Source organism: Hemitrygon akajei, unplaced genomic scaffold (assembly GCF_048418815.1).
Source record: "Hemitrygon akajei unplaced genomic scaffold, sHemAka1.3 Scf000061, whole genome shotgun sequence".
NCBI classification, from domain to species: Eukaryota; Metazoa; Chordata; class Chondrichthyes; order Myliobatiformes; family Dasyatidae; genus Hemitrygon; species Hemitrygon akajei.
The window spans coordinates 3,386,876-3,531,054 of NW_027331947.1; the positions used below are offsets into that span (position 1 = coordinate 3,386,876).

At 45.7% G+C, this 144,179-nt stretch overlaps 2 protein-coding genes across 2 annotated transcripts; one reads left to right on the forward strand and one right to left on the reverse strand.

Moving 5' to 3' along the window:
• The first annotated feature begins 27,197 nt into the window (after positions 1 to 27,197).
• LOC140721763 (uncharacterized) lies at positions 27,198 to 98,210 on the forward strand. Its single transcript, XM_073036559.1, is given in 7 exon segments — positions 27,198 to 27,279; positions 36,066 to 36,840; positions 47,712 to 47,763; positions 48,574 to 49,304; positions 87,335 to 88,893; positions 94,233 to 94,417; positions 98,046 to 98,210. Coding segments are annotated over 7 exon segments (3,549 nt in total).
• A 9,021-nt stretch (positions 98,211 to 107,231) lies between these two features.
• Positions 107,232 to 113,108, reverse strand: LOC140721764 (NLR family member X1-like). Its single transcript, XM_073036560.1, has 3 exons — positions 112,735 to 113,108; positions 111,479 to 111,565; positions 107,232 to 107,328 (listed from the first exon to the last, which is right to left on the reverse strand). Exons 1-3 carry the CDS (start codon positions 113,106 to 113,108, stop codon positions 107,232 to 107,234), a joined length of 558 nt encoding a protein of 185 aa, XP_072892661.1.
• Positions 113,109 to 144,179: the final 31,071 nt, after the last annotated feature.

The following is a 144,179-nucleotide window of genomic DNA, read 5'->3' on the forward strand; positions in this document are numbered from 1 at the left end:
CTGCTGAAGTCCCAGTCGACGGCATCCACTGCCTTGCCTTCAACACCATTCCTGGTAACTACCTCGGAAAGCTTTGTGAGATTGGTTAGACATGACCTGCTACGCACTGGCCCATGCTGACTATCGCTAATGTTCCTGTTAGTCCAGATACTTCCCTTCATACCCCATGACCAGCGTAGTCTGAACACCGAGGAGAATTCCTCATTTCGTAATACTTGACGAGTCCCTTCCAAGCCAAACTATTGATATCATCCAGCGGCCGGGACTGACATTTATGGATTGTTGTTGTTAACTTCTCCTGTACTTTATTATTCAACGCGTTGAGAGTTGTCTGGAAAAGGAAGGCGTCGCAGCTTTAAATAACTAACCGACTAGACCTACATACTAAGATAAAGCACACTACATAGAGCACAGAACATAGAATATTGCAGCACGGTACAGCCCATCGTCTCAGGAGGTTCTGATAGAGTTTCAACTAATTTCTTCAATTTAACCCATCCCCCTTCATCCGAATCAGAACCAGATTTAATATCACAGACATACTTCGCGAAATCGTTAAATTTTCCGTAGTAGTACAATGAAATACAGGATAAATAAATATAGAGAAAACAAAACTGAGATACAGGTGGCAGCGGGGAAAAAGCTGTTCCTGAATCGCTGAGCCTGAGCTTTCAGGCTTCTGTATCTCCTTCCCGATGGTAACACTGTGTAGAGGGCATGTCCTGTTAGTGGGCAATGTTAATGATGGACGCCACTGTTAAAAGTAGCGCCCCTAGTAATAATGATCAGTGAGGTACAGATAATCTGATTTTACCAACGAGTACCTTTTTTTATTTCAACTATAAAGCACGTAGGTTCACACGCTATCTACCTGTGTGCACCCGACTAGATCCTTGACACTCCATGAACAGTCAATGAAGAGAAAAGTTATTAGCCGGAAAAGGAGTCGACGCTGGTCAGAGAGACAGAGGGACTGGGGAGAAAGAGACGGGGGCATAGACTGGTGAGGTAGCGAGAGAAAGAGGAGGGCAGAGAAAGGCCAGGGGGAGGGAGGCCGGAGAAGTTGAGAGATCTGGTGTGTGGAAAGAGATCTGGGATTGGGGAAATGTTTTAGTTGGGGAAAGAGATCAGATTCGAGAATTTAGTGTCGGTACAAAGAGGGAGGGGAATGACCGGGGAAAGGAGTGAGAAACGCGGATGGAGAGGGAGATGGGAAAGAGGAGGGGCCAGGAGAAAGACTGGATGAGAAAGAGAATGACGGAGAGAACGTCCGGAGGAGGGAGAGGGTTTGGAGCAGGTAGAGAGAGAGATGGGAGAGAGAGTTCGGAGTTGTGGGGAGATGGGGTAGTGTGACTGTGAGGGACGGGTGGGAGGAAAAACAGACTGGGGAATGTAGAGAGACGGCGGCAAGAGTCTGAGTAGAGAACAGGGAGAGAGAGAGATAGAGAGAGACACAGTCGAGATTCTAGGAGAGCAGAAACGGCAGAGGGAGAGGGAACCGGAGGGAAAGAGTGGGGGCGGGGTAGAGGGACACTTGTATGACAGAGCCAGGGTAGAGAGATGGAGGAGAGACTTGGGAGAGAGACCGGTGAAGTACAGAGAGACTGAGGGGTTAGAGAAACACCAGGGTGAGGGAGGCCGGGGATGGGGAGCGATCGGTGTGAGGAGCGAGATTGGAAGTGAACGCGGAAGGGAAGAGCCCGAGACGTGGGGATGGGGGAATAGGGTAGGGGAGGAGTGTCGGTGGGTAGGGATAGAAATTTATGGGAGAAAGACACCGGGATTGGGGACTGAATCTGGAGAGAGAGAGGTTGGTTAGGTACTGATGACCGGGGTTTTGGAGAGAGTGGTGGTTACACAGACGGGAGGTTAAAGGACTTGGGGCGGGAAATAGACACTGGACATTGCGAGAGCGAGACGGGATGAGGTAGGGAAGTCTGAGTCTGAGAATACTGTCCATAAATGCACTGAGCGATTAGAGGACTTTCCTTCCTGCAGGGCATTCTGGGATTACAGCGCTTCCATTATAAAATCCCTCTGAAAAAAGCAACCTGTGCTATCTTGCTGACCTCTACCACCCCGCCTGCTTAACCCCACTCCTTCCCGCACCGTATCCGCGATCTCCCTTTCCTCAACCGGCCTTCGCGATCTTCACTCTCCCTCCGCGTTTCTGTGAGCACACCCGTTGGCTCCTGTTACGAACGCGCAAAGTAGAATGATGAAACATTTATACTGAGTCATACTCTTGGAAATTTACAGTGTGGAACCGAACCGAACCCACCCTAGACGAAAAACATGGACACTGGAAAGCCCGCGCGGACACACCCCGCGCTATAAAACAGCGCACGCGCACCTGCCACATTGTCGCAATCGATCTGGTAGAGACTTTCACATCCTTCCCCTGCACTTCTTTCAATCTCCGCGACACCTTCTCTTCCCTCCGAACTGACCCTCACCCTCTCTCTTCACAGGGATCACCGTCCCTGTATCCGATCACTGCGCTTCTCGGACGGCACTGTCTCCCTGTTTATCGTCGGCAGGAGAAGGTTCCTCAGCAGGATCAGCCCGGGGCCAAAGCCAGCCTGGAGTCGAAGACGGTGCTCACTGCACCCTGGAGTCGGCATGGAATGGATCTTGGGTAGTGCCCTGGGGGTAGCATCTCGCTTGGCGAGGATCTGTCCTGGGTCGTGGTCGTTCATACCCTGGAGTACCCCAACCCCTTCCGTTTCCATTTACCTCTCTTCGATAGCGAGTCCCGCCGGTGTTTCGCCTCATTCTCGGCCCAAAACACCCCAACCTCCCGAGTGGCCTTGCCAAGCTACTGCAGGTTTCTGGCTCAAGCGCTGAGGGAGCGGGAAGAGGGAGCGTGTCACGGGACTGTGTACAGAGAGGCCTCACACCCCTTTCGGGCCCAAGAGGGTGAGGCGGCGAGTTTTGGGTATTCATCTGAGCTTCAGCTTCCCGGGAGGTGGCGGAGACATTGACCGGAGGGTGTCGACTATCCAGACGGCCGGACGGATCATGGCAGGCTCTTGCTCCCACTGCCCCGGCAGGAGGGAGGAGCTGATATTCCCTACAGAGTCATTCCGGGTTGAAAGGGTCCTGAGGCCGGCAGTGACGAAAGACGGGGATGGAATTGCAGAGATTTATCTGACCTCCGTTGGGCAGCGGCAGGGAAAGTGGGGGTGGGGTAGGGGATCCCAGATTCCCGGCATTTGTGGGGTGGGCGGTGCTCCTGGGCTCGGGATTCCGTGGTCCTGAGCTCAAAGGAAGTGTGGAGTGAGAGTGTGGTAATGCGGCGTTGGGTCGTCATGGGGAGCTCCTCGATGGAGAGGAAGGAGTTCGCTGCATGGTCCTAAATTAGCTCAATCAGTTTAAATACTTATGGAATAACACAAACAGAGGGCTTGTGTAACATATAATAATATTAATATTTTATTGTGATTCACTCTGTTCCTGCAGCCTCTGTTCATAAACAGGAAAAACACACTAATCCCGCACCCTGCGTCTGTCCTCAAAATAATTCCACCGACACTTGTCAGTCCCAAAGTAATCCCACTGCACCACGATTACCCCAAAGCCTCGTGTCAGTCCCCGTGTCGTTCCATCTCACTCTCTCCCCACAGTCCTCGTCAGACACTGAACCAATCATACTGTCCTAATCTCTCTCCTCGCAGTCCATGTTAGTCCCTTGTCTAATGACACTGTCCCACTCTCTCCCTACAACCCGTGGCAGTCCCCAGATTAATCCCAAGGCCCGGTTCTCTTCCCACAGGCCCAAGTCAGTCCCCAAACCATTCAACTACCCCTCTGTCTCCACCCATCCTGCCTTTGTCAGCATCCAAATTAATCACGCTGTCCTGCAACGTCGCAACAGATTGTGTCTGCCCTCGAATAAACGGTACCACTATCTAGCCGCAGCTCTGTTTCAGTTCCTAAAGTAATTAATTGTGGGAAGTGGAATTACGATGGTATATGGCTGGAAACGGACCTTAAATCAGGAACGGATGAGCTCTGGGAAGTAGACAACGGACTATGGGAAATAGGCGCCCGGGTGGGTTCTGTAAATTAATATGTATGTTGTCCAACAAGAGCAGAAGCTGAACTGGATCTGGCGTTGGGTAATGAACCTGGCTAGCTGACCGATCCTTTCGCATCAAATAGTTACAACTCCTTAAGTTTTACGATAGGTACAGATAATGACAAGAATGAACCTTTTGAAAGCGTATTAAAGTGGAGCAGGTTACATTATGACAGCATCGTGCAGGAACTAGGGAGAGATAATTAGGATCAGCTACTTTTGGGCAAGTCCACTTCCAACATGTGAAAAGTGCTTAAATTTAACGACGCAAAGTACAGGACAGGTATGTTCCAGTCAGAAAGAAGGACAAAGAGAACTGTGGATGTCAAGGGAGGTCATGTTGTAGTTCCAAATGAAAAGGAAAATGTTGGTAAAGTTTTGGAAGTTAGAATGAACCTGAGACTTGGAGAATTATAAAAAAGCCAGAATATAACTTAGGAGGGGAATTAGGAAAGTCAAGAGGGGCCCCGAAAAGCCCTTGGACAGTAGGATTAAAGAGTAGCCCAAGGAATTCTGTACATACATCAGGGGCAAGAGGATAACAAGTGAGGGTGGGACCACACAAGCATAAAGTGGGAGCAGGAGATCATTTGCCTAGGTGCGAGGGATATGGGTAAGGTCCAAAATGAGTACTTTGCATTACTATTTACCAAGGAGAATGATATGGAAGATGTGGAGATCAGTACCAAGAGTATTAATATGCTCCGACATTTTGAAGTGTAGGAGGACGTAGTGCCGGGTATCTTAAATAGCAAAATTTGGTTATGTCCTTCGTGCCTGATGGGATATACCCCAGGTAACTGAGAGGAAAGTGAAGAGATTGCTGGGGCCTTGACCAATATCTTTGTGACTTACATAGCCACAGGCGAGGTCCTGGAGGACTGGTGAGAAGCTCATGCTGTTCCTATACAAGAAGGAAACCAGGGATAATCCTGGAAACCCTAGACCGGTCAGTCTCAAGTCAGAGACACGGAAGGTACTGAGGAGAATTGTGAGAGACAGGATTTATGAATATCTGGAAAAATCATAGCATAATTAGGGAGAGCCAGCATGGCCTTCTGGGTAAACTGTGCCTCACTACATTGATTGATTTTATTAATAGCGTGACGAGGATGATTGACGGAGACAGAGCTATGGTTGTCATTTCAACACGTTTCAGAAAGGCATTTCACAATGTTCCCACATGGAAGTCTCATCCAGAAGATTAGGATCAATGGTGAACTGGCTGTTTGAATTCAGAACTGCCCCGCCCATTGAAGACAGAGGGTACTGGTTGAAGGGACCAGTTGTAGCTGGAGCTCTGTGATTAGTGGTGCTCCACCGGGATCAGTTCTGTGACCCCTGCAGTTTGTGATGTATATAGCCGATCTGGCTGAAAATGAACATTATTATATATAGCACCGAATAGTGGCAAAGAATACAGCGGGATGAACTGTAAATCAATTGCAGATGTGGGCAGAGAAATGGAGATGGAGTTTAATCCAGGTAAATGTGAAGTGTTGTACCTCGGTAGGTCAAATGTAAAGAGACAACACAATGTTAAGTACAATGCACTTAACAGGTGTTAATGAGCAGAAAGACGGTGGGATTCAAATTCAAAGCTCCTTGAAATTGGCTATGCAGGTTGATTAAGTGGTTAAGAAGGTATATGGCATGCTTGACTTTATTACTTGAGCCAGCTGTAATGCACCTGATAAAACTCTAGTTCGGCCACATCTGGAGTATTGCGTGCCGTTCCTGTTGCCTCACTCTAGGAAGGATGTTGAGAATTTGGAGAGAGTGCAGAAGAGGTTTACCAGGACATTGACCGGATTAGAGGGCATGGGATTAGACAAACTTGAGTGGTTTTCTCTGAAGCGGTGAAGTGAAATTTGATAGGGTTTATAAGATTATGAGAGGCTTATAGAATAGGCAGTATTACGTACCCCGTAACTGGGCGTCTTACCAGCAAATATAGAAGTATCCATTGGAGTCTGGTACTATTTTCAAAACAGTGTTTATCAGTAAAATATACAAATAAATATCAACAATGCAAATATACAGATAATGCACGTTAGCAATACTAAACCTAAAAGTGTGGGTATAATAATAATCAATAATAAACAAGCTCTATAGTTGTCTAGGGGATAATGAATTATCATGGGAAAGTATAAAGTTCAGTTCTGTTCATGTAGGCTGAGGTAGTTGTTGGACGATGTGTTGTAGTAGATACCAGATCACATTTTATAATGATCCCATGCAAAGGTACAGCTTCTGTCCCTTTTCCTATATCTCTTAATACCATCTCTCCAGTTTCAGGACCAAAATCTAGCACCTTACTTAGGATCAATGACTGATCAGCCCAGTATCTCTCCAGATTATCACTGGAACTGGGGTCTCTTCTTCTTTCACAGACACCGTCCCTTCTGAAATAAATTTCTCACTCCCGTCTCGTACTCTATCTACCTTTGCCTTCCTCGTCGATTTACTGATCGACTCAATGTACCCTGTAGGGACTGCCGTTTTCCCTTTTCCTGTCTCCTTCTTCGGAACAAAGCACTTAGATGCAATATGACCAACCTTTCCACAATAATAGCAGGTCAAACCAGAAATCTTCCTGCCAGCCTGCTTGTCCTCCTTCTTACCTTTACCACTAGCTCCCGGCCTATTCTCTGCCTTAGCCGGTGGACTTTCTTTACCGTCCCTACTGCCTTTCTGGTAACTCTTATTTGAGGAAAACTTTGTCTTGTGGGTTAGGGCATATTCATCTGCGAACCTGGCAAATTCTGATATAGACTTATTCGTCTTCTCGTTCAGATACATCCTGATATTATCTGAAACACAACCTTTAAATACCTCAGTCAGAATTAACTCTCTGAAACGATGGAAATCCTGCAGCGCACCAGCGATCCAAGAGCACACCCTTCTCATAGACAAACTCTGCATACGTCTGATTCCACTGTTCCTTTAAATCTCTGAAATTCTGTCTATACGCTTCAGGTACCAACTCATAGGCCCGAAGGATAGCCTGTTTTACTTCCTCATAATCCTCAGACTCCCCCTCAGACAACGCCGCATATGCCCGTTGAGCCTTCCCTTTTAATGCACTTTGTAACAACGCCACCCACTGATCTCTGGGCCACTTCTGATTCACTGCCACTTTTCAAAATGCAAGAAGTAACTATCAACATCTGTCTCCTCGAACGGAGGTACTAACCTAAACTCCCTACTAACATTAATCTCCTCTCTTGAGCCTTCCCCTCGGTCTTTTCCCTGTTGCTTTAACCTCTCCATGTCCAGCGCATGCTGCCTATCTCTCTCCTTTTCCCTTCCCTCCATCTCCCTTTCAGCCTTTCCTTCTCCCTTTGTACCTCCCAGGCAACTCTTTCCCGCTCCCTTTGCGCCTCTAACTCCTTTAGCAGGATCTCATTCTCCCTTTTCTTCTGTTCCGCATCCAACCTTAATTTTTCCAACTCTAACTGAACCACCCCAACAACTGGTTTCTTTTCAGGGATAAGTTCCAATACCTCCGGCGTGAACACATCCTCGGATATATAATACTGGGCTATGGCCCTCTGTATCTCCCACTTTTTTATTGACGACTTCACCTCTTTGAGATTTAATCATTTCGCAATATCCACAAGACCATCTTTGTAGCATCCTCTACCGCCTTCAAAGTCGGGTTTTCTATAAATTTGTCTATATCCATCTTTGCTAGTTTCCTGTCTGGTTACCCACGCAACCAGATCAAATAATGGACTTATAGCCCGACTCACTGGCCCCCCAATTTGGTAATCAAATCTCGAGACGAGGCCCCAATTTGTTACGTACCCCGTAACTGGGTGTCTTACCAGCAAAGATAGAAGTCACCATAGGAGTCTGGTACTATTATCAAAACAGTGCTTATTAGTAAAATATACAAATCAATATCAACAATGCAAATATACAGATAATACACGTTAGCAATACTAAACCTAAGTGTGGGTATAAGAATAATCAATAATAAACAAGCTCTATTGATGTCCAGGGGATAATGAATTTTCATATTTGAATATAAAGTTCAGTTGATACTTGCTGAGGTAGTTGTTGGTCGATGTGTGGGGGGGGGAGGAGAGAGAGGGAGAGAGGGAGAGAGGGAGAGAGGGAGAGAGGGGGAGAGGGGGAGAGGGGGAGAGGGGGAGAGGGGGAGAGGGGGAGAGGGGGAGAGGGGGAGAGGGGGAGAGGGAGAGAGGGAGAGAGGGGGAGAGGGAGAGAGGGAGAGGGAGAGAGGGAGAGAGGGGGAGGGGGAGAGGGAGAGGGAGAGGGAGAGGGAGAGGGAGAGGGAGAGGGAGAGGGAGAGAGAGAGAGAGAGAGAGAGAACGAGCAAACAGTGACAGCCAGTCAAACCTTCCTTTACAATCTTGATCAGTCGATGTGTTGTTGTGGCCATTCAGGTATGACCCCTCTGTCCTTTAGCTTGACCGTTCTTCTATGGTGGACTCGTCACCCAGGCAAGGGTGGACACACACACAAGCCCCCACCGGCCTCGCTATAAACACTGTGAGTTAAAATTGACCGATCCTTCGTTCGGTCTCCGATGCCCCACACTTTCTCGTGGGTTCCAACACTTAAGCAGTGCTCACTAGTGTGTCTCTTGGTGCGTCTGAGGGGTGTCTCCCCAGACCTCATTTTTATCCCCACTCACGGGGTCTCAGGTGTCAATCAGTTTGGAATGGCTTAGCCCATCAAACCAGCCCACTCGGGCTGTCCATTGAGGAATTTTAATGAACAGAATAGTACCAAGTAAACAGCCTTCTCCGGAGCCATAAGTCTTACAGGAGTCATAATATGGTGGAACAACAAGTCTCTTCCTCCCTGTGTTATCTCTCCCTTATCTGAAGCAAATGTCCCAGTCCCAGTATGTTCTGGGATGTTTTTGTTCCATCTCTTTCTCTCTCATTAGCAGCATGGCAACAGTAACGGTTTGTAATTCTTCCAAGGGAGGGGGACATGGGCAACTCTGCACGCTTCTGCCTATCAGAGCTGTTCATCCTTCGAAACAATAGTAACTTAAGCAAGATATACAGAAGTTAACAGTGTTATGTGTATATATGTGTGTAAATAAAACTCCCAAACTATTGAGCTCGGGGGAAACAAGGCTTGGAGTCTTGAGATGGTAAAGTGTGAAAGTTCAGTTCAACCACAGAATAGGTGATGAGAGAGATATTTGTAATCCGGGGTAAATGTCAAGAGAAGGCAATTATTTCGAATTCCACAGGTTCCATGGTGGTAAAACAAGAGAACAGTCACTGTAAATTTTATCTGTCATCCTTCCAAATCCACATACTAATTATCACCCAAAGTGACTTGTCACAAGGGGTATCGTCTTCAAATGAATTACCACACCACACCCAGGCAAGGGTTAACACATCAGTGGTCTTCACAGGATACCCCAAATCAGATCCACTACTATAGCTCAAACAAGGTAACAACCGCACATTTGGTGTACGTTGAATCGATAATTAACCCACCCTTGTGGGCATAGGAAAGTTGCAATCAGTGACCCTTGGCCACTTGTTCCCTGGTTTCAATCCTTCAATTTTTCCTCTTTCGTCTACGTCTGACTCTGAGTGTCTGTCCTCAGTTAAAACTAAACAAACTGCGAGCGATGTGAACAAGCTGCAAGTCAGACTGATTCACATACTTAATCTCTCTCTCTCTCTTTCTCTCAAAATAACAGTCCACAGCAAACAAAACCTAGGGATTCATAACAACGGCCACACCCCATTGTGAACTGACTGATCTGCCAGTAGTTGGGATGACTGAGTGAATCCTTTCCCACATTTTCAGCAGGTGAACGGCCTCTCCCCAGTGTGAACTCGCTGATGACTCTGTAGTTGGGATGACTGAGTAAATCCCTTCCCACATTCTGAACAGGTGAACGGCTTCTCCCCAGAGTGAACTCGCTGATGACTCTGTAGATTGGATGGATCAGTAAATCCCTTCCCACATTCTGAGCAGATGAGCGGCTTCTCCCCAGTGTGAATTCGCTCATGCCTCCGTAGGCTGGATAACTGAGTGAATCTCTTCCCACAGACTGAGCAGGTGAACGGCCTCTCCCCAGTGTGAACTCGCTGATGACTCTGTAGTTGGGATGACTGAGTAAATCCCTTCCCACATTCTGAACAGGTGAACGGCTTCTCCCCAGTGTGAACTCGCTGATGACTCTGTAGGTTGGATGGATCAGTGAATCTCTTCCCACATTCTGAGCAGGTGAACGGCTTCTCCCCAGTGTGAATGTGCTGATGTCTCTGTAGGCTGGATAACTGAGTGAATCTGCTCCCACAGTCTGAGCAGGTGAATGGCCTCTCCCCAGTGTGAACTCGCTGATGTCTCTGCAGGGTGAATGAATGAGTGAATCTCTTCCCACAGACTGAGCAGGTGAATGGCCTCTCCCCAGTCTGAGCTCGCTGATGACTCTGCAGGTTGGATGACTGAGTGAATCTCTTCCCACAGACTGAGCAAGTGAATGGCTTCTCCCCTGTGTGAACTCGCTGGTGTTTCCATAGGGTGGAAGAGTGAGTGAATCTCTTCTCACAGACTGAGCAGGTGAACGGCCGTTCCCTGGTGTGAACTCGCTGGTGAGCCATTAGGTCAGATGACTGAGGGAATCCTTTCTCAGAAATTCAACAGATAACCAGCCTCTGCCTGGTGTGGTGTGAACTGACTGGTGTGTCCACAGGTGGGAAGACTGACTGAACCCCTTCTCACACACAGAACAGTTGAATGGCCTTGCCCAGTGTGAACTTGCTGATGCACCTTCAATTGTGATAACCGAGTGAATCCATTCCCACTGTCTGAGCAGGTGAAAGGCCTTTCTCCTGTGTAAATTACAGGCGTGCCAGTTGGTCAAATGGCCGAGTGAATCCCTCCCCACAGTCTGAGCAGGAAGGGTGGTCGATTGGATCCCTTGTTCCACTTTTTAAATATCTAGACAGAGACAACAAAACTGGTGTGTTGTGTTTGAGCTTCCTGGAAATGAATTCCTTCTCATTTTTAACCTGTAAAAAGATTTACAAAATCCATCAATGGGTGTAGGACAACATTTCAGATGAGATTACTTGAGTTACCAAGGTTTGATCTGGTATCACACTGTTACAGTGAGTTTCAACGAGAGTTGAACAGAGAAATCATCTTCTAACTACGCACAGTGCTGTTATCGGGAATGACCATTAAAATTTCTGATGCTCTTCCTGTCTCTATAAGAAAGGGGCATTTCTGCCGTCTCCAATCTGTGACCTCGATCAGTTTGACTCTCTCCATTAGTATTATTCCCTGTTCCCACTGAGCTGCATGGGAGCCTGGCCCCACAGTAACTGAAACACTCTCACACAAATAGTTTTTCTTGATGTGCAGCTGGGATCTTCTTTTATGTATTATTAACTTAAAGTGCCACAATTTTAACACCATATAAAAAATTCCTGCTGAAATGACTGGTTAGTTCACACAGCTGTCAAAAGGGGTTAGAGTGAATTTTTGTATTATTTCAGTTTGTTGTCACAATCATAGAAAATTTCAACACAGAAACAGGCCCTTTGGGCCATCTAGTTTGTGCTGAACTATTTAAACAGCTCACTCCCACACCTCTACCATCCAGGTACCAACACAAACCTCTTAAATGTTGAAATCGAGCTCGCATGCACCACTTGTGCTGGCTGCTCATTCCACAGCCGGATAACTGTCTGTGTGAAGAAGTTTCCCCTCATGTGCCCCTTAACATTTCACCTTTCACCTTAACCCATGGCCTCTGGTTGTCATCCCACCCAATCTTCATGGAAAAAGGCAGATTGCATTAACACTATCTGTGCTTCTCTATCACAATCAAATCTCCCCTCAATCTTCTGCATTCCAAGGAATAAAGTCCTGATTTGTTTAATCTTTCCTTATAACCCAAGTCCTCCAGACATGGCAACATCCTTGTGAATTTTCTCTGAAATCTCTGAACTTCATTAACATCTTTCCTGTAGGTAGGTGACCAAAACTGCACACAATACTTCAAATTAGGCCTCACCAATGTCTTCTAGAAGTCAACATAACATCCATCTATTGTTATCAGTACTTTGGTTCATGAAGGGCAATGGGCTGAAATCATTCTTTCCATCCCTATCTACCTGTGATACCTCTTTCAGTGAATTAAGGACTTGTATTCCCAGGTCCCTTTCTTCTACAACACTCCTCCGTGCCCGACCAGTCACTGTGAAAGACCTCCCTTGGTAGGTCATACCAAGTGCAACACCTCACACTTGTCTGCATTAAATTCCATTTTCCATTTCTAAAACCATTTTCCCACCTGGTCCAGATCACACTGCAAGCCATGATAGTCTTCTTCACTGTCCACTACACCACCAGTCTTGGTGTCATCCACAAATTTGCTGATCCAGTTAACCACACTATCATCCAGATTACTGACATAGATGACAAACAACAACAGATTCAGCACTGATCCCTGTGGCAATCACTAGTCACAGGCTTCCAGTCAGAGAGGCAACCATCTGCTACCACACTCTGGCTTCTCCCAAAGACAGTGTCTCATCCAATTTACTGTCTAATCTTGAATGCTGAGTGACTGAACCTTCTTGACCAACCTCCCATAAGAGACTTTGTCAAGTGCCTTGCTAAAGTCCATGTAGACAACATCCACTGCCTTGCCTTCATCCACTTTCCTTATAACTTCCTCGAGAGACTCTATATGATTGGCTAGACCCATGCTGTCTATCCTTTATCAGTCCATACCTATCCAAATACTTACAGTATATACTTTGTTCCTGCACACACATTCCAATAACTTTCCCAGTTCTGATGTCAAGCTCACCAACGTATAATTTCCTAGTTTATTTTTACAGCCTTTCTTGAACAGCAGAACAACATTGTCTGTCCTCCAATCCTCCAGTACCTCACCTGTCACTAAGGATGATTTAAATATCTGTGCTTAGGCCCCAATAATTTCTGCACTTGTCTTCCGCAAGGTCCTAGTGAACAACTTGTCAGGCCCTGGGGATTGATCCACACTAATTTGCCTCAAGACAGCAAACCCCTCCACCTCTGTAATCTGTACAGGGTCCATGAAGTTGATGCGGCTTTGCCTCACTTCTATAGACCTCTGTGTTCATCCCTTGAGTAAATACGGATGCAAAAAAAATCTCCCCAAGTCTATGTTATCCCATCATATGAATTACCATTCCGATCTTCCAGAGAATTAATTTTTTTCCTTTGCAATCTTTTTGCTCTTAACATTTCTGCAGAATCCCTGAGGATTCTCCTTCACCTTGTCTGCTGGGGCAAGCTGATGCCTTCTTTTATTTCTTTCATAAGTGTTCACTTGAATTTCCTGTATTTCATAAGTACTCCATTTGTTCCTATCTGTCTGTACCTGGTATGCACCTCCTTTTTATTGATCTGGGTTTGGAAAGCCAAAGGGGTGATAGAGCTGCATGCTGGGAGGTGGGGGTAAGCGAGTGGAGGGTGGTAAATGAAAGCTGCAGGAGGAATGGGAGCCTGAATAACAGACTAGATAGTGGAGAGGTTGTGGAGACAGATGTTGTTCAGGCCTCAGACAAAGTCCGGAATGAAAAAGTTGAGCATGGTGTAGTGAATATGCTGAGCCCTGTATATTTCAATACAAGGAGCAGCGTAGGAAAGGCGGATGTGTTCAGAGCACGGATCAACACCTGGAATTATGACACTAGGATCTGGCAACTGTGGACTGGGACAGGCTCCTTTATGGTAAAGGTGTGCTTGGTAAATGGGAAGCCCTCAAAGTGAAATTTTGAAAGTACAAAGCAGGTATGTGCTTGTCAGAATAAAAGGTAAAGATAGAAACTCGGAATCAGAATAAGGTTTATTATCACCGGCATGTGTCATGAAATTTGTTAACTTTGCAGCAGCAGTTCAATGCAGTACATAGCCTAGCATAGATATTAATAAAAATAATAATAATAATTAATAATAATAATAATAATAATAATAAAATACATGAAAACATTATAAACAATTAAATCAATTATGTGTAATGAATAGATTATTGAAAATGTGCAAAAACAGTAACACTGTATATTAAAAAGTGAAGTCGTGTCCAAAGCTTCAAAATCCATTTAGGAATCGGATGGCAGAGGGGAAGAAGCTGTTGCTGAATCACTGAGTGTGTGCCTTCAGGCCTGATGGTAACAGTGAGAAAAGGGCATGCCCTGGGTTCTGGAGGTCTTTAATAATGGACGTTGCCTTTCTGGGACACTGCTTCCTAAAGATGTCCTGGATACTTTGTAGGCTAGTGCACAAGATGGAGCTGACTAGATTTACAACCTTCTGCAGCTTCTTACGGTTCGGTGCAGGAGCCCCTCCACACCAGACAGTGATCCAGGTTGTCAGAATGCTTTCCACGGTACAACTATAGAAGTTTTTGAGCGTATTTGTTGACATGCCAAACCGCTTCAAAGTCCTAATAAAGTATAGCCACTGTCGTGCCTGCTTCCTGACTACATCAATGTGCTGGGACCAGATTAGATCCTCAGAGATCATGACACCCAGGAATTTAAAGTTGCTCACTGTCTCTACTTCTGATCCCTCTATGAGGATTGGTACATGCTCCCTCATCCTACTCTTCCTGAAGTCCACAATCTGCTCTTTCGTCCTACTGACGTTGAGTGTCAGGTTGTGACTGTGGCACCCTTCCACTAGTTGGCATATCTCACTCCTGCACGCCCCCTCGTCACCATCTGAGATTCTACCAACAATAGTTGTATCATCAGCAAATTTGTAGATGGTGTTTGAGCTATGCCTAGCCACACAGCCATGTGTATACAGAGAGTACAGCAGTGGGCTAGGCACACACCCCTGAGGTGCAGCAGTGTTGGTTGTCAGCGAAGAGGATATGTTAAACTGTAGGAACCTTGGATTTCAAGAGATATTGAGACCCTGGTAAAGCACAAAATGGAATTGCACAACAGGGATTGGCAGTCAGTTTCTTATAGAGTATAAGAAATGCAAGAGAACACATAAGAAATAAATCAGGATGGCTAAATGAAGGCATGAGGTTGCCCTCACAGAAAAGATGAAGGATAATCCTAAGTGATTCTAGTGATAGATTAGGAGCAAAAGTATTGCAAGGGAGAAAGTTGGTCCTCTGGAAGACCAGTGTGGCAATCCATGTGTGGAAACAAAGCAGATAGGGAGATCCTCATTATTTTTTTAATCTCTATTTAGTCCGGAGACAGGACACAGAGTCTATGGAAGTGTGGAAAAGCGACATTAACATCGTGGACCCTGTACTGACTAAAGTGGAGGAGGTGTTTCCTATCCTGAGGCAGATTAGGGTGGATAAATCTCCAGGGCATGGCAAGGTGCTCCCTCAGACCCTGTGGGAGGCATGTGCAGAAATTGTCGGGTCCCTGGCAGAGATCATTAAGTCATCCTTAGTGACGAGGGTGATACCAGATGATTGAAAGTTAACCAAAGTTGTTTTACTCCTTAACATATAACAGTGATATCTACAGCACATTACAGGTACTTTGGCCCATGATCCTGTGCCGACCACGTAACCTACTCTAGAAACTGCCTGGAACTTCCCCAGCACACAGCCCTCTATTTTTCTGTGTACCTATCTAAGAGGCTGTTAAAAGACCCTATTGTATCTGCCTCAAACACGGCTGCTGGCAGTGCATTACGCACATCCAGCACGCTCTGTGTAATAAACTTACCCCTGACATCCCCTCGGTATCTATTTCCAAGCACCTTAAAAGACTGTATGCCCCCCCATATTGGCCAATTCTGCCCTGGGAAAAAAACCTCTGGCTATCCACATGATCAATGCTCCTCATCATCTAATACATCTAAAAAAGGCTCTAAACATAAACAAGGAAATAATACATTGCTTTGAGGATTTGTTTGAAGTATAGAAGATAGTTTTTTTTCTCTCACACAGAGAGTGGTGAGTGCATGGAATGGGCTGCCAGCGGCCGTGGTGGAGGCGGAAATGAAAGGGTCTTTAAGAGACTCCTGGATGGATACATGGAGTTTGGAAAGTTAGAGGGCTAGGGGTAAGCCTAGGTAGATCTAAGGTAAGGATATGTTTGAGCCAAAAGGTCTGTATTGTGCTGTAGGTTTTCTATGTTTCTGTGTACACAAAATATAAGGGTATAGAATGGGTAAATGCAAGCAGGCTTTTCCAACTGATTTTAAGTGTGATAACAACCAGAGGTGATGGGTAAGTGGGGACGTGAAAACTTATGGGGAACAAATTATTGGCCATGAGGGTGTGGAATGAGATGCCAGCACAAGTGGTGTATGGTAGCTCGATTTCACCATTTAAGAGAAGTTTGGATGGGTATCTCGATGGTAGGTTTATGGAGTGCTATGGTCCCGGTGCAGGTGATTGCATTCCACAGCTTGAATGTTTTTCCAGCATTGAGATGGGCCAAATGGCATGTTTCTGTACTGAACTTCTCCATGTTTCAATGACAGAGAAGCTGGCCAGACTTGATTGGAAGGGAAACTGGCAGCAGTGACAATGGAGCAGCAATGGCTGGAGTTTCTAGAGCAATTTGGGAGCTGAGTGAAGGATACATCCCCAAGTAGTGGAAGCATTGGAAAGCCAGGAGGACACAACTGTGGCGAAATGACAAGCCAAACCCAACATAAAAGCCAAAGAAAGGGCAAACAAAAGAGCAAAAACTATTGGCAAGCTTTTAGAAGCCAACAGATGACAACTCAAAAAAAGGTCAGATATGCTCAGGGCATGGAATGATGATATTGTAGCCATTAATGCATCTTGGTTGCACCCAACAGCCTGAGGCATTTAGAGGAACAAAATATATGGGACCTCGATTCCTCTTGAAAACCAAGGTTCCCTGCACCATTTGCATCTCAATTTTTATTTTGACAGACACACACAAACACCACACCCTTAAAATTTCACTTCTGAAGGCGTCCCACTGACTAAGTACTCCTTTGCCAAAAAACATTCTGTCCCAAATCACACTTGTGAAATCCTTTCTGATACCATCAAAATTGACCTTTCTCCAACTTAGAATCTCAACCTGTGTTCCAGACCTCTCTTTTTCCATATTTACTTGGAATCTAATAGCATTATGATCACTAGATACAAAGTGTTCCCATACACTAATTACAGTCACTAGCCCTGGATCATTTCCTAACTGCTTATTGCACACTTCTACATCAGGAATTCTATGTACTGATTAAGGGCACATTTGACAAACTTTACCCCATCTAGTCCTTTTACAGTGTGGGAGTCCCAGTCAATATATGGAAAGTTAAAATCGCTTACAATCTCAACATTTGTTTCTTGACATAGTTTCATGTTTCTTGGTATAGTCTGTGATCTCTCTACAAATTTGTTCCTCTAAATCCCTCAGATAGTTGGGTGTACTCTACTCCCTGTAATGGCTATAACATCATAATTCCATGCCCTGGGTTAATCTGGCTTTCCTACAATGCTTCTTGCATTGTGATACACACAGCTCAGCACATTCATATCACCATGCCCAATCTTTTAATTGCTGACTCTGTCTGCAGTCTGAACAACATCTCTCTGGTGTCTAGAAAACAACCTCTCCCTCATTGTCACAAAACAAAGGAGCAGGTTGTGGACGACAGAAAGAATGGATACGGGATAAACCCTTCTAACATCAATGGATCTGCTGTTCAGAGGGTGAACAGCTTTAAGTTCCTCAGCATACACCTTACCGCGGATCTCACCAGGTCTGTACGCAACAGCGCCTCTTTCACCTCAGACGGTTGAAGAAGTTTGGAATGGTTCCCCAAATCCCAAGAACTTTCTACAGGGGCAACTTGAGAACATCCTGAGAGTCTGCATCACTGCCTGATATGGGAACTGTACTTCCCCAGTCGCAGGACTCTGCAGAGAGTGGTGCGGACAGTCCAGCCCATCTGTATATGTGAACTTCCCACTATTATTACATTATTGTGTAAAAAGGACCTGCAGGATCATTGGGGAGCTCATTCACCCCAACCAGAGACTGTTGCAGCTGCTACCATCCGGGAAATGGTACCACAGCATAAAAGCTAGGACACCAGGATCCGGGACAGCCTCTTCCACCAGGCCATCAGACTGATTCATTCATGCTGATACAATTGCATTTCTGTTATCTTGAATGTCCTGTTGTACATATTAATTATTATAAATTGCTAGAAATTGCACATTTAGACGGAGACATAACTTAAAGATCTCTACTCTTTAAAGAGTATGAAGGATGTACGTAATAAAGTCAATTCAATTCACCCTCTCCACTATCTGTTCTGTCATTCTGGCTCCAATCCTCCCTGCAACTTTAGTTTAACCACCCACCCCACAGGGGAGCACTAGCAAGCCTTGCCACTAGGATATTAGTCCCCTTCTAGTTCTGTTCTCCTAAATAATAAATCCCCCATCTCCCCTTTGACTTTCCCCCATCAGATAATCCCCCCCACAACAGTTTCTAAAGTAGTCCACCTATTCTTGTGGGGGACGGCCACAACAGTACTCTGTAATGGCTATTTAACCTCATTCACCTTCCTGACTCTCACCCAGTTTCCTGTGTCCTACACCCTGGGTGGAACTCACATCTCTTCATTTCATATCCATCACCCCATCCGACTGCCAGATGATCTGGAATTCATCCATTTCAAGTTCCAGCTCCTTAACGTGCAGGGCTACAAGCTGCAGCTGGATGCACATCTTGTAGGGGAGGGCATTAGGGACACTGGAGGTCTCACCACTTTCCCTCCAATGTCCCCTCTGATTTGAAATATGTGCGTAAAATCCTTGTGCTGTGCTATGTTTACCCAGTGACAACAATATGGTGTGCACTGAATTTTACATTTTGAGGTATTCAGTTCAACAGCTAGCGAATCACTGTCAGTAAGAATTTTGATCTCCTCTGGGATTGATCGAGTTCATTAGCACTCTCACACAGCCTGTTGCTGGTAATGAACAATGTTCTCATCAGAGCTTTTGCATACTATCCATATCTGATTTGTTTGCTAAATGATGATTTAAAAAGTCAGATTTCCAAAGATTGCTCGACTTCTTCTCACTTGCAAATTCTCCAGCAACTTCTGCATCATCACAATACACACAGGTGACTCCACTTTCTGTATTGTACATAAATATTCCCCCTGAACTCTCCCCCAATGACTGAAGGTGGTGAACTCAGCGATGGCAATGCCAATGAATATGAAGGGAAGGGCAGTAGTCTGTCTCATTGGAGTCTGGAACATTTGTGATCTGAAAGCTACTTGTTGCCCAGGGCAAAGGTGTTTGATATCATTATGTAACCAGAGAGAATGGGCTGAAGCATGTTCTCACCGGTAGAAAATTCCAGAACAAGAGGTGGTAGAACAAAGAACATGCACAAAATGCTGGAGGAACTCAGCAGGCCTGGCAGCATCTATGGAAAAGAATATTATTGTTGAGTTCCTCCAGCATTTGCGTTTCTTGGATCTCCAACATGGGAAAAAAAACAGAAAAAACAGAAAACCTACAGCATAATATAGGCCCTTCGGCATACAATGCTGTGCCGAACATTACTTACTTTAGAAATTACCCAATATTCCCCACAGCCCTCTATTTTTCCACGTGCCATGTACCTATCCAGGGGCCTCTTAAAAGACTCTATTGTATCCGCCTCCATCACAGTCACCAGCAGCCCATTCCACACACTCGAAACTCTGCGTAAAAAAAAACCTCACCCTCGTGGTGATATCACGTGTCAGAACGCGATGGTACCGAGCATGCGCAGAAATGAAGAATGTTCGAGAAGCATGGTTTTGTTGGTGTTAAATAAAAGGTAAATTCTTCCAGAATATGGTTTGTTATGAGTAACTCTCAGTATGTATAAACCACACAACACCCCTGAGAACTCCTTCCAACCGGCTTCCAAGCACCTTTAAACTGTGCCCTCTCCACAAATTCTCTTTTTTTTATGATTGGAAACAAAACAAAGGTGATTTTCTCAACTGCTGCTGTAAAATATTTTGTTCCCTTTCTCCGAGTTCCTAATCCTTGCATTTAGATAGCTGGAGCTCAGCTCTGTCTGAGAGATCCATCGGTTCCCATTCCCTCATCAGCCGGAATCTCCCCGGGGCCCGTGTACGGATCGTGGGGCTGAGAGACAGTTAAGAGAGCAGGACTGTGCCGGGATTGCGGGTCACGATATCCAAAACTCAGAAATTTCCCTAAATCGGTGTTGCAAACTTCACGGGGTGAACACTCTTACCTTATGCTGATCCTTCCGTTTGTGCACTGCGCGCATGCGTGATATCCGGGAACGTGAACAGACCAGACGCCTGTGCATTCAATCGGTCCTTCGGCGAAAGCGAAATTTATAACGCACGGATTTCTGGGTAATCAGGGAGCCATTGACAGTTTCTGCAACCACCGGTTCCATGACAATACTTCAGTGCTTTTTTTTTTGTGTGGCGGCTCCCATAAACAATATATTCCATATCAGCAGGCACTTCGTGTATCTCATGCCAAAGTACAAACCAATTACAAATGCAGATATAAAACACAGGAGATTCTGCAGTTGCTGGAAATATAGACACACACACACACACACACACACACACACACACACACACACACACACACACACACACACACACACACACACACACACACACACACACACACACACACACACACACACACACAGCAACTAAGCAGAGGAGTACACAGTCTAGGCATGTTGAAGGCCCTCGGCCTAAACGCTGTCTATTTATTCTTCTTCACATTTGTGGCCTGATCTGTTGATTTCCTCCAGTACTTTGCAGAAATTAACCACCTTTTTTCAATCAAACCGATTCAAAATTTTTCTGATCTTTCATTTGTACCCACATCCTGCTGGCGTTATGCCTCTTCGTCCTACTCATCGTAAACTGCAGGTCCCATTTGTTTCTGGAGTCCCAAACTCCTGACTCAGGCTGACAACTCTTTGGTTTCTGACTCTGCACCATCGAAGATTCACTCGCTAGTCTGCTGTCAGGCTTTAGAGGCGCATTGCAACAGCCCAACTGTCTGAGGTACAGTCCTTTGAAATTAGTGAAAATGAACCAAAACGTTCAAAAGAACAGGGAAGAAAGAGTTAACAACCTTAGTCCGGAGTTCTGAACAACGTTGAAACCACAGTTCTTCAGCATGGAGAAAATCATGCAGGAAATTCATGGAGGTATATTTGATGATGAGAGGCATTTGACGTGTGGATAGCCAAAGGATTTTTCCCAGGGCTGGAACGGCTAACACGAGGGGGCATAGGTTTAAGTTGCTTGAATGTTGGTACAGTTGTGATGTCAGAGCTATGTTTTTTTAAACAAAGTGGTGTTTGTGTGGAATGCACTGCCAGCGACGGTGGTAGAGGCGGATACAATAGGGTTTTTTAAGAGACTCTTAGATAGGTACATGGAGCTTAGGAAAATAGAGGGCTATGCGGTAGGGTAATTCTTGGCAGTTTCTAGAGTAAGTTACATGGTTGGCACAACATTATGGGCCAACACGTCTATAATATGCTGTAGATCTCTATAATTCTATGAAATTCAAAGGAAATCTCTTATCCCATGGAGAGGTGACTAGTTGCAACCTGTCATCATAGGGAGTGTGAGAGGGAAACGGCAGGGATAGATTTTGATAAACTGATATGGATCAGAAACATGGGCAGGAACCAAATGGACTGAGTAGCCTTTCTAGTGTACATGGTGAGGGTGATAGAGTCAGTAAGTACCTGAGACACGGGATAAATGATACAGAATTGATTTATCATTCACAGATCCACAATGTAAAACTTCTGTCTAGTTTAAGGCTAATATCAGCAGAACAGACTCCTCCAATGTTCAGTGACCAGGGTTCAGTCCTGGGGGCGATGAGCAGCCGCAAGAACTGCAGAATCTGACAGTAACAGTCCCTCATGAACCTGCAGCTGCCTTCAGTCACCGTGATGGTTAAACATTTAACACGGAGCTGATTTGAACTTCCTCCCTGATGTGAAGGTGCTGGTGTTGCCACAGCTGGGATGATTGAGTAAATCTCTTTCTTGAGTTATTAATCTTTTTATTGATATAAAAGGAATATAAATACAAACAAGAGGAGAATTATCTCAAATGTACGTATCAATAACAATACAAACAGAAAGTGAAATAAAGATGATCAAAGTCATACATAGTGTTAAGCTATTATGTGATATATAATAAAAAAAAGACGACAGCTGATTCTCCTCCATTCTATTCATGGAGAAAAAAAATTAAATTATGAAAAGAAGAAAATAAAACACTACACTATACAAAATAAAAAAGAACTGGGCAGTCCATTCGGAGGATATGATCAAAAAGTTAAAAAAAAAAGAAAGAATTTCTGATCAAATCTAGAACTTCGAAAAAAAATTGTAAAAGTAATAAATCAAACCAAATGAAAATACTGAATAAATGGTCGCCAGATTTGCTCAAATTTACAGGATGTATCTAATGTCCGACTTCTTATTTTCTCTAAACTTAGACAGGACATAATGGAGGAAAACCAATAAAAGACAATGGGTGGATTAGAATCCTTCCACTTCAGTAAAATGGCTGTCCTATTCAATGAAGTTGAAAAGGCTATCATACGTTGAGTGGAATCAGGAATATTTCCTGGTTCCAATGGGATAATCCTAAATATTGCCGTAAGTAAATTAGGTTGTGGTTCCAGATGTAATTATCTAAAAAAGTCTACATTAAATAAATCTGGCTATCCACACGACCAATGCCTCTCATCATCTTATACACCTGCATGAATTCCCTGCATGATTTTCTCCATGCTGAATAAGACGATGGCCACACTGTGGTTTTAAAGTTCTTCAGAGCTCTGGGCTAAGGTGGTTCTTCCCTGCTCTTTTGAACGTTTTGGGTCATTTTCACTAATTACAAATGACTGTGCCTCAGACAGCTGGGTTGTTGCAATGCGCCTCTAAAGTCTGACAGCAGACTATCGAATGAATCTTCGATGGAGCAGAGTCAGAAACCAAAGAGTTGCCAGCCTGAGTCAGGGCTTTAGGACTCCAGAAAAAAATTGAGGCCTGGAGTTTATGATGAGTAGGAGGAAGAGGAATCACACCAGCAGGATGTGGCTACAAATGAAAAATCAGAAACATTTTGAAACTGTTTGATTGAAAAAAGGTGGTTAATTTCTGCAAAGTACTGGAGGAAATCAACCGATCAGGCCGCAAATGTGGAGAGGAATAAATAGACAACGTTTAGACCGAGCCCCTTCAGCATGTCTAGACTGTGTACTCCTCTGCTTAGTTGCTGCCTGAACTGCACAGTTCCTCCAGCATTGTGTGTCTGCGTCTCTCTATTTCCAACAACTGCAGAATCTCTTCTGTTTCATACCTGCATGTGTAAGAGGATTGTACATTGGCATTAGATACACGGAATACCTGTTAGTATCGACTTTTTTTTTCTGGGAGCCGCCACACAAAAAAAAACTGAGCTATGGACATGCAAACGGTGCTTGCAGAGACATTCAATGGCACCGTGACTACCCGTAAATCCATGCGTTAAAAATTTCGCTGTCGCCGAAGCACCGATCTAATGCGCAGGCGTTAGCGTTGTTAATTATACCCGAACATCACGCATGCGCGCAGTGCACAAACCGAAGGATCAGCTTCAGGTAAGAGTGTTCGCCACGTGGAGTTTTCAACACAGTTTTAGGAAAATTTCTGTGAACTTCGGACACCGTGGCCCGCAGTCCCGGGACAGTCCTGCTCTCTTCCCTCTCTCTCAGCCGCACAATTCGTACACGGTCCCCGGGGATCTTCCGGCTGATGAGGGAATGGGAACCGATAGATCTCTCAGACAGAGCTGAGCTTCAGCTATCTAAGTGCAAGGATTAGGAACTCGGAGAAAGGGAACAAAAGCTTTTATATCAGCTGTTGAGAAAATCACCTTTTTTTCTACCTCCAATCACAAACAAGAGAAAACTTGTGGAGAGGGCACAGTTTTAAGGTGTTTGGAAGCAGGTACGAAGGAGATGTCAGGGGTTGTATTCTTTATACGTACTGTGGGTTACTCATAACAAACCATATTCTGGAAGAATTTACCTTTTATTTAACAACAACAAAACCACGTTTTACACTGCCACGCTTCTCGATCATTCTTCATTTCTGCGCATGCTCGGAACTCCGTTCCATCCCTTTCTGACACGTGATATCACCACGAGGGGTGAGGTTTTTTTTTACGCAGAGTGCCGAGTGTGTGGAATGGGCTGCTGGTGACTGTGATGGAGGCGGATACAATAGGGTCTTTGAAGAGGCTCCTGGATAGGTACATGACACGTAGAAAAATAGAAAGCTGTGGGGAATATCAGGTAATTTTTAACGTAAGTAATGTTCGGCACAGCATTGGGGGCCGGAGGTTGAGGCTTTCTTTTTCGATGTTGGAAATCCAAGAAACACACACAAAATGCTAGAGGAACTCCACATTGATATAATTTTCCTTAGATGCTGTCTGACCTGCAGCATTTTATGTGTGTTCCTTGTTCTACCACTTCTTGTTTTGGAATTTTCTACTGGTGAGAAAATGCCTTGACCCATTCTCTCTGGCTACATAATGATATCAAACATCTTTGCCCTGGGCAACAAGCAGCTTTCACATCACAAATGCGCCAGACTCCAGTGAGACAGACTACTGCCCTTCCCTTCATATACATTGGCATTCCCATCACTGAGTTCACCACCGTCAGTCCCCTGGGGGAGGGTTCAGGGGGAATATTTATGTACAATACAGAAAGTGGAGTCACCTGTGTGTATTGTGATGATGCAAAAGTTGCTGGAGAATTTGCAAGTGGGAAGAAATCGAGTAATATTTGGAAATCTGACTTTTTAAAGCAAATCAGATATGGACAGTATGCAAAAGCTCTGGCGAGAACATCCTTCATTACCAGTTACAGGCATGGTACATGGGCTGTGTGAGAGTACAGATGAACTCGATCAAAGTTCTTATTGACAGTGATTCGGTAGCTTTTGAAATGAATATCTCAAAATATAAAATTCAGAGCAGACCATATTGTTGTCACTGGGTAAACATTGCACAGCACAAGGTTTTTGCGCACATATTTCAAATCGGAGGGGACATTAATGGGAATGAGGGGAGACTTCAGTGTCCCTGATGCCCTCACCTACAAGATGTGCATCCAACTGCAGCTTGTAGCCCTGCACTTTAAGGAGCTGCAACTTGAAATGGACGAATTCTGGATCATCCGGCAGTTGGATGGGGTGATGGATATCACATGAAGAGATGTGAATTACACGCAAGTTGCAGCACACAGGAAACTGGGTGAGTGTCTGGAAGATGACTGAGGTTAAATAGTCATTGTTGAGTAATCGTCTGGCCATCCCCCACAAGAATAGGTAGACCACTTTAGAAACTGTTGTGGGGGGGATTACCTGATGGGGGAAAGTTAAAGGGGAGATGGGGGATTTGTTAGTTAGGGGAACAGAACTAGAAAGGGACTAATATCCTAGTGGCAAGGCTTGCTAGTGCTCCCCTGTGGGGTGGGTGGTTAAACTAAAGTTGCAGGGAGGATTGGAGCCAAAATGACAGAACAGATAGTGGACAGAGTGAATTGAATTGACTTTATTACATACATCATTTGTATACTTAAAGAGTAGAAATCTTTACGTTATGTCTCCATCTAAGTGTGCAATTTATAATAGATAGATAGATAGATACTTTATTCATCCCCATGGGGAAATTCAACATTTTTTTTCCAATGTCCCATACACTTGTTGTAGCAAAACTAATTACATACAATACTTAACTCAGTAAAAATATGATATGCATCTAAATCACTCTCTCAAAAAGCATTAATAATAGCTTTAAAAAAGTTCTTAAGTAGTTTACTTAAATACATTGAGTCCTAACCCCGGCACTTTAACATATCTTACTCCTGGCGGTTGAATTGTAAAGCCGAATGGCATTGGGGAGTATTGATCTCTTCATCCTGTCTGAGGAACATTGCATCGATAGCAACCTGTCGCTGAAACTGCTTCTCTGTCTCTGGATGATGCTATGTAGAGGATGTTCAGGGTTTTCCATAATTGACCGTAGCCTACTCAGCACCCTTCGCTCTGCTACCGATGTTATACTCTCCAGTACTTTGCCCACGACAGAGCCCACCTTCCTTACCAGCTTATTAAGACGTGAGGCGTCCCTCTTCTTAATGCTGCCTCCCCAACACGCCACCACAAAGAAGAGGGCGCTCTCCACAACTGACCTATAGAACATCTTCAGCATCTCACTACAGACATTGAATGACGCCAACCTTCTAAGGAAGTACAGTCGACTCTGTGCCTTCCTGCACAAGGCATCTGTGTTGGCAGTCCAGTCTAGCTTCTCGTCTAACTGTACTCCCAGATACTTGTAGGTCTTAACCTGCTCCACACATTCTCCATTAATGATCACTGGCTCCATATGAGGCCTAGATCTCCTAAAGTCCTAAAGTAATTAATAATAATCAATATGTACAACAGGGCATTCAAGATAACAGAAATACAATTGTATCAGCATGAATGAATCAGTCTGATAGCCTGGTGAAAGAGGCTGTCCCGGATCCTGTTGGTCCTGGCTTTTATGCTGCGGTACTGTTTCCCGGATGGTAGCGGCTGCAACAGTCTCTGGTTGGGGAGAATGAGCTCTCCAATGATCCTATGGGTCCGTTTTACACAATAATGTAAATACCCTGGATAGTGGGAAGTTCACATATGCAGATGGGCTGGGCTGTCTGCACCACTCTCTGCAGTGTCCAGCGACTGAGGGAAGTAAAGTTCCCATATCAGGCAGTGATGCAGACTCTCAGGATGTTCTCAAGTTGCCCCTGCAGAAAGTTCTTGGGATTTGGGGAACCATTTCAAACTTCTTCAACAGTCTGAGGTGAAAGAGGCGCTGTTGTGCCTTTTTCACCACACAGCCGGTATGTACAGACCTGGTGAGATCCTCGGTAATGTGTATGCTGAGGAACTTATAGCTGTTCACCCTCTGAACAGCAGATCCATTGATGTCAGAAGGGTTTATCCCGTATCCATTCTTTCTGTTGTCCACAACCTGCTCCTTTGTTTTTGTGACAATGACGGAGAGGTTGTTTTCTAGACACCAGCCAGATGTTGTTCCGACCTCAGACAAAGTCAGCAATCAAAAGCTTGAGCATGGTGAGATGAATGTGATGAGATGTGTATATCACAATGCAAGAAGCCTCGTTGGAAAGCCAGATTAGCCCAGGGCATTGAATTATCATATTGTAGCCATTACTGGGAGTTGGTTACACCCAACAATCTGAGGGATTTAGAGGAACAAATTTGTAGAGACATCACAGACTATTCCAAGAAACAAAGGCTGAGATTGTAAGCGATTTTAACTTTCCATATATTGAGTGGGACTCCCATACTGTAAAAGGACTAAAATGGGTAGAGATTGTCAAATGTGTCCTTGATCAGGACGTAGAATTCCTGATGTAGAAGTGTGCAAGAAGCTGTTAGGAAACAATCCAGGGCTAGTGACAGAAATTAGTGTATGGGAACACTTTGTATCCAGAGGTCATAATGCTATTAGATTCCAAGTAAATATGGAAAAAAGAGAGGTCTGGAACACAGGTTGAGATTCTAAATTGGAGAAAGGTCAATGTTGATGGTATCAGAAAGATCTAACAAGTGTGGCTGGGACAGAATGTTTTTTGGCAAAGGAGTAAATAGTAAGTGGGACACCTTTAGAAGTGAAATTTTAAAGGTGTAGAGTTTGTATGTGTCTGTCAAAATAAAAGTTGAGATGCAAATGGTGCAGGGAACCTTGGTTTTCAAGAGGAATCGAGGCCCCATTTATTTTGTTCCTCTAAAAGCCTCAGGCTGTTTAGTGCAACCAAGAGCCATTAATGGTTACAATATCATCATTCCATGCCCTGAGCATATCTGACCTTTTTTTTAGTTGTCATCTGTTGGCTTCTAAAAGCCTGCCAATAATCTTTGCTCTTTTGTTTGCCCTCTCGAATTGTCTTTTATGTTGGGTTTGGCTTGTCATTTCACCACAGTTGTGTCCTCCTGGCTTTCCAATGCTTGCACTACTTTGGGATGTATCCATCACTCAGCTCCCAAATTGCTCTAGAAACTCCAGCCATTGCTGCTCCATTGTTACTGTTGCCAGTTTCCCCTCCAATCAAGTCTGGCCAGCCTCTCTGTCATTGAAACATGGAGAAGTTCAGTACAGAAACATGCCATTTGGCCAATCTTCTCAATGCTGGAAAAACATTCAAGCTGTGGAATGCAATGACCTGCACCGGGACCATAGCACTCCATAAACCTACCATCCAGATACCCATCCAAACTTCACTTAAATGGTGAAATCGAGCTACCATACACCACTTGTGCTGGCATCTCATTCCACACTCTCTAGGCCAATAATTTGTTCCACATAAATTTTCACGTCCCCACTTACCCATCACCTCTGGTTGTCGTCACACTTAAAATCAGTTGGAAAAACCTACTTGAATTTACCCACTGTATTCCCTTATATTTTGTCTGTGCAGAAACATAGAAAACCTACAGCACAATACAGGCCTTTTGGCCCAAACATATCCTTACCATAAATCTACCTAGGCTTACCCCTAGCCCTCTAACTTTCTAAACTCCATGTATCCATCCAGGAGTCTCTTAAAGACCCTTTCATTTCCTCCTCAACCACGGCCGCTGGCAGCCCATTCCATGCACTCATCACTCTCTGTGTGAGAGGAAAAAAACTATCTTCTATACTTCAAACAAATCCTCAAAACAATGTATTATTTCCTTGTTTATATTTAGAGCCTTTTTTACGTTTAGAAGATGATGAGGGGCATTGATCGTGTGGATGGCCTGAGGTTTTTTCCCAGGGCAGAATTGGCTAATATGGGGGGCATACAGTCTTTTAAGGTGCTTGGAAATAGATACCGAGGGGATGTCAGGGGTAAGTTTATTACACAGAGCGTGCTGGATGTGCGTAATGCACTGCCAGCAGCCGTGTTTGAGGCAGATACAATAGGGTCTTTTAACAGCCTCTTAGATAGGTACACAGAAAAATAGAGGGCTGTGTGCTGGGGAAGTTCCAGGCAGCTTCTAGAGTAGGTTACATGGTCGGCACAGGATCATGGGCCAAAGTGCCTGTAATGTGCTGTAGGTATCACTGTTATAGTTAAGGAGCAAAACAACTTTGGTTAACTTTCAATCATCTGGTACCACCCCCGTCACTAAGGATGACTTAATGATCTCTGCCAGGGACCCGACAATTTCTGCACTTGCCTCCCACAGGGTCTGAGGGAGCACCTTCTCATGCCCTGGAGATTTATCCACCCTAATCTGCCTCAGGATAGGAAACACCTCCTCCACTTTAGTCAGTACAGGGTCCACGATGTTAATGCCGCTTTTCCACACTTCCATAGACTCTGTGTCCTGTCTCCGGACTAAACAGAGATTTTAAAAAAATGAGGATCTCCCTATCTGTTTTGTTTCCACACATGGATTGCCACGCTAGTCTTCCAGAGGACCAACTTTCTCCCTTGCAATACTTTTGCTCCTAATCTATCACGATAATCACTTAGAATTATCCTTCATCTTTTCTGTGAGGGCAACCTCATGCCTTCTGTTAGCCATCCTGATTTATTTCTTATGTGTTCTCTTGCATTTCTTATACTCCATTAGAACCTGCCTGCCTATCCCTGTTATGCAACTCCATTTTGTGCTTCACCAGGGTCCCAATATCTCTTGAAATCCAAGGTTCCCTACAGTTTAACATATCCTCTTCGCTGTCAATCAACAGTGCTGCACCTCAGGGGTGTGTGCCTAGCCCACTGCTGTACTCTCTGTATACACATGGCTGTGTGGCAAGGCATAGCTCAAACACCATCTACAAATTTGCTGACGATACAACCATTGTTGGTAGAATCTCAGATGGTGACGAGGGGGCGTACAGGAGTGAGATATGACAGCTAGTGGAAGGGTGCCACAGTCACAACCTGACACTCAACGTCAGTAGGACGAAAGAGCAGATTGTGGACTTCAGGAAGAGTAAGATGAGGGAGCACGTACCAATCCTCATAGAGGGATCAGAAGTAGAGACAGTGAGCAACTTTAAATTCCTGGGTGTCCTGATCTCTGAGGATCTAATCTGGTCCCAGCACATTGATGTAGTCAGAAAGAAGGCACGACAGTGGCTATACTTTGTTAGGACTTTGAAGTGTTTTGGTATGTCAACAAATACGCTCAAAAACTTCTATCGTTTTACTGTGGAGAGCATTCTGACAAACTGGATCACTGTCTGCTGTGGAGGGGCTTCTGCACAGGACCGTAAGAAGCTGCAGAAGGTTGTAAATCTAGTCAGCTCCATCTTGGGTACTAGCCTACAAAGTATCCAGGACATCTTTAGGAAGCAGTGTCTCAGAAAGGCAGCGTTTATTATTAATGTCCACCAGCACCCAGGGCATGCCCTTTTCTCACTGTTACCATCAGGCCTGAAGGCACACACTCAGCGATTCAAGAACAGCTTCTTCCCATCTGCCATCTGATTCTTAAATGGACTTTGAAGCTTTGGACACTATCTCACTTTTACTGTTTTTGCACATTTTTAATTATCTATCCATTATACATAATTGATTTAACTGTTTATAATGTTTATAATGTATTTATTTTATTATTATTATTATTATTATTATTATTATTATTATTATTATTATTATTATTATCTATGCTAGGTTCTGTACTGCATTGAACTGCTGCTGCAAAGTTAACAAATTTCACGACACATGCCGGTGATAATAAACCTGATTCTGACTCCGAGTTTCTATCTTTACCTTTTATTCTGACAAGCACATACCCGCTTTGTACTTTCAAAATTTCACTTTGAAGGCCTCGCATTTACCAAGCACACTTTTGCCATAAAGGAGCCTGTCCCACTCCACAGTTGCCAGATTCTAGTGTCATAATTCCAGGTGTTGATCATGCCCTGAACACATCCACCTTTCCTACACTGCTCCTTGTATTGAAATATACAGGGCTCAGCATATTCACTGCACAATGCTCAAGTTTTTCATTCCTGACTTTGTCCGAGGACTGAACAACATCTGTCTCCACAACCCCTCCACTATCTGGTCTGTTATTCAGGCTCCCATTCCCCCTGCAACTTTGGTTTAACCGCCCCCCCACCTTACCCCCACCTCCCAGCATGCAGCTCTCTCACATCTTTGGTTTTCCTCTCCCAGATCAATAAAAAGGAGGTGCATACCAGGTACAGGCAGATAGGAACAAATGAGGTACTTATGAAATACAGGAAATTCAAGTGAACACTTATGAAAGAAATAAAAGAAGGCATGAGGTTGCCCCAGCAGACAAGGTGAAGGAGAATCCTCAGGGATTCTGCTGATATGTTAAGAGCAAAAAGGTTGCAAGGGAAAAAAATTAATCCTCTGCAAGATCAGAATGGTAATCCATATGAGGAAACAAAATAGATGGGGAGATTTTTTTTGCATCCGTATTTACTCAAGAGATGAACACAGAGTCTATAGAAGTGAGGCAAAGCAGCAACAACTTCATGGACCCTGTACAGATTACAGATGTGGAGTTGTTTACTGTCATAAGGCAAATTAGTGTGGATAAATCCCCAGGGCCTGACAAGTTCTTCCCTGGGACCCTGCGGAAGACAAGTGCAGAAATTGTCAGGGCACAAACACAGATATTTAAATAATCCTTAGTGACAGGTGAGGTACTGGAGGATTGGAGGACAGCCAATGTTGTTCTACTGTCCAAGAAAGGCTCTAAAAATAAATAAGAAATTGTACGTTGGTGAGCTTGACATCAGTAGGGGCAAAGTTATTGCAAGTTATGTGCAGGAACCGGATATATAAGTATTTGGATCGATGTGGACTGATTAAGAATAGACAGCATGGCTTTGTGCATGATAGGTCATGTCTAACCAATCTTATAGAGTCTCTCGAGGAAGTTATCAGGAAAGTGGATGAAGGCAAGGCAGTGGATGTTGTCTACATGGACGTTAGCAAGTCACTTGACAAAGTCTCATATGGGAGGTTGGTCAAGAAGGTTCAGTCACTCAGCATTCAAGATGAGACAGTAAATTGGATGAGACACTGTCTTTGGGAGAAGCCAGAGTGTGGTAGCAGATGGTTCCCTTTCTAACTGTAAGCCTGTGATTAGTTGTGTGCCATAGGGATCAGTGCTTGTTTTGTTGTTGTTTGTCATCTATATTAGTAATCTGGATGTTGGTGTGCTTAACTGGATCAGCAAATTTGTGGGTGACACCAAGATTGGTGGTCTAGTGGACAGCGAGGAAAACTATCATGGCTTGCAGTGTGACCTGGACTCGCTGGAAAAATGTTTTGAGAAATGAAAGGTAGAAGTTAAAGCAGAAACATGTGAGGTGTGGCAGTTTGGTAGGACCTACCAGGGTGGATCTTACACAGTGACTGTTTGGGCACTGAGGAGTGTTGTAGAGGAAAGGATTCTGGGAATACAGGTCTATAATTCACTGAAAGTGGTGTCACAGTTCAATGTGGATGGAAAGAAAGTTTTTGGTACATTGGCCTTCATGAACCAAAGTACTGAGTACAGGAGATGAATGTTATGTTGACATTGTACAAGACATTGGTGAGGCCTAATTTGGAGTATTGAGTGCAGTTTTGGTCACCAACCTACAGGAAAGATGTAAAGACTTTGAAGGAGTTCAGAGAAAATTCACAAGGATGTTGCCAGGTCTGGAGGACTTGAGTTGTAAGGAGAGATTGAACAGGTCAGGACTTTATTCCATAAGACCATAAGACAAAGGAGCAGAAGTCGGTCACTCGGCCCATCGAGTATGCTCTGCCATTTTATCTTGAGCTGATCCAGTCAATCTCCCCTTTAGTCCCATTCTCCCGCCTTCTCACCATAACCTTCGATGTCCTGGCTACTCAGATGCCTATCAATATCTGCCTTAGATACACCCAATGACTTGGCCTCCACTGCGGCCCGTGGCAATAAATTCCACATATTCACCACCTTCTGGCTAAAAAAATTTCTTGCATCTCTGTTCTGAATGGGCACCCTTCAATCTTTAAGTCATGCCCTCTTGTACTGGACTCTCCCACCATGGGAAACAACTTTGCCGCATCCACTCTGTCCATGCCTTTCAACATTCGAAATGTTTTTATCAGGTCTTCCCTCATTCTTCTAAACTCCAAGGAGTACAGTCCAAGAATGGTCAAACATTCCTTATACGTTAACCCTCTCGTTCCTGGAATCATTCTAGTGAATCTTCTCTGAACCCTTTCCAAAGACAGAACATCCTTTCCTAAATAAGGAGTCCAAAACTGCACAGAGTATTCCAAGTGAGGTCTTATCAGTGCCTGATAGAGCCTCAACATTACATCCCTGTTCCTATACTCTATTCCTCTAGAAATGAATGCCAACATTGCATTTGCCTTCTTCACCACCGACTCAACCTGGAGGTTAACCTTAAGGGTATCCTGCACGAGGACTCCTAAGTCCCATTGCATCTCAGAACTTTGAATTCTCTCCCTATTTAAATAATAGTCTGCCCGTTTATTTCTTCTACCAAAGTGCATGACGATACTTTCCGACATTGTAATTAATTTGCCACTTCTTTGTCCATTCCCCCAATCTATCCATCTCTCTGCAGACTCTCTGTTTCCTCAGCACTATCAGACCCTCCACCTATCTTTGTATTGTCAGCATACTTAGCCACAAAGCCATCTATTCTATAATCCAAATCGTTGATATACAACGTAAAAAGAAGCGGCCCGAACATAGAATCCCGTGGAACACCACTGGTAATCGGCAGCCAACCAGAATGGGATCCCATTACTCCCACTCTCTGTTTCCCACCAATCAACCAACGCTTTATCCACATATGTAACTTTCCCATAATTCCATGGGCTCTTACCTTGTTTAGCAGCCTCATGTGTGGCACCTTGTCAAATGGTTCCTCAGTGAAGACTGATGCAAAATACTCGTTCAGTTCCTCCGCCATCTCCTTATCTCCCATTACAATTTCTCCAGCATCATTTTCTATCAGTCCTATATCTACTGTCACCTGTCTTTTACTCTTTATATACTTGAAAAAGCTTTTAGTCTCCTCTTTGATATTATTTGCTAGCTTCCTTTCATAATTCATGTTTTCCCTCTTAATGACCTTCTTAGTTTCCTTTTGTAAGCTTTTAAAAACTTCCCAATCCTCTGTATTCCGAATAATTTTGCTTCCTTGTATGCCCTCTGCTTCGCTTTTACTTTGGCTTTGACTTCTCTTGTCAGCAATGGTTGCATCCTTTTTCCATTCGAAAATTTCCTGAGGGTTCCTTCACTTCCATCTCTCTAATTACTTCCGGTTCATTGCACAATACCCAATCCAGTACAGCCGATCCCCTAGTGGGCTCAACAACAACCTGTTCTAAAAAGCCATCTTGGAGACATTCTACAAATTCTCTCTCTTGATATCCAGTGCCGACCTGATTTTCCCAATCCACTCGCATGTTAAAATTCCCCACAATTGGAATTCCTTGGAATGTAGAAGATTGAGGGGAGACTTGATGGAAGTATACCAAAATTATGAAGTTTATAGATGGGGTAAATGCAAGCTGGGTTTTACCACTGAGATGGGGTGGCACTACAACCAGAGGCCATGGGTTAAGGGGGAAAGGTGAGGGGAACATGAGGGGAAATGTCTTCACACTGACGGTCATTCGGGTATGGAATGAGCAGCCAGTACAAGTGGTGCAGGCAAGCTCAATTTCAACATTTAAGAGGTTCATATCGGTACCTGGATGGTAGGAATATGGGAGTGGGCAGTTTAAATAGTTCAGCACAAACTAGATGGCCCAAAGGGCTGGATTCTGTGTTGTACTTTTCTATGACTGACAAGAACCTGAAATAATATGATTATTCATTTAATTCCTTTTAACGGCTGTGTGGACCAACCATTCATCTGGGCAGGAAATGTTTACATGGCTTCAAAACTGTGGCACTTTATATTGACAGTAGATAAAAGAAAATCCCAGCTACACATCAACAAAGGGTATTTGTGTGAGAGAGGTCAGTTACTGTGGGGCCAGGCACATTTGCAGCTCATTGGGAACAGGGAATAATACTACTGGAGAGAGTCAAACTGAGCCAGGTCACAGATTGGAGATGGCAGAAATGCCCCATTCTTATTCCAGATACCAGCACTGTGCCCAGTTGGAAGATGATTTCTCTCTCCAACTTGGGTTGAACCTCACTGTGACAGTGTGATGTCAGATCACACCTTGACAACTCAATTGATCTCATCTGAAATGTTGTCCTTCACTTTATGATGTACTATAAATCTTTTTTCAGGTTAAAAACGATAAGGAAATTATCTACGGGTTTGTCTGACACATCACGCCATTTTGTTGTCTATGTCCAGATATTTAAGAAGTGGAACAAGGGATTCACTCGATCATCGTTCCTACTCAGACTGTGGGGAGGAATTCACTCGATCATCTGACCGACTGGCATGCTGTCAATTTACACGGGGGAATCCATTTATCTGCTCAGACAGTGGGAATGGATTCAGACGGTCATTTCAACTGAAGGTACATCAGCAGGTTCACCATGGGCAAGGCCATTCATCTGTTCTGTGGGTGAGAATGGATTGAGACAGTCTTCCTGCCTGTTGCATACACCAGTCAGTGCACATTGAATTTGTGTGGAAGGATTCACTCAGTCAACTGACCTAATGGCTCAACAGCGAGTTCACACCGGGGAGCGGCCATTCACCTGCTCAGACTGTGGGAAGGGATTCACGTTGTCAGCTCATCTGCAAGCACACCAGTCAGTTCACACTGGGGAGAGGCCATTTGCCTGCTCGGACTGTGGGAAGGCATTCGCACGATTCGCTACCCTACAAGCACATCGGTCAGTTCACACTGGTGAGAGGCCGTTCACCTGTTCAGACTGTGGGAAGGGATTTGCGTTGTCATCTCACCTACTGAGACACCAGTCAGTTCACACTGGTGAGAGGCCGTTCACCTGCTCGGACTGTGGGAAAAGATTCACTTCATCATCTCAACTTAAGGTACATCAGCGAGTTCACACTGGGGAGAGACCGTTCACTTGCTCAGACTGTGGGAAGGGATTCACTCAGTCATCCTACCTACAAGCACACCAGTCAGTTCACACTGGGGAGAGGCCATTCGCCTGCTTGGACTGTGGGAAAGGATTCACTTCATCATCTCAATTTAAGGTACATCAGCGAGTTCACACTGGGGAGAAGCCGTTCATCTGCTCAGACTGTGGGAAAGGATTCACTTCATCATCTAACCTTAAAGTGCATCAGCGAGTTCACACTGGGGAGAGGCCATTTACCTGCTTAGACTGTGGGAAGGGATTCACTCAGTCATCCAACCTACAAGCACATCAGCGAGCTCACACTGGGGAGAAGCCATTCATCTGTTCAGACTGTGGGAAAGGATTCACTTCATTATTTAACCTTAAGGTGCATCAGCGAATTCACACTGGGGAGAGGCCATTCACATGCTCAGACTGTGGGAAAGAATTCACTACATCATTCCAACTTAAGTTACATCAGCGAATTCACACTGGGGAGAGGCCGTTCATCTGCTCAGAATGTGGGAAAGGATTCACTTCGTCATCTAATCTTAAGCTACATGAGCGAGGTCACAGTGGGGAGAGGCCATTCACCTGCTCAGACTGTGGGAAGGCGTTCAGGTCGTCATCTCACCTACTGAAACACCAATTAGTACACACTGGTGAGAGGCCGTTCACCTGCTTGGACTGTGGGAAAAGATTCACTCAGTCATCCCACCTGCAAGCACATCAACGAGTTCACACTGGGGAGAGGTCGTTCACCTGCACAGAGTGTGGGAAAGGATTCACTCAGTCATCCCACCTACAAGCACATCAGCGAGTTCACACTGGAGAGAGGCCATTCACCTGCTCAGAATGTGGGAAGGCATTCACTTTTCCATCTCAAGTGAAGGTACATCAGCGAGTTCACACTGGGGAGAGGCCATTCTCCTGGTCAGACTGTGGGAAGGGATTCACTCAGTCATCCCACCTGCGAGCACACCAGTCAGTTCACACCGGGGAGACTCTGGTCACTTGCTCGGACTTTGGGAAGAGATTCACTCAGCCAAATCAACCAAATGTGCATCATTGAGTTCACACTGGAGAGACCGTTCACTGGATGTGTGTCCATCACCGTTGCTGAATGCAATTTCGAGATTGACTGTCGGTGCTGAACTCTGCAATTATTGCTGCTGCTCACCACACCCAGTTCTGCACCCTGGTCACTGGGCATGGGAGGAGTTTCTTCTGCTGCACATTCACCTTTAATGAGATGTGTTTAATACTCTGGACCTGAGACAAATAAATCAGTTCTAGTTTAAACTCTGTCTCTGGTACTTAGTGAATTTATAACACACGTAGTGCACAGTAGAGAGTCAACTCAGGCTGCCTCGACCTTGCCGAGATTCAATTCCACGACAGTCCTTTTAAATCATCCCCTGTTATTCACCTCTCACTCTCCCTGTGGTGATGGGTTCCAAACAGTCACCACTCTGTGGGTGAAGAGGTTTCCCTTGAATTTCCTGCAGACTGAAGAAGTTGAGCTGACTGCAGTTCTGTCTGAAATTCTTCGCCCCTCAAATCTCTGGGCTGAGGAAGAATGACATTGGTAGTTAACCTCCTTAATCATGACTCATTTCCATTTAATGGGTCATTTTTCCTGCTTACAAAGGGTTGTTGAAAACACCAGTGTCCTTTAAAGACTGGAAGTAGAATTGGAAACCATCAGTTGGATGTTCAAAGAATCATGGTCAGAAACCAGAGGCAGGTCTGCACAGGGTAGAGTGTGGGGCTCTGGAAGATGTTTGGGGTAAGAACGTATCATGAGAAGGGAATCAGCAGCAGGGAGTGGAACCGAATAACAGAGTAGGAACACTTCGAAGCTGATTGACAGAAAATAATTCGGTTGTCTGACTGATGACAGAAACAATACCTGTTGTGAGGTGCTCCATTGGTTGACGAAGATGTGGGTGTTGGGAATGGTTATATCTATTGAGGGAGTTATTCCTGCTTGTTCATCCTGTAATATAATTTCCGGATGGTTATTATATAACCATATAACAATTACAGCATGGAAACAGGCCATCTCAGCCCTTCTAGTCCATGCTGAAAGCTTACTCTTACCTAATCCCACTGACCTGCACTCAGCTCATAACCCTCCATTCCATTACCGTCCATATACCTATCCATTTAAAAAAATATATCGAACCTGCTTCTACCACTTCTACTGGAAGCTCCTCCACACAGCTACTGCTCTCTGAGTAATGAAGTTCCCACTTGTGTTACCCCTAAACTTTTGCCCCCTAACTCTCAAATCATGTCCTCTTGTTTGAATCTCCCCTACTCTCAATGGAAAAAGTCTATCCGCAACAACTCCATCTATCTCCGTCATAATTTTAAATACCTCTATTAAGTCTCCACTCAAACTTCTATGCTCCAAAGAATAAAGACCTAACTTGTTCAACCTTTCTTTGTAACTTAGGTGCTGAAACCCAGGTAACATTCTAGTAAATCTTCTCTGTACCCTCTCTATTATATTGACATCTTTCCTATAATTCGGTGAACAGAACTGTACACAGTACTTCAAATTTGGCCTGAACAATGCCTTGTATAATTTTAACATTACATCTCAACTCCTATACTCAATGCTCTGATTTATAAAGGCCAGCATACCAAAAGCTGTCTTCACAACCCTATCCACATGAGATTCCACCTTCAGGGGACTATTCACCATCATTCTATTATCTATGCCCATAGATCACTCTGTTCTACTGCATTCTTCAATGCCCTACTATTTACCATGTATGTCCTATTTTGATTAGACCTACCAAAATGTAGCACCTCACAGATCAGCATTAACCTCCATCTGACATCTTTCTGTCCACTCTTCTAACTGGCTTAAATCTCTCTGCAAGCTTTCAAAACCTGCTTCATTGTCCACAACGCCACCTATCTTAGTATCATCTGCATACTTTCTAATCCAATTTACCGCCCCATCATCCAGATCATTAATGTATATGACAAACAACATTAGACCCAGTACAGATCCCTGAGGCACACCACTAGTCACCGGCCTCTAGCCTGACAAACAGTTATCCACCACTACTCTCTGGCATCTCCCATCTAGCCACTGTTGAATCCATTTTACTACTTCAAAATTAATACCTAACGATTGAACCTTCCTAACTAACCTTCCATGTGGAATCTTGTCAAAGGCCTTACTGAAGTCCATATAGACAACATCCACTGCTTTACCCTTGTCAACTTTCCTAATACCCACTTCAAAAAGTTCAATATGTTTTATCAAACGTGACCTTCCACACACAAATCCACATTGACTGTTCCTAAACAGACCCTGTCTAATCAGATAATTATATATACCATATCTAAGAATATTTTCCATTAATTTACCCACCACTGATGTCAAACTTACAGGCCCATCATTGCTAGGTTTACTCTGAGAACCCTTTTTAAACAATGGAACAACATGAGCAATACGCCAATCCTCCGGCACCATCCCCCTTTCAAATGACATTAGAAATATTTTTGTCAGAGTCCCTGCTATTTCAACACTAACTTCCCTCAAGGTTCTAGGAAATATCCTGTCAGGACCAGAGACTTGTCCACTTTTATATTCTTTAAAAGCTTTAGTATTTCCTCTTCGTTAATCCTCTTGGTTTCCATAACTACCCTACTTGTTTCCCTTACCTTACACAATTCAATATAATTCTCCTAAGTGAATACCGATGAAAATAATTTTTTCAAAACCTCCCCCACTCCTTTTGGCTCCACACATAGCTGTCCACTCTGATTCTCTAAGGGACCAATTTTATCCCTCATTATCCTTTTGCTGTTAATATAACTGTAGAAACCCTTTGGATTCATTTTCACCTTACTTGCCAAAGCAGCCTCATATCCTCTTTTAGCTTTTCTAATTTATTTTTACATTTTTACATTCTTTATATTAGATTCTTTTTACATTCTTTATATTTTTCGAGCACCACAATTGCTCCATGCTGCCTATATTTATTATAGATCTCTCTCATTTCCCTAACCAAGTTTCCAATATCCCTTGAAAACCATGGCACTCTCAAACCTTTAACCTTTCCTTTCAAACTAATAGGAACATAAAGATTCTGTACCCTCAAAATTTCACCTTTAAATGACCTCCATTTCTCTATTATATCCTTTCCATAAACAAATTGTCCCAATCCACTCCTAAATCTTTTTGCATCTCCTCAAAGTTAGCCTTTCTCCAATCAAAAATCTCAACCCTGGTACCAGTCCTATCCTTCTCCATAATTATTTTGAAACAAATGGTATTGTGATCAAATGGTATGTGCTCCCCAACACTTACCTCCATCACCTGAGCTATCTCATTCCCAGCAGGAGGTCCAACACTGCCACTTCTCTAGTTGGTACCTCTATGTATTGCTGCAAAAACCTATCCTGCACACATTTTACAAACTCAAAACCATCCGGCCATTTTACAGAATGGGCTTCCCAGTCTATGTGTGGAAAATTAAAATCTGCCACAATCACAACCTTGAGCTTACTACAAATATTTGCTATCTCCTTACAAATTTGCTCCTCCAATTCTTGCTCCCCATTAGGTGGTCTATAATACACCCCTATAAGTGTTACTATAACTTTCCCATTCCTTAATTCCACCCAAATAGCCTCCCTAGACGAGCCCTCTAATCTATCCTGTCAAAACACCACCCCGATATTTTCTTGGACAAGCAATGCAACGCCTCCCCCTCTTGCCCCTCCAATTCGATCACACCTGAAGCAACGAAATCTAGGAATATTTAGTTGCCAATCACACCCTTCCTGCAACCATGTTTCACTAATAGCTACAACATCATATTTCCAGGTATCAATCCATGCTCTAACCTCATCCACCTTTCTTACAATGCTCCTAGCATTAAAATAAATGCATTTAAGAAACTCTCCACCTCTTACCCTCTCTGCTTATCCCTAACAGTGCACGCAACTTTATTATCTTTTTGTTTTCCTTCTCCCGTACATATTTGGTCTGAAACCTCCTACAACAGGGAGGAAGTTCAAATCATCTCTGTGTTAAAAGTCTAACCATCACAGTAACTGAAGGCAGCTGCAGGTTCATGAGGGACGGTTACTGTCAGATTCTGCATTTCTTGTGGCTGCTCATCGCACCCAGGACTGAACCCTGGTCACTGAGCATTGGAGGAGTCTGTACTGCTGATGATAGCCTTAAACAAGACTGATGTTTAATATTGTGGATCTGTGAACGATAAATCAGTTCTGTATCAAATCCCGTGTCTCTGGTACTTACTGTCTCGACCACACTCACAATGTACACTAGAAAGGCCACTCAGCCCATCTGGTTCCTGCCCATGTTTCTGTTCCATATCCGTATATCAAAATCTACCCCTGCTGTTCCCCTCTCACTCTCCCTGAGGTGACAGGTTGCAACTAGTCACCACTCTGTGGGATAGGAGATTTCCCATAAATTTCACAGAATCATAGAAATCTATTTTCCTAAGCTCCATGTACCTATCTCAGAGTCTCTTAAAAGACCCTATTGTATCCGCCTCTACCATCATCGCTGGCAGTGCATTCCACACACACACACATCAGTGTTTGCTTAAAAAAAACTTAGCTCTGATATCTCCTCTGTACCTACTTCCAAGCAGTTTAAACCTATTCCCCCTCGTGTTAGCCGTTTCAGCCCTGGGGAAAAGCCTCTGGCTATCCACACGACCAATGCCTCTCATCATCTTATACACCCGCATGAATTTCCTGCATGATTTTCTCCAGTCTGAATAAGACGATGAGCTCACTGTGGTTTTGACGTTCCCTCCCCCCTCTCCTCCCCTACCCCTTCCCCTCTCCCTCCCCCTCTCTCTCTCCCTCCCTCCCCCTTTGTGTCTGACGTCACTGCCCCGCCTCACTCAGGCACTTAAAGCGACATTCACAGTTAGCGAACCTGCGGTCTCGTAACACAATGCGCCTCTGAAGTGTGACAGCAGGCTAGCGAGTGAATCTTCGATGGTGCAGAGTCAGAAACCAAAGATTTGCAGCTTTGGGGCTGCAAAGAGAGATGGGGTCTAGAGTTTACGAGGAGGAGGAATCAGACCAGCAGGATGTGGCTACAAAAGAAAGATTAGAAGCATTTGGAAACTGGTTGATCGAAGAAAAAGGTGGTTAATTTCTGCAAAATACTGGTGGAAATCAACAGTCAGGCAGCAATTGTGGAGAGGCATAAAAAGGAAACGTTTAGGCCGAGCACCTTCAGCGTGTCTAGCCTGTCTACTCCGCTGCTTAGTTGCTCTCTGAATTGCAGAGTTCCTCCAGCGTTTTGTGTGTGTGCGTCTGTGTATTTCCAGCAACTGCAGAATCTCCCGTGTTTTATATATGCATTTTACTTTGGCATTAGATACACGTTGATATTGAGTATATTGCTTATAGGAGCCGCTTTCTGCGTTAAAACAGCTGCAGATTTTTCTATACACACTATAAAAAAAAATGAGGTATGGACATTGAACTGGTGCTTGCAGAAATGTTTAATGTCACCGTGATTACCCAGAGGGCCATGCGTTAAGAATTTCGCCGGCGCTCAAGCGCCGATGAAATGCGCAGGCGTCAGGCTGAGGCCATCCCCGAGTATCACGCATGCGCGCAGTACACAGAAGGCCTTGAAAATATCGCTGCGGGTAAGAGCGATTCTCCGTGTTTTTAGCTGAAACACCGACTTCAGGATAATTCCTTTGAATTTCTGACACCGTGGCCAGCAATCCCGGGACAGTGCTGCCCTCTTCCCTCTCTCTCAGCCCCACGATCCGTACACGGGCCCCGGGGAGCTTCCGGCTGATGAGGGAATGGGAACCGATGGATCTCTCAGACAGAGCTGAGCTCCAGCTGTCTAAATGTAAGGATTAGGAACTCAGAGAAAGGGAACAAAATCTTTTACATCAGCAGTTCAGAAAATCAGCATTAGTACTCTTTTCCGTAGATTGTGTGTTGTTTGCTCTCCCTCCTCTTGCTCTGGACTTTTCTACCGGTGAGAACATGTTTTATCCAATTCTCTCTGGGTACATAATGATATCAAACACCTTTGTCTTGGGCAACAAGTAGCTTTCACATCACAAATGTGCCAGACTCCGGTGAGACAGGCTACTGCCCTCCCCTTCATATACCATCACTGAGTCCACCACCGTCAGTCATTGGGAGGAAATATTTCAGAAGAAATATTCAGAGGAAATATTTATGTAGAGTACAGAAACTAGTGATGCCTGTTTGCATTTTGGTGATGCAAGAGTTGCTGGAGAATTTGCAAGTGGGAAGAAGTGGAGTGATATTTGGAAATCTGACTTTTTAAAGCATAATTTAGCAAGGAAACCACATATGGACAATGTGCAAAAACTTTGGTGAGAAAATCCTCCATTTCCTGTTACAGGCCTGCTACATAGGTTGTGTGAGAGTGCAGATGAACTCGATCAAACCCAGAGGAGATCAAAGTTCCTATTGACAGTGATTTGCTAGCTGTTAAGATGAATACCTCTCCATATAAAATTCACTGTGCACATCTTGTCACTGGGTAAAAAATACACAGTACAAGATTTATCTTCACACTGGTTATTATAAGTTAGAGGGGAGATTATTACAAATTAGAGAGGTATTGGAGGGAAGGAGGGGAGACCTCCAGTGTCCCTGATGCCCTCACCTACGAGATGTGCATCCAGCTGCAGTTTGTAACCCTGCACTTCAATGAGCTGCAACTTGAAATGGGTGAATTCCAGATCATCCAGCAGTTGGAGGGGGTGATAGATATGACATGAAGAGAGGTGAGTTACACCCAAGGTGCAGGACACATGAAACTGGGTGAGAATCAGGAAGGGGAATGAGGTTAAATAGCCATCGCAGAGTACTCTAGTGGCCATCCCCCACAACAAAAGGTGGACCACTTTAGAAGCTGTTGGGGGGAATTACCTGGCAGAGGAAAGTCAGTCTATCCCCTGGCTGATAGGGGATTCGTTAGTTAGAGGAACAGAACAAGAGGGGACGAATATCCTAGTGGTAAGGCTTGCTAGTGGTAGTGAACAGGGGAAGGGGTGATGTAGTTAAAATAATTTGTAGGGGGAATGGGAGCCAGAATGACAGAACAGATAGTGAAGAGGGTGAATTGAATTGACTTTATTAGATACATACTTCATAAACATGAGGAGTAGAAATCTTTACATTACATCTCCATCTAAATGTGCAATGTGTAATTTACAGTAATTTATAATAGATAGTTTGCACATAGGACAGTCAATATAACATTGAAATGCAATTGTATCAGCATGAATTAATCAGTGTGATGGCCTGGTAGAAGATGATGTCCCGGAGCCTGTTGCTCCTTTTGCTGTGATACCGTTTCCTGGATGGTAGCAGCAGGAACAGTTTGTGGTTCTGGTGAATTGGGCCTGTTTGTCCCTGATATTCTTTGGGCCCTTTTTACACACCTTTCTGTGTAAATGTACTGAATCGTGGAAAGTAGATTGTGCAATGTATAATTTCCTTGTTTATATTTAGAGACATTTTTAGGTGCATAAAATGATGAAGGGTCTTGAGCGTGTGGGTGGCCAGAGGTTTTTTTCCCAGGGTTGAAATGGTTAACATGAGGGGGCATAGTTTTAAGGTGCTTGGAAATAGATACTGAGGGATGTCAGGGGTAAGATTTTTACACAGAGAGTGGTGCGTGCGTGGAATGCACTGCCAGCTGCGGTGGTCCAGGCAGATACAATGGGGTATTTTAACAGCCTCTTAGATAGGCACATGGAGCTTAGAAAAACAGAGGGCTGTGTGCTAGGGAAATTCTAGACAGTTACTAGAGTAGGTTACATGGTTGGCACAACATTTTAGTCTGAATGGCCTGGAATATGCTGTAGATTTCTATCTTCTACAATTTAAATACCGTTTTTCCACACTCCCATAGACCCTTTGTCCATCTCCTGAGTAAATAGAGATGGAAAAATATTTAAGATTTAAGATCTCCCCATCTGCTTTGGTTCCACACATGTGGATTGCCATTCCGGTCTTCCAGAGGATCAACTTTGTGCCTTGCAATCCTTTTGCCCTTAATCTATCTCTAGAATCCCTGAGGATTATCCTTCACCTTTTCTGTGACAGCAACCTCATGCCATCTTTTACCCATCCTGATTTATTTCTTATGTTTTCTCTTGCATTTCTTATACTCCATAAGAAACTGACTGCTTATCCCTGTTATGCAATTCCATTTTGTGCTTTACCAGGGTCTCAATATCTCTTGCAATCCAAGTTTCCCTACAGTTTCTATCTTTACCTTTTATTCTGACATACCCGCTCTGTACTTTCAAAATTTTGCTTTGAAGGCCTCCCATTTACCAAGCACACCTTTGCCATAAAGCAGCCTGTCCCAGTCCACAGTTGACAGATCCTAGTGTTGATTCCAGGTGTTGATCCATGCCCTGAACACATCCACCTTTCCTATGCTGCTCCTTGTATTGAAATATACAGGGCTCAGCATATTCACTGCACCATGCTCAACGTTTTCATTCCTGACTTTGTCTGAGGCCTGAACAACATCTGTCTCCACAACCTCTCCACTATCTGTTCAGATATTCAGGCTCCCATTCCCCCTGCAACTTTAGTTTAACCCCCTTACCCCCACCTCCCACCATGCAGATCTATCACCCCTTTGGCTTTCCTCTCCCAGATCATTAAAAAGGAGGTGCATACCAGGTACAGGCAGGGAGGAACAGATGGGGTACTTATGAAATACAGAAAATTCAAGTGAACACTTATGAAAGAAATAAAAGAAGGCATGTTGTTGCCCCAGCAGACAAGGTGAAGGAGAATCCTCAGGGATTCTGCAGATATGTTAAGAGCAAAAAGATTGCAAGGGAAAAAATTAATCCTCTGCAAGATCAGAATGGTAATCCATATGAGGAGACAAAATAGATGGGGAGATTATTTCTATTATTATTATTATTATTATTATTATTATTATTATTATTATTATTATTATTATTATTATTATTATTATCATTATTATTATTTCTATTATTATTATTAAAGTCAAGTCAATGTTATTGTCATTTTGACCATAACTGCTGGTACAGTGCAGAGTAAAAATGAGACAAAGTTTTTCAGGACCATGGTTTACATGACACAGAACAAAAAACTAGACTGATCTACGTAATATAAAAAACACAGAGAAAGCTACACTAGACTACAGACTTACACTGGACTGCACAAAGTGCACAAAACAGTACCGGCATTACAAAAGAGAGCCCGAATGCTTCGGATCCTTTTCCCAGACGACAGGAGGGAGAAGAGATTGTATGACGGGTGCATGGGGTCCTTCATAATGCTGTTTCCTTTGCGGATGCAGCGTGTAGTGTAAATGTCCGTGATGGCGGGAAGAGAGACCCTGATGATCTTCTCATCTGACCCCACTATCCGCTGCAGGGTCTTGCGATCCGAGATGGTGCAATTTCCGAACCAGGCAGTTATACAGCTGCTCTGGATGCTCTCAATACAGCCCCTATAGAATGTGATGAGGATGGGGGGTGGGGGGGTGGTTGGGAGATGGACTTTCCTGAGCCTTCGCAAAAAGTGGAGATGCTGCTAGGCTTTCTTTGCTTTGGAGCTGGTGTTAAGGGACCAGGTGAGATTCTCCGTCAGGTGAACACCAAGAAATTTGGTGCTGTTTACGATTTATCCGTATTTACACAGGAGATGGACACAGAGTCTATAGAAGTGAGGCAAATCAGCATCAACTTCATGGACCCTGTACACATTACAGAGGTGGAGCTGTTTGCTGTCTTAAGGCAAATTAGCGTGGATAAATCCCCAGGGCCTGACGGGGTTGGACCCTGCGGAGGACAGGTGCAGAAATTTTCGGGGCCCAAGCACAGATATTGAAATCACCCTTAGTGACAGGTGACAGACTGGAGGACAGCCAGTGTTGTTCCGCTGTGTAAGAAAGGCTCAAAAAATAAACTAGGAAATTATATGTTGGTGAGCTTGACATCAGTAGTGGGAAAGTTATTGGAATGTATGAGCAGGAACCGGATATATAAGTAATTGGATAGATGTGGACTGATTAAGGATAGACAGCATGGCTTTGTGCATGGTAGGTCATGTCTAACCAATCTTATAGAGTCTCTCGAGGAAGTTATCAGGAAAGTTGATGAAGGCAAGGCAGCAGGTGTTGTCTACATGGACGTTAGCAAGGCAGTTGACAAAGTCTCATATGGGAGGTTGGTCAAGAAGGCTCAGTCATTCAGCATTCAAGATTAGACAGTAAATTGGATGAGACACTGTCTTTGGGAGAAGGCAGAGTGTGGTAGCAGATGGTTGCCTCTCTGACTGGAGGCCTGTGACTAGTGGTTGCCACAGGGATCTGTTGTTGTTTGTCATCTATATCAGTAATCTAGATGACAACATGGTTAGCTGGATCAGCAAATTTTTGGATGACACCAAAATTGTGGTGTAATGAACAGCGGGGAGGACTGTCATGACTTGCAGTGCGATCTGGATCAGCTGGAAAAATGGGTTAAGAAATGCAAAATGGAATTTAATGGAGACAAGTGTGGGGTGTTGCATTTTGGTAGGAACTAGGTCTTAAACAGTGACTGGTCGGGCACTGAGGAGTGCTGTAGAAGAAAGGAATCTGGGAATACAGGTCAATAATTCACTGAAAGTGATGTCACAGTTCGATAGGGACAGAAAGAAAGATTTTGACATCTTGGCCTTCATGAACCAACGTATCATTCCAGATCCAGCACTGTGCCCAGTTAGAAGGTGATTTCTCTCTCCAACTTGTGCTGAAGTTCACTGTGACAGTGTGATGTCAGTTCACAGCTTGACAACTCAGTGATCTCATCTGAAATTTTGTCCTACAGCCACTGATGGATTTTTAAATATTTTTACAGGTTGAAAACGACAAGGAATTTGTCTATGGGAATTCAAACACACCACACCAGTTGTGCTGTCTCTGTCTAGATATTTAAGGAGCAAGGGATTCAATCAACCATCCTTCCTGCTCGGACTGTAGGGAGAGATTCACTCGGTCATCTGACCAACTGGCACGTCCATCATTTTACACAGGGGAGAGGCCGTTCACCTGCTCAGACAGTGGGAACAGATTCACTCGGTCATCTCAACTGAAGGTACATCAGCAAGTTCACACTGGGCAAGGCCATTCACCTGTTCTGTGTGTGAGAAGGGATTCAGTCGGTCATCCCACCTGTGGACACACCAGTCAGATCACTCTGGCAGGTCATCTGCTGAATTTGTGGAGAAGGATTCACTCGGTCATCTGACCTAATGGCTCACCAGCGAGTTCACACCGGGGAGCGGCCGTTCACCTGCTTAGACTGTGGGAAGGGATTCACTCAGTCATCCCAACTGAAGGTACATCAGCGAGTTCACACTGGGGAGAGGCCGTTCACGTGCTCAGACTGTGGGAAGGGATTCATGTTGTCATTTCACCTAATGAGACACCAGTCAGTTCACACCGGGGAGCGACTGTTCACCTGCTCAGAATGTGGGAAAGGGTTCACTCAGTCATCTGAACTACTGGCACACCAGTCTGTTCACACTGGGGAGAGGCCGTTTACCTGCGGTGAATGTGGGAAGGGATTCACTCGGTCATCTCACCTACTGGCACACCAGCGAGTTCACACCGGGGAGAAGCCATTCACCTGCTCAGACTGTGGGAAGGGATTCTCTTGGTCATCTGATCTACAAAAACACCAGCGAGTTCACAGTGGGGAGAGGCTGTTCACCTGCTCAGTCTGTGGGAATGGATTCACTCAGTTATCCAACCTACAGAGTCACCAACGAGTTCACACTGGGGAGAAGCCGTTCATCTGCTCAGACTGTGGGAAGGGATTCAGTCAGTCAGCCACACTACAAAGACACCAGAGAGTTCACACTGGGGAGAGGCTGTTCACCTGCTCAATCTGTGGGAAGGGATTCACTCAGTCATCTGATATGCTGGCACACCAGCGATTTCACACTGGGGAGAGGCCGTTCACTTGCTCAGACTGTGGGAAGAGATTCACTCAGTCATCCACCCTACAGAGACACCAGTCAGTTCACACTGGGGAGAGGCCATTCACCTGCTCAGTCTGTGGAAAGGGATTCACACGGTCATCCACCCTATTGGCACATCAGTCAGTTCACACTGGGGAGAGGCCGTTCACCTGCGGTGAATGTGGGAAGGGGTTCACTCAGTTATCTCATCTACAGAGACACCAGCGAGTTCACACTGGGTAGAGGCCGTTCACCTGCTCAGACTTTGAGAAGAGATTCTCTCCGCGATCTCCACCAAATGTGTGTCATTGAGTTCACACGGGGAGTGACTGTTCACCTGCTGTGAATGTGGGGAAGGATTCACTCAGTAATCAAACCTTCTGACACACTACGGGGTTCACACTGGGGAGGAAGTTTCAATGAGCTGCTTGCTGCATATTTGTCCATCACCGTTGCTGAATGCAATTTCGAGATTGACTGTCGGTGCTGAACTCTGCAATTATTGCTGCTGCTCACCAAACCCAGGTCTGCACCCTGGTCACTGGGCATAGAAGGAGTTTCTTCTGCTACACATTCACCTTTAATGGGACTGGAGTTTAATATTCTGCATCTGAGACAAATAAATCAGTTCTATTTTAAACTCTGTCTCTGGTACTTAGTGAATTTATAACACACCTAGTGTACAGTAGAGAGTCAACTCAGGCCAGCTGGACCCGGCCAATGATTCTGTTCCTAAACAGTCCTTTTAAATCCTCCCCTGTTGTTCCCCTCTCACTGTCCCTGTGGTGATGGGTTCCAAACAGTCACCACTCTGTGGTTTCTGAGGTTTCCATTGAATTCTCTGCAGACTGAAGAAGTTGAGCTGACTGCAGTTCTGTCTGAGATGTTCTTCGCCCTTCAAATCTCTGGGCTGAGGAAGAATGACATTGGGAGTTAACCTCCTCAGTCATGACTCATTTCCACATTATGGGTCATTTCCCCTGCTTCTGAAGGGTTGTCGAAAGCACCACTGTACTCTAAATACTAAAAGCAGAATGCGAAACCATTAGTTGGATGTTCAACGAAGCAGGGTCAGAAACCAGAGGCAGGTCCGCACGGGGCAGAGTTTGGAGCTCTGGACGATGGTCGGGGTAAGAAAGTACGATGAGGAAAAGGGAATCAGCAGCGGGGCGTGGCAACGAATGGCAGAGTAGCAACATTTGGAAGCTGATTGATGGAGAAAATCTTTTGTTCGTCTGACTGGACACACAAACAATGCCTGTGGTGAGGTGCGCCACTGGTTGAGGAACGTGTGTGTGTTTGGAATGGTTTTATCTATTGAGGGAGTTGTTCCTGCTTGTTTATCCTGTAATATTATTAATGACCTTCTAGGTTCCTCCAGCATTTTGTGTTTGTGTTGCTTGGACTTCCAGCATCCACAGATTCTCTCCTGTTTTTGATAAGAGCAAAAGCCGGGTCATATAATATAGCAAGAAAACAGTGGGAAGTGAGAGGTTTGGAAAGTATTTACATAACCAACAGGAGACAACTAAAAAAAAACACTGGAGAGAAAAGATGAAAAAATTAAGGTAAGTGAGCCAATAATATCAAGTATCAAAAGTTGTTCAGATATATAAAGAGTAAAGGAGAGGCAAGAGTTAATATTGTACCGCTGGAAGATGATGCTGGTGAGTTAGTAATAGAGTAAAGAAATAGCGGTCGAATGTAATAAGTATTTTGTGTCAATCTTCACTGTGTCAGACACTCGCAGTATAAGACTATCAGACATAGGAGCAGAATTAGGCCACTCAGCCCCATCGAGTCTGCTCCGCCGATCTATCATGGCTGATCTCGGTTCTCACTCAACCCCATTCACCTGTCTCCTCGGCATATCCTGTAATGCCCTGACTGATCAGCAAACTTTTAGCTTCTGCCTAAGATGTACCCACAGGCTTGGCCCCCACCGCCGTCTGTATCAGAGAATTCCACAGGTTCACTGCTCTCTGACTAAATAAAATCCTCTTTAAATATTCTAAAAGGTTGCTCCTCAGTTTGGAGGCTGTGCCCTTTGTTATGGCTACCCCCCACCGTACGAAAAGTCATCTCCTCATCCACACTATCTGGACCTTTCCACATTCGGTAGGATTCAGTGAGATTTTACACCACCCCCCCCCCCCCACATTTATTAAACACAGGTCAGTGTAGGAGTACAGGCCCAAGGCTGGGAAACGCGTCTCATATCTTAACCCCTTTATTACTGGAATCATCTTCTTGTACACCTCTGGATTCTCTACAACGACAACACACCTTTTCTGAGATATGCATCCCAAATACTCTCAGTGCGGCCTAAGTAGTATCTTATAAAGTACCAGCATCATCTCCTTGCTTATAGATTCTACTTAACTTTAAATAAATGCCAGCATTGCATTTGCCTTCTTTACCATAGGCTCAACCTGTAAATTAACCTTCTGGGAGTCTTGCCCGAGGATTCATATTTCCTTCAGTACTTCTGTTGTATGAACCTTCTCCCCAATCAGATGATAGTTCACTATTGTTCCTTTTGCCAAAATGCATTATCGTGCATTTTCCAGTATTGTATTCCATTTGCCACTTTTTTGCCCGTTCTTGAAATTTGTCTGTGTTCTGCTGCAATCGCATTGTTTCCTCAGCACTACCAATGCCTCCACCTATCTTTGTATCATCCGCAAACCTTGCCACAAAGCCATCAGTTCCATTATCCAACTCATTGACAAACAATGTGAAAAGTAGTGGACCAAATACTGACCCCTGAAGACCACAAGTCACTGCTAGCCAACCAGAATGGGCCCCTTTTATTCCCACTTGCTGCCTCTTGGCTGTCAGCCATTCCTCTGTCCATGCCAGTATTTCTTCTGATTTTTATCCTGTTAAGCAGTCTCATGTGTGACACCTTATCAGATACCTTCTGAAAATCCAAGTAAATGATATCCACTGCCTCTCGTTTGTCCATCCTGCTTATGACTTCCTCGAAGATCTGTAACAGACTTGTCAGGCATGATTTCCCTGTACAGAACCTATGCTGGCTTTGACTTATTATATCATTAGTCTCCCAGTACCCCAAAACCTCATCTGTTATATTAGACTCAAATGCTTTGGTTTTAGTTGCCTGTTGTTAGATTTTAAAAGAAACCCAATTATCTAACTTTTGCTAACTTATGCACACTTTCCTTGGCTTGTATACAGTCCTTAACTTCCTTTGTCAGCCGTGGTAGTCTAGCCCCGCTGTTTGAGAACTACTTCTGCCGGACATATCTATCCTGTACGTTATGAACTATTCTCAGAGACGTCAGCCACCTGGGGAATCACCTCTCTCATGCCTCTGTAATTCACTTTATTCCATTGCGATACTCCGCATGTGACCTGTGCTTCTCCCTCACAAATTGCAGTGGGAATTCAATCAAATTATGATCACTGCCTTCTAGTGGTTCCTTTACATTAACCTCCCTAATAAGATCTGGGTTATTACACAACACCAAAACTAGATAGCAATTCCCTGAGTAGGCTCAACCATCAGCTGCTCTAAAAAGCCATTTCGTAAGCATTCCCTCTCGCGATCGGACACAAAGGCCTGAAGGTAGATAAGACTGCTTGACCAGAAGGTGTACAGCCCAGGGTTCAGAAAGAGGTAGCTGATGAGACTGTGAAAGCATTAGAGTCATAGAACATTACAACACAGGCAAACCCCTTTCGGCCAATTTAGTCCATGCCAAAACATTAATCTGCTGAGTTCCAACAACTTCCACCTGGACCATCGCCCTCCATATCCTTCTCATCCATGGACGTAAGCAAACTTCTCCTGAGATTGAAAATCGTCCCTGCCACTTGCTCTGGCAGCTCGGTGCAGACTCTCCCCGCCTCTGAATGAAGAAGTTCCCCCTTAGTTTTCTCTTCAAGTGATGAGTAATGATCTGTCACAAATCACTAGATGTTGGAATGGTTCTGGCGGACTAGAAACTTGCAAATGTCACTCCACTCTTTAAGAAGAGAGGGAGGCAGAAGAAAAAAAACAATGGACAACAAAGGTTTTGCTTCCTGAAAACCTTTAGGTGTATCTTATGAACTTTGGGCTACTGATCATGAAAATCACCATGGAATTTCCCTATCACGCACCATTTTTTGAAATCACTTATGTTTATTATTTCAATTCATATTTCCGGTCAATTAAAATGTTGCCTGCAATGTCAGCTGGAAAGTTTCCTATCTTGTCCAGGCATGCTTGGGCATACTTAGCCGGCGCGGCTGCTGCATGGCAGGACAGGTTTTAGTAATAATTATTGGGTTCAGGACTGTAAGGATGGAATTTGCTATTACCAGGCAGAGGAAAAAAAATCTATGAAAGATTTTCACCAGAATAACTGATGCCAAGGTTAAGGAAAGCATTGTTATTGGTCCACAAATCAAACAGGTCATCAATGACAGGCAATTTGAAGAATGTCTAGTGGGACTGGAGAAAATGACATGGAAGGCATTCAAGGAAGTTGTTGAAATTTTTCTCGGCATCAACAGAGTACCAAGCTTCATGCAGCTGGTTGAAACCATGCTTCAAGCATATAAAACCATGAAATGCAACATGTCACTAATGATTCATTTTCTGCATTCACATTTGGACTTCCTCCCTGCAAATCTTGGTGCTGTTAGTGACGAGCATGGTGAAAGATTTCACCAGGACATTGCGGTCATGGAGAAAAGATACCAGGGCAACTGAATCCAGCAATGCTGCAAATTAGTGTTGGACACTTAAGCGAGAAGCCTCAGACACTGAGTTGGAAATCATTAACCAAGTATTTTTAACTTGGTTGCACTATTGCAAAGCATCAGCACATTATGCAATTAAAGACAATATGTTCAATAAAAGTTAATTTGTCATTTTTCCAAATTCCTGCGTGATACAAGTAGTCTTAAATTATATCGTGTTCATCTTCAAGCAGTTTATCATAAACAAAAAAATTCTGAGGATGCAACGCTTTTGAAAAAAAAATTGTTGTCCAGTGAGATTATAGGACAGCTAGTCTGATCTCAGTGGTCAGGAATATGTTCGGGTGTATTAAGGGTGAGTTTTTTGGGTACTGTAAATTGGGGAGGCATGATGAAGTAGGACAAAGTCAGCAGAATTCCTTTGCAGGGAATCGTGTGTGACAAATCACTTGCAATATTTTGAGGAAATAGCAGGCAAGATAGATAAAGCAGAGACAGTGGATGGTGTTTGCATGGATTTTCAGATGAGCTTTAACAAGGTACCCCATGCAAGGCCGATTGAGAAAGTAAGGAGGCAATGGATCCAAGAGGACATTGCTTTGTGGGTCCAGAACTGGCTTGCCACAGAGGACAAAGAGTAGTTGTAGTCGGGTCATATTCTGCATGGAGGTCGGTGACTAGTGGTCTATTACTGGTGGACTAGTGGATGACTCCCATCCACTCCATAAGGTACTGGTTAGGCAGAGAATTGCATTCAGCCAGAGACTCATTCCACCAAGATGTAACACTGAGCGTCATAAGAAGTCATTCCTGCCTGTGGTCATCAAACTTTACAATTCCTCCCTGGGAGTGTCAGACACCTGAGCCAATAGGCTGGTCTTGGACTTATTTCCACTTGGAATAATTTACTTATTATTATTATTATTAAATTATGGCTTTATATTGCTATATTTCTACACCATTCTTGGTTGGTGTAACTGTAACAAAATCCAATTTCCCTCGGGTTCAATAAAGTATATCTGTCTGTATGTCTGGTGTGCCTCAGGAATCTGTTCTGGACCTCTACTCCTCGTGATTTTTATAAATGACCTGGATAAGGAAGTGGAGGGATAGGATAGTAAGTTTGCTGATGACACAAAGTTTGGGGGGTGTTGTTGATAATGTGGAGGGCTTTCAGGTGTTACAGCAGGACATTGATAAGATGCAAAACTGGACTGAGAAGTGGCAAATGGAGTTCAACACTGATAAGTGTGAGGTGATTCATTTTGTTAGGTCAAATATGATGGCAGAATATAGTATTAATGGTAAGACTCTTGGCAGTGTAGAGGATCCGCGGGATCTTAGGGTCCGAGTCCATAGGACACTCAAAGCTGTTACACAGGTTGACTGTGTGGTTAAAAAGGCATAAGGTGCATTGGCTTTCATCAACCGTGCGACTGAGTTAAGAGCCGAGAGTAATGTTGCAGCTATATAGGACTCTGGTCAGAGTCAACTTGGAGTATTGTGCTCATTTCTGGTCGCGTCAATACAGGAAGGATGTGGAAACCATTGAAAGGGTGCAGAGGAGATTTACAAGGATGTTGCCTGGATTGGGGAACGTGCCTTATGAGAATAGGTTGAGTGAATTCGGCCTTTTCTCTTTGGAGCGATGGAGGACGAGAGATGACCTGATAGAGGTGTATAAGGTGATGAGAGGCATTGATCGTGTGGATAGTCAGAGGCTTTTTCCAGGGCTGAAATGGCTAACATGAGAGGGAAAGTTTTTTTGACACAGAGAGTGGTGAGTGTGTGGAATGGGCTGCCGGGGGCGGTGTTGGAGGCTGAACCGATAGGGTGTTTTAAGAGACTCCTGGACAGGTAGATGGATCTTAGAAAACTAGAGGGCTATGGGTAACCCTAGGTAATTTCTAAGTTAAGGACATGTTCGGCACAGCATTGTGGCTGAAGTGCCGAAATTGTGCTGTACGGTTTCTATGAAGATGCATTTTGTGTCAATAACTGATTTGGAAATGTTGGATTTGGTCTCTTAGCCAAATAGTGGACACAGTTTGGGAACAACTGGGTTCCAAGTATTGGTCCCTACAACACCCACTGGGACATCTTACAGGCCCAGGAAGGGTCTTTAAACAGACCGACTACCAGAACAGACGAAGACCACTCGGCCCCTCCAAACGTCCTGTCATTCAATAAGTCCCTGGACTGGTCCATTCGCCCCCCACTTTGCTCGGACCATTGGCCCCACTTGTAGGTCAATAGACTGCCGGTTTGACCCCCAATGTGGTGAATCCCTCTGTTCGTCACCACTCCATCTTTCCAATAAAATGCACCCCCCCCCCCCCTTCCTTCCCCTGCTGGGTTCATTCTCTCTGTTCCCGGGGGTTCGGCAACAAGCCGATTCGCCCAGTGTTCTCCTCCTACCTCTCGGCGATACATTAGACTCCGGCCGCAGGGACGCTTCAGAAGCGCCCCAACTTCCCTCGGAGGGAAATGGAAAGAAATCAAAAAGCGGGACATTTACTTTGAGGTTTATCCGCCCGAGGAAGCGGGGGAGACGATCTCTCGGCTGTTTCTCCTGTACTATTGGGTGTAACGAGTAATTGACATCGCTTCGCACCAATGGAAATAACGCAGCGCCTGAATCCTCTGTTTTTCTGGGGGCCATAATTATAACTGTTGCTCGACAGATCCCACTGAATAAAGTTGAAATTTCAAAGTTTAAGTCGGAAAAGGGAGAGATTAACGGCGGACAGAAATCGACTGTGTCTTACATGTCCGTGAGCGGGAGGCGGAGTCCTGTGTTAAATGTTTAACCATCACGGTGACTGAAGGCAGCTGCAGGTTCATGAGGGACTGTTACTGTCAGATTCTGCAGTTCTTGCGGCTGCTTATCGCACCCAGGACTGACCCTGGTCACTGAGCATTGGAGGAGTCTGTTCTGCTGATGTAGCCTTAAACTAGACTGGTGTTTTAATGTTGTGGAGCTGTGAAAGATAAATCAGTTTGTATCAAATCCCGTGTCTCAGTACTTACTGTCTCTACCACACTCACGATGCAAACTAGGGAGGCCTCTCGGCCCATTTGGTCCATGCCCATATTTCTGTTCCATATCAGTATATCAAAATCTACCCATGCCGTTCCCCTCTCACTCTCCCTGAGATGACAGGTTGCCAACCATGTAACCTACTCTAGAAAATGCTTAGAAAATGCATACTGCATAGCCACCTATTTTCCTAAGCTCCATGTACCTATCTAAGAGTCTCTTAAAAGACCCTATTGTATCAGCTTCTACCACCATCGCTGGCAATGCATTCCACACAAATAGCACTCTTTGCTTTAAAAACTTAGCTCTGACATCTCCTCTGTACCTCTTCCAAGCAGCAATAAACCTATTCCCCCTCGTGTTAGCCGTTTCAGCCCTGGGAAAAAGCCTCTGTCAGCCCTGGGAAAAAGCCTCTGGCTATCCACACGACCAATGCCTCTCATCATCTTATACACCTGCATGAATTCCCTGCATGATTTTCTCCGGGCTGAATAAGACGATGAGCTCACTGTGGTTGTGACGTTCTTCAGGGCTCCGGACGAAGTTGGTTAAACTCCTTCTTCCCTGCTCTTTTCAACGTTTTGGATCATTTTCTCCAATTTTAATGGACTGTGCTCAGACAGCTGGGTTGTTGCAATTGTTACGTACCAGCAGCAACAGATCACTAATGGAGTCTGGTTTCGATGTTAAAACCACTATCTTCATTAGTATCTGCTCCAGATATAAAAGATTAAACGAAATAAACAGAAGTTAACAGTGTAATGCGTATATATAGCTCCCAAACTATCAAGCTCGGGAAACAATGCTTAAAGCCTTAAGATGGTAAAATAGAAAAGTCCAGTAATCCACGGAACAAGTGAGTGAGAGGAGAGATTTGTAAATCCACACGAACATGTAGAGAGAAGGCAATTACGAAGAATTCCACACACATTCCACGCTGGGTAAACGAAAGAACAGTCGCCGAAGATCTTATCCGTCAATTAGTTCCGAAATCCACTTAGAAATATCACCAGGTGACAGTCACAGGAATATCGTCTTCAAGTGGTTACCACAGAACACCCCGATTCCAGGTAAGGGTCAACAAAAGTGATACCACAGGATACTCCAGCAAATCCACACATATGGATGATACGAAGTGACAGTCACACATCCGTTGTGCACTGCGTGCCGATGATCAGATCAACCCAACCTTTTCGGCATGAAAGAGTTCCAACAGTTTTTCTTTCTTTCTTTCTCTCTCTCTCCTCTCTCTCTCTCTCTCCTCTCTCTCTCTCTCTCTCTCTCTCTCTCTCTCTCTCTCTCTCTCTCTCTCTCTCTCTCTCTCTCTCCCTCCCTCCCTCCCCCTCTCCCTCTCCCTCTCCCCCTCCCTCTCCCTCTCCCCCCTCCCTCGCAGTCTTCTCGCCTCATTCCGGCACTTCAGGCGACACTCACAGTAAACGAACCTGCGGTCTTATCACACAATGCGCCTCTAAAGTCTGACAGCAGACTAGCGAGTGAATCTTCGATGGTGCAGAGTCAGAAACCAAAGTGTTGCCAGCCTGAGTCAGGGTTTTGGGGCTCCAGAGAGAGATGGGGTCTAGAGTTTACGAGCAGGAGGAGGAATCAGACCAGCAGGATGTAGCTACAAAAGAAAGACCAGAAACATTTGGAAACTGGTTGACCGGGAAAAAAGGGGGTTAAATTCTGCAAAATACTAGTGGAAATCAACAGATGAGGCAGAAAATGTGAAGAGGAATAAATAGACAAGGTTTAGGCCGAGCCCCTTCAGCATGTCTCGACTGTGTACTCCTCTGCTTAGTTGCTGCCTGAACTGCAGAGTTCCTCCAGCATTTTGTGTGTGTGTGCGTCTCTGTATTTCGAACAACTGCAGAATCTCCTGTGTTTTATAACTGCATTTTTACTTTGGCATTAGATACATGTTGATATTGAATATAGTGTTTATGGGAGCCACTTTCTGCGTTAAAACAGCTGCTGATTTTTCTATGCACAGGAAAAAAATAGAGGTATGGACAATGAACCGGTGGTTGCAGAAATGTTTAATGGCACCCGTAATTACCCATAATGCGGTGCGTTAAAAATTTCGCCGGCTCTAAAGCACCGATGAAATGCGCAGGCGTCAGGCTGATGACGTCCCCGAGTATCACGCATGCGCGCTGTACCCTGAAGGCATTGAAAATGTCGGGTGCAGGTAAGAGCGATTCTCTCCGTTTTTTATATTAAACACGGACTTCAGAACGATTCCTGTGAAATCCGGTCACGGTGGCCAGCAATTCCGGAACAGTCCTGCTCTTTTCCCTCTCTCTCAACCCCACGATGCGTACACGGGCCCCGGGAAGCTTCCGGCTGATGAGGGAATGGGAACCGATGGATCTCTCAGACAGAGCTGAGATCCAGCTATCTAAATGCAAGGATTAGGAACTGGGAGGAACGGAACAAAATCTTTTGCATCAGCCGTAGAGAAAATTACCTTTGTTCTGCCTCCAATCACAAAGAAGAGGAAATCAGCAGATGCTGGAAATCTAAGCAACCCACACAAAATGCCGGCGCAACTCAGCATTAGTAGTCTTTTCTATAGATGCTGCCCGGCCTGCTGAGTTCCTCCAGCATTTTGTGTGTGTGTTGCTTGTTCTACCTCCTCTTGTTCTGGACCTTTTCTACAGGTGAGAACATGTTTTGACCCATTCTCTCTGGGTACATGATAATATCAAACACCTTTGTCCTGGGCAAAAAGTAACTTTCACATCACAAATGTGCCAGACTCCAATGAGACAGACTACTGCCCTTCCCTTGCCATCACCGAGTTCATCACCGTCAGTCATCTGGAGAGGGTTCAGGGGAAATATTTATGTACAACACAGAAACTGCTGTTACCTGTCTGTATTGTGGTGATGCAAAAGTTGCTTGAGAATTTGCAAATGGGAAGAAGTGGAGTGAAATTTGGAAATCTGACTTTTTAAAGCGTCATTTAGCAAGCAAATCACATATGGACAGTGTGCAAAAGCTCTGGCGAGAAAATCCTTCATAACCCGTTATAGGCCTGCTACATAGGCTGTGTGAGAGTGCAGATGAATTCGATAGAACTCAGAGGAGATCAAAGTTTTTATCGACAGTGATTTGCTAGCTGTGAAAATGAATACCTCTCTATATAAAATTCACTGTGCACATGTTGTCACTGGGTAAAAAAAATACACAGTACATGATTTATGTGCACACTGGTCATTACAAATTAGAGGGGACATTGGTGGGAAGGTGGTGAGACCTCCAGTGTCCCTGATGCCCTCACATACAAGATGTGCATCCAGCTGCAGCTTGTAACCCTGCACTTCAATGAGCTGCAACTTGAAATGGGTGAATTCCAGATCATCCAGCAGTTGGAGGGGGTGATAGATATGACATGAAGAGAGGTGAGTTACACCCAAGGTGCCGGACACAGGAAACTGGGTGAGAATCAGGAAGGGGAATGAGGTTAAATAGCCATCGCAGAGTACTCTAGTGGCCATCCCCAACAACAACAGGTGGACCACTTTAGAAACTGTTGGAGGGGGGAATTACCTGGCAGAGGAAAGTCAAAAGGCTGATAGGGGATTCGTTAGTTAGAGGAACAGAACAGAGGGGACGAATATCCTAGTGGTAAGGCTTGCTAGTGGTAGTGAACGGTGGGGGGGGGGGGGGGTGATGTGGTTAAAATAAGTTGTAGGGGGAATGGGAGCCAGAATGACAGAACAGATAGTGGAGAGGGTGAATTGAATTGACTTTATTAAATACATACTTCATAAACATGAGGAGTAGAAATCTTTACGTTACATCTCCATGTAAATGTGCAATGTGTAATTTATAGTAACTTATATAGATAGTTTTGCACATAGGACAGTCAATATAACATCGAAATGCAATTGTATCAGCATGAATTAATCAGTCTGATGGCCTGGTGGAAGATGATGTCCCGGAGCCTGTTGCTTCTTTTGCTGTGGTACCGTTTCCTGGATGGTAGCAGCAGGAACAGTTTGTGGTTGTGGTGAATTGGGCCTGTTTGTCCCTGATATTCTTTGGGCCCTTTTTACACACCTGTCTGTGTAAATGTACTGAATCGTGTAAAGTAGATTGTGCAATGGATAATTTCCTTGTTTATATTTTAGAGACATTTTTAGGTGCATAAAATGATGAGGGGTATTGAGCGTGTGAGTGGCCAGAGGAGTGTTTTTTTTCCCCCAGGGTTGAAATGGTTAATGCCGCTTTTTCCACACTCCCATAGACCCTTTGTCCATCTCCTGAGTAAATAGAGATGGAAAAATATTTAAGATCTCCCCCATCTGCTTTGTTCCACACGTGGATTGCCATTCCGGTCTTCCAGAGGACCAACTTTGTGCCTTGCAATCCTTTTGCACTTAATCTATCTCTTGAAATCCAACACAGATTGCCTTGTGCAGGAAGGCACAGAGTCGACTGTACTTCCTAAGAAGGTTGGCGTCATTCAATGTCTGTAGTGAGATGCTGAAGATGTTCTATAGGTCAGTTGTGGAGAGCGCCCTCTTCTTTGTGGTGGCGTGTTGGGGAGGAAGCATTAAGAAGAGGGGGACGCCTCACGTCTTAATAAGCTGGTAAGGAAGGCGGGCTCTGTCGTGGGCAAAGTACTGGAGAGTTTAACATCGGTAGCTGAGCGAAGGGCGCTGAGTAGGCTACGGTCAATTATGGATAACTCTGAACATCCTCTACATAGCACCATCCAGAGACAGAGAAGCAGTTTCAGCGACAGGTTACTATCGATGCAATGCTCCTCAGACAGGATGAAGAGGTCAATACTCCCCAATGCCATTAGGCTTTACAATTCTACCGCCAGGACTTAAGAACTTTTTAAAAGCTATTATTAATGCTTTTTGAGATAGTGATTTAGATGCATATCATATTTTTTACTGAGTTAAGTATTGTATGTAATTAGTTTTGCTACAACAAGTGTATGGGACATTGGAAAAAAGTTGAATTTCCCCATGGGGATGAATAAAGTATCTATCTATCTACATGATTTATGTGCACACGTCATTACAAATTAGAGGGGTATTGGAGGGAAGGTGGGGAGACCTCCAGTGTCCCTGATGTCCTCACCTACAAGATGTGCATCCAGCTGCAGCTTGTAACCCAGCACTTTAAGGAGTTGGAACTGGAAATGGATGAATTCCGGATCATCCGGGAGTTGGAGGGGGTGATAGATATGACATGAAGAGAAGTGAGTTACACCCAAGGTGCAGGACACAGGAAACTGGGTGAGAGTCAGGAAGGGGAATGAGGTTACATACCCATCGCAGAGCACTCTTGTGGCCATCCCCGACAGCAACAGGTGGAACACTTTAGAAAGTATTGGGGGGGATTACCTGGCAGAGGAATGTCAAAGGAGTGATAGGGGATTCATTAGTTAGGGGAACAGAACAGGAAGGGGACTAATATCCTCGTGGTAAGGCTGCGAGAGCAAGTGTGGTGGAGGGGGGTGCTGATGTGGTTAAAATGATTTGTAGGGGGAATGGGAGCCAGAAAGACAGGACAGATAGTGGAGAGGGTGATTTGAATTGAATTGACTTTCTTACATACATATGCATGAGGAGTAGAAGTCTTTACGTTACATCTCCATCTAAATGTGCAATGTGTAATTTATAGTAATTTATAATAAATAGTTTGTGCATATAACAGTCAGTATAACATAAATATGCAGTTGTATCAGCATGAATTAATCAGTCTGATGGCCTGGTGGAAGATGATGTCCCGGAGCCTGTTGCTCCTTTTGCTGTGGTACCGTTTCCTGGATGGCAGCAGCAGGAACAGTTTGTGGTTGTGAATATCTTTTGGGCCCTTTTTCCACACCTGTCTCTGTAAATGTCCTGAATAGTGGGAAGTTCACATCTACAGATGCGCTGGGCTGTCCGCACCACTCTCTGCAGGTTCCTGAGATTAAGGGAAGTACAGTTCCCATACCAGGCAGTGATGCAGCCAGTCAGGATGCTCTCTATTGTGTCCCTGTAGAATGTCCTCAGGATTTTGGTCCCCATCCCCAACTTTTTCAACTATCTGAGGTGAAAGAGGTGCTGCTGCGCTCTTTTCACAACACAGCCGGTATGTACAGACCATGTGAGATGCTTGGTGATGTTTATGCCGAGGATCTTAAAGCTGTTCACCCTCTCAGCCCCAGATCCTTTGCTGTCAGCCTGTCTCCATTCCTCCTGCTGCTTTGTTTTTGTGACAATGAGGGAGAGTTTGTTTTCTTGACACCAGTCAGATGTTGTTCAGATCTCAGACAGAGTCAGCAATCAAATGGTTGAGCATGGTGCGATGAATGTGCTGAGCTGTGTATATCACAATGCAAGAAGCATTGTAGGAAACCCTGATGAGCTCAGGACAGGGAATTATGATATTGTGGCCATTATAGGGGCTTGTTTACACACAACAGTCTGAGGGATTTAGAGATATTTGTAGAGAGATTGCAGACCATGCCAAGAAACAAAGGTTGTTCCAGTAAGTGATTTTAACATTCCATATATTGACTGGGACTCCCATACTGTAAAAGGATTAGATGGGGTAAAGTTTGTCAAATGTGCCCTTAATCAGTACGTAGAATTCCCGACATAGAAGTGTGCAATAAGCTGTTAGGAAATGATCCAGGGTGGTGACAGAATTTGTGATCATAATGCCATGAGATTCCAAGTAAATATGGAAAAAGAAAGATCTGGTCCAGGGGTTAAGATTCTAAATTGCAGAAAGGTCAATTTTGATGGTATCAGAAAGAATCTGACAAGTGTGGTTTGGGACAGGTTGTTTCCTGGCAAAGGAGTACCTGTAAGTGGGAGGCCTTCAGATGTGAATTTTTAAGGATGCAGTGTTTGTATGTGCCTGCCAAAATGAAAGTTGAAAGGTAACTGGTCCAGGGAACCTTGCTTTTGAAGAGAAATTGAAGCCTCGTATATTTTGTTCCTCTAAATGCCTCAGACTGTTGGGTGCTACCGAGACCCATTAATGACTACAAGTCATGATTCCACGCACTGAGCTCATCTGACTTTTTTTGTTGTCTTCTTTTGGTTTCTCAAAGCTTGTGAATAGTTTTTGTTGTTTGTTTGCCCTCTCTTTGACATTTATGTTAGCTTTGGCTTCTCATTTTAGCCACAGTTGTGTCCTCCTGTCTTTCTAATGCTTCCACTTCTGTGGAATCACTCAGCTCCTGAATTGCTCCAGAAATTCCAGCCACTGCTGCTCAATTGTCACTCCTACCCTTTCCCTTCCAAACAAGTTTGGCCAGCTTCTCTGCCATATAAACATGGAGAAGTTGAGTACAGAAACAGGCTCTTTGGCCCATGTAGTCAATGCCAAAAAACATTTAATCTTGCTGTGCAATCTGGACCAGCTGGGAAAATGTTTTGAGAAATGGAAAATGGAATTTAATGCAGATAAGTGTGAGTTGTTGCACTTTGGTATGATCTACTAAGGGAGGTCTTTCACAGTGACTGGTCAGGCACGGAGGAGTGTTGTAGAAGAAAGGGACCTGGGTATACAAGTCCTTAATTCACTGAAAGTGGTATCACAGTTAGATAGAGATGAAGGAAAGATTTTAGCTCATTGCCCTTCATGAAGCAAGTACTGACAACAATAAATGGATATTATGTTGATTTGTAGAAGACATTGGTGAGGCCTAATTTCGAGTATCGTGTGCAGTTTTGGTCACCAACCTACAGGAAAGATGTAAGGACTTTGAAAGAGTTCAGAGAAAATTCACAAGGATGTTGCCAGGTCTGGAGGACATGGGTTAGAAGGAAATATTAACAGGTTAGGACTTTATACCTTGGAATGTAGAAGATTGAGGGGATATTTGATTGTGATAGAGGGGCATAGATAGTGTAAATGCAAGCTGGCTTTTACCACTGAAATGGGGTGGGACCACAACCAGAGTCCATGGGCTAAGGGTTTTAAGGTGAAATGTTAAGGGGAACATGAGGGGAAGCTTCTTCACACGGACAGTCATCCGGCTGTGGAATGAGCAGCCAGCACAAGTGGTGCATGCGAGCTCGATTTCAACATTTAAGATGTTCGTGTAGGTACCTGGATGTTAGCAGTATGGAAGTGGACAGTTTAAATAGTTCAGCACAAACTATATGGCCCAAAGGGCCTGTTTCTGTGTTGTAATTTTCTATGACTGTTACAATAATACAAAAAATCACTCTGTCCTTTCAACAGATGTGGACCAACCATTCATCTCAGCAGGAATTTTCTACATGGCGTTAAAGCTGTGGCAATTTAAGTTAATCATACGTAAAAGAAAATCCCAGCTGCACATCTAGAAAGACTGTTTGCGTGAGACTGTTTCAGTTACTGTGGAGCCAGGAACCCATGCAGCTCAGCAGGAGCAGGGAATAATACCAATGGAGAGAGTTCAACTCAGCCAAGGTACAAATTGGAGATGGCAGAAAGGCCCCATTCTTATAGAGACAGGAAGATTATCAGGGAATTGATGGTCATTCCAGATACTAGCACTCTGCCCAGTCAGGAGATGATTTCTCTGTCCAACGGGTTGAACCTCACTGTAACAGTGTGATACCAAATCAAACGTTGGCAACTCAAGTAATCTCATCTGAGATGTTGTTCTACACCCATTGATGGATTTTGTAAATCTTTTTACAGGTTAAAAATGAGAAGGAATTTGTCTCCAGGAATCTCAAACATGGCATGCCAGTTTTGTTGACTCTTTCCAGATATTTTAGAAGTGGAGCAGGGGATTCAATCGACCATCCTTCCTGCTCAGACTGTGGGGAGGAATTCACTCGGTCATTTGACCAACTGGCACGCCCGTCATTTTACACAGGAGAAAGGCCATTCACCTGCTCAGACAGTGGGAATGGATTCACTCAGTTATCACAATTGAAGGTACATCACCAAGTTCATACTGGGCAAGGCCATTTACCTGTTCTGTGTGTGAGAAAGGATTCAGTCAGTCATCCCACCTGTGGAAACACCAGTCAGTTCACAATAGGCAGAGGCTGGTCATCTGCGGAATTTATGGGGAACGATTCACTCGGTCATCTGACCTAATGGCTCACCAGCGAGTTCACACCGGTGTGCGGCCATTCACCTGTTTGGACTGTGGGAAGGGATTCACTGGCTCATATAAACTGAAAGTTCATCATCGAGTTCACACTGGGGAGAAGCCATTCATCTGCTCAGTCTGTGGGAAGAGATTCTCTGAGTCATCTGCTCTACTGGTACATCAGCGAGTTCACACCGGGGAGAAGCCATTTACCTGCTCAGACTGTGGGAAGAGATTCACTCAGTCATCCACCCTACAGAGTCATCAGCGAGTTCACACTGGAGAGAGGCCGTTCATCTGCTCAGAGTGTGGGAAGGGATTCATTCGGTCATCCCAACTACTGGCACACTAGCGAGTTCACACTGGGGAGAAACCGCTCACCTGCTCAGAATGTGAGAAAGGATTCACTGAGTCATCCACCTTACAGAGGCATCAGCAGGTTCACACTGGGGAGAAGCCGTTCATCTGCTCAGTCTGTGGGAAGAGATTCTCTGAGTCATCTACCCTACTGGTACATCAGCGAGTTCACACTAGGGAGAGGCTGTTCACCTGCTCAGACTGTGGGAAGGGATGCACTAAATCATCTAAACTGAAAGTACATCAGCGAGTTCATGCTGGAGAGAGGTGGTTCACCTGTTCAGAATGTGGGAAGGGATTCACTCAGTTACACCATCTACAGAGACACCAGCAAGTTCACACTGGGGAGAAGCCATTCACCTGCTCGGAATGTGGGAAGAGATTCACTGATTCATCCATCCTACAGAGACACCAGCGAGTTCACACTGGGGAGAAGCCGTTCACTTGCTCAGTCTGTGGGAAGAGATTCACTCGGTTATCCACCCTACAGAGTCATCAGCGAATTCACACTGGGGAGAGGCCATTCACCTGCTCAGAATGTGGGAAGAGATTCACTGATTCATCCACCTTAGAGAAACATCAGCGAGTTCACACTGGGGAGAAGCAGTTCACCTGCTCAGTCTGTGGGAAGAGATTCACTCGGTTATCCACCCTACAGAGTCATCAGCGAGTTCACACTGGGGAGAAGCCGTTCACCCTGCTCAGAATGTGGGAAAGGATTCACTCAGTCATCCCGACTACTGGCACACCAGTCAGCTCACACTGGGGAGTGGCCGTTGTTATGAATCCCTATGTTTCATTTGCTGTGGACTGTCATTTTAAGAGAGAGAGAGATTAAGAAGGTGAATCAGTATGACTTGCTGCTTGTTTACATCGCTCGCAGCTTGTTTAGTTTTAACCAAGGACACAGACACTCAGAGTCAGACAGAGATGAAGGAGGAAAAATGGAAGGATTGAAACCAGGGAACTCGTGGCCAAGAGTCACTGTTTGGATCTTTCCTATGACCACAAGTGTGGGTTAATTATCGATTCTGTCATCTCGTTTGATCCATAGGAGTGGATCGGATTTGGGGTATCCTGTGAAGACCACTGAATGTATTAACCCTTGCCTGGGCGTGGTGTGGTAATTCACTTGAAGAGGATACCCCTTGTGACAAGTCACTTTCGGTGATAATTCATATATGGATTTGGAACAATGACAGATAAAATCTACAGTGACTGTTCTCCCATTTTACCTCCATGGAACCTGTGGAATTCGACAAAATTTCCTTCTCTCGACATTTACCCTGGATTACAAATATCTCTCTCTCATCACCTATTCCGTGGTTGAACTGAACTTTCATACTTTAGTATCTCAAGACTCCAAGTCTTGTTCCCCCCGAGCTCAATAGTTTGGGAGTTCTATTTACACACATATATACACATAACACTGTTAACTTCTGTTCATCTTGCTTAAGTTACTAAATTACAATGAGATTCTAATAAGGATAGTTTTAACATCAAAAACAGACTCAGGTGCAGTCTATTGCTGCTGGTTCTTTTCTAAAGTGGGACGATTCGTAACAAAATTGGGGCCTGTGTCCAGGATATGAATAGATTTGGGGGCGTATTGATTAATTATCGATTTCATTGGGGAAATCAATTTTGATTTATTTGTGGGTGGAAAATCAGCAGCAATGGATGTTGATAGATATCTGGAAGGGCCAACATCTGAGGCATTAGAGGACGCCAGAAGGACTGGGTTGTTGGGTATTGCTAAAAAGGTTAAAACTTGCTGAGGTGAAATTTATAATCAGGAGGGCACTGATGCAGAGGATAATCGCTGAACATTATGTATCTGACGGTGTGTTTAAAGTGGAGGTGTTGGAGGTGTTTCCTGAAAGTAAACCTAGTGAGCTTGAGCTCCCATACAAATGACAAAAATTAAAGATGGAGGCTGCGGAAAGGCAGAGGCCGTTTAAAGCTAGAGAGGCAGAAAAACGGAGAGAAGAGGCAGTAAAACAGTGGGAGGAAGCAGAAAGACAGAGGCTGTTCCAGCTGGAAAAGATAGAGAGATTACAGCAAAGGGGTCTAGTGTTACACTCTGGTGATAAGTTTGAGGCCAGTTGGGAAGTTAAATTGCTACCTCCATTTGACAAGGCAAAGGTTGATAAACACTTCCAGTATTTTGAGAAGGTTGCTCAGAGTTTAAAGTGGCCAAAAGAGGGTTGGCCTATTCTCTTACATAGTGTAATTAAGGGGAAGGCTCAGCAAGCCTATTCTGCTTTGATAATTGATGAAGCAGCTGATTATAGAACATAGAACAGCACTGCACAGGCCCTTCAGCCCACAATGTTGTGCCGACCTTTAATCCCTGCCTCCCATATATCCCCCACCCACTTTAAATTCTTCCATATACCTGTCTAGTAGTCTCTTAAATTTCACTAGTGTATCTGCCTCCACCATAGACTCAGGCAGTGCATTCCACACACCAACCACTCTCTGAGTTAAAAAAAATACCTTCCTCTAATATCCCCCTTGAACTTCACACCCCTTACCTTAAAGCCATGTCCTCTTGTATTGAGCAGTGGTACCCTGGGGAAGAGGCGCTGGCTGCCCACTCTATCTATGCCTCTTAATATCTTGTATACCTCTATCATGTCTCCTGTGATCCTCCTTCTCTCTAAAGAGTAAAGCCCTAGCTCCCTTAATCTCTGATCATAATGCATGCAGTCTAAACCAGACATTATCCTGATATATCTCCTCTGTACCCTTTCCAATGCTTCCATATCTTTCCTATAGTGAGGTGACCAGAATTGGATACAGTACTCCAAGTGTGGCCTAACCAGAGTTTTATAGAGCTGCACCATTACCTTGCGACTCTTAAACTCTATCCCTCGACTTATGAAAGCTAACACTCCATAAAGCGTTTTTAACTACCCTACCTACACGTAAGGCAACTTTAAGGATCTGTGGACATAAACCCCCAGATCCCTCTGCTCCTCCACACTACCAAGTGTCCTGACATTTATTTTGTACTCTGTCTTGGAGTTCCACCTTCCAAATTGCACCACCTCACACTTCTCCGGTTGTACTCCATCTGCCACTTTTCAGCCCATTCATGGATCCTATCAATGTCTGTCTGCAATCTTTGTCAATCCTCTACACTATGCACAACACCACCAACCTTTGTATCATCTGCAAACTTGTCAACCCTCCCTTCTACCCCCATATCCAGGTCGTTAATAAAAATCATGAAAAGTAAGGGTCCCAGTACCGATGCATGTGGGACACCACTAGTTACAACCCTCAAATCCAAAATATACTCACTCCACCACGACTGTCTGCTTTCTGTAGGCAAGCCAATTCTGAATCCACCTGGCCAAATATCCCTTCTGACTTTCTGAATAAACTTACCGTGTGGAACCTTATCACATAGTGATATGACATAGTGAAACCGTCTGTGCTCAAAGCTTACGAGTCGGTCCCAGAATCATACAGCAAATGTTTAGAAATTTGAGGAAATCTGTGAACTAGACTTATATGGAATTTGCTTATGAGAAGTTTGTGTGTTTTGACTGCTGGTGCACATGTAAAAATGTGAAGGATGATTTTAACAGCTTGAAAGAGTTGGTTTTAATTGAAGAATTCAAAAGCTGAGTGTCTGATGACCTAAAGACATATTCAGATGAAAAGGATGCTGTCACTTTGCAGTAGTCTGCTAGATTAGCAGATGAGTTTGTTTTAACTCATAAGGTTAAGTTTACCCAGAATAAGAGCTTCCAAAAGAGTAGCAGGGGAAAAACCAGAAATTGAAGCTGGGACCAGTGACAAGAGTAAGGATGAAGGGAAACAGTTGAAGGAGAAATATTCTGGTCTCACTTGTTACTATTGTAAGAAAGCTGGTCATATGATGGCTAATTGTTCTGTCCTGAAGAAGAAAAAGGAAAAGGAGGCAGTCCCGAATGCCTGTGTTCAGTATGTTGAAGCACCTATAAACCCACAGGGTTCTGAACATTCTGTTGAGGCTCAATTAAGGTCTGAGAGGTCTGACCGAGTTAAGAAGGGATTCGATCATTTTATGTCAGATGGGTTTGTATTAGTAAAAGGAAGGGTCAACCCCGGTACCAGTGAAAATTCTTTGAGTTACTGGGGCTTCTCAGTCACTTATATTAGACAGTGTTCTAAAGTTTGGTGCTGAGACTAACACTGGAGAGGTAAATCTTATTAAAGGCATTGGGGTCGGTATCGTTTCTGTGCCATTGCACAAGTGTAACTTCACAGTCAGGGTTGGTTTCGGGACCTGTTAAGATCGGATTATGCTCCAGTTTACCGGTGGAAGATGTTACTTTGCTGTTAGGAATGACCTGGCAGATGGTAAAGTTGTTCCTGCAGTGCAGTTGACAACTAAGCCAACCACTGACGACCCACAGATGGATTTTAACATTTATCCTTCCTGCGCAGGTAAGTCGCAGTATGGATAAAAATTCTGCCGACGCAGACGGATCTGTGCAGCATGATTCTAATACCCATGATAGCCAAAATCGGGATTCAGGTTATGATGACTTGTCAGGGACTTTTCTGCCTTCATTGTTTCAACAGGATTCAGGTAGTAAGTCTGATAAGAAAGATTTATCCCTGTCTTGGAAGGAGTTTATAGCAGAATAGAACCGAGACCCTGAGAGTGAAGCTTTGAAAGAAACAGCTCTCTCAGATGATGCGATTAAGAAAGTGGCAGTAGGGTATTATCTGGAGGATGGAGTGTTAATGAGGAAGCGGAGGCCACCTGCTATACCAGCGAATGAGGAATGGGCAATTGTTCACCAAGTTGTAGTTCCTAAAGTTTATAGGGCTGAAATTTAAACTTTGGCTCACAGTATGCCCTCAGGTCGACATTTTGGAGTGAATAAAACTGTAAACGGGATTATGAAATACTTCTACATGCCTAATTTGGGGAAATATGTTGTGACCTTTTGCAGAACCTGTCACACTTGTCAAGTCAGTGTCGGTTTGATAGGAGGCCCCACCGTGGTCTATACCTGCATTCGGTGAACCCTTTTCTAAAGTTGTCATGGATTGAGTTTGCCCATTGCCAAAGGCTAAAGCTGGCCATCAGTATTTGCTAACTATTATGTGTACTGCATCCAGATCCCAGACGCAATACCTCTCAGAAATATTAAAGTTAAAAATCTGGCGAAGGCTGTTACCAAGTTTTTTTACTTGATTTGGTTTGCCTAAAGAAATCCAGTCTGATCAAGGAAGTAATTTTACATCTGGATTATTCCAGCAGGTAGTTTATGAACTGGGAGCTAAACAAATTACATAATCCGCATTCCATCATGGGTTCTAGAAAGATTTCATTCTACCCTCAAAACAATTATTAAGACATAATGCGTTCCACACTGTCTCTCTCTCTCTCTCGCTCCGTGCCTTGTAAAGGCTTGAAAAAGACATCATCGGACCTCTCGCACGCACACGCCAAAAAAAGACACTGTGTTGAAAATGGAAAAGACTGGGATGAAGGAATATATTTGCTTTTGTTCACAGTAAGAGAGTTGGTCCAGGAATCACTGGGATTTAGTCCATTTGAACTTGTATTTGGTCACAGAGTGAGGTGACCTTTGACCTTGTTTAAAGGGACAGTGGATTGATGGGATTGATGTTAACTTGTTAGACTATGTTTTGAAGTTCAAAAATAAAACTACACCAGGCCTGTACTCTAGCGAGACAAAACTTAAAGATTTCTCAAAACAAAATGAAGTGCTGCTTTGATAAGCGGGCTTGTGAAAGAAAATACCAGGTGGGAATAAGGTGCTTGCCTATTTCCAATGTTGACGAATCCACCTCAGGCGAAATTCAACAGGACTGTATGAAATAGTCTCTCAAATTAATGATGTGAATTATGTTATTAAAACACCCCGACCGACGTAAACTAACACAGGTGTTACACATAAATATGATAAAGCCTTATTTTGACAAACAGGCACCGTCTGTGAGTGTTGTTGTCAAAAACATATGAATCTGGCAACCCTGAGAATGAAACAATTGACTCGTCTGAGACTTTTCACAAGCCAAACGTGGTCCCAGTTAGGCTCATGAACTCGGTTGTTCCAGAAAACATTGCTAACAAGTTGTCTCATCTGCAACCAAAACAAGAACAACAGCTGAAGGAATTAATTCTGAAGTTTAAAGATTTATTTCCCATGTTCCCAAGCAAACCACGGTCGCAGTACACGACATAGATATTGGTCAAGCCAAACCGATTAAACAACACCCATATCGCATGAACGTAGACAATGTAAATGGGTGAGCAAGTGTGGTAAGTGGGGAAACAGATTCGGTAGGTCTCAAAGGCAAGGAGTTCGGACACACAGTCTTGGCAGTAAAGTATTTTATTTACAGAAGGCAAGCGTGGGAAAAATGGCAACTGAAGCAACATGCACACAATTTACAGCAGTCGTGGGGAGGAGGAAAGTCGGATCGGCAATAAAACACACACGGTCAATTACTAATGAATGTGGGAAGATCGCCTGGGGACAAAGTACACGCGCACACACAACCAAGGGAAAAGTCAATACGATACTCTCCACCCCTTGTCTCTGTGCAGGCTCGGCTCTATGTTAAAAGGGACAGTAATCAACGCTCCCAACAGTATTCAATACACAGCTCACCAACAATTCCTCCAGCTCCGTTCCACGGTTCTCAGCCTGGGGTGAAGTAGGGGTGGTCCCTCGGAGATGGCAAATGGAAAGGGTCCAGCACACGTGGCACCCTTTATAGTGCAGCAAGGCTGGAGGGTCCCGCCCTGGTAATTCACAGGGGGGCCAATGGCTCTGTACCAGCAGAGTTACGATGATTACAAAGGCCAATTGCTCGAGGCCAAGTACAAAGCTAATTAAAGGGGCCAGTGTTGGGGTGGTGCATTGATGGGGAGGAGGGGTCAAACCTTGATTGGCAGGTGGCGTGCCTTCCGACCAGGTAGTGAGCTGTGGTGTCACGTGACTGTCAACGACACCCGTCCAATAAAATCCATAACTCGGATCCACGCCACTCGCCAAGCATTACATGTAACACAGTGAGAAGGAAAGTGATATATCTTAATGGAAGTCTTACACTCAACTATTTCTAAGGTTAACGCTGTATGTGACTGTACAGGCCTGAAAAAAGGCAGACGTGCTCTGAATAGTTTGGCAAGCACAGCATAATATACACACAGCGATGATAACGAGAATGAATGCAATCGACCAGTGGGTGACAGTTGCCCAGGGACCCAAACGGCCACCAGTTTTCCCCATGAGGTGTTCGTGCCGGAGGAGCTGGTCCCTCAATGTTTGAATTTTAGCCACCGAGTCCCGAATGTGAGCAGCCCAGTGGGTGATGTTGCTCCACACACGTCAGGGGTAAACGTGCAGCACTCCTTACCAATCACTGCACAGGTACCACCATCAGCCGCCAGTATGTAATCCGGGGCCTATAGATTCTGCAGGGTGACCATCCTGGCGGCCGCCAGCTCTGTCGCCGTTCGGGTGAGGCCATCTCGTTTGGCCGGCGTCCCCGAGCACACTGGTAATCTGGATCACCTCATGGGACAATCGGGCCGTGCCGTATCTGGGACAGGCTTATCGTCCAGAACCTCTCCGCCTCCGTGATGGCCCTCTTGTCCCGGTGGCCGCTGTGTGTCGGGTGCTCCCCCAGATCGTTCAGGGGGTGGATAAAGGGCAGCACATATGGCACATAAAGCAACAGCCGGACCAGCTCGCGAGAAGCCACGGGTAGGCGCGGTGGCCGCAAATCTAGCGGGTCCCGTTCAAACTCCAGGGAGCCCCCAGCTTAGTGGCACCACCGGCAGTGGTCACTGGAGCGCCCGGATGTTAAAACCACTATCTTTATTAGTGTCTACTGATAATATAGCAACTTAACCAAGATAAACAAAAATTAACACTGTTATGTGTAGGTGTGTGTAAATGTAACTCCCAAACTATTGAGCTCGGCGGAACAAGGCTTCGAGTCTATAGATGGGAAAGCATGGAAGTTCAGTTCATCCACGGAGTAAATGATGGGAGAGAGATATTTGTAACCCAGGGTAAAACGTAGAGAGAAGGCAATTACGCCGAATTCCACGGGTTTCCACGGTGGTAATTAATAAACATCAGTGCTGGAAGATCCTCCGTCGAACCGTTCCAAATCCACACACGAATTACCACCAGAGTGATCTGTCACAGGGATGCCGTCTTCAAGGGGTTACCACATCACACACCCAGGCAAAGGGTAACTTCGAGTGGTCCCACAGGACATTCCAAAATCCACTCCTTTGGATTATACGGAGTGACAGCCACACATCGGATGTGCACCGGATCGATGATCACCCCACCCTTGTGGGTGAGCAGAGTTCCAAATCCCCAGCTTCCACAAGCTGGAACTGATGCCTGTCTCCAGGGTTCCTTCCTCCTCTCTCTCTCTCTCCTCCTCTCCGTCTCTCTCCTCTCCTCTCTCTCGCTCTCCTCTCCTCTCTCTCTCTCCTCTCTCTCTCTCTCTCTCTCTCTCTCTCTCTCTCCCCCTCCCTCCCTCCCTCTCTCTCTCTCTCTCTCTCTCCCCTCGTCTCTCCCCCCCCTCTCTCTCTCTCTCTCTCTCTCTCTCTCTCTCTCTCTCTCTCTCTCTCTCTCTCTCTCTCTCTCTCTCTCTCTCTCTCTCTCCCCTCCTCCCTCCCTCTCTCTCTCTCTCTCTCTCCCCCTCCCCTGTCCCTCTCCCCCCCTCTCTCTCCCCCCTCTCTCTCTCTCTCTCTCTCTCTCTCTCTCTCTCTCTCTCTCTCCCCCTCCCTCCCTCTCTCTCTCTCTCTCTCTCTCTCTCTCTCTCTCTCTCTCTCTCTCTCTCTCTCTCTCTCGCTCTCTTCTTCTGACGGTGACTGTCTGTGTCCTTGTTTTAAAGGTAAACAAGCTGCGAGTCGGTCAGTGAACAACATCATAGTCCTGCCTCACTGAAGCGCTCTGTTTAAAGTGACAGTCCACAGTGAACGAAACTTGCGGGTCCGTAACAGTGCATTGATGGGCGAGGAGGGGTCAAAACTTGATTGGCAGGTGACGTGCCTTCCGACCAGGTAGTGGGCAGTGCTGTCACGTGACAGTCACGACCCCTTCAATACACTAGGTCCAGCAACGCTCTCTCAAACCGCTCAGTCTCAGAGCCCCGCCTCTTTGTCGACCTACTACTATACTCCCGACATAAAAACAGTTACCCGTCTTTCCCTCCAGGCGACCTAGAACGCTCGAACAAGACGCGGAGCCGGCTGTCTTCCAGCAGCTGGTTCTTACAGCGCCCGTGCCGGATCCGGAGAAGAAGAATGCATCGGGCGCCGTCATGACAAGCATTATGCGCCGATCTTTTCGTTTCTATAGCATTCTCCAGTTTTATTTTTACGAGGTCGAGTTAAGCGTGCAAGGGATCCGGCTGGATTCGAAATCGGGCCCCATCGCTCCGGAGTCCGGCGCTGATGCCACGACTCCACCAGCCGGCCCCACCTCAGAGTGCAGAGGAGCAAATTCCATCCACACAAGGTGATGTTTCGAGGACGACATTTGCCGCATGCAGTTTGCCGTCGCGGGGGAGCTGTACGCTTGAGAGACACAGAGGCGGTCTATTCGGGAATCTCCACCTCTAAACCTTCTCGAGAAGGCTCCAGAGTCAGGATGTAGATCCCGCCAGCCGTCCACCAAGTCAAAGGGGCCGACTAACTCCTTTCGCTTCTTTGCCGACGCTGTGTCGCGCTGGAGACTGCAGAGGTTCCCCACCTCGAAGGTACATTTGATGTCCCCACCCCCAGGATCCATGGAGCTCAGTAGAGTGGACAGCTGACGGAATAAGGAATAGGCGCATCCGCATCACCCCGCCCCTCAGGTCATACACGTTGATGAAATGCAGAGGTTCACCATCCCAGGCGCACAGCCAGATGGAGCAGGCGGCCAGGCTCGACATCCTGAGCTTTTACCATTTCCGGCTGGAAGGTCGAGGCCAACAGGATCGCCACCCCGCTAGAGCTGGAGCTGAGGTGGCTCATGTAGACCCCTCCCTGCCACTCCAGGAGCCAAGCGGACTCGTCCCCCGGGATGGTATGGGTTCCCTACAGGAAACTCACCGTATACCTCCCATCACTGAAGACTGCGAGAGTGTTTTATCTTCAGAGAGAACCCCCAGCTACCATTCAAATTTAGACCAGCTACAGTGAGCTTCATGTTGGGAACAGACTGGGCCTCAGCACCAGTACCCTTCCCAGTGAGAGCGGAGGCGCCCTCAGTCGCACTATCCAGAAAGAAAGCAAAAATGCTCTTTGCTTTCCGGGCCCGAGTGGTGCCAACGCCACCCTGTGACCCACCGTCTCCCGAAGGAACGAGGCTGCTTCCCTCTCTGATGTCCCTCACCAGGTCATCCAGAAAGGATTTCAGCTGCCGCCTGTCATTCCCCGACACAGCATTCCTCTTCCCTTCCCCTTCCGTCTGAGGATGACTCGCAGGGACTTCACCAGCCTCGGCATGCTAAACCAGCGAAGCGAGGTTAGTTTAGGCCGATGCTTTGCACCCTCAGAGGTGAGAATGAACTCTCTGATCTCCTTCACAGGTATAATTGAGGATTTCTCAGGAGGGGTGAGGATGTCCACTGTTTCGCTATCAAAAGAGTCTCCCTCCAACCCCTCACTGCAGACAGATTCCCCATCTTCCTCCTCGTGTGCTGCAAATTAGTGTTGGGCACTTAAGCGAGAAGCCTCAGACACTGAGTACGAATGAAAATTCATTAACAAAATATTTTTTTACTTGGTTGCACTATTGCAAAGCAGCAGCACCATTATGCAATTAAAGACATATGTTCAATAACAGTTAATTTGTCGTTTTTTCCAAATTCCTGCGTGATACAAGTAGTCTTAAATTATATTCGTGTTAATCTTCAAGCTGTTTATCATAAACAAAAAAATTCTGAGGAAGCAACACTTTTGAAAAAACAAAATTGTTGTCCAGTGAAATTATAGGACAGTTAGTCTGATCTCAGTGGTCAGGAATATGTTCGGGTGTATTAAGGGTGAGTTTTTTGGGTACTGTAATTGGGGAGGCATGATGAAGTAGGACAAAGTCAGCAGAATTCCTTTGCAGGGAATCATGTGTGACAAATCACTTGCAATATTTTGAGGAAATAACAGGCAAGATAGATAAAGCAGAGGCAGTGGATGTTGTTTGCTTGGATTTTCAGATGAGCTTTAACAAGGTACCCCATGCAAGGCCGATTGAGAAAGTAAGGAGGCATGGGATCCAAGAGGACATTGCTTTGTGGGTCCAGAACTGGCTTGCCACAGAGGACAAAGAATAGTTGTAGTCGGGTCATATTCTGCATGGAGGTCGGTGACTAGTGGTCTATTACTGGTGGACTAGTGGATGACTCCCATCCACTCCATAAGGTACTGGTTAGGCACAGAAGTGCATTCAGCCAGAGACTCATTCCACCGAGATGCAACACTGAGCGTCAAAGGAAGTCATTCCTGCCTGTGGCCATCGAACTTTACAACTCCTCCCTCGGAGTGTTATTCCACTTGGAATAATTTATTTATTATTATTTAATTATGGTTTTATATTGCTATATTTCTACACTATTATTGGTTGGTGTGACTGTAACAAAACCCAATTTCCCTCGGGATCAATAAAGGATATCTGTCTGTATGTCTGGTGTGCCTCAGGGAACTGTTCTGGGACCTCTACTCCTCGTGATTTTTATAAATGACCTGGATAAGGAAGTGGAGGGATGGGATAGTAAGTTTGCTGATGACACAAAGTTTGGGGGGATGTTGTTGATAGTCTGGAGGGCTGTCAGGGGTTACAGCAGGACATTGATAAGTTGCAAAACTGGACTGAGAAGTGACAAATGGAGTTCAACACTGATAAGTGTGAGGTCATTCATTTTGTTAGGTCAAATACGATGGCAGAATATAGTATTAATGGTAAAACTCTTGGCAGTGTAGAGGATCCGCGGGATCTTGGGGTCCGAGTCCGTAGGACTCTCAAAGCTGTTACGCAGGTTGACTGTGTAGTTAAAAAGGCATAAGGTGCATTGGCTTTCATCAACCGTGCGATTGAGTTTAAGAGCCAAGAGGTAATGTTGCAGCTATATAGGACCATGGTCAGAGTCCACTTGGAGTACTGTGCTCATTTCTGGTCGCCTCAATACAGGAAAGATGTGGAAACCATTGAAAGGGTGCAGAGGAGATTTACAAGAATGTTGCCTGGATTGGGGAGTGTGCGTTATGAGAATAGGTTGAGTGAATTCGGCCTTTTCTCTTTGGAGCGATGGAGGACGAGAGGTGACCAGATAGAGGTGTATAAGGTGATGAGAGGAATTGATCGTGTGGATAGTCAGAGGCTTTTCCCAGGGCTGAAATGACTAACATCAGAGGGAAAGTGTTTATTACACAGAGAGTGGTGAGTGTGTGGAATGGGCTGCCGGGGGCGGTGTTGGAGGCTGAACCGATAGGGTGTTTTAAGAGACTCCTGGACAGGTAGATGGACCTTAGAAAACTAGAGGGCTATGGGTAACACTAGGTAATTTCTAAGCTAAGGACATGTTCGGCACAGAATAGTGGGCTGAAGTGCCTGAATTGTGCTGTACGGTTTCTATGAAGATGCATTTTGTGTCAATAACTGATTTGGAAATGTTGGATTTGGTCTCTTAGCCAAATAGTGGACACAGTTTGGGAACAACTGGGTTCCAAGTATTGGTCCCTACAACACCCACTGGGACATCTTACAGGCCCAGGAAGGGTCTTTAAACAGACCGACTACCAGAACAGACGAAGACCACTCGGCCCCTCCAAACCGTCCTGTCATTCAATAAGTCCTTGGACTGGTCCATTCGCCCCCCACTTTGCTCGGACCATTGGCCCCACTTGTAGGTCAATAGACTGCCGGTTTGACCCCCAATGTGGTGAATCCCTCTGCTCGCCACCACTCCATCTTTCCAATAAAATGCACCCCCCCCCCTTCCTTTCCCTGCTGGGTTCATTCCCTCCGTCCCCGGGGATTCGGCCAGTGTTCTCCTCCTACCTCTCAGCGATACATCAGACTCCGGCCGCAGGGGACGCTTCAGAAGCGGGAAGAAATGGAAAGAAATCAAAAAGCGGGACATTTACTTTGAGGTTTATCCCGCCGAGGAAGCGGGGGAGACGATCTCTCGGCTGTTTCGCCTGTACTATTGGGTGTAATGAGTAATTAACATCGCTTCGCACCAATGGAAATAACGCAGCACCTGAATCCTCTGTTTCTCTGGGGGCCATAATTATAACCGTTGCTCTACAGATCCCACTGAATAAAGTTGAAATTTCAAAGTTTAAGTCTGAAAAGGGAGAGATTAATGGCGGACAGAAATCGACTGTGTCTTACATGTCCATGAGTGAGAGGCGGAGTCCTGTGTTAAATGTTTAACCATCACGGTGACTGAAGGCAGCTGCAGGTTCATGAGGGACTGTTACTGTCAGATTCTGCAGTTCTTGCGGCTACTCATCGCACCCAGGACTGAAACCTGGTCACTGAGCATTGGAGGAGTCTGTTCTGCTGATGTTAGCCTTAAACTAGACTGGTGTTTAATATTGTGGATCTGTGAAAGATAAATCAGCTCTGTATCAAGTCCCGTGTCTCAGGTACTTACTGTCTCTACCACACTGACGAAGCAAACTAGGGAGGCCAATCGGCCCACCTGGTCCCTGCCCATATTTCTGTTAAATATCAGTATATGAAAATCTACCCTTGCCGTTCCCCTCTCACTCTCCCTGAGATGACAGGTTGCCCACCATGTAACCTACTCTAGAAAATGCTTAGAAAATGCTTAGAAAATGCCCACTGCATAGCCACCTATTTTCCTAAGCTCCATGTACCTATCTAAGAGTCTCTTAAAAGACCCTATTGTATCCGCCTCTACCACCATCGCTGGCGGTGCATTCCACACACACACCACTCTTTGTTTTAAAAATCTTAGCTCTGATATCTCCTCTGTACCTACTTCCAAGCAGCTTAAACCTATTCCCCCTCGTGTTAGCCGTTTCAGCCCTGGGAAAAAGCCTCTGGCTATCCACACGACCAATGCCTCTCATCATCTTATACACCTGCATGAATTCCCTGCATGATTTTCTCCAGGCTGAATAAGACGATGAGCTCACTGTGGTTGTGACGTTGTTCAGGGCTCTGGACGAAGTTGGATAAACTCCTTCTTCCCCACTCTTTTCAACGTGTTGGGTCATTTTCACCAATTTTAAAGGACTGTGCCTCAGACAGCTGGGTTGTTGCAATTGTTACGTACCAGCAGCAACAGATCACTAACGGAGTCTGGTTTCGATGTTAAAACCACTCTCTTCTTTAGTATCTGCTCCAAATATAAAAGATTAAACGAAATAAACAGAATTTAACAGTGTAATGCATATATATAGCTCCCAAACTATCAAGCTTGGGAAACAATGCTTAAAGTCTTCAGAAGGTAAAATAGAAAAGTTCAGTAATCCACGGAAAAAGTGAGTGATAGGAGAGATTTGTAAATCCACACGAACATGTAGAGAGAAGGCAATTACGAAGAATTCCACACACATTCCACGCTGCGTAAACGAAACAACAGTCGCTGAAGATCTTATCCGTCGATTAGTTCCGAAATCCTCTTAGAAATATCACCAGGTGACAGTCACAGGAATATCGTCTTCAACTGGTTACCACAGAACACCCCGATTCCAGGTAAGGGCCAACAAAAGTGATACCACAGGACACTCCAGCAAATCCACACATATGGATGATACGAAGTGACAGTCACACATCCGTTGTGCACTGCGTGCCGATGATCAGATCAACCCAACCTTTTGGGCATGGAAGAGTTGCAGCCTATAGCAGTCACACGCTGAAGTTCCAACAGCTTGTCTCCCTCTCCCTCTCCCGCTCCCGCTCCCTCAGGCTGCCGCAGCTTGTGTCTGACGTCACAGCCCCGCCTCACTCAGGCACTTAAAGCGACACTCACAGTAAACGAACCTGCGGTCTCGTAACACAAAGCACCTCTAAAGTCTGACAGCAGACTAGCGAGTGAATCTTCGATAGTGCAGAGTCAGAAACCGAAGAGTTGCCAGCCTGAGTCAGGGCTTTGGGGCTCCAGAGAGAGATGGGGTCTAGAGTTTACGAGGAGGAGGAGGAATCAGACCAGCAGGATATGACTACAAAAGAAACATCAGAAACATTTGGAAACTGGTTGACCGGAAAAAAAGGTGGTTAATTTCTGCAAAGTACTAGTGGAAATCAACAGATGAGGCAGAAAATGTGAAGAGGAATAAATAGACAATGTTTAGGCCGAGCCCCTTCAGCATGCCTAGACTGTGTACTCCTCTGCTTAGTTGCTGCCTGAACTGCACAGTTCCTCCAGCATTTTGTGTGTGTGTGTGCGTCTCTGTATTTCCAACAACTGCAGAATCTCCTGTGTTTTTTAACTGCATTTTACTTTGGCATTAGATACACGTTGGTATTGAGTATATTGTTTATGGGAGCCGCTTTCTGCGTTAAAACAGCTGCTGATTTTTCTATACACACGAAAAAAAAATGAGGTATGGACAATGAACCGGTGCTTGTAGAAATGTTTAATGGCACCTTAATTACCCATAATGCGGTGCGTTAAAAATTTCGCCGGCCCTAAAACACCGATGAAATGCGCAGGCGTCAGGCTGATGACGTCCCCGGGTATCACCCATGCGCGCAGTGCCCTGCAGGCCTTGAAAATGTCGGGCGCAGGTAAGATCGATTCTCTCCGATTTTATATTAAACACCGACTTCAGGACGATTCCTGTGAAATCCGGTCACCGTGGCCAGCAATCCCGGAACAGTCCTGCTCTCTTCCCTCTCTCTCAGACCCACGATCCGTACACGGGCCCCGGGGAGCTTCCGGCTGATGAGGGAATGGGAACCGATGGATCTCTCAGACAGAGCTGAGCTCCAGCTATCTAAATGAAAGGATTAGGAACTCAGAGGAAGGGAACAAAATCTTTTGCATCAGCAGTAGAGAAAATTACCTTTGTTCTACCTCCAATCACAAAGAAGAGGAAATCTGCAGATGCTGGAAATCCAAGCAACACACACAAAATGCCGGCGGAACTCAGCATTAGTACTCTTTTCCATAGATGCTGCCTGGCCTGCTGAGTTCCTCCAGTATTTTGTGTGTTTGTTGTTTGTTCTACCTCCTCCTGTTCTGAACTTTTCTACAGGTGAGAACATGTTTTGTCCCATTCTCTCTGGGTACATGGTAATATCAAAAACCTTTGCCCTTGGCAACAAGTAGCTTTCACATCACAAATGTGCCAGACTCCAGTGAGACAGACTACTTCCCTTCCCTTCATATTCATTGGCATTGCATTCACTGAGTTCACCACCATCAGTCACCTGGAGAGGGTTCAGGGGAAATATTTATGTACAACACAGAAACTGCTGTTACCTGTCTGTATTGTGGTGATGCAAAAGTTGCTGGAGAATTTGCAAATGGGAAGAAGTGGAGTGAAATTTGGAAATCTGACTTTTTAAAGCGTCATTTAGCAAACAAGTCACATATGGACAGTGTGCAAAAGCTCTGGCGAGAAAATCCTTCATAACCCGCTATAGGCCTGCTACATAGGTTGTGTGAGAGTGCAGATGAACTCGATACAAGCCAGAGGAGATCAAAGTTTTTATCGACAGTGATTTGCTAGCTGTGAAAATGAATACCTCTCTATATAAAATTCACTGTGCACACGTTTTTGCACACGGGATTTGATCGAGGTATTTAAAATGTTGAGAGGGATAGATAGATAGAGTTGACGTGAATAGGCATGATTTGAGAGTTAGGGGGCAAAAGTTTAAGGGAAACACGAGGGGGTATTTCTTTACTCAGAGAGTGATAGCTGTGTGGAATGAGCTTCCTGTAGAAGTAGTAGAGGCCAGTTCAGTTGTGTCATTTAAGGTAAAATTGGATAGGTATATGGACAGGAAAGGAGTGGAGGGTTATGGGCTGAGTGCGGGTAGGTGGGACTAGGTGAGATTAAGAGTTCAGCACGGACTAGGAGGGCCGGAATGGCCTGTTTCCGTGCTGTGATTGTTATATGGTTATATATGGTTATATGGTTGTCACTGGGTTAAAAAAAAAATACACGGTACATGATTTATGTGCACACTTGTCATTACAAATTAGAGGGGACATTGGTGGGAAGGTGGGGAGACCTCCAGTGTTGTTGATGCCCTCACCTACAAGATGTGTATCCAGCTGCATTTTAAGGAGTTGGAACTGGAAATGGATGAATTCCGGATCATCCAGCAGTTGGAGGGGGTGATAGATATGACATGAAGAGAGGGGAGTTACACCCAAGGTGCAGGACACAGGAAACTGGGTGAGAGTCAGGAAGGGAAATGAGGTTAAATAGCCATCACAGAGTACTCTTGTTGCTATCCCACACAACAACAGGTGGAACACTTTAGAAAGTATTGGGGGGATTACCTGGCAGAGGAAAGTCAAAGGAGTGATAGGGGATTCATTAGTTAGGGGAACAGAACAGGAAGGGGACTAATATCCTCGTGGTAAGAGCTGCGAGAGCAAGTGTGGTGGAGGGGGGTGCTGATGTGGTTAAAATGATTTGCAGGGGGAATGGGAGCCAGAATGACAGGACAGATAGTGGAGAGGGTGATTTGAATTGAATTGACTTTCTTACATACATATACATGAGGAGTAGAAGTCTTTACATTACATCTCCATCTAAATGTGCAATGTGTAATTTATAGTAATTTATAATAAATAGTTTGTGCATAGAACAGTCAGTATAACATAGATATGCAATTGTATCAGCATGAATTAATCAGTCTGATGTCCCGGAGCCTGTTGGTCCTTTTGCTGTGGTACCGTTTCCTGGATGGTGGCAGTAGGAACAGTTTGTGGTTGTGGTGAATTGGGTCCCCAATATCTTTTGGGCCCTTTTTCCACACCTGTCTCTATAAATGTCCTGAATAGTGGGAAGTTCATATCTACAGATGCGCTGGGCTGTCCCGCACCAATCTCTGCAAGTTCCTGAGATTAAGGGAAGTACAGTTCCCATACCAGGCAGTGATGCAACCAGTCAGGATGCTCTCAATTGTGTCCCTGTACAAAGTCCTCAGGATTTCGGGCCCCATTCCCAACTTCTTCAACTATCTGAGGTGAAAGAGGTGCTGCTGTGCTCTTTTCACAACACAGCCGGTATCTACAGACCATGTGAGATGCTTGGTGATGTTTATGCCGAGGATCTTAAAGCTGTTCACCCTCTCAGCCCCAAATCCTTTGATGTCAACAGGGGTTAGCCCGTCTCCAGTCCTCCTGCAGTCCACAATCAGCTCCTTTGTTTTTGTGACAATGAGGGGGAGTTTGTTTTCTTGACACGTCAGATGTTGTTCAGACCTCAGACAGAGTCAGCAATCAAATGGTTGAGCATGGTGCGATGAATGTGCTGAGCTGTGTATATCACAATGCAAGAAGCATCGTAGGAAAGCCCGATGAGCTCAGGACAGGGAATTATGATATTGTAGCCATTATAGGGGCTTGTTTACACCCAACAGTTTGAGGGATTTAGAGGAACAAAGTTGTAGGTAGATTGTAGGCCATGTCAATAAACAAAGGTTGATTCAGTAAGTGATTTTAACTTTACATATATTGACTGGAACTCCCATAATGTAAAAGGACTAGATGGGGTAAAGTTTGTCAAATGTGCCCTTAATCAGTACGTAGAGTTCCTGATGTAGAAGTGAGCAATAAGCTGTTAGGAAATGATCAGGGCTGGTGACAGAAATTAGTGATCATAATGCCATGAGATTCAAAGTAAATATGGAAAAAGAGAGGTCTGGACCATGGGTTCAGATTCTAAATTGGAGAAAGGTCAATTTTGATGGTATCAGAAAGGATCTGACAAGTGTGGTTTGGGACAGGTTGTTTCCTGGCAAAGGAGTACCTGTAAGTGGGAGGCCTTCAGAAGAGAATTTTTGAGGATGCAGAGTTTGTATGTGCCTGCCAAAATGAAAGTTGAAAGGTAACTGGTCCAGGGAACCTTGCTTTTGAAGAGAAATTGAAGCCTCGTATATTTTGTTCCTCTAAATGCCTCAGACTGTTGGGTGCTACCGAGACCCATTAATGACTACAAATCATGATTCTACGCACTGAGCTCAGCTGAATTTTTTTGTTGTCTTCTTTTGGTTTCTCAAAGCTTCCGAATAGTTTTTGTTCTTTTGTTTGCCCTCTCTTTGACATTTATGTTGGCTTTGGCTTCTCATTTTAGCCACAGTTGTGTCCTCCTGTCTTTCTAATGCTTCCACTTCTGTGGAATCACTCAGGTCCCGAATTGCTCCAGAAACTCCAGCCACTGCTGCTCAATTGTCACTCCTACCCTTTCCCTTCCAAACAAGTTTGGCCAGCTTCTCTGCCATAGAAACACGGAGAAGTTCAGTAAAGAAACAGGCTCTTTGGCCCATCTAGTCAATGCCAAAAAAGCATTTAAACTTGCAGTGTGATCTGGACCAGCTGGCAAAATGGTTTGAGAAATGGAAAATGGAATTTAATGCAGACAAGTGTGAGTTGTTGCACTTTGGTATGAACTTTATTCCTTGGAATGTAGAAGATTGAGGGGAGATTTGATTGTGATAGAGGGGCATAGATAGTGTAAATGCAAGTTGGCTTTCTCCACTGAGATTGGGTGGAACTACAACCAGAGGCCATGGGTTAAGGGTGAAAGGTAAAATGTTAAGGGTAACATGAGGGGCAACTTCTTCACACAGACAGTCATCAGGGTGTGGAATGAGCAGCCAGCACAAGCGGTGCATGCAAGCTCGATTTCAACATTTTGTGTAGGTACCTGGATGGTAGGGGTATGGGAGTGGGCAGATTAAATAGTTCAGCACAGACTAGATGGCCCAAAGTGCCTGTTTCTGTGTTGTAATTTTCTATGACTGTGACAATAATACAAAAATTCACTCTAAGTCCTTTTAACAGCTGTGCGGACCAACCATTCATCTCAGCAGGAATTTTTTATATGGCGTTAAAACTGTGGCACTTTAAGTTAATAATACATAAAAGAAAATCCCAGATGCACATCAAGAAAGACTATTTGCGTGAGACTGTTTCAGTTACTGTGGGGCCAGGCACCCATGCAGTTCAGCAGGAGGGGGGAATAATACCAATGGAGAGAGTCAAACTAAGGCTCAAATTGGAGATGGCAGAAATGCTCCTTTCTGATAGAGACAGGAAGAGCATCAGGGAATTGATGGTCATTCCAGAAACCAGCACTCTGCCCAGTCAGGAGATGATATCTCTTCTAACTTGTGTTGAACCTCACTGTATCAGTGTGATACCAGATCAAACCTTGTAATCTCATCTGAAATGTTGTCCTAAACCCATTGATGGATTTTGTAAATCTTTTTACAGGTTAAAAATGAGAAGGAATTTGTCTCCAGGAAGCACAAACACGGCACACCAGTTTTGTTGTCTCTGTCTAGATATTTAAGAAGTGGAACAAGGGATCCTATCGACCATCCTTCCTGCTCAGACTGTGGGGAAGGATTCACTCGGTCATTTGACCAACTGGCAACCCATCATTTTACACAGGAGAAAGGCCTTTCACCTGCTCAGACAGTGGGAAATAATTCACTAGGTCATCTCAACTGAAGGTACATCAGCAAGTTCACACTGGGCAAGGCCATTCACCTGTTCTGTGTGTGAGAAAGGATTCAGTTGGTCTTCCCACCTGTGGACACACCAGTCAGTTCACACCACACTGGGCAGAGGCTGATCATCTGTTGAATTTCTGGGAAAGGATTCACTCAGTCATCTGACCTAATGCATCACCAGCGAGTTCGCACAAAGGAGCAGCCGTTCAACTGCTTGGTCTGTGGGAAGAGATTCACTCAGTTATCCAGCCTACAGAGACATAAGCGAGTTCACACTGGGGAGAAGCCGTTCATCTGCTCAGAATGTGGGAAGGGATTCACTCAGTCATCCCAACTACAGAGTCATCAGCGAGTTCACACTGGGGAGAAGCCATTCACCTGCTCAGTCTGTGGAAAGAGATTCACTGATCCATCCAACCTGCAGAGTCATCAGCGAGTTCACACTGGGGAGAAGCTGTTCACCTGTTCAGAATGTGGGAAGAGATTTACTCAGTCATCTCAACTACAGAGTCATCAGCGAGTTCACACTGGGGAGAGGCCGTTCACCTGCTCAGTCTGTGGGAAGAGATTCACTCATTCATCCACCCTACAGAGACACCAGCGAGTTCACACTGGGGAGAAGCCGTTCATCTGCTCAGAATGTGGGAAGGAATTTACTCAGTCATCCCAACTACACAGTCATCAGCGAGTTCACACTGGGGAGAAGCCATTCACCTGCTCAGTCTGTGGGAAGGGATTCACTGATCCATCCAACCTACAGGGTCATCAGCGAGTTCACACTGGGGAGAAGCCGTTCACCTGTTCAGAATGTGGGAAGAGATTTACTCAGTCATCCCAACTACAGAGTCATCAGCGAGTTCACACTGGGGAGAGGCCATTCACATGCTCAGTCTGTGGGAAGAGATTCACTCATTCATCCACCCTACAGAGACACCAGCGAGTTCACACTGGGCAGAAGCCGTTCACCTGACTAGTCTGTGGGAAGAGATTCTCTGAGTTATCCCAAGTACAGAGTCATCTGCGAGTTCACACTGGGGAGAGGCCATTCAGCTGCTCAGACTGTGGGAGCAGATTCGCTCAGTCATCCAGCCTACAGAGACATCATCGAGTTCACACTGGGGAGAAGCCGTTCACCTGCTCAGAATGTGGGAAGGGATTCACTCAGTCATCCCAACTACAAAGTCATCAGCGAGTTCACACTGGGGAGAAGCCATTCACCTGCTCAGTCTGTGGGAAGGGATTCACTGATCCATCCAACCTACAGAGTCATCAGCGAGTTCACACTGGGGAGAAGCCGTTCACCTGTTCAGAATGTGGGAAGAGATTTACTCAGTCATCCCAGCTACAGAGACATCAGCGAGTTCACACTGGGGAGAGGCCATTCACCTGCTCAGTCTGTGGGAAGAGATTCACTCTGTCATGCAACCTACAGAGACATCAGCGAGTTCACACTGGGGAGAAGCTATTCACCTGCTCAGTCTGTGGGAAGGGATTCACTCACTCATCCAACCTTCAGAGTCATCAGCGAGTTCACACTGGGGAGAAGCCGTTCACCTGCTCAGTCTGTGGGAAGAGATTTACTCATTCATCCACCCTACAGAGACACCAGCGAGTTCATACTGGGGAGTAGCCGTTCATCTGCTCAGAATGTGGGAAGGGATTCACTCAGTCATCCCAACTCCAGAGTCATCAGCGAGTTCACACTGGGGAGAGGCCGTTCACCTGCTCAGTCTGTGGGAAGAGATTCACTCATTCATCCACCCTACAGAGACAACAGCGAGTTCACACTGGGGAGAAGCCATTCATCTGCTCAGAATGTGGGAAGGGATTCACTCAGTCATCCCAACTACAGAGTGATCAGCGAGTTCACACTGGGGAGAAGCTATTCACTTGCTCAGTCTGTGGGAAGAGATTCACTGATCCATCCAACCTACAGAGTCATCAGCGAATTCACACTGGGGAGAAGCCATTCACCTGCGCATTCTGTGGGAAGAGATTCACTGATCCATCCAACCTGCAGAGTCATCAGCGAGTTCACACTGGGGAGAAGCCATTCACCTGCTCAGTCTGTGGGAAGGGATTCACTGATCCATCCAACCTACAGAGTCATCAGCGAGTTCACACTGGGGAGAAGCTATTCACCTGCTCAGTCTGTGGGGTGAGATTCACTCGGTCATCTGACCTACGGAGTCATCAACAAATTCACACTGGGAAGAAGCTGTTCACTTGCTCAGAATGTGGGAAGAGATACATTCGCTCTTCCACACTACAGAGACATCAGCAAGTTCACACTGGGGAGAAGCCATTCACCTGCTGAGAATGTGGGTAAGGATTCACTCTGTCATCTCAACTACTGGCATACCAGTCATTTCACAATGGGGAGTGGCCGTTGTTATGAATCCCTAGGTTTTGTTTGCTGTGGACTGTTATTTCGAGAGAGAGGGAGAGATAGAGATTAAGAAGGTGAATCGGTCTGACTTGCAGCTTGTTTACATCGCTCGCAGTTTGTTTAGTTTTAACTGAGGACACAGACACTCAGAGTCAGACGTAGACGAAGGAGGAAAGATGGAAGGATCGAAACCAGGGAACTAGTGGCCAAGGGTCTCTGTTTGGAATTCTCCTATGCCCAGAAGGGTGGGTTAATTATCAATTCAGCATACATCAAATGTGTGGTTGTTACCTTGTTTGAGCTATAGGAGTGGATCTGATTTGGGGTATCCTGTGAAGACCACTGATGTGTCAACCCTTGCCTGGGTGTGGTGTGGTAATTCATCTGAAGACGATACCCCTTGTGACAAGTCACTTTGGGTGATAATTAGTATGTGAATTTGGAAAGATGACAGATAAAATCTACAGTGACTGTTCTCTTGTTTTACGACCATGGAACCTGTGGAATTCGACATAATTGCCTTCTCTTGACATTTACCCTGGATTACAAATCTCTCTCTCATCACCTATTCTGTGGTTGAACTGAACATTCATACTTTACCACCTCAAGAGTCCAAGCCTTGTTTCCCCCGAGCTCAATAGTTTCGGAGTTTTATTTACACACATATATACACATAACACTGTTAACTTCTGTATATCTTGTTTAAGTTACTATTGTTACGAAGGATGAACAGCTCTGATGGGCAGAAGGGTGCAGGGTTGCCCATGTCCCCCTCCCTTGGGAGAATTACAAACCGTTACTCTTGCCAGGCTGCTAATGAGAGAGAAAGAGATGGAACTAAAACATACTTGGACTGGAATATTTGCTTCAGATAAGGGAGAGATAACCCAGGGAGGAAGAGACTTGTTGTTCCACCATATTATGACTCCTGTAAAACTTATGGCTCCGGAGAGGGCTGTTTACTTGGTACTATTCTGTTCATTAAAATTCCTCAGTGGACAGCCGGAGTGGGCTGGTTTGATGGGCTAAGCCATTCAAAACTGATTGACACCTGAGACCCAGTGAGTAGGGATAAAAGAGAGGTCTGGGGAGACACCCCTCAGACGCACCAAGAGACACACTAGTGAGCGCTGCTTAAGTGTTGGAACCCACGAGAAAGTGTGGGGCATCGGAGACCGAATGAAGGATCGGTCAATTTTAACTCATAGTGTTTATAGCGAGGCCGGTGGGGCCTTGTATGTGTGTCCACCCTTGCCTGGGTGACGAATCCACCATAGAAGAACGGTCTAGCTAAAGGACAGAGGGGTCATACCTGAATGGCCACAACAACACATCGACTGATCAAGATTGTAAAGGAAGGTTTGACTGGCTGTCACTGTTTGCTCACTCTCTCTCTCTCCAACAATTACAACACATCGACCAACAACTACCTCAGTACGTATGAACTGAACTGAACTTTATATTCACATATGACAATTCATTATCCCCGGACATCGATAGAGCTTGTTTATTATTGATTATTATTATACCCACACTTTTAGGTTTAGTATTGCTAACGTGTATTATCTGTATATTTGCATTGTTGATATTGATTTGTATATTTTACTAATAAACACTGTTTTGATAATAGTACCAGACTCCAACGGATACTTCTATCTTTGCTGGTAAGACACCCAGTTACGGGTACGTAACAAATTGGGGCCTCGTCTCGAGATTTGATACCAAATTGGGGGGCCAGTGAATCGGGCTTTAAGTCCATTATTTGTTCTGGTTGCGTGGGTAACCAGATGGGAAACCAGCAAAGATGGATATAGATGAATTTATAGAAAACTCGACTTTGAAGATGCTGGAGAGTGCCAAAAAGACAGACTTGGTGAATATTGCGAAAGGTTTAAATCTCCCAGAGGTGAAGTCGTCAATGAAAAAGTGGGAGATACAGAGGGCCATAGCCCAGTATTATATATCCGAGGGTGTGTTCACGCCGGGGGTATTGGAACTTATCCCTGAAAAGAAACCAGTTGTTGGGGTGGTTCAGTTAGAGTTTGAAAAATTAAGGTTGGATGCGGAACGGAAGAAAAGGGAGAATGAGATCCTGCTAAAGGAGTTAGAGGCGCAAAGGGAGCGGGAAAGAGCTGCCTGGGAGGCACAAAGGGAGAAGGAAAAGGCTGAAAGGGAGATGGAGGGAAGGGAAAAGGAGAGAGATAGGCAGCATACGCTGGACATGGAGAGGTTAAAGCAACAGGGAAAAGACCGAGGGGAAGGCTCAAGAGAGGAGATTAATATTAGTAGGGAGTTTAGGTTAGTACCTCCGTTCAAGGAGACGGATGCTGATAGTTACTTCTTGCATTTTGAAAAGGTGGCAGTGAATCAGAAGTGGCCCAGAGATCAGTGGGTGGCGTTGTTACAAAGTGCATTAAAAAGTAATGCTCAACGGGCATATGCGGCGTTGTCTGAGGGGGAGTCTGAGGATTATGAGCAAGTAAAACAGGCTATCCTTCGGGCCTATGGGTTGGTACCTGAAGCGTATAGACAAAAGTTCAGAGATTTAAAGAAACTGTGGAATCAGACGTATGCAGAGTTTGCCTATGAAAAGGGTGTGCTCTTGGATCGCTGGTGTGCTGCAGAAAAGGTGGAGGAGGATTTCCATCGTTTCAGGGAGTTAATTCTGATTGAGGAATTTAAAGGTTGTGTTTCGCATAATATCAGGATGTATCTGAACGAGCAGCCGAATAAGCCTATATCGGAATTTGCCAGGTTCGCAGATGAATATGCCCTAACCCACAAGACAAAGTTTTCCTCAAATAAGAGTTACCAGAAAGGCAGTAGGGACGGTAAAGAAAGTCCACCGGCTAAGGTAGAGAATAAGCCATGAGCTAGTGGTAAAGGTAAGGAGGAGGACAAGTAGGCTGGCAGGAAAGTTCCTGGCTTGACCTGTTATAATTGTGGAAAGGTTGGTCATATTGCATCTAAGTGCTTTGCTCCGAATAAGGGGACAGGAAAAGGGAAAACGCAGTCCCTACAGGGTGTATTGAGTCGATCAGCAAATCGACGAGGAAGGCAAAGGTAGATAGAGTACGAGAGGGGCGTGAGAAATTTATTTCAGAAGGGACGGTGTCTGTGAAAGAAGGAGAGACCCCATTTCCAGTGAGAATCTGGAGAGATACTGGGGCTGATCAGTCATTGATCCTAAGTAAGGTGCTAGATTTCGGTCCTGAAACTGGAGAGGTGGTATTAAGAGGCATAGGAAAAGGGACAGAAGCTGTACCTTTGCACAGGATCATGTTAAAATGTGACCTGGTATCTGGACAGTCGAAGTAGGGGTGCGGTCAGAATTACCGGGAGACGGCGTGGACGTCCTTCTTGGTAATGATTTAGCAGCTGGTGACGTGTGTTCAGCAGTGAAACTGAAAAGCAAGCCTGTGAGGGCTGAGGACCCGCTCCTGGATTCTAAGATCTATCCCGCATGCGCGATCACTCGCAGCATGTCGAGAAAGGCGGCTGAGAATGAGGACAGTTTAAATGAGTCCTGTGTTGATTTGGCTGAGACGTTTTTACCGACACTGTACCAAGAGGGGTTAGGGGATGGTAAAGCGGAGAATAGGGAGGGGAAGGATAATAAAGGAGAGGAGGTGGACCTACCCTTAGCAAGAAAATAATTTATAAAGGAGCAGGGACGTGACGAGGAGCTTGTGGCATTGAGGGAGTCAGTTCTTTCTGAGACAGAACTGGATAAAGAACCAGAGGGTTACTACCTGAAGGACGGAGTGTTGATGAGGAAGTGGAGGCCGACCACGGTGCCAGTCGATGATGACTGGGCGATAGAACATCAGGTGGTAGTACCGAAGGTGTATCGGGATGAAATTTTGAACTTAGCTCACAAGGGACCTCTAGGTGGACATTTGGGAGTAAGGAAGACAGTGGATAGGGTTATGAAAGATTTCTATTGGCCAAAAATGAGGAAGGATATTGCTGACTATTGTAAAAGGTGCCATGCGTGTCAGGTGGTAGGAAAGCCGAACCAGGTTATCCCCAAGGCACCTCTCAGACCGATACCCGCTTTTGAGGAGCCTTTCTCCCGAATCGTTGTGGATTTTGTGGGACCTTTGCCTAGAACAGCGAGTGGGCGGCAGTTCGTCATGACCATGATGTGTGCCGCTACACGATTTCCAGAGGCTGTGCCTCCGGGGTATGTTAGGACCCCTGCGGTGGTGAAGGCCCTCATTAAATTCTTTACCACAGTGGGGCTACCTAAGGAAATACAATCGGATCAGGGGAGTACATTTACATCCAGAGCATTTCAGCAAATGATGACACAGATGGGAGTTAAACAAATTTTAGCTTCTGCATACCATCCGGAATCTCAAGGAGCGTTGGAAAGATTCCACGCTACACTAAAGACTATGATTAAAACTTACTGTCAGGAAGACGTTCGAGACTGGGATGATGCATTACCACTTCTGTTATTTGCAGTGAGGGACACGGTTCAGGAATCTCTGGGGTTCAGTCCGTTTGAGCTCGTTTTTGGTCACAGGCCCAGAGGACCTTTAACCCTACTTAAAGAGAAGTGGTCTAGCCCGAACGTTCAAGTCAGTGTGATTGACTATGTTTTAAAATTCCGGGAAAGACTCCATAAAGTATGCACCTTGGCAAAGGAAAATTTAAAAGACTCCCAGACGAGAATGAAACAATGGTATGACAAATGTACCCGAGAGCAAGAATTTCACGTGGGCGATAAGGTCTTGGTCCTAATCCCTGTAGTTACCAACCCCCTACAGGCGAGGTTTCAAGGACCATACAAAGTAGTTAAGAAAATAGACTCGCTGAACTATGTGATTGAAACCTCTGATAGACGCAAGCCGAACCAGTTGGTTCATGTAAACATGCTGAAAGGTTATCAGGAAACGACCCCCGCGGAGGTCGGTGCAGTCACGAAAACTGATGAGGTAGAGAAGAGTGTTGAGGAGGACCCAGAGCGTTTTGAAAAGATAAGTATAATACCCACCAGACTAGAGAACTCAGTTATTCTAGCCAACCTTGCTGATAAAGTCAATCACTTAGAGCCTGAACAAAGAGAGCAGTTAACACAGCTCATTAAACGGCATACAGATTTATGTCCAGATGTTCCAAGGAGGTGTAAAGGAACAGAGCATGATGTCATCGTTACCTCGAACCAGCCTATTAAACAATCTCCTTATCGGATGAATTTGGAAAAGAGCAAGCCAGTAGAAAAAGAAATTGAGCATATGCTAGCTGCTGGTATAATTCGTGAATCCTTTTCTGCGTGGGCCTCTCCCTGCGTGGTAGTACCGAGACCGGACAGTACCATAAGATTACAGAAAGGTGAATGCTGTCACGCAGACAGATGCTTACCCTATCCCTAGGGTGGAGGATTGCATTGATAAAATGGGGAAAGCGAGGTACATCACTAAGATTGACTTGTTAAAGGGATACTGGTGAGTTCCTTTAACGGACAGGGCTCGAGAAATTTCAGACTTTGTCACCCCATCCGAGTTTTACGAGTACAACGTCTTGCCATTCGGAATGAAAAATGCACCAGGGACATTCCAGAGGATGATTGACATGGTGATAAAAGGGTTAACAAATATCAAGGCTTATATTGACGAATTGGTAGTTTGGAATGACACCTAGGATGAGCACATGGAGGCTGTAGAAAACCTGTTCAAAAGAATGTCTGCAGCCCAACTTACAGTGAACCTTGCAAAGAGTGAATTTGGGCATGCCACAATCACCTACTTGGGGTATGTGGTAGGGCAGGGGCAGTTGGCTCCTGTGCAGGCAAAAGTACAGGCTATTTCTGAGGTTCCTCTACCAACAAATAAGAGAGCCTTAAGAAGATTTTTGGGCATGGTGGGGTACTGTCGAAAATTTTGTAAGAACTTTGCTGATATCGCCCTCCCGCTTACAAAACTCCTACAGAAGGAAGAAAAATTTGAGTGGAACAAGTCTTGTCAGGATGCTTTTGACAAGTTAAAAACCATACTGTGCCATCACCCTGTGTTAAAGGCACCTGACTTGTTAGAACCTTTCTCCCTGGCGACTGATGCAAGTGATGAGGCTGTGGGGGCAGCCCTATTGCAGAAAGCAGGGGATGGGGTGGAGCACCCTGTAGCTTATTTCTCTCGGAAGTTCAATATGCACCAGAGGAATTACTCTACCGTAGAAAAAGAATTGTTGGCACTTGTTTTGGCAATGCAACACTTTGAAGTGTACATTTGTTCAGCACAAAGACCTTTAATTGTTTATACAGATCACAACGCTTTGGTATTCCTGGCTAACATGAACAATAAAAACAGGAGATTATTAAATTGGAGTCTGATGCTACAAGAGTTTGATATTCAGATGCAACATATTAAAGGAAGTGACAATGTAATCGCTGACTGTTTATCTAGATGCTAAGTGAAGGTATATCTGTATTGCTTTATAGTTAAGAACACTTCTGTTTTTTTTTGCTAAACTCTGTAATCCTGTAAAACGCTGTACTAGTTAATGTTCCCCTTTGGTGAAAATTCCTAGAAGGATGGGGGTATTACGAAGGATGAACAGCTTTGATGGGCAGAAGGATGCAGGGTTGCCCATGTCCCCCTCCCCTGGGAGAATTACAAACCGTTACTCTTGCCAAGCTGCTAATGAGAGAGACAGAGATGGAACAAAAACATACTTGGACTGGAACATTTGCTTCAGATAAGGGAGAGGTAACACAGGGAGGAAGAGACTTGTTGTTCCACCATATTATGACTCCTGTAAGACTTATGGCTCCGGAGAGGGCTGTTTACTTGGTACCATTCTGTTCATTAAAATTCCTCAGTGGACAGCCGGAGTGGGCTGGTTTGATGGACTGAGCCATTCAAAACCGATTGACACCTGAGACCCAGTGAGTAGGGATAAAAGTGAGGTCTGGGGAGACACCCCTCAGACGCACCAAGAGACACACTAGTGAGCACTGCTTATGTCAGGGGTGTCAAACTCATTTTACGTCACGGGCCGGATTGAGCAAAATGCAGCTTCATGCGGGCCGGATCAGTCGGACGCGTGCGAACGCAGCTTTCGTTGCCTCCGTTTTTTCAGCCTGCTCTCATGTGTCTCAGTCTCTGCTATAACTACAAAGTGTTTCACTTTACAAATTCCGTTTCTTATGAAGAAGACTGCCGAATAAACACTAAAAACCCTGAAAACCTGGTACCTGAATAAACTCAGCATTAGCCATATCATACGCCATAGTCGCTTCGATTACCGGGGCCAGCTTTAATAGTAATTAGATATTATCTCGCGGGCCAAAGATAATTCCACCGCGGGCCGGATTTGGCTAAGTCCTGGGTGGAGGGCTCCAGGTCTGTTTTAGTTGTGCAAACAGGCCTAGCACTAGCTTCCTGCACAACCACACCACCTACCACAGGACTGGTGGCAACATCTGGGGATTCAGGTTTAGACACAACTTCCACCCGGATTCCCACCCCTATTTGGGACTCCCCCGCATCTACATTCCCTGCCCTCTTGGGGGAACATTCCCTTCTCCTCTTCAAGCCGGAGGAGCACACAGGTGCGGGATTCACCGATGGAGCGTTACTCTCCGCTTCCATCACCCCGTCAGCTGTGCACTTCCCCGAGCTTCCCGCTCCACTTCAGGGCAAATGGGCGTGAGCTCTGCGGTATCGGGGGCCGACTTCATGTGTTTGGATTTCTTCCTCACTTTCCTTCCCCGCACAGGCTCCACCCCGTCCCTCGCCTGAACCTCCCTGCACGTAGCCTCAAGATCTCCCACCTGAACCACAGGGGTAGGAGCAGAGACTGGAACAGACGTAGGAACAGGGACAGGGTTAGAAACAGGGTCAGGGTCAGGAGCAGGGGCCGGCACAAATGTAGGAGCAGGAATGGGATCAGGGGCAGAGGTAGTTAGGGCACTAGTTCCCGAAGTGGACTCCCTGGGTTTTCGGGTGCGAGGACTGTCCCTCCGAAAGTGCCCCACCTCCCCGCACGTATGGCACCGTGGGCGCTCAGAGTTCCAATACACCTGATAATCTACCCCCTCGTGCTGGACAGTAAACTGGCCCTCAACTTCGTCCTCCTTTTCCAGCTTCATGAATACCTGTCGCCGGAAAGAGATTACAGTACGGAAGGTGCGTCTCCTGAATTTGTGCCTGATGGCAGTTATTTCTGACCTTACTTGCCCCAAGCGTGCTAGTGCAGGAAGCAGGTCCTCGTTGGGGATGAAAGGCTTTACGTGACCGAGGACGATGTGTTGTGTGGGAGCTGTCACTAGCTCCATCTGTAAAAAGATGTTCTTCACCGTGATCTCCCTGCAGAGGGCCCGATGCACCAACTCATCATTCCTCAGATAAAACACTGCCTTCCCGAACTCTTTCTCAGTGGCCAAAACACCATCTCTCCCCAACAAGTCCTCCATAGCCTCCGCGCACTTTTCCAGGGCAGTTCCAGGACGCAAAATACATTGCACCCCACGTTCCGTTTTCACCGACCGAAACAGGGCGTTGTCCGAGGCTGGAGAGGCAGCCGCCTTTGCATAACTCCCCGAAGGCCTGCGACTCCCTGTAGACCGGTCCGGCGTGTCGCTTCTGTGTTCGAATCGAGAATGATACGGTGGTGGTGCTGCTTATAAAGTCCTGGAGCGAGTTGAGTAACTGGCCGGAAAAGTTTGTACTCGACAGTACCTTGCAGGCTCAGTGCCAGAAATTCCAACGTCAGGAAAGGCTCCGTTAGTCCTGCAGAACTTCGAGGCCGTGAGAGGTCGAGACGTCTCAAACGATGTTTCGGCTCCTGCACCGAACGAGAATCCCGACGATAGAGATGGAAGAATGTTGTACCGATGTCAGTAGGGGAACAACGGCGTTTGTCTCCGGTTTTTGGAGCGACCCGGCTTCCTGGCGAGTTGCCAGCGGCCACAGCAGGGTGCTACGCAGTTCGCAGCCGTCAACGAACCCCGTCCAAACTGGCAGTAAAACTCCAAATGAAGTTTCCACACTAAACCAGCCGCTCATTTAGATGTTCAAGAGACGTTTCAAACCAATTTCCAAGTAAATCACGACCTTCATAAAGCAGTTCTTCCTCGATTTCTCCCAGCGCAATCAGAACAGCCCCACTCTGTGTCTGACCCCGGGAGTGTGTGATGGTACGATGCAGAGGGAGATTCACTCTGTGTCTCACCCTGGGTGTCTGTGATGCGACGGTGTGGTGAGAGTTTCACTCTGTTTCTCACCCCGGGTGTGTGTGATGGGACATTGCAGAGGGAAATTCACTCGGTGTCTCACCCCCGGGAGTGTGTGTTGTGATAATAGGGAGGGAGATTCACTCTGTGTCTGACCCCGGGAGTGTGTGTTCTGATGATATGGGGGGAGATTCACTCTGTGTCTGAGCCCAGGAATGTCTGATTGGATGGTTTCGAGGGCGATTCACTCTGTATCTGACCCCAGATCTGTGTGATGGGACAGTGTGGAGGGAGATTCAATCTGTGTGTGACCCTGGGAGTGTGTGATGGGAGAAGTGGTGGGAACTTCTCTCTGAGTCTTACCCTGTGGGCGTGTAATGGGTCAATGTGGAGGTAGCTTCATACTGTCTCAGACCCCGAGAGTGTGTGATGGGATGTTGAGGGGGGAGATTAATTATGTGTCTGACTCTGGGAGTGTGTGATGGGGCAGAGAGGAGTGAGAGTCACTCTGTATCTGACTCGGAGGGAGTGTGATGGGATGGTGAGGAGGGGACTTCTCTCTGAGTCTGATCCCCGGAGAATATGATGGGATGATACAGAGGGAGATTCGTTCTGTGTCTTACCTCGGGAGTGTGTGAAGGGACAGTGTGAAGGGAGATGAAATCTGTGTGTGACCCTGGGAGTGTGTGTTGGGAGAAGTGGAAGGAACTTCTTTCTGAGTCTTACCACGCGTGTGTGTAATGGGACGATGTGGAGTTAGCTTTATACTGTTTCTGACCCCACGAGTGTGTGATGGGACAGTGTGGAGGGAGATTCACTCTGTGTCTGACCCCAGGAGTGTGTGATGGGACAGTGTGGAGGGAGATTCACTCTGTGTCTGACCCGCAGTGAGTGTGAAGGTACGGTTTGGAGGGAGCTTTACTCTGTGTCTCACCCTGGGTGTCTGTGATGCGACTCTCAAATTTCTAAGCCCTTTAAATTACAGCGGGGAACTAGACAACGTTGTTCTCTTAGTCCTTTACATTTTGCATTTGCTATGGAACCCTTAGCAATAGCATTTCGAGAATCTAAGGACATTTCTGGTATACTGAGGGAAGGTATGACTCATAAAATTTCATTATACGCTGATGATATTTTACTTCTTATCTCTAACACTGAAACTTCTTTATCTTCGGTTCTTCCTTTAATTTCCCAGTTTAGTTCCTTTTCAGGATATAAGCTGAACTTACATAAAAGTGAGCTACTTCCTTTAAATGACCTAATGTCATCAAATGCCAAACTTCCGTTCCAAGTTGTTACAAGTCAATTTACATATCTAGGTGTAACAATTACTAAAAACTTCAAGAATGTATTTGAAGAAAACTTAATTCAATAAGGGGTTTATGTGAAAAAGATGCTTTCTAAATGGTCTCTTCTTTCTTTATCCCTAGATGGCCGAATTAATTCGGTTAAAATGAAAATTCTTCCTAAATTTTTATATCTTTTTCAGGCCTCACCTATTTTTATTCCAAAGACCTACTTTGATTCTTTAGATTCAATTTTAACATCTTATACTTGGAATAATAAGCAAGCTCGTTTAAGTAAAGTTTACCTACAAAGAAATAAAGAGATGGGTGGATTAGACCTACCCAATTTTAAGTTTTACTTTTGGGCTGCCAATATAAGGAATATTACTTTCTGGTCTTATTATATTTATCGTAAAGATTGCCCATCATGGGTCTCCTTAGAAGTTAATTCTGTAAAAAAAATCCTCTATTGTCTCTTCTTGGATCATACTCTTCTTTTTCAACAAATAAAATAACAAATAACATTACGGTTAAGCAAACTTTAAGGATTTGGTCTAAATTTAGGACATTTTTTGGTTTAGCGAATTTTTCATTATCATCTCCCCTTCTCCTTAATTTTTTTTTTATCCCTTCCATGACTGACAAAGTCTTTAAGGATTGGGATGAACTAGGTATTAAGTGTTTTTGGGACCTGTTTATCTCAGGATCTCTTGCTTCATTTGACCAATTGTCAACTAAATTTGCACTCCCAAAAACACATTTTTACAGATACCTTCAAATTAGAGATTTTCTACATTTCCAATTAACTACTTTTCCTATAGGTCCTGATAAAAATTTACTGGACGATCTTTTAAATTTTAAACCTTTTGTTAATGGTTCTATTACCGGTATCTATAACTTGCTGATTGATTCTAGACAAGACTTTTCAGATAAAATAAAAAAAAGCTTGGGATGATGACCTGAATTGTCAGATTTCTGATGATAGATGGAATAAAATTCTTAAACCGGTTAATAAATCATCTTTCTGTGCTCGTCATTCTCTTCTACAATTTAAAGTGGTTCATAGAGCTTACATTTCTAAACAGAAGCTGTCCAGTTTTTATCCGAATGTTTCTCCACTTTGTAATAAATGCAACTCTGCTGATGCTTCTTTAATTCATATGTTTTGGTTTTGCCCAAAAATTGTAAAGTTTTGGCGGGAAGTATTCCATACCTTCTCACAACTTTTTAGAGTCCAATTTGACCCAAATCCCCTTGCTGCCTTGTTTGGTATTATCGCAGATGAAGATATAACTTTAAATACTTCTAACCTACAGGTTTTAGTTTTTCCCTCTCTTTTAGCAAGGAGAGCAATCTTACTTAAATGGAAAGAGTCTACCCCTCCTACTCATCTTCAATGGCTATGTGACATGTCTTACATAAATTTAGAAAAGATCCGCTGCGCAGTCTTAAATTCGAAACAATCTTTTATGATATCTGGGGACATTTCCTAAATTACTCCAATTTATGAAGTTTAACAGTGCACAGACATTTATGTATATTTTTATCTTCTCTTCTTAAGCGATTATGTTTCCTTTTCTAATTTATCCATTATCATCCATCAGCTTTTTTCTTTGGTAGTTGGTAGGGGGTTGACCTTTTTTTTATATAAAAAATTTATTTTATGCTGTATGACCTATCTTTAAGTTTTTGATTACAGAGTGGTATACCTTTATGTGTTATGCTATAACATTTTGTTCAATTTTATCACAATATATGAATGTACAGAAGTTATGTTGAGATGTATCTATGTGTTGCACTCTGTAAATCTTGTTGTTTTCTTCTTCTGAATATTTTTTTTTAAAAAGGAGTGTGTTCTGGTACAATGCAGAGGGAGATTCACTCTGTGTCTGACCCTGGGAGTTTGTGATGGGATGGTTTTGAGGGAGCCTCACTCTGAGTGTGACACCAGGGGTGTGTGATGGTACAATGTAGAGGGAGATTCACTCTGTGTTTTACCCCAGGAGTGTGTGAAGGGACAGTGTGGAGGGACATTCAGTCTGTGTGTGACCTCGGGAGTGTCTGATGGGACAGGCCATCTTGGCCCTTCTCTTCCGTGCTAAACGCTCACTCTCTACCATGTCCCACTGACCGGCACTCACCCCATAACCATCCATTCCTTTCCTGTCCATATACCTATCCAATTTTTTTTTAATTACAAAATCAAACCTGACTCTGCCACTTCTACTGGAAGCTCGTTCCACAGAGCTACCACTCTCTGAGTAAAGAAGTTCTCCCTCGTGTTACCCCTAAACTTTTGCCCCCTAACTCTCAACTCGTGTCCTCTTGTTTGAATCTCCCCTACTTTCAATGGATAAAGCCTATCTACATCAACTCTATCTATCCCCCTCATAATTTTAAATACCTCTATCAAGTCCCCCCTCAACATTCTACGCTCCAAAGAATAAAGACGTAACTTGTTCAACCTTTCCCTGTAACTTAGGCGCTGAAATCCAGGTAACATTCTAGTAAATCTTCTCTGCACTCTCTCTGTTTGGGTGACATCTTTCCTATAATTCGGTGACAGAACTATACACAATACTCCAAATTCGGCCTTACCAATGCCTTTTACAATTGTAACATTACATCCCAACTCCTCTACTCAATGCTCTGATTTATAAAGGCCAGCATACCAAAAGCTTTCTTCACCACCCCATCCACATGAGATTCCACCTTCAGGGAACTATGCACCATTATTCCTAGATCACTCTGTTCTACTGCATTCCCCAATGTCCTACCATTTACCATGTATTATTTCAGTTCATCGGGTGCTGGGGGCAGCAATAACCCCAGGTCACTGTTTCTCTAACGAGACTAGTCTGACACCAAGACGGGAAGTTACAGCGTTTTATTGATTTCATCATGACAAATGTAAATCAATTCACTCATAATCACACACAATTAACCGACCGGCGACAACGAGTGACAGTTTGAATATTCAGTCCAGTTTCTCACCGTCACTCTGCATCGGGGAACCGATGATTATAAAATCGAACTTCAGGGCCGTGTCCGGGATCGCTGCAGATCCAGGGTCACTGCCGAGGGATTTGTCAATTTGACATCATTATATCGGCCAGACTGCCGAATGCACCGTCCTCAGCAAAGGAAGCAAAAGGATTCTCTCCCGGGATAAACCCACCTCGGGACACCGGTGTCCCAGACTGAGCGCCGGCACCCGGGCTCTTCCTGTCTGGGTAATTCCCCGGGGTGTCATGTGGGAGTCTCGAACACGCACATCCGGCGGAAGCTGCCCCGCCGGAGAACAGGCGGAAACACGTCAGTGCGGGACCGCTCCGAGCGACATACAGCGGGAGACCTGAGCTGGTTCCGTTAAAACCGTTGGGAATCACCCCCGGCGCGCGGGCATTAAAGGTAAGGGCGGGAGTTAAAGGGGAGGATGGGGAATCGGACAAAATGTCCCCATCCCGCGTGCGGGGATGTTCACACATTCAGATGTTCACAGATCCACTCTCAGTCCGGGCCTGACTCCCCGCAGAGATCTCAGTTCCGTCCTCCCGGTCTCACTGAACCGATTCCTCCACAGCCTGAAACAGATGGGAGAATAAAGATGAAATAAACAGATTACACAACAGTGTCAATAACAGGGGACCGGGGTTAATCTTTCAACAACACTCACAGACAAATATCACCAGAAAATCCGCGGATCCGCTGATATTTTATCACAATGAACATTAACACAAACACTCACACGATCCGCTCCAGACTTTGGATGGTCAGTATGAGGCGGCGGAGAGCGGGGACAGATCGGTCTGTCAGCGAGTTTGATAACAGGTTCAGCCCCGTCAGTGATGGGTTTGTACCAAGAGCGGAGACCAGATCCTCGGCACCAGAATCTGTGAGACCGACATCGTACAGCCTGGAGATGAGAGAGAGTGAGAGTGAAGGACACAGAGAGACAGAGGACGGTACAAATCCCCAGTGTTTATCAGTAACACCATTACTGATCACATTAATGTTCAGTGTCAGACACCCAGTGACTGTAAACACAATCTCCCACAGTCTGGTACTTACTGCAGTTTCTGTATTTTACACTCCGGGTTCCTCAGAGCCGCAGACACCAGTTTCACTCCTGAATCTCCCAGTTTATTATAACTCAGGTCCAGCTCCGTAAGTGATGGGTTTGTACTGAGACCGGAGGCGAGATCCTCGGCACCAGAATCTGTGAGACCTACATTGTACAGCCTGGAGATGAGAGCGAGTGAGGGTGAAGGACACAGAGAGACAGGATACGGTACAAATCCCCTGTGTTTATCAGTAACACAATTACTGATCACATTAATGTTCAGTGTCAGACACCCAGTGACTGTAAACACAATCTCCCACAGTCTGGTACTTACCCCAGTTTCTGTATTTTACACTCCGGGTTCCTCAGAGCCGCAGACACCAGTTTCACTCCTGAATCTCCCAGTTTATTATCACTCAGGTCCAGCTCCGTCAGTGATGGGTTTGTACTGAGAGCGGAGGCGAGATCCTCGGCACCAGAATCTGTGAGACTGACTCTCTCCAGCCTGGAGATGAGAGAGAGTGAGGGTGAAGGACACAGAGAGACAGGAGACGGTACAAATCCCCAGTGTTTATCAGTAACACAATTACTGATTTTTTTCTTCAGAACGACTGCGCAAGTCGGCCAGTGAGAACAGCGAGAAGAATTTAAAAGGAAGACAGATTTACAGAGCGAGCGTCAGAGGAGCGGGAGACAGAGTAGGAAGGTTTTGGCTCAATGGGGCTTCGGCAATAAAGGGTCGAGGCGAGGTAGGTTATCTGTTTACAATACAGACAGAGAGTATGTGTGTGAGGCTGGTTTTCTGTGCTCGGTGTCAGATGTGGGAGATCCTGGAGACTCCCAGCCTCCTGGTCGACAACATCTGCACCCGGTGTGTCGAGCTGCAGCTCCTTAGGGACCGAGTTAGGGAACTGGAGATGCAGCTCGATGACCTTCGTCTGGTCAGGGAGAGCGAGGAGGTGATAGGGAGGATTTACAGGCAGGTGGTCACACCGGGGGAACGGGAGCCTGAAGAAGTGGGTCACAGTGAGGAGAGGGAAGGGCAAGAAACAGATACTAGAGCGTACCCCTGTGGCTGTACCCCTTGACAATAAGTACTCCTGATCGAGTGCTGCTGGAGGGAGTGTCAGGTTGGGGGGGAAGCAACACCGGGTGTGCGCCCTGGCACAGAGCCTGGCCCTGTGGCTCAGAAGGGCAGGCAAAGGAAGAGGAAGGCAGCAGAGATAGGGGACTCTATGGTTAGCGGGTCAGACAGGCGATTCTGTGGACGCAGGAAAGATAGATAGATAGATAGATAGATAGATAGATAGATAGATAGATAGATAGATAGATAGATAGATAGATACTTTATTCATCCCCATGGGGAAATTCAACTTTTTTCCAATGTCCCATACACTTGTTGTAGCAAAACTAATTACATACAATACTTAACTCAGTAAAAAATATGATATGCATCTAAATCACTATCTCAAAAAGCATTAATAATAGCTTTTAAAAAGTTCTTAAGTCCTGGCGGTAGAATTGTAAAGCCTAATGGCATTGGGGAGTATTGACCTCTTCATCCTGTCTGAGGAGCATTGCATCGATAGTAACCTGTCGCTGAAACTGCTTCTCTGTCTCTGGATGGTGCTATGTAGAGGATGTTCAGAGTTATCCATAATTGACCGTAGCCTACTCAGCGCCCTTCGCTCAGCTACCGATGTTAAACTCTCCAGTACTTTGCCCACGACAGATCCCGCCTTCCTTACCAGCTTATTAAGACGTGAGGCGTCCTTCTTCTTAATGCTTCCTCCCCAACACGCCACCACAAAGAAGAGGGCGCTCTCCACAACTGACCTATAGAACATCTTCAGCATCTCACTACAGACATTGAATGACGCCAACCTTCTTAGGAAGTACAGTCGACTCTGTGCCTTCCTGCACAAGGCATCTGTGTTGGCAGTCCAGTCTAGCTTCTCGTCTAACTGTGCTCCCAGATACTTGTAGGTCTTAACCTGCTCCACACATTCTCCATTAATGATCACTGGCTCCATATGAGGCCTAGATCTCCTAAAGTCCACCACCATCTCCTTGGTCTTGGTGATATTGAGACGCAGGTAGTTTGAGTTGCACCATATCACAAAGTCATAAGTCATATCAGTTTCCTATACTCCTCCTCCTGTCCATTCCTGACACACCCCACTATGGCCGTGTCATCAGCGAACTTCTGCACATGGCAGGACTCCGAGTAATATTGGAAATCTGATGTGTACAGGGTGAACAGGACCGGAGAGAGTACGGTTCCCTGCGGCGCCCCTGTGCTGCTGACCACCGTGTCAGACCTACAGTCTCCCAACCGCACATACTGAGGTCTATCTGTCAAGTAGTCCACTATCCAATCCACCATGTGAGAGTCTACTCCCATCTCCATTAGATTGTGCCTTAAGATCCTGGGCTGGATGGTGTTAAAGGCACTAGAGAAATCAAGGAATGTAATCCTCACAGCACAACTGACCCCCTCTAGGTGAGAGAGTGATTTGTGCAGCAAATACGTGATAGCATCCTCCACTCCCACCTTCTCCTTATACGCAAACTGAAGAGGATCCTGGGCGTGCCTGGTTTGTGGCCTCAGATTCTGTATTATCAGCCGCTCCATGGTCTTCATCACGTGCGACGTCAAGGCAACAGGTCTGAAGTCATTCAACTCCTTTGGTTATGGTTTCTTCGGTACCGGGACAATACAGGATGTCTTCCACTGTCTGGGTACTCTTCTCTGCTCCAGGCTCATGTTGAAGATGCGCTGTAGTGGTTCTCCCAGCTCAGTAGCACAGGCCCTCAGTAATCGTGGGGATACTCCATCCGGTCCAGCCGCCTTGCTGGTACAGATCTTCCTCAGTTGACCTTCCACCTGTGCAGCCGTAATCCTGGGCGTGGGCAAGGTCTCCTGTGAGTGGCTATTTTCCTGTGAGGGAAGTAAGCCTGGTGTGGATTTCTGCGGTGAGGATGAGATTGAGCTGTCGAACCTGTTGAAGAAGTTGTTCAGCTGGTTCGCTTTCTCCACATCTCCACTTATGTTCACCCCCCGCTTTGCACCGCATCCGGTGATGATCTTCATCCCATCCCACACCTCCTTCATGCTTTTTTTCTGCAGCTTTTGTTCTAGCTTCCTCCTATACTGCTCCTTTGCCACCCTTATCTGTACTCTGAGTTCCTTCTGAACTCTTTTAAGCTCCAACCGATCACCATCTTTAAAGGCTCTCTTCTTCTGGTTTAGGAGAAACTCGGATGGTAGTTTGCCTCCCAGGTGCCAGGGTCCGGGATGATTCAAATCGCGTCCAAGATATCCTGCAGTGGGAGGGAGAACAGCCAGAGGTCGTGGTACATATTGGTACCAATCACATATGTAGGAAAAGGTAAGAGGTCCCGAAAACGGACTACAGGGCGTTAGGAAGGAAGTTGAGAAACAGGACCGCAAAGGTAGTAATCTCGGAATTACTGCCTGTGCAACGCGACAGTGAGAATAGGAATAGGATGATGTGGAGGATAAATGTGTGGCTGAGGGATTGGAGCTGGAGGCAGGGATTCAGGTTTCTGGATCATTGGGACCTCTTTTGGAGCAGGTGTGACCTGTACAAAAAGGACGGGTTGCACTTGAATCCCAGGGGGCCAATATCCTGGCAGGAAGGTTTGCCAACGCTGTTGCGGAGAGTTTAAATAGAATTGCTGGGGGGTGGGAAATGAACTGATGTGACGGAGGAAAGGAGGGTTGGCTCACAAATAGAGAGAATTTGGAGAGAATGTGAAACGGAGGATAGGTAGGTGATACAGGAGGGAAGCTCTCAGTCCGATGGTTTGAGATGTGTCTATTTTAATGTGAGGAATATCATGAATAAAGCGGATGAGTTTAGAGCGTGGATCAGCACTTGGAGCTATGATGTGGTGTCCATTACAGAGTCTTGTATGGTGTAGGGACAGGAATGTTTATTTCGAGTGCCAGGCTTTAATTGTTTCAGAAAGGACAGCGAGGGAGGCAAAAGAGGTGGGGATGTGGCACTGTTGATCAGAGATAGTGTCACGGCTGCAAAAAAGGAGGACGTCATGGAGGGGTTGTCTACGACATCCCTGTGGGTGGAGGTTAGGAACAGGAAGGGATCAATAACTCTACTGGGTGTTTTGTATAGACCACCCAACAGTAACAGGGACATCGAGGAGCAGATCGAGAGACAGATTCTGGAAAGGAGTAATAATAACAGGTTTGTTGAGGTGTGAGATTTTAATCTCCCAAATATTGATTGGCATCTCCCTAGAGTGAGGGGTTTAGATGGGGTAGAGTTTGTTAGGTGTGTTCAGTTAGGTTCCTTGACACATTATGTAGATAAGCCTACAAGAGGAGAGGCTGTACTTGATTTGGTATTGGGAAATGAACCTGGCCAGGTGTCAGGTCTCTCAGTGGGACAGCATTTTGGAGATAGTGATGACAATTCTATCTCTTTTACCGTAGCATTGGAGAGGGATAGGAACAGGCAAGGTAGGGAAACCTTTAATTGGAGTAAGGGGAACTATGAGGCTATCAGGCTGGAACTTGTAAGCATAAATTGGAAACAGATGTCCTCAGGGAAACATACTGAAGAAATGTAGAAAATGTTCAAGGGATATTTCCGTGGGGTTCTGAGTAGGTACGTTCCAATGAGACATGGAAAGGATGGTAGGGTACAAGATCCGTGGTGCACAAAGGCTGTTGTAAATCTAGTCAAAGAGAAAAGAAAAGCTTACGAAAGGTTCAAAAAACGAGGTAATGATATGAATCTGAAAGATTATAAGGCTAGCAGGAAGGAGCTTAAGAACGAAATCAGGAGAGCTAGAAGGGGCCATGAGAAGGCCTTGGCGGACAGGATTAAGGAAAACCCCAAAGCATTCTGCAAGTATGTGAAGAGCAAGAGGATAAGATGTGAGAGAATAGGATCAAACAAGTGTGACAATGGAAAAGTGCGTATGAAGCCGGAGGAAATAGCGGAGTTATTTAATGAATGATTTGCTTCCGTATTCACGACGGAAAAGGATCATGGCGATTGTAGGGATGACTTGCGGCGGACTGAAAAGATTGAGAATGTAGATATTAAGAGAGAAGATGAGCTGGAACTTTTGGAAAGCATCAAGTTGAATAAGTCACTGGGAGATGGCAGGACGTACCCCAGGCTACTGTGGGAAGTGCGGGAGGAGATTGCTGAGCCTCTGGCAATGATCTTTGCTTCATCAATGAGGACGGGAGAGGTTGCGGAGGATTGGAGGGTTGCGGATGTTGTTTCCTTATTCAAGAAAGGGAGGCGGGGTAGCCCAGGAAGTTATGGAAGAGTGAGTCTTACTTCAGTGGTCGGTAAGTTGATGGAGAAGATCCTGAGAGGTAGGATTTATGAGCATCGGAGAGGCAAAATATGATTAGGAATAGTCAGCATGGTTTTGCCAAAGGCAGGTCGTGTCTTATGAGCCCGATTGAATTTTTTGAGGATGTTTCTAAGCACATTGATGAAGTTAGAGCAGTAGATGTAGTGTTATATGGATTTCAGCAAGGCATTTGATAAGTTAACCCATGTAAGGCTTATTGAGAAAGTAAAAAGGGGCGATTGCTTTATGGATGCAGAACTGGCTTGCCCACAGAAGGCAAAGAGTGGTTGTAGACAGGTAATTTTCTGTATGGAGTTCGGTGACCAGTGGTGTGACTCAGGGATCTGTTCTGGGACACCTAGTCTTTGTGATTTTTATGAATGACCTGGATGAGGAAGTGGAGGGATGGGTTAGTAACTTTGCTGATGACACGAAGGTTGGGGGTGTTGTGGATAGTGTGGAGGGCTGTCAGAGGTTACAGACGGACATTGATGGAATGCAAAACTGGGCTGAGAAATGGAAGATGGAGTTTAACCCAGATAAGTGTGAGGCTGTTCATTTTGGTAGGTCAAATATGATGACAGAATATAGTATTAATGGTAAGACGCTTGGCAGTGTGGAGGATCAGAGGGATCTTGGGGTCCGAGTCCATAGGATCTATGCAGGTTGACTCTGCAGTTAATAAGGCATACGGTATATTGGGCTTCATCAGTCGTGGGATTGAGTTTAAGAGTCGAGAGGTAATGTTGAAGCTATATAGGACCCTGGTCAGACCCGACTTGGAGTACTGTGCTCAGTTCTGGTTGCCTCACAATTGGATGGACGTGGAAACCATAGAAAGGGTGCGGAGGAAATTTAGAAGGATGCAGCCTGGATTGGGGAGCATGCCTTATGAGAATAGGTTGAGTAAACTCAGTCTTTTCTCTTGGAGAGACAGAGGATGAGAGGTGACCTGATAGAGGTGTACAAGATAAAGAGAGTCATTGATCATGTGGATAGTCAGAGGCTTTTCCCCAGGGTTGAGTCCGTGGTGTTATGATCCCAGCCCCCTCCTTCCTGAGGATCGCAAGATCGCTATTAATTCGGGTCTTGGACCCAGGAAATGAGAGAGAATCCTCAGAAAGACAACGTAACGGATTTGACCATTGTTTCTTGGGGACACCTTTGTGGATTGCGATCCTCTGCTATGTGCCAGCTATCAGGGCTACGTGTACACCCTCGGGCAATGTGGGCTGGGGATTGCATCACCCCACCTTGATTGACATCTACAACCCTGCAAGTCAAGATAAAAAAGGGGCTGCAGGGGGCAGTCCCCTAGCGACGCACCAGAAGGAGACACCATCGCTCATCGCTCCCGTGATAACGGGAAGCTAATCGGAAGCCACGTGTGGTTCGGTTCCCCTAGCCTGGGGAACGAGTGGCTGATAACACCGAAAAGGACTTCGAACTGACAACGGGAAACCCACGTTCCCGATTCAACGATTTGCGTCCAACAGACTGGCAAGTTTCTTTTCTCACCAAAACCTCTCTCTCTCTCTCTCCAACAAGTGAAACCCAGCGGTCCCCAAAAGGCTAAAGCCTGCATGAGCTCAAGAGACTTTTATATTTCCATCGGACAATATTTTACCCCTAGACAAAACGATAGAGCTACTTCTTATTGATGATTATTACTATACCCGCGCTTTAGATTGAGTAGTGACGACGTATATTATCTAAATGTTTGTATTAACCTTACTTTTGTGCCCCTTTATAAATAAAAACGTTTAAAAATAGTACCATCAGACTTCAGCGGACCTCTCTATCTTTGCTGGTAAGTGACCCAGTTACGGGGTTCGTAACAGTGGAATGGGCTGTCGGCAGCGGTGGTGGAGGCGGAAATCATAGGGTCGTTAAGAGACTCCTGGATGGCTACATGGAACTCAGAAAACTAGAGGGCCATGGGTACAGCCTAGGTAGTTCTAAGGCACAGAAATGTTCGGCACAGGTTTGTGGGCCGAAAGGCCTGTATTGTGCTGTATGTTTTCTATGTTTCTTTGTTTATACTGATCACATTAATTTTCAGTGTCAGACACCCAGTGACTGTAAACACAATCTCCCACAGTCTGGTACTTACCACAGTTTCTGTATTTTACACTCCGGGTTCCTCAGAGCCGCAGACACCATTTTCACTCCTGAATCTCCCAGGTCATTATCATTCAGTCTAAACACAAACAGACAGATTGATGAACAAAGTGATTCAAACCGTGGGTCTGGGGGAATTTCTCTCACTCGGATATTTCAGGAAACATTAAACCCTTCAGTAAATCACTGATCAGAGTTCCCATCAATGTCAATGTCCCTCACTGTCCAGCTCCAGCGTATTCACCGAATGTCAGTACTTTAGTCTGTCCGTGTGACCCTGTAAACTCCACATATTCTGTCTCATTCCCCGATGGTTATAAAAGTGTTCCTGATGTGAGAGGGTCGGGAGGGTCATGGATGAAGGGTGGGAGAATGTCCCACAGTGAGGAAGATTTCTGAAAGTGTTGATGGGTGATGGTGGAAGAGACCCCACCTGAGGAAAAGGGATAGGAAGACAGAATCTGCAGGAGGAAGGGAATGGGGAAGAGATCCCTCAGGAGGAAGGGGAATGGGGATGAGAGGTTCCACAGGAGGAAGGGAATGGGGAAGAGAGATCCCTCAGGAGGAAGGGGAATGGGGATGAGAGTTTCCACAGGAGGAAGGGGGATGGGGATGTCAGTTCCTACAGCAGTATACCGATGGAAAAAGATAATCCAATAAGATGAGATGATCCAGAAATAGATTGTAAGGGAGGGGTGGGTCTGAACTGAGGCCCACAATCGGGAGAGGAGATGCGCCCATGGGGTCTGGGTATCTGGTAGTGAGCACAGTCACACAGGTGGACTGATGGTGATAGTCACACACGGGGAAGGGTAGGCGAGGACAATCTCACAATGGTATTTCTTTCCTTCTCACTGGGACAGTCTGCTGACGGTCTCTTGTCCCCCAGCGGGAAGGGGTTGTGAATCTTTGACCCACCTGCTGCAGTCAGTGTTGGTCTGGGTGTCAGTAACAGTGAGAAGGAACATTGTCAATGGACGTGTCACAGGCAGTGAGAAACACGGCCATTCCTGTGATTTACTACCATTAAACCAATGGCCACTGTTCACTGATCTGATGAAGTCTCCAACATCCCTTCACAAGGAACCACAGAACCCTCCCGTCCTTGGGGAATTACTGACTGACCCTGTGGGCATTTGTCACAATTCTTCACAATCTGATTTACTACAGTTTTACCCAAATCCCTTTACATTGTAACAACACAATGGAACAGTTTCACAGTTCAGAGTGAGAGATAAATCAAGTTACCTCAACTCCTGGCACTTGTGCAGCCCGGGTCCCAGACGCTGGATTCCTTCACACTGAATGTGGCAGTTCTCCAGGTCGAGGTGTTTTATTGTATCACAAAGTCCGATGACATGAGACAGGACCGCGCAATCAATCGGGGTCAGTGTCATTCCACGGAATGAAAGTGTTTCCACAGATCCCAGTGCGGCCTGAGCCAGTCCACGATTCTGAGACTCAAACAGGTAGTGCAATGTGTTCAGGAGGCTCCTTTTACCAGCTTCACTCCTCGTGTTTCCACTCTGGCGTTTAACCTCCTCCTTCATCCACTCAATCACACGGCAGGTTTTTTCATGAGGAAATGGACCCAGAAACTCCTCCAGGCCCCGAGCTGTCATTGGGTTGGAGAGCCCAGCAACAAAACGGAGAAATACCTCAAACCGCCCATCCTTCACGCAGTGGACTTCTGCGAGGAATTTCATAATATCTCTGCCATCTGGGGTCAGGAATTGTGCGACTGCAGCTACAAACTCTTGGATGGTGAGGTGTGGGAATGTGTACACCACACTCCGGGCAGAATTCTCTCTCTCCAAAAGCTCCATCAGGAACCCGGACAGGAACTGGGAAGGCTGCAGATTGTACTTGATCAAGTCTCTATCTGTAAACACAATCTTCCTCTTGGACACTCCTCTGAAGGCCATCTGACCAATCCTGAGTAACACATCACGGGGGTTCTCAATCTCACGGCCGTGGTTTTTCAGGATGTTGTAAATATAGTAGGAGTACAGTTGAGTGATGGTCTTGGGAACTTGCTGCGGGTCCCTGTCTCTTTGTGTGAAGAAGGGACCCAGTGCCAGAGCGAGGATCCAGCAGTAGGAGGGGTTGTAGCTCATGGTGTACAGGATCTCGTTCTCCTTCACGTAATTGAAAACAGCTTCCGCCACTGTCTGAACTTCAAAATGTCTGATTAAATATTTCTTCCGTTCCTCACCAGAAAATCCCAGGATTTCAGCTTGGATACCAATCTCAGCCTTTTCCAGTAAATGTAACGCCGTGGGACGGGTGGTCACCAGCACTGAACACCCTGGGAGCAGCTTGCCCTGGATTAAACTGCACACAATGTCAGACACCTTGCACTTGAATTCAGGATCTGTACATGTGGACTGAGGTTCTGTGTCTATCCGACTGTCAACAAAATCAATTTTGTCCTTGAATTCATCCAGACCATCGAATATAAACAGCAATTCCTCTGGGTTCTTCCAGACCTCTCTCAGGATATTACCAAAGTAAGGATACTGATCCAGAATCAGTTCCCTCAAATTTATTCTACAGTTAATGGAGTTTAAATCGCGGAATTTGAAACTGAAGACAAACTGGAATTGTTGATATATTTTCCCCGTGGCCCAGTCGTAAACAATCTTTTGTACCATTGTTGTTTTCCCGATCCCCGGGACCCCGGTCACTGCTGCTGAATTCCTAGATTTGGATTTACTTTGGGAAAAGCTGCTCTGGAATAACTGATCCATCCGGAGTTTTTCCAGGAGTCCACAGAGATTTTTTTCTCTCCACTCCTCGTGGTCTCTGCCTCTTGCCAGCAGCTCATGTTCCACCAGTCTCCGATGACGAACAGTGGAAATGACCGTGAGTTCAGCGTATCGATCAACCAGCTGGAAAACCTTCACCTTCTCCCTCATCAGGATCGTGTTCACTCTCAGTGTTTCAGTTTGTGCCCGCAGAGTTTCCTTGTGTTTCTGTTGAACATCTTCCATGGGAACAGACAGTAGACAAACTGTTAGATCCCTCAACGCTGAATTCAGTATTTAAGCACACAAGAGTTAGCATTGATTGGATTCACCAATGGATGTTCATACAGTGAAGTAAATTCAATTAACAGTCTGCTGACTGGACAGAGAGGCCTGGTCTAGGTAAACACCAGATCATCATATTTCCACAATAACTGTGTTGTGAAGGTGAGTATTTCCCTGGTAGTTTACTGACCCCCGACTGTCCCGTACTGGACAACATCTCACTACTGCCACAGATAGCATTGCTCCTAAGGAAGAATCTTTTAATCCCCAGTGTTGATGTGGCGTGTGGAGATAGAGAAGAAGGCAGTGGAATCACAGCTCCCCCTCCCCTCCACCGTCACTGAATCAAAATACAAAGAAGCAGCTTTGCTGATCAGAACATGCACCGTGGGTGGGTGGGTGGGGCGCGTGGGATCTCAAAGTGTGTTCGAAACCTGTCAGAGGTGTGTAGGGTTTTGCACTGTGTCCGGCCTCTGCCAGGGATGTATGGGGAGGGCACAATGTGTCAGGAAACAGTCAGATGTGTCGGGTCTCACAGTGTGTCAGGATCCTGCCAGGTTTGTGTGGGGTCTAACAGTGTGTTAGTATCCTGTCAGGGGCGTATGGGGTCTTACAGGTTGTCAGCACCCTACCCGGCATGTGTGGCGTATCACAGTGTGTCATGACACTGTCAGGAGTGTGTGGGGTCTCACAGTGTGTCAGGACTCTGTCAGGGGTGTGTTGGGTATCACAGTGTGTCAGGACCCTGTCAGGAATGTGTGGGGTCCCGCAGTGTGTCAGGAACCTGTTTAGGAGTGTGACGCGTCTCAGCGTGTGTCAGTATCCATTTAGGAGTGTGGGGTCTCACATCCTGTCAGGACCATGCCAGGGCTGTGTGGGGTCTCACAGATTGTCCGCGCCCTGCTAGGCATCTGTGGGGTCTCACATCCTGTCAGGACCATGCCAGGGGTGTGTGGGGTCTCAGTGTTTCAGGACCCTGTCAGGTGTGTGTGGTGCCTCGCAGTTTGTCAGGATGCTGCCAGGTTTGTATGGGGTCTCAGGGTTTGTCAATTGATAATAGACAATAGGTGCAGGTTTAGGCAATTCTACCTTTTGAGCCAGCACCGCCATTAAATGTGATCATGGCTGATCATCCACAAACAGTACCCTATTCCTGCCTTTTCGCCATGTGTGGGGTCTCACAGTGTGTCAGGACCCTGCCAGTTGTGTGTGTAGCATCACAGTGCGTCGGGACCATGTCAGGGGTGTGTGGGGTCTCACAGTGTGTCGGGACCATGTCAGGGGTGTGTGGGGTCTCACAGTGTGTCAGGAACCTGTCAGTGACGTGTGGGGTCGCACAGTGTGTCAGGACCCTGTCAGGGGTGTATGGGATCTCACAGCGTGTCAGGACCCTGTCAGTGACGTGTGGGGTCTCACAGTGTGTCAGGACCCTGTCAGGGGTGTGTGGGATCTCACAGTGTGTCAGGACGCTGTCAGGGATGTGAGGGGTCTCTGCGTGTGACGGTATCCTGTTAGGAGTGTGGGGTCTCAGATCCTGTCAGGACCGTGCCATGTGTGTGTGGGGTCTCAGTGTTTCAGGATCCTGTCAGGCGTGTATGGTGTCTCACAGTTTGTCAGGATCTTGCCAGGCGTGTATGGGGTCTCACGTTTTGTCAATTGATAATAGACAATAGGTGCAGGCGTAGGCAATTCAGCCTTTTGAGCCAGCACCGCCATTCAATGTGATCATGGCTGATCATCTACAATCAGTACCCCGTTCCTGCCTTCTCCCCATATCCCTTGACTCCGCAATCTTTAAGAGCTCTATCTAACTCTTTCTTGAAAGCATCTTGAGAATTGGTCTCGACTGCCTTCTGAAGCAGAGCATTCCATAGATCCGCAACTCTCTGGGTGAAAAAGTTTTTCCTGATCTCCGTTCTAAATGAACTCCCCCTTATTGTTAGCTGTGGCCTCTTGTTCTGGACTCCCCCAAATTCAGTACCATGTTTCCTGCCTCTAGCGTGTCTAATCCCTTAAAAATCTTATATGTTTCAATCAGATCACCTCTCATCCTTCTAAATTCCAGAGTATCTGGACCCTATCAGGTGGGTGTGGGATTTCATGGTGCATCAGGAACCTGTCACGGGAGTGTCACGTCTGACAGTGTATCAGAAACCTGTCAGGGTTATGTGGAGCTCACAGTGTGTCAGGACGATGTCAGGGCTGTGTGGAGTCTCGTAGTGTGTCAGGAACCTGTGAGGATGTGTGGGATGTCACAGTGCATCGGGAACCCGTCCGTCGTGTGATATCTCACAGTTTTTCAGGACCGTGCCAGGCGTGTGTGGGGTCTCACAGTGTGCTAGGGCCCTTCCAGGTTTGTCTGGGGTCTGACAGTGTGTCAGGACCCTGTCAGGGGTGTGTGGTGTCTCACAGTGTGTCAGGACCCTGTCAGTGGTATGTGTGGTCTCAAAGTGTGTCAGGGTCCTGCCGGTGTGTGTGGGGTCTCACGGTGTGTCAGGACCCTGTCAGGGGTGTGTGGGATCTCACAGTGTGTCAGGACCCTGTCAGGGGTGTGTGGGGTCTCACAGTGTGTCGGGAACATGTCAGGGGTGTGTGGGGTCTCACAGTGTGTCAGCACTCTGCCACGGGTTTGTGTGGTCTAAAAGTGTGTCGGGACTGTGTCCGGGGTGTCTGGGGTCGCACAGTGTGTCGGGACCATGTCAGGGGTGTATGGGATCTCACAGCGTGTCAGGACCCTGTCAGTGACGTGTGGGGTCGCACAGTGTGTCAGGACCCTGTCAGGGGTGTATGGGATCTCACAGCGTGTCAGGACCCTGTCAGGGGTGTGTGGGATCTCACAGTGTGTCAGGACCCTGTCAGGGGTGTGTGGGATCTCACAGTGTGTCAGGACGCTGACAGGTTTGTGTGTTGTCTCACAGTGTGTCAGGACCCTGTCAGGGATGTGAGGGGTCTCGTAGTGTGTCAGGAACCTGTGAGGATGTGTGGGATGTCACAGTGCATCGGGAACCCGTCCGTCGTGTGATATCTCACAGTTTTTCAGGACCGTGCCAGGCGTGTGTGGGGTCTCACAGTGTGCTAGGGCCCTTCCAGGTTTGTGTGGGGTCTGACAGTGTGTCAGGACCCTGTCCGGGGTGTGTGGTGTCTCACAGTGTGTCAGGACCCTGTCAGAGGTATGTGTGGTCTCAAAGTGTGTCAGGGTCCTGCCGGTGTGTGTGGGGTCTCACAGTGTGTCAGGACCCTGTCAGGGGTGTGTGGGATCTCACAGTGTGTCAGGACGCTGACAGGTTTGTGTGTTGTCTCACAGTGTGTCAGGACCCTGTCAGGGATGTGAGGGGTCTCTGCGTGTGACGGTATCCTGTTAGGAGTGTGGGGTCTCAGATCCTGTCAGGACCGTGCCATGTGTGTGTGGGGTCTCAGTGTTTCAGGATCCTGTCAGGCGTGTATGGTGTCTCACAGTTTGTCAGGATCCTGCCAGGCGTGTATGGGGTCTCACGTTTTGTCAATTGATAATAGACAATAGGTGCAGGTGTAGGCAATTCAGCCTTTTGAGCCAGCACCGCCATTCAATGTGATCATGGCTGATCATCTACAATCAGTACCCCGTTCCTGCCTTCTCCCCATATCCCTTGACTCCGCAATCTTTAAGAGCTCTATCTAACTCTTTCTTGAAAGCATCTTGAGAATTGGTCTCGACTGCCTTCTGAAGCAGAGCATTCCATAGATCCGCAACTCTCTGGGTGAAAAAGTTTTTCCTGATCTCCGTTCTAAATGAACTCCCCCTTATTGTTAGCTGTGGCCTCTTGTTCTGGACTCCCCCAAATTCAGTACCATGTTTCCTGCCTCTAGCGTGTCTAATCCCTTAAAAATCTTATATGTTTCAATCAGATCACCTCTCATCCTTCTAAATTCCAGAGTATCTGGACCCTATCAGGTGGGTGTGGGATTTCATGGTGCATCAGGAACCTGTCACGGGAGTGTCACGTCTGACAGTGTATCAGAAACCTGTCAGGGTTATGTGGAGCTCACAGTGTGTCAGGACGATGTCAGGGCTGTGTGGAGTCTCGTAGTGTGTCAGGAACCTGTGAGGATGTGTGGGATGTCACAGTGCATCGGGAACCCGTCCGTCGTGTGATATCTCACAGTTTTTCAGGACCGTGCCAGGCGTGTGTGGGGTCTCACAGTGTGCTAGGGCCCTTCCAGGTTTGTCTGGGGTCTGACAGTGTGTCAGGACCCTGTCAGGGGTGTGTGGTGTCTCACAGTGTGTCAGGACCCTGTCAGTGGTATGTGTGGTCTCAAAGTGTGTCAGGGTCCTGCCGGTGTGTGTGGGGTCTCACGGTGTGTCAGGACCCTGTCAGGGGTGTGTGGGATCTCACAGTGTGTCAGGACCCTGTCAGGGGTGTGTGGGGTCTCACAGTGTGTCGGGAACATGTCAGGGGTGTGTGGGGTCTCACAGTGTGTCAGCACTCTGCCACGGGTTTGTGTGGTCTAAAAGTGTGTCGGGACTGTGTCCGGGGTGTCTGGGGTCGCACAGTGTGTCGGGACCATGTCAGGGGTGTGTGGGGTCTCACAGTGTGTCAGGAACCTGTCAGTGACGTGTGGGGTCGCACAGTGTGTCAGGACCCTGTCAGGGGTGTATGGGATCTCACAGCGTGTCAGGACCCTGTCAGGGGTGTGTGGGATCTCACAGTGTGTCAGGACCCTGTCAGGGGTGTGTGGGATCTCACAGTGTGTCAGGACGCTGACAGGTTTGTGTGTTGTCTCACAGTGTGTCAGGACCCTGTCAGGGATGTGAGGGGTCTCGTAGTGTGTCAGGAACCTGTGAGGATGTGTGGGATGTCACAGTGCATCGGGAACCCGTCCGTCGTGTGATATCTCACAGTTTTTCAGGACCGTGCCAGGCGTGTGTGGGGTCTCACAGTGTGCTAGGGCCCTTCCAGGTTTGTCTGGGGTCTGACAGTGTGTCAGGACCCTGTCCGGGGTGTGTGGTGTCTCTGCGTGTGACGGTATCATGTTAGGAGTGTGGGGTCTCAGATCCTGTCAGGACCGTGCCATGTGTGTGTGGGGTCTCAGTGTTTCAGGATCCTGTCAGGCGTGTATGGTGTCTCACAGTTTGTCAGGATCCTGCCAGGCGTGTATGGGGTCTCACGTTTTGTCAATTGATAATAGACAATAGGTGCAGGTGTAGGCAATTCAGCCTTTTGAGCCAGCACCGCCATTCAATGTGATCATGGCTGATCATCTACAATCAGTACCCCGTTCCTGCCTTCTCCCCATATCCCTTGACTCCGCAATCTTTAAGAGCTCTATCTAACTCTTTCTTAAAAGCATCTTGAGAATTGGTCTCGACTGCCTTCTGAAGCAGAGCATTTCATAGATCCGCAACTCTCTGGGTGAAAAAGTTTTTCCTGATCTCCGTTCTAAATGAACTCCCCCTTATTGTTAACTGTGGCCTCTTGTTCTGGACTCCCCCAACTTCAGTACCATGTTTCCTGCCTCTAGCGTGTACAATCCCTTAAAAATCTTATATGTTTCAATCAGATCACCTCTCATCCTTCTAAATTCCAGAGTATCAGGACCCTATCAGGTGGGTGTGGGATTTCATGGTGCATCAGGAACCTGTCACGGGAGTGTCACGTCTGACAGTGTATCAGAAACCTGTCAGGGTTATGTGGAGCTCACAGTGTGTCAGGACGAAGTCAGGGGTGTGTGGTGTCTCACAGTGTGTCAAGACGATGTCAGGGCTGTGTGGAGTCTCGTAGTGTGTCAGGAACCTGTGAGGATGTGTGGGATGTCACAGTGCATCGGGAACCCGTCCGTCGTGTGATATCTCACAGTTTTTCAGGACCGTGCCAGGCGTGTGTGGGGTCTCACAGTGTGCTAGGGCCCTTCCAGGTTTGTGTGGGGTCTGACAGTGTGTCAGGACCCTGTCCGGGGTGTGTGGTGTCTCACAGTGTGTCAGGTCCCTGTCAGTGGTATGTGTGGTCTCAAAGTGTGTCAGGGTCCTGCCGGTGTGTGTGGGGTCTCACAGTGTGTCAGGACCCTGCCAGGGGTGTGTGGGGCTTCACAGTGTGTAAGGACCCTGTTAGGGGTGTGTAGGGTCTCAGTGTGTAAGGACCCTGTCAATTGTGTGGGCTCTTACAGTGTGTCAGGACACTGCCAGGGGTGTGGGGTCTCATGTCAGGATCCTATCAGAGGTGTGTAGGGTCTCAGTGTGTCAGGAAGCTCTCAGGAGTGTGGCAGGTCTCACTGTGTGTTAGGAACCTGTCAGGGTTGTGAGGGGTCTCACAAGGTCTCAGGACCTGTCAGGCAGTGTGTGGGCTCTCCAGACAACGTATTCGGGTGAAACGGGGAGCGTAGGAAAACATTGATTGTTGAAATGTTTACTTTAGAGAATGCGACAGTGGGAGAAATAATTTTCCTCAATAATCAGGGAGGGAGTCTGTTCTCTACTCAGAAATAGATGTGGGAATGTCACTACCGTGACTGTTCCCTCGGCAAACAGCATGAAGAACAATAAATTTGCAGGGAAATTGGCGAGAATTACCAAATCCTTAGTGCAGGGAAACGGAAGGGTTTTATTGTCTGAATGTGGACTGGAAAAGCAGTAACACAGGTGACAGAAACCTGAGCAGTTTGAAAAATTCCTTTGGTACCTTTTGAAAATTAACATCTTTAGCCAAAGAAGAGTGATCCCTTTCAGCAAACTCACCAACTCTCTGCGTGGTTCCTCATAATGTCCTGTGAAAACTCACTGTCCAGCAAATATTTTTCCCTGTGTCTTACTGTACTCTGTATCACGGTGGAACATTTACCTGATCAAGTCCCCTTGGCTCAACAACGACATGGCCCTACATAATATCAACCTTTGGAGGAAACAGCGGTTTCTTCACTTACCTTTCAGCCCCCTGGGAATCTCCGGTACGGGTCGATGGACCGGAACACAACCTGTTCGGATTTAAACAATTTGACAAGTTTCAATTCCTCAAATTATAAGTACGTAATGGTGTACAGTCGTGGTCAATTGTGTACAGTTCTGGTCACCGAATTATAGGAAAGATATCAATAAATTAGAGAGAGTGCAGAGACGATTTACTAGGATGTTACCGGGGTTTCAGCACTTAAGTTACAGAGAAAGGTTGAACAAGTTAGGTCTCTATTCATTGGAGTGTAGAAGGTTGAAGGGGGATATGAACGAGGTATTTAAAATGTTGAGAGAGATAGATAGAGTTGACGTGAATAGGCTGTTTCCATTGAGAGTAGGGGAGATTCAACCGAGAGGACATGATTTGAGAGTTAGGGGGCAAAAGTTTAAGGGAAACACGAGGGGGTATTTCTTTACTCAGAGAGTGATAGCTGTGTGGAATGAGCTTCCTGTAGAAGTAGTAGAGGCCAGTTCAGTTGTGTCATTTAAGGTAAAATTGGATAGGTATATGGACAGCAAAGGAGTGGAGGGTTATGGGCTGAGTGCAGGTAGGTGGGACTAGGTGAGATTAAGAGTTCGGCACGGACTAGGAGGGCAGGAATGGCCTGTTTCCGTGCTGTGATTGTTATATGGTAATATGGTAATGTTTGATTCCAAAATTAAATTAATCTCTGATACTCTCTCACCATGTTCCTGTATTTCTTTCAGTATATTGTCTAACTTTGGGACGCCAATCCGCATTTTCACAAAGGTTTCCCACATCACCCTCCGGGCGCGGGAGCCTTTCTCCATCACCAGGCTCAGGAGGAGTTTAGAACTGTCCGCCCGCTCTCCCTTATCAGCGAGATCAGATATTTTCTGTGAAGAGTAACAGTGAACATATTGGGGACTGACAGATTCACACAGAGAATGAGAAGTAAATGATGTGCTCTGTAACGGGATCACACTGAGCAGTCACCCGGACGGGTGTTGATCCTGTCTGGACATGGACTGTACATTCTGAGTGCACAGCACATGGAGGGACATTCACCGTGAACCTGGTCCACCAGTCAATGAGATCCTGGCTGGTCTGTGACCACTTCATTGACGTGGCTCCAAATCCATAAATAATTCCTCACCGGATTTGACGGTGTAAAAATCAGAAATCAGAAAATATTGATCACAGATGAAGAAAAAAGTCAGGAAGGTTTTTGTATCAGCGTGAACAGTCTCTGAGAAGTTGCAGAAAAGATGATGTGATTCATCACCTCATTCCGCCAGTGTCCAATATGACAGCGGATTACCGGCTGACACCTGATGCCTTTCCTTTGCCTTTTCCAGTGGAGGTTTATTCAGTAATTACACATTTCAAAATGGCAGTATTCCCCGATTCACACTGTTTGCAGTTACAGATTGTAATGGAATCATCTCCACCCGGAACGGAACACACTCGAACTCCTGAGGCATCCAGTAATAATGCCCCGGTTCTCACTGACATCCTGCCGTCACGCGGCACGGTCTTTTCAAAATAAAAATTCCTACCATATTTCCATTTAAACTCCTTTATTGCAACCTCATACAATTGTTCCCTGCTCCCCTCGCTCTGAGCATTGAGCCGCCACTGGAGTGTTTACACCTCTTTCAATCATTCCTTCAGATTCACAGTTTTAATAATTATATTTATTTATTTCTGATTTGTTTTTATGCTTTATTATCCGATGAGTGAGAGTCCCGACACCCATCAGTCCTGTGATGTGTGAAAATTCAAACCCATTCTCCTTCCCACTCACCCGATGTTCCTCTCCGCTGAACTGATTCTCGGCCGTTAACGCCAGGCTCACTCCGTGCACCCCTCCTCCCATCGCCTGCTCCAGCTTGTCCCGGTAGAAGTTAGTCAGCTGCAGCAGCTGGGAATCGTTCCAGCTTGCCAGGAGCTCGGTGATCACTGAGCTCGAACCTATGAAGGAAAATGGGGAAAATTAAAGAAATTAGTGACCCATATTGGGCAGTAACTGTCCCTCTGGAGCCTAAAGATTACCAAACACAGTCCGAAATATATCTATATGGTGGTGGGGGGAAGAAGTAACGGACTTGGGCTGTGGGGTGGGGGGCGCTGAGTGTAAGAGGGGTTATACCTCCATCCGTTGAAGGCTGCTCTTTCGTGTCCCCGGGAATATACCTCTCTGTTTTGGAAAGGACTCTGCTTATTGTTGAGAATACAGTAACCCATCACTATCACTCTCCTGGTACTGTCCATCACCACCGCTTTGCTCTGGGTTACTGTCTGCCTGCCTAGTCAACCCCTTCCTCAGCAAATCTCTGGCATTTCTCACAAAATACTGGAGGTACTCACCAGGTCAGGCAGCATCTATGAAGGAGAATAAACAACCAATGTTTCAGTACAAGGTCCTTCATCGGACTGGAAAAGAGGGGACAGAAATTCTAGATATTGCTACATTACTTTCTCTTTCTTGTGGACCTGATCCAAAACCTCAAATACTTATTCCTCTCCATGGATGCTGCCTGACCTGCTGAGTTCTGCCAATATTCTGTATGTCTTTGTGTTGCCCAAAACTTTCAGAATCTGCAGAATGCCTTGTCTTTTGGAGTAACTCGCTATTTTAATGTGCATCACAATCTGTTAGAGGAGCAGGAACAGACGGTAACTGTATCCCTTTCACGTGTGTCTGTGTTTCCCCCAGAGATGTTACTCTTTTCCACCTCTCTTTCTCTCATCTCTCTGCTCATTTTTCACAAATATTTTGTGAATTGTCGATATTGAATTAAACTCAGACGCAGAATCAGTAGAGTATTTATAAATTAAAATAATTTGCCAACATACCCGTGTCCTTTCCCGATGCTGACGTCACTGGAACTCCTCCACTGCTCGCACCTTGATCCATTTTGAGGACAGGTGTGATCAGTTTTTGCTGCTCTGTAACGGGAAAAAAAAACGGGAGGGTCAAACATTAATTGGGTATAAAGGAGAACGCTGTTTTTTTTTTAAACTGAAGCAAACACTCCCAAACATCTTGGGCCTACCCAGCGAACACTAAGCATGGCCTGATCTTCCTGCACCCATCCACCCACAGTCACACAATGTCCATTTCCGCTCTCTCCATGGATTGTACACTGGACTAGGATTCTACAGGGTATCTACTCGCTATATTGCAGGCAATTCCCTTTTAAGTGCCATTCTTCTGTCCTGGACTGGGAGTGATGTGTCAATAGAATGGCAAGGGAGGCTTAGCAGACAGCGCCCACTGCTTTGGTCCGCCTACCGCTGGTGGTGCTATGGACAACTGTTACGGCAGAGTGGGCTGAATCATATCTGCTGACGATGAGACTTCTAATCCTCTCGTCACTGGATTATTCAGATTTCTCAGTCACACCTGATTCTCACCGTCCCCGTGCAGGTTAACATCGCCTGCCATTGACACCAATGGCAATATATGATTTGAGTCTATGGAGAAACACTCTTGACAAACTGAACAATGCAATGTCACACATAGCATCGTGACATCTTGTCTTGAGCCACTATAGTTTTTTCCGGCAGGACTTTAAGACCATTTTTAGCAGCAAAACTCGGTTAAGATTTATTTGAGCATATCACCTGGCTATTATCAGATAGTTAGTTATATGACACCTTGTTAAACAAAATGTCGACACGCCATACATCCAAAACAGTTGAAAAAAATCGTCAAAGTAAATAAAACAAAATGATGGAATTATTCAACAAGACAGTGAGTATGTTAATATTTCAGGTGGAAGACCCTGTATCCGTTCTCCATCTGCATTGTATTTTGCATTGTGTATTTATGATGCTTTTTTATAGTAACTAGTCACATCAGTGACGGTGTGGTAAATGCAAAGGGAATCAGTTACGTATTTGTGCTCTGTTCCGTGCAGTACATAGCTGGGGCTGATGAATGTAATATATCGTTATTATCCACTCAAATACGAAAACCTTAAACTTGGGTACATTTCAGTTTCATCGCCACTCGATTGTATGTTTGCTGATTGTTAATAAAAGACCCAATACATATCACCGACTTTTGTAACAATCAGCATGGGAGCTGAAGGCGTATCATGCAAGTATAACAGATCTGCCGGGGGGGGGTGGGGGGGGGGGGGAGGTCGCCAGCAATGGCAAATTAGCTTGGTTAAGTTTCAGCACTACATTCTCAACAAATGTTTCACAACCTGCCGATCATTGAAATATGCTGAGATACTGAGTATTTTGCTTCAGTATTCACAGTGAAATTGACCTTAGGAATTGTGAGGATGACTTACCGCAGACGGAAACGCATGAGTGTATGGACTTTAAGAAAGAGCATGCGCTGGATCTTTTGAGAGGTATTAAGTTAGATAAGTCACCGAGACTGAAGCAGATATACTCCATGCTAGTGTAGGAAACGAGGAAGGAGATTGCTAATCTCCTGACGATGATCTTTGCATCATCAATTAGGTGGGGAGAAGTACCAGAGGATTGGAAGGTTGCAAATGTTGCTCTCTTGTTCAAGAAAGGGAGTAGAGATAACTCAGGAAATTATAGACCAGTGAGTCTTACTTCACTGGTGGGCAAGTTTTGGAGAAGATCCTAAGAGGCAGGGTTTATGAGCATTTGGAGAGACATGGTCTGATTAGGGATAGTCAGCTTGGCTTTGCCGAGGGCAGGTCATGCCTTATGAACCTGATTGAATTCTTTGAGGATGTAACAAAACACATTGATGAAGGTAGAGCAGTGGAAGTACTGTATATGGATTTCAGTAAGAGGTTAGCTAAGGTTCCCCATGGAAAGCTCATTCAGAAAGTAATGAGGTATGGGATCCAAGGAGACCTTGCTTTGTGAATCCAGAACTGGCAAGTCCACATAAGGCAAAGGGCGGTTGTAGATGTTGGTATTCTGCAGGGATGATAATAACCGATATCGTTCCGTTGGGATCTATTCTGGGACCCCTTCTCTTTGTGATTATTACAAAATGATCTGGATGAAGAAGTTGAAGGATGGGTTAGTAAGTTTGCTGAAGACACAAAGGTTGGGAGTGTTGTGGATCATCTGCAGAGTTGTCAGATGTTACAGTGCAACATCGATAGGATGCAGAACTGGGCAGAGAAGTGGCAGATGGAGTTCAATACGGATAAGCATGAAGTGGTTCATGGCAGTAGGTCAACGAAAGACAGAATATAAGATTAATTGTAAGACTCTTGGCAATGTGGAGAATGAGTGAGAACTTGAGGTTTGTGTTGATACAACACTCAACGCTGCTGCACACGTTGACAGAGTTGTTATGAAAGCATATGGTGAGTTGGCATTCATCAGCCATGATATTGAGTTCAAGAGTATAAGGTAATATTACAGCTATATGAGAGCTTAATTAGACTCCATTCGGGGGTACTGTGTTCATTTCTGGTCACCACACTACAGGACACGATATGGATTCTATAGGGAGAGCACAGAGGAGATTTACAAGGATGTTGTCTAGATTGGGAAGCATGCCTGATGAGAATAGGTTGAGTGAACTTGGCCTTTTGTCCTTGACGCGTTGGGGGATGAGAGGTCACCTGACAGAAGTGTATAAGATGAGAGGTTTTGCTTGTGTCGATAGCCAGAGGTTTTTTTTTTCCCAGGGTTACAATGGCTAACAAGAGAGAGCACAGTACTAAGGTGCTTGGAAGAAGGTACAAGGGGGATGACAGGGGATGACAAGTTTTTTTTCACACAGAGAGTGGTAGGTGCATGGAATGCATTGGCAGGGACGGTGGTAGAAGGGAATAAAAAGGGTCGTTTAAGAAACTCGTAGATCGGTACATGGTGCTTATAAAAATAATGGGCTATGTTGCAAATAAATTCCAGTCAATTTCTAAAGTAGGTTACATGGTCGGCACAACATTGTGGGCTAAAGGGCCTTTAACGTACTTTAGATTTATATGTTTTATGTTTTTCACATTTTACTTACCGAGCTGCCAAGATGATCATCACTGATCAAATCTCACTGAGATTTCTCAGGTCCTGCTGAATTTATTGCCAAGTGCACAAGTACGGGAAGGTACAGGTACAGAGAAACACTGACTTGTGGCAGCATCACAGGCAAGTACATTCGGATAACACACGGAACAGCAATTATACGATTCTGTGTCACTAACAATTTGAAAATGCACTCTACCAGTGTTTGCCTCCCAAAGTGGTGAATATCTCTGCTTGCCACCACCGTGGCCTCAGACGTTTTCATGGACGAACTTCCCATGTCCCTTCCTCACTGTTAATGGGCTCCTTCCCCCATGCTGCTCTTTCATCCACCACTGGGACAAACAATCTCTCAGACTCCATCGTATCCAACCCCGCACACCATATTTATCCTCCTAGTTAACTCCCTCTCCCCTTTCCTTCTGCCCGGATCCCTCCCTCCCCGGTGAGCCGGCATCAACCGATGGGCCGAGCAGTCTCCTCCTAACTCCCGGCGATACTTCAGACACTGGTCGCAGAAATACTTCAGAAACACCCCCAACTTCTCTTGGATGGAAATGGAAATAATTCAAAATGCCGGACGTCTGCTATCGGATTTGTTCTGCTTTATTGGGGAGTTCCGCCTGGAGCGGGAGACGGTCTCAGAGGGGGTAATGCCCTCTCGGCTGGTCTGCCTCCGCTATTGGGTGTAAACAGTGATTGACATCTCTTCGCACTAATAGGAAGAATGTAACTCCTCTGTTGACTGTGGGGTGGGTTAGGTGGGTCAGGTAATTGTTATCTTATCCGGTAAAGTTCAACCGTCTCACCGCCTGTGTGATGTACACGTGACATCAGGCATGTGGGGGCGCAGACTGGTATCAGACCCAGATCTGGGAAACCCACACATGACAACGGGCATGTGAGGCTGCAGACTGCGTCAGATCCCAGTGTGGGGGCACAGAATGACGTCACGTGTGGGTGCGAGCTTGTTTTCAAAAGCTGTTCAGTGGACGTTTTTAATGATTTCAGGAGGACAATGAAGGAAACTTAACAGGTTTCATCACTGAATCCAGGGTTGTGTGAGCAAAAGTCCCTTGCTATGTGCCTGGCTTTGCCATGTTGTTGATGGAGTGGGCAGCGTTGCCTTTTTCTTGAGTTGGTTTTCAAAACCCCAAATGTTACTGTGGAGGACTTTCCAGGGTGATCTGGTCTGGGGTGGGTCAGTCAGTGCGGTATCCTGACCACCACCCCTTTTGATAGAGTCCACAACAGAGATATCATCAGCAAACTTATATATGGTGGTGGAGCCGTACTTAGACATACAGTCACAGGTGTAAAGCGAGGAGAGCAGGGTGCTAAGTACACATCCCTGTGGTACTCCGGTGCTGATGGAGATTGTGGTGGAGATGTTTTTACCAATTTGAACTGAGTGGGGACTACAAGTGAGGAAATCCATGATCCAATTGCACAGAGAGGTATGAAGGTCAGGGCTTGGAGTTTACTGATTATTTAGTGGATGATGATTTTAAAGGTACTCCGATAATTTTTACTTTGAACTTACTCAGCTTCCCGTATGAGGCAAATGACATCGAGCTGCAGCTCCACTTCCTTAACGCATTCTCTGAGGAGTTGAAGCTTGGGGCACCTGGTGCAGATGTGGTTATCTGGGAGGCTGGAGTTCTCCCAGAATTTCCTGTAATTTCTCTTCTTCATTTTGAATAATGCACAAACACTGACTAATTTCAAGATGCTTGTGACATCCTGAACAGATTTTGCAGAAATGCAAAGCAGATATTCATTAGTTTTCCCTTCATTCCAATACAGTCCATAGAGTCAATGTTCACAACATCCTCCCCCACCCACCTCACTGTCATTCTGTTACATCTGCTGTTGAGGTCACTTGATACTTCACTGAAGGGCAGTGATCAGGGAATGATAAAAAAACATCCAGCACCTCCTCTTGGGCTGTTACTGAATAATGGCTCACCAAAAAAAACCCAAAAAAGTCAAATAACAGAGGTCTTCATCGTATACTGTGAGTTTAATTATTACCAAGAGCAACGCCGAAGCATTCTGTAACAATGAAATTAAAGTTGCACTAGCTCCTTTTACCCTGCCTCGTGCTGCATTTAATTCAACCTGTGCTGGTGATTCTTCCACTGGCTCCCCACCCCAGGGGAAAGGGTCCTCTCCCAATCCCAGCCCCGATTGAAAGGAAACCGCCACCCTTCCAGGAACAGTGAGCATGCGCTGTGATTGTTGTATCATCGGTGCGGCGGGGGGCTGGGGCAGAGCTGAAATGAAACCCGCAGATGCTGCAGGTCTGCGGTAAAATGAAGAGGGAGTGGACACAGGATCCTGTGACTGGTGGAGGATCTCCCGTGACGATAAACCAGATACTCATTTTAATTGTGTCGACATATCAGATAGACTGGAAATTCTGGAGGAAGGCTTAATTGAAGTGTACACATTTTTGAGAAGCTCAGAAAAATAGCAAAGGCCAAATTCTCAGATAAATGGGTAATATACCCAGAAACACTGGCTGCATTTCGGCAGGTCGTAAGAGTGGAATGGAGTCAAGTAAAACATATTCCCCGCCCACAACGAAAGGACATGACACATGTAGATCTCACTGCCATGTACGAACGTGCGAAATATGGGTGTGGTCCCAGCATCACCACTTCATTCCCACCCGTCCCGTGAACCAGAACAACAGGGGCTGAGCGTCAGCTCATCCCAGGCGATTTGGTGTGAAGGACCGGCTCCGGTAGGTTCAGTCCAGGAAGCGGGGTTAAAGCCGCCAGTTCGAGTGTGTTAACGGGAATCACTGCCCAGAATCAGACCTCCTCACTCGAGACGAGTCTCAATAGTCACCGATGGGAAATGTATGTCTTCGTCCCGCAGTCCATCCCCCTGCTCCGGGGGACTTTAACCGATCCCGAAACCGATTCAACAAAGAATGCAAAGGAAAAGACCGCCCATTCGAGAAGGTGAGCATGCGCGATGTGATCAATGCGTCATCAGCGGTGATGACTGTCCTGGGTGATCTGCTTTGGGATGGAGTGGCTGCAGTCAGTGCAGTCTGGTTGTTTAGGATTTTCACAAAGAACAGTTTTATTGATGTAAACTGGAACCGCAAGGTAAACACAGATTGCAACAGGTAACAGAAGACCTCGTGGTCTTTGTCTCCTGGGAAACTACACACTTCGACAACTTCGAATGTAGATACCACTTCCTCTAAAAGCGTGTGAATCATTCAGATCGCTGATCACTGAGAGCGATTATGTTTGTTGGTCATGAAAGTTCGCCTAGCGTGGTTTGGATGGAGTTGATATGCAGTTCGGGGTATCACAGTGAAAGAACCGGACTGCCAAACGCTCTGACCTAGTGACCTCCAGCCACGGATGGTGCCGCGGGGACGTCCTGCAAAGCGCAGACGTGGTGCCGACCCCAGCTGACGCCGGCCGTACTCCTGTACGAGCGGTGGTGAGGTAGGGGCTGATCTCGGGATTGTGTAAATCGAGGGTGGGTTGCAGTGGGAAAGGGCCGGCTCCGAGCTCTGCCTGACAGTCAGAAACTCCGGACTCTCCAATCTTGCAGCCCCGGTTTTGCGCCTGACCCGGGACTGTGGGATCAGTTAGATGCGGAAGTCGTTGAGATATTGAATGTGGGTGAAGGGGATCAGTCACGTCTGCGGGTGTGGGGTAAATAGTGGGAAGGATGCGGGGCGATTGCCAGGGTAGAGGGATGTTCGGGTACTGAGCGTTATCGGAGGCTGCGTGACCCGGGGAGGATGGGAACCGGGCAAATTAAGCTGTAAACAAGGAAGGATCTGGTCCATTGGATCCGACAGCTCAGCTCACGTGTCCTTTCAGGAAGAAACAATCCTCTCTTCATATTAGTTACTGTCTAATCTTGCTGTTAATATTGTGTTTATTACAGAGTCCCAGAGTCTGGCACATCTGTCACCAGCATGGTCTGCCAGTGCAGATTGGGAAGCAGGATGGGGTGGGGTCACTGACCTCTGCACCAGAGAAGGACACGGGTTCGTACAGCATCCAGTGAGATACAAATGTCGTTACAGTGGCTTCAGATCTGGTGGTATAACTGGAGTTGAAGAAAATGGGATCTCGCCCTACACAATGATCACATTTCCTGCAGGCTAACAGGAATAAAATACTTTGAATATAAAATTGACAGCAAAGTGCTGGAAACTCGGTACATCAGATTGGAAGTGTGGAAAGTATCGGAACTGGGACTGTCCAAGATTTTGCCCGAACTGCTGAACGGTTCCAGCATTTTCTCTTTTTACTTTAAATGATGTGCAACTATTGACTGATTACAAGATGTTTGTGAGGGCCTGAACAAAGTTGTACAAATATAATGCCCACATTCATTAATTAGCCCGTCATTACAACACACGAATCATACAGTCGATACAGTCAATGCTCAAAACATCCTCCCTACCCTACTCTCAAGCTGTTCCATCTGCTTCCAAGTCTCCTTCTGACTAAGATTAACACAGTGGACATTTGGTAACGTTGAAACTAAAATCGTAATGGCTGCAATTACCCTACAACGTGCTGTATTCAATAAATCCTCTGGTAATTCCAGGTAACAGACACCAATTTCAGGAATAACTCAGTGAGACAAAATACTTCACAATGAAGACAACGATAGAAGAGAGATAGTTGATATATAAACATTGCTACTTCACATGCTGGACTGAAATTGAACAAGATGGTTGATATATATTATTGAGGTGGTAAGATACAGGATAGACAAAGGTATAACGATGTGGGTGGGGAAGAGGAGATGGAACCAGATTGGAGAAAGGATGAAGGACGATCACTGATGGTTCTCCAGAAATACACAGATACTGAATTAATAGTAGATACAACTGCATCTAAAATGACCAAGAAAGGACAACAGGAAATTTGGCACATGCCCTTCTCCCCTAACTAAATGTTATCAACGCATCATGGAATGTATCCCATCCAGATGCTTGACAGCTTCCTCTGGCTACTGCTTTGCCCATGACAGCAAGGAACTGTGGAGAGCTGTGGACAGAGCTGAGGACATCATAGAAACCAACCGCCCCTCCGTGGACTCTGTCTTCACTTCCCACTACCTCAGTAAATCAGGCCGTGTACTCAAAGGTCTCCACAACCTGGGACATTCTCACTTCTCACCCATTCCCCAATGGGGAGGAGCTACAAAAACCTGAAACCATGTACCACCAGGCTCAAGGACGGTTTCCATTCTGCTGTTATAAACAAATTGAATGTCCCCAGTGTGATAAGATGCACAGCTGACCACACTGTGTTACTTGAAGTGACCTGACACTTTCTGCACGGCACTTTCTCTGGAAGCATAATGCTTTGTAACACTGTTATTGTTTCACCTTGAATCACCTCAATGTACTGTTACGAAGGATGAACAGATCTGATGGGCAGAAGAGTGCAGGGTTGCCCATGTCCCCCCCCCCCCCGGGCGAAACCGTTACTGTTGCCAGGCTGCTAATGAGAGAGAAAGAGATGGGACAAAAACATACTTGGACTGGAACATTTGCTTCAGATAAGGGAGAGATAACACAGGGAGGAAGAGACTTGTTGTTCCACCATATTATGACTCCTGTAAGACTTATGGCTCCGGATAGGGCTGTTTACTTGGTACTATTCTGTTCATTAAAATTCCTCAGTGGACAGCCGGAGTGGGCTGGTTTGATGGGCTAAGCCATTCAAAACTGATTGACACCTGAGATCCAGTGAGTAGGGATAAAAGTGAGGTCTGGGGAGACACCCCTCAGACGCTGCAAGAGACACACTAGTGAGCACTGCTTAAGTGTTGGAACTCACGAGAAGGTGTGGGGGTAGCGGAGACCGAACGAAGGATCGGTAAATTTTAACTCACAGTGTTTATAGCGAGGCCGGTGGGGGCTTGTGTGTGTGTCCACCCTTGCCTGGGTGACGAGTCCACCATAGAAGAACGGTCTAGTTAAAGGACAGAGGGGTCATACCTGAATGGCCACAACAACACATCGACGGATCAAGAACGTAAAGGAAGGTTTGACTGGCTGTCACTGTTTGCTCGTTCTCCCTCTCTCTCTCTCCAACAATTACAACACATCGACCAACAACTACCTCAGCCTGTATGAACTGAACTGAACTTTATACACGTATGACAATTTATTATCCCCTAGACATCGATAGAGCTTGTTTATTATTGATTATTATTATACCACACTTTTAGGTTTAGTATTGCTAACGTGTATTATCTGTATATTTGCATTGTTGATATTGATTTGTATATTTTACTAATAAACACTGTTTTGATAATAGTACCAGTCTCCAATGGATACTTCTATCTTTGATGGTAAGACACCCAGTTACGGGGTACATACAAATTGGGGCCTCGTCTCGAGATTTGATACCAAATTGGGGGGCCAGTGAACTGGGCTATAAGTCCATTATTTGATCTGGTTGCGTGGGGAACCAGACGGGAAACCAGCAGAGATGGACATTGTCAAATTTTTAAAAGATCCGACTGCGGGGGCATTAGAGGTGCCAGGAAGGCTGAATTGATGAATATTGCGAAACGACTAGATTTCCCAGAGGTGAAATCGTCGATGAGAAGGTTGGATATACAGAGAGAAATAGCTCAGCATTATTTATCCAAGGGTGTGTTCACACCAGATGAATTGGACCTGTTCCCTGAGAGGAAACCAGCCGAGGGGGAGGTTCAGTTAGAGATAGAAAAATTAAAGTTGGTTGAGAAAGAGAAACAGAGGGAGCATGAACTTAGGTTAAAACAGCTGGAAGCAGAGGAGGAAGAAAGGAAAGCTAAAAGGAGGCTGAAAAACAACGGCAGTTCGAGAGAGAGAAATGGCAACATGTGGGTAGCGGGGCAGAGCGAGAGGAGAAGTTTAATGTTAGTCGGGAGTTTAGGTTAGTACCTCCGTTCGAGGAGACGGATGTTGATAGTTACTTCTTGCATTTTGAAAAGGTGGCAGTGAATAAGAAGTGGCCCAGAGATCAGTGGGTGGCGTTGTTTCAAAGTGCATTAAAAAGTAAGGCTCAACGGGCATATGCGGCATTGTCCATGGACGAGTCCGAGGATTATGAGGAAGTAAAGGAGGCTATCCTTCGGGCCTATGAGTTGGTGCCTGAAGCGTATAGACAAAAGTTCAAAGATTTAAAGAAACTGTGGAATCAGACGTATGCAGAGTTTGCCTATGATAAGGGTGTGCTCTTGGATCGCTGGTGTGCTGCATAAGGTGGAGGAGGATTTCCATCGTTTCAGAGAGTTAATTCTGATTGAGGAATTTAAAGGTTGTGTTTCGGATAATATCCGGATGTATCTGAACGAGAAGCCGAATAAGTCTATATCGGAATTTGCCAGGTTCACAGATGAATATGCCCTAACCCACAAGACAAAGTTTTCCTCAAATAAAAGTTACCAGAAAGGCAGTAGGGATGGTAAAGTAAGTCCTCCGGTTAAGGTAGAGAATAAGCCGGGAGCTAGTGGTAAAGGTAAGGAGGAGGACAAGCAGGCTGGCAGGAAGGTTTCTGGCTTGACCTGTTATAATTGTGGAAAGGTTGGTCATATTGCATCTAAGTGCTTTGCTCCGAAGAAGGAGACAGGAAAAGGGAAAACAGCAGTCCCTACAGGGTGTATTGAGTCGATCAGCAAATCGACGAGGAAGGCAAAGGTAGATAGAGTACGAGAGAATCTGGAGAGATACTGGGGCTGATCAGTCATTGGTCCTAAGTAAGGTGCTAGATTTTGGTCCTGAGACTGGAGAGGTAGTTTTAAGAGGTATAGGAAAAGGGACAGAAGCTGTGCCTTTGCATGGGATCATTTTAAAATGTGACCTGGTATCTGGACCAGTCTAAGTAGGGGTGCGGTCAGAATTACTGGGAGACGGCGTAGACGTCCTTCTTGGTAATGATTTATCAGGTGGTGACGTGTGTGCAGCAGTGAAATTGACGAGCAAGCCTGTGAGTGCTGAGGACACGCTCCTGGATTTTAAGATCTATCCCGCATGCGCAATCACTCGCAGCATGTCGAGAAAGGCGGCTGAGAAAGAGGACAGTTTAAATGAGTCCAGTGTTGATTTGGCTGAGACGTTTTTACCGACGCTGTACCAAGAGGGGTTAGGGGATAATAAAGCAGAGAATAGGGAGGTGAAAGAGAATAAAGGAGAGGAGGTAGACCTACCCTTAGCCAAGACAGAATTTATAGAGGCACAGAGTAAAGATGAGAAACAGATAAGACGATGATTAAAACTTACTGTCAGGAAAACGTTCGAGACTGGGATGATGCATTACCACTTCTGTTATTTTCAGTGAGGGATATGGTTCAGGAATCTCTGGGGTTCAGTCTGTTTTTGGTCACAGGCCCAGAGGACCTTTAACCCTACTTAAAGAGAAGTGGTCTAACCCGAACGTTCAAGTCAGTGTGATTGACTATGTTTTAAAATTCGGGAAAGACTCCATAAAGTATGCGCTTTGGCAAAGGAAAATTTAAAAGACTCCCAGACGAGAATGAGCAGAATGGTACCAAGTAAACAGCCCTCTCTGGAGCCATAAGTCTTACAGGAGTCATAATATGTTGGAACAACAAGTATCTTCCTCCCTGTGTTATCTCTCCCTTATCTGAAGCAAATGTTCCAGTCCAAGTATGTTTTGTTCCATCTCTTTCTCTCTCATTAGCAGCCTGGTAACAGTAAGGTTTGTAATTCTCCCAGGGGAGGGAGACATAGGCAACCCTGCACCCTTCTGCCCATCAGAGCTGTTCATTCTTCGTAACAGTACTGTTTAATGAATTGATGTGGGTGGTTGGAACGCAAGACGAATCTTTCACTGAACCTCTATACATGACAATAATAAACAGATTTCCCATTTTAATGGTGTGGAAATTATTAGTCAGCCTGCGCTGCCCGTCCCAGGAGGCAGGGCCACTCACCTGATCCCAATTCCACACGATCCCCCGCATCCATCCAAAAAAAAAAATCACTGCCCATCCGGGGACTGAGCATGCGCAATGTGATCGTACGTCATATCGCGGGGCCAGAGCCTCAGAAAAAAAAAACCCTGCAGATGCTGCCAATCTGCGGTAAAAAGGGAGCGGGAAACAGGATCATGTGATGGGTGCAGGGTCTCTCATTTAAACCAGTGACTCTGCTCCTCGCTCCTCACACGCTGCCTGATCCACGTGCCACATTTTCCACATTTCAAATTTGCACCAGTTACATTTTTAATTTTTCTCTCTGCATCTTCCCCGTCCCATCCCTGCAACTCCTGGGTCACAGAGATAGGGGTTCGATTCCTATTACTGTCCAACAGACAATTCAGACCCAAAAAAGAATTGTGCATTCAAACCACTTCTATGTTCACAGACACTAATATCTATTCACATTCCCCGGGCTCACTGGACAGGAACACTGAAACATCAAGTGAGAAACAGCAGGAGGTGGCCATTCAACCCCTCCAACCTTAGCAAGATGACGGCTGCTCCATGTTTCGTCCCAATCTTCATTTCCCTGATCCCTTCGGTCTCCAAACAGCTGCCGACCTCTGTCACTATTTCAACCTTCCCACCTCCCCCCCCCCCCTCACCTGGATCCACCTCTCACTCCCCAGCTCTTGCCCCATCCCCACCCCTCACCTCTTTTCTCTGACTATTTCCCGTCCACTCTCAGTCCAGAGGGAGGGTCTCGGCCCGAAATGTTGACGGTCCATTTCCCTCCACAGATGCTGCCTGACCCACTGAGTTCCTCCGGCAATTTGTTCTTTGGTCTGTATAACCCGGGTTAGTATGGGGAGCTGGATTTTACACCATATTTCAGGTACAATCTCAACAAAATGCAACTAATTGTTAAAGTAATTGTCAGTCTTATACCAATGAGTCTTACAATCAATACAATGTACTTTTGACCTTCCTCCCTACCCACGGAACCTCAGTCCATCACCATTAAACCAACACAGTATTTCTGCTTCTCCTACAGAAATGGGTGATCTCACATTTCCTACATTGGGCTCCCGCTGACCTGTTTTTCCCACTCACTCCTTTTGCCTCAGTTACGCTGAAATCTCTAGACAAGAGACACAGAAAATAGAGCCGTACAGCACAGGAACAGGCCCTTCAGCCCACAATGCTGTGACAACGAAATAATTTTTTATTCAAAATGTTAACCAATCAAATCCCTTCTCCCTACACAATGCCCATATTAGATAGATAGATAGATAGATAGATAGATAGATAGATAGATAGATAGATAGATAGATAGATAGATAGATAGATAGATAGATACTTTATTCATCCCCATGGGGAAATTCAACTTTTTTCCAATGTCCCATACACTTGTTGTAGCAAAACTAATTACATACAATACTTAACTCAGTAAAAAAAAATATGATATGCATCTAAATCACTATCTCAAAAAGCATTAATAATAGCTTTTAAAAAGTTCTAAGTCCTGGCGGTAGAATTGTAAAGCCTAATGGCATTGGGGAGTATTGACCTCTTCATCCTGTCTGAGGAGCATTGCATCGATAGTAACCTGTCGCTGAAACTGCTTCTCTGTCTCTGGATGGTGCTATGTAGAGGATGTTCAGAGTTTTCCATAATTGACCGTTGCCTACTCAGCGCACTTCGCTCAGCTACCGATGTTAAACTCTCCAGTACTTTGCCCACGACAGAGCCCGCCTTCCTTACCAGCTTATTAAGACGTGAGGCGTCCCTCTTCTTAATGCTTCCTCCCGAACACGCCAGCACAAAGAAGAGGGCGCATTCTATTTTCCTCACATCCGTGTGCCTATCCAAACGTTCCTGTGAAGTCCCCAATCTGTTTGATCTACCACCATCCCAGGCAGCACATTCCAGCGACCCACCACTCTCTCTGTAAGAAACACTTGACCCTGACATCTCCTATCAAACTAGCCCCTCTCACCTTAAATATGGCCTCTAGTGTTAGAACTTTCTACCATTGTAAAGAGATGGTTATTGTTTACTCTACCTATGCCTCTCATAATCTTGTAAACCTCTGTCAAGGCTCACAACAGCCTGCATCTCTCCAGAGATAACAACCCAGGTTTGTCCAACTTCTCGTTATAGCTCCTGCCCTCCAATCCAGGCAATATCCTGGTGAGCATCTTCTGCGTCCTTTCTAAAACCCCAACATCCTTCCTATAATGGGGTGACCAGAACTGTATAAAATACTCCAGATGCGGTCTAACTTGAGTTTTATAAAGCTGCAACACAACTTCCTGACTTTTGAACTCAATCCCTCGAATAATAAAGTAAAGCATGATGTTTGCCTTCTTAACCACCCGATCAATCTGTGGCATCACTTTCAAGGAGCGATGAACTTGGACTCCAAAATTCCCTCTGCTCATCGACACTTTTAAGTGTCTTGCATTTACATTCGACCTACCGAGCTGCCAAGATGATCATCACTAATCAAATCTCACTGAGATTTCTCAGGTCCTGTTGAATTTATTGCCAAGTGCACAAGTACGGGAAGGTACAGGTACAGAGAAACACTGACTTGTGGTAGCATCACAGGCAAGTACATTTAGATGAAACACGGAGCATAAGTTATACAATTCTGTCAGTAGCAATATAAAAATATCGGTTTTATGTCAATAACGATAAATAAATATGCATTTTGTATCGATAACAGACTTGAAAATGTTGATTTGGTCCCTCAACCAAATTGTTGACAATTTGGGAACAACTAGGCTCCAAGCACAGGTCCCTACAACACCCAATGGGACATCCTGCAGGCCTAGAAGGATCTGGTTATTCCTTGTATTTAAACTCAGGAACAGCAGCAGGCCACTCGGCCCCTCCAGCATGTCATTTCATTCAATAACACCCCAAGCCAGTACATCCTTTCCCCCCAACACTACTCCTATCCCCGCTTTCCCGGACTATTGGTCCCATTTGCAGGACAACAGTCTGCCCGTGTTTGCCCCCCAATGTGTGAATCCCTCTGCTCGTCACCACCGTGGGCTCAGACATTTCCACAGATGAGCCCCTCCTGTCCCCACCGGGACAAATGTCCTGCCCGTCCCCTCTCACAACATCTACGGTAAATCTTTTCTACAAAATCCTCCTCTCTCTCCCTCTTTCCTCATCTGCGATCCCTCCTTCTCTGGGGAGCCGGCATCAGGAGTGTTCTCCTGCTACCTCTCAGTGATACATCGGACTCCGGCCGCAGGAGACGCTTTACAAACGGCCTCAACTTCCCTCGGAGGGAAATGGAAATAAATCAGAAAGCGAACATTTACTTTGATGTTTGTTTCAATTTGATGGGGAATTCGGAGCGGGATGGGACGCTGAACAGCGAGGATAACGCCTTCTTGGCTGGTCCGCCTCCGCTATTGGGTGTAGCCTGTGATTGACATCTCTACGAATCATTGGGAGTAACGCGCCTTGTAAATACTCTGTTGAGAGCGCCGGTGGATGTGGGGTGACGTGATTAATACTTCAGCTATTAACCCATCTCAGCGTGAGCTGGGCAGTGCGTGTATGACGTAAAATACCACACATATGACGTCAGATCCCCGTGTGGGGAGGGGGGGCATTTGTGCTTTAAAGTACCTGAATGGACGTTAAATTTGATTTCCAAGGGAAAACAGAATCAATCATGGGATTCGCCCAGCCGTACCGTGTTCCTGGTGTAGTGGGCAGTGTGCTGTTTGCCACGAGTTGGGTCACAAAATCCCAATTTTTTGCCGGGGACTTTCTAGGATGATTCTGTTTCCTACAGCTTTAATCGGCTCAGTGTCCCACTGTTCAGTAGTTTGAAAAACAGCTGTTTTACTAATGTACACCAGAATTGCCAGCCGGGTCTACACACAGTGACCATTGGTCTGACAACAGAAGACCTCTCGTTACTGCAGTCTTTAAATCCTGGTAAACTATACACTCTGACAATGTGGAGCATAGGGAACCCTTTCCCTAACAGCCAGGGGATCATTCAGACAGCTGGTCGCTGAGAGGAATTGTGTTTGCTGATTGTTAAAGTTTGCCAGATTCGGATGGATGGAGTTGATGTGGAGGTCGGGAGTGTCACAGAGAAAGGACCGGACAGCCGAGCTCTCTCCGTTGTCCCTCCGGCTTCCAACCACTAGTAGCGTGTGGGGACCTCCGACTACTTGGGGGCTCCGTGGGGATTTCTTCTTAATTCCCCAGAAATATTCTGACAGTGTGGATACGATTTCTGTATCCATAAATGCATCACCATCCAGCAAATTGTTCCTTTCAAATCAACCCGCCCACTGCCTCACACGCGAGCTCTCGCTAATGTTTTCTAGCATTGGGAGAATGCGAGATGAACTCAGCAGCCCTGGCAGCATCCGTGGAGGGAATAAACAGTCAACGTACCGGGCCGAGAAACTTAATCAGTATAGGATAGGGATGGAGAAGGGCCAGATGATTGATTGATTAGGGAGGCGTCGCTTGTGGGTCTGAGGGACTCGGGTCTGTGTGTCAGCAGCTGCCTGTCCGCGCACATTCCTCATACAGGAGTGGCCTTTCTGCTGAAATTAAGTCCAATTTATCCGACAATTCACTCTCATTACGGAATGAGCAAAGTCGTTTTAACCCTTTATCCTGCAGGGAAACCGATAAAGCCTATAACCTGATATAGGAGCCACCACTTACATCTGATGCTGTAACCGGGCGGCGTTCAGCACGGTGTCGGGTAACCCCATCTGAATTCCCGGGTGAGGGGCAATGGATCTGGTCCAGTGTGCCTAACCTGCGAGGTCAGTTCACTCTGAGATGAGGCATTAATTGACATTTTCCGGCAGCAAAGGGAGCTAAATAACTCGCTCATCAATTGACGACAATTGTCTGGCAGATGACGAGACCGTAAGGTTTCCCAAATGGTCTGAGCGTGAGCCCGGGAGCGCGAGGGTAACGAGCTCCGCGAGAGCGCGCGTGTCGGGCAGTGGGCGGGGCGAGGCGGTGAGCTGCTGCAGGAAATCCCAAAAGAGTCTGCAGCGGGATTAACAGGGAACGGGGAGCGTGTACAATTCACAGAGTTAGTCATAAACTCGATCCCCTCTCGCAGCTGGGGTACATAAATACCACACAAAGCTGAACGTAAATAATTAATGTTTGATTTCACTTCAAAGCATAAATAAAATCCTGTCTCCCTTCGCAGGCAGTCATTATACCAGCTTACACTGACTAAATTGTTAGAGCTTTTCTAGTCAAGAGATCAACATGCATAACTCGACCACACGGGATCTCGAAACTGCTACGGATCATGAAATCATGGCAGATCAGATCTAAAATTTAATTACCTATTCCCCTATGTCCATCCCTGTAACACTTCAAACCCACTGTTTACCAAGAATCCCGTGCTTAAACAGAATTACAGTCTTTGCTTCCGCTGGTCATTGAGAAGAAGAGTTCAAATTGTTCACAATCAATACAAGACCAATAAATGTATTCGTCTGAAATAAGAAAATCTGAAAAGGGAACAGGTGTTTGCTGTACAGATCCCGCACCCTTGCTTAGAAACAGGTGGCCGTTGTACTGGAGCTGATCTTAAACTTTACTAAACCTGTGGAAAATGTAAATCATGCCAGCAGGAAACAGTTGGAACACAAAAGGCACCACAGCCAGAAGTGGCTTAAAAAAACAAAATCTCCTTGGTCGCTAATCCAATGCTGGTTGTTTGGAAATAATTGACTTATTCGGAAGGTGCGGGTTGTTCTTTTGTGAGACTCGGTGCTCAGGGTCTGCGAGCAAGCAGCTGCCTGTCAGAACATTCCTCAGAACAGGCAGCGGCCGTTCCGCTGAAATCAAATCCAAACCGGTTCGACAAAACACTGTCATTCAAGCGTGAAGAAAGTTTAATATTGCATTTAACCCTTTCTGCTACAGGGAAGAGTAGTAGAACCAAAGGCACAATGTAAAGAACATTACTGGGCTCTCGAATGTCGACTGTACTCTTTTCCATAGACGCTCCCTGGCCTGCAGAGTTCCTCCAGCATTTTGTGTATGTTGCTCGGATTTCCAGCATTTGCTTTTTAACCTTGTTTGAGAGAGATCGGTGACGGGTCACTGCCCCGTGGGATATTTCACATCTCACTACAAGGGTGAAAGATTTCTTCTGCTCGCACTCAATAGAAACCACTCTCTTTTCTCTTAATCCATTTGGACAATAATTGACTCGTTAACATAGACATGTCAGGACTCCGTTCTCCCACTAAATTCTCTCCCAATCCCGACCAAAGCCGAGCCTCGCTGTAAACGCTGAATATTTGTACAGAATCATAGACAACACTTACCTCTGATGTTGTAACCAGACGGCGTTCAGTGTGGTCCCGGGAAATCACAGATTGACTTCCCGGGTGATCGACAATATTCCTGCCCCGGTGAGCTCACCCTGTACGGAGAGTTGAGTCTGAGCTGCTGCTCCCGAGGCCACTGGGCTGTGATGTGCCCGTCGCTCAGTACAGATGGACAGGGCCGGTGAGCCGGGGTAGAGCGGGACTGCCGCAGTCAACTCTCACCGACTCAGGACGGGTCAGATAGCGGGAGGAGGTGGGAGTGGGGTCAATGTAGCAACCCTAAAGAGGAAAACAAACAGGCTGCGTTAACCTTTCTGTCCGGATTTCCGTGTGGATCTCTCCTTTTTGTTTCATCGCAACCAGTGGGGCGGAGTTTCTCTGTTTAACTCAGCCAGTCCCAGGCTGCAAATTTGATCCTGTCCGGGTTCTCGGAGGATCTGAGCTCCACCCCGTTTGTAAACTGGACTGCCCGGAATAGGTAGAGTTACAGTTCAAACGTCCCTCACCTGTTCAGGTACAGGGAGCCACCTTTTTTGCTGAAATTAAACCAAACACGTTCCGTTATATATATTCACACTGGACTGGAATAAATCTGGTCAAAAGTAATCAGGAAGGAAAAGTTAAACTCCAGAAGTTTTGATCAAACAGAAACACACGAGGGGGTGTTGGACCTCCTAATGAGTATTAAGACTATAAGACCATAAGACATCGGAGTAGAATTACGCCTTTCGGCCCATCAAGTCTGCTCCGCCATTTACTCATGTCTGATCCTTTTTTACCCCTCCTCAATCCCACTCCCTGGCCTGCTCCTCATAACATTCGATAGGTGGATGGGTCCCCAGAGCTTTTTGGGGTTTACTCCATTTTATTTTACGAGGCAAGAGATGAGATTGCTGGGTCCTTGCCCAGTATCTTTCTGTCCTCTCAAGCCACCGGCGAAGCCCCGGAGAACAGGCAGGCCGATAATTTTGCAACTCTTTTTATGAAAGGAGCAAGGAGAAAATCCTGGGAACTGTAGACCGATGGGTCTCACGTCAGGTGGAGTGAAGTTGCGGAAGGAAATTATTCGGTTAGGACTTTGGAGCATTGGGAAACCTTGGCCTAATTAGGGAGAGCCAGCTTGGCTGTGTGTTTGTTTTGTCATGTCGTACCAAATTGATTGAAGCTTTTGACAAGATGATGAGAGAGATTGATGAGGGTGGGGCACTGGATGTTGTCTACAAGGATTTTAGTAGCCATTTGACAAACCCCTTCATGGAAATCTAATCCAGAAGAGGAGGATGCACGGGATCCGCAGCGAGTTCGCTGTTTGAATTCAGAACTGGTTTGTGTGTAGACGGCAGGTGGTAGCGGCTGAAGAGACTAATTCGAGCTGGTGGTCTGGAATTAGTGGAAATCCGCAGGCATCTGCATCGGGAGCTCTGCTGTTTGTGCTGTATATAAATGATTCGCATGAAAATGCAGACGAGTCGGTCAGTACATCTGAGGATCAT

Excerpts from the sequence above, each read along its gene's own strand:
- LOC140721764 (XM_073036560.1), bottom strand. The coding sequence starts at position 113,108 with ATGACAGCTCGGGGCCTGGAGGAGTTTCTGGGTCCATTTCCTCATGAA. Across the intron at positions 111,566-112,734 it reads CACAAGTGCCAGGAGTTGAG|ACTGAATGATAATGACCTGG; the intron begins GTAACTTGATTT and ends GTTTGTGTTTAG. Across the intron at positions 107,329-111,478 it reads TGTAAAATACAGAAACTGTG|GATATCTTGGACGCGATTTG; the intron begins GTAAGTACCAGA and ends CTCCCACTGCAG.